The 121896-nt window shown below is 43.3% G+C and overlaps 7 protein-coding genes, 4 non-coding genes and 1 pseudogene across 14 annotated transcripts; 11 read left to right on the top strand and 1 right to left on the bottom strand.

Moving 5' to 3' along the window:
- Positions 1-278: 278 nt before the first annotated feature.
- On the top strand, positions 279-57901 carry LOC147325400 (scavenger receptor cysteine-rich type 1 protein M130-like). 2 transcript variants are annotated; one of them, XM_086299940.1, is made up of 19 exons: positions 279-923; positions 7344-7629; positions 9550-9582; positions 9697-9990; positions 10605-10910; positions 10988-11275; positions 13218-13523; positions 13602-13871; positions 15653-15958; positions 16037-16321; positions 20884-21189; positions 21267-21551; positions 40597-40902; positions 40981-41280; positions 51245-51550; positions 51638-51928; positions 54822-55148; positions 57343-57431; positions 57518-57661. In XM_086299940.1, exons 2-19 carry the CDS (start codon positions 7521-7523, stop codon positions 57659-57661), a joined length of 4551 nt encoding a protein of 1516 aa, XP_086156066.1. In that variant the 5' UTR covers positions 279-923; positions 7344-7520. The 2 variants fall into 2 exon arrangements, with proteins under 2 accessions (XP_086156066.1, XP_086156065.1); XM_086299939.1 differs by lacking the exons at positions 279-923; positions 7344-7629; positions 9550-9582 and adding an exon at positions 57771-57901 and having other exon boundaries at positions 9685-9990; positions 57518-57675.
- LOC147325402 (general transcription factor II-I repeat domain-containing protein 2B-like) lies at positions 21624-27732 on the top strand. Its single transcript, XM_086299958.1, has 2 exons — positions 21624-27442; positions 27684-27732. The coding sequence occupies exon 1, from the start codon at positions 24024-24026 to the stop codon at positions 25503-25505; it is 1482 nt and encodes a 493-aa protein (XP_086156084.1). The 5' UTR covers positions 21624-24023; the 3' UTR covers positions 25506-27442; positions 27684-27732.
- LOC147325401 (uncharacterized) lies at positions 30525-36256 on the top strand. The gene is made up of 3 exons (XM_086302331.1): positions 30525-31657; positions 31880-34339; positions 36207-36256. The coding sequence occupies exons 2-3, from the start codon at positions 33478-33480 to the stop codon at positions 36254-36256; spliced, it is 912 nt and encodes a 303-aa protein (XP_086158457.1). The 5' UTR covers positions 30525-31657; positions 31880-33477.
- Positions 57902-58201: 300 nt separating the features above from the next.
- Positions 58202-62658, top strand: LOC147325399 (E3 ubiquitin-protein ligase TRIM21-like; annotated as a pseudogene). The gene is made up of 2 exons (XR_015130320.1): positions 58202-58332; positions 58883-62658. The product of XR_015130320.1 is annotated as an E3 ubiquitin-protein ligase TRIM21-like (transcript).
- Positions 62659-64889: 2231 nt separating this feature from the next.
- On the top strand, positions 64890-93553 carry mfhas1 (multifunctional ROCO family signaling regulator 1). Of its 2 annotated transcripts, none has more exons than XM_086299925.1 (3): positions 64890-68250; positions 90676-90972; positions 91695-93553. In XM_086299925.1, exons 1-2 carry the CDS (start codon positions 65298-65300, stop codon positions 90804-90806), a joined length of 3084 nt encoding a protein of 1027 aa, XP_086156051.1. In that variant the 5' UTR covers positions 64890-65297; the 3' UTR covers positions 90807-90972; positions 91695-93553. The 2 variants fall into 2 exon arrangements, with proteins under 2 accessions (XP_086156051.1, XP_086156050.1); XM_086299924.1 differs by having other exon boundaries at positions 90676-91005.
- Positions 93554-95598: 2045 nt separating this feature from the next.
- Positions 95599-99805, top strand: rpl17 (ribosomal protein L17). The gene is made up of 7 exons (XM_086299923.1): positions 95599-95648; positions 96027-96076; positions 96255-96295; positions 97557-97691; positions 97874-97972; positions 99178-99369; positions 99724-99805. Exons 2-7 carry the CDS (start codon positions 96037-96039, stop codon positions 99769-99771), a joined length of 555 nt encoding a protein of 184 aa, XP_086156049.1. The 5' UTR covers positions 95599-95648; positions 96027-96036; the 3' UTR covers positions 99772-99805.
- On the top strand, positions 96119-96188 carry LOC147325397 (small nucleolar RNA SNORD58). Its single transcript, XR_015130665.1, has one exon. It is a non-coding gene; the product is annotated as a small nucleolar RNA SNORD58 (small nucleolar RNA).
- Positions 97727-97794, top strand: LOC147325396 (small nucleolar RNA SNORD58). The gene has a single exon (XR_015130662.1). It is a non-coding gene; the product is annotated as a small nucleolar RNA SNORD58 (small nucleolar RNA).
- On the top strand, positions 98836-98902 carry LOC147325395 (small nucleolar RNA SNORD58). The gene has a single exon (XR_015130663.1). It is a non-coding gene; the product is annotated as a small nucleolar RNA SNORD58 (small nucleolar RNA).
- LOC147325392 (uncharacterized) lies at positions 99489-104113 on the bottom strand. The gene is made up of 3 exons (XM_086299922.1): positions 103482-104113; positions 103029-103164; positions 99489-101221 (listed from the first exon to the last, which is right to left on the bottom strand). The coding sequence occupies exons 1-3, from the start codon at positions 104069-104071 to the stop codon at positions 100472-100474; spliced, it is 1476 nt and encodes a 491-aa protein (XP_086156048.1). The 5' UTR covers positions 104072-104113; the 3' UTR covers positions 99489-100471.
- LOC147325394 (small nucleolar RNA SNORD58) lies at positions 99584-99651 on the top strand. Its single transcript, XR_015130664.1, has one exon. It is a non-coding gene; the product is annotated as a small nucleolar RNA SNORD58 (small nucleolar RNA).
- An 8203-nt stretch (positions 104114-112316) lies between the features above and the next one.
- Positions 112317-115787, top strand: nkx6-1 (NK6 homeobox 1). Its single transcript, XM_086302449.1, has 3 exons — positions 112317-113371; positions 113490-113662; positions 114285-115787. The coding sequence occupies exons 1-3, from the start codon at positions 112831-112833 to the stop codon at positions 114531-114533; spliced, it is 963 nt and encodes a 320-aa protein (XP_086158575.1). The 5' UTR covers positions 112317-112830; the 3' UTR covers positions 114534-115787.
- Positions 115788-121896: the final 6109 nt, after the last annotated feature.

The raw sequence follows: 121896 nt of genomic DNA, 5'->3' as shown, positions 1-121896 counted from the left end.
TTTAGTGAGCCGACCCGAAAGAGCCGGTTCTCTAGAAAGAGCCGGAATTCCCATCACTATCTGACACTGGAGCTCTTCTCTCTCTGGCATGTTTGCTAAGTAGAAACAGCTGCTCAGAGAGGTGGTACCAAAGGCTGGACAGAGGGCAGGACCCACCCACACAGCCAAACACCACAGCAGGCTCTGCTAGAGCCATAACAGACAGTAGTGAGAGCTGCTGTGATGTGTGGCTTGGAGACAGTTGCACTGACAAAAAGACGGAAGGGCGAGCTGAAGATTTAGATATGAGTTCATCAGAGGGACAGCTCAGAGTCAGAGAGGCTGAAAGGGTCTGGACATGTGCAGAGCAGGGAGGGAGGAAATACTGGAAAAAGGATGATGAAGATGGACGTGCCAGGCAGCAGGAAGAAAGACAGCTGAGAGTCTGAAACAAGAGAAAGTTGCTACTGGCTGAGGCTGAATGTGTTCTTTCTTCTCAGCTTGGATGCTCTGTTTCATTCCTGCTGATGAAACCTTCATAGGATCAGCCTTTGTTTTCTCTCAGAGCTCCAACCAGCACCATCAGCAGCTGTTTGACATCAGAGGCAAAAATAAAACCATGAAGCTATTCCTTCAGAGAACCTCAATACTTTAAGAAAGGGGTGCAAAATGCACAGCCATCCATTCAAACGTTCTGCTGAGGCTCAGATGACACACTATATACGTCTCACATAGTTTCAGTGGGTGGTGCTTTTATATTTCTGCTGCAGTGTGAACAGACAGGTCCACAGCACAGCGGTCTGAGGAAGGAAGCGAGCAGTGCAGACAGAGACAGAACAGACAAAATACAAGACTGATCTGTGAAGCAGCTCTGTCCTCTACAAAGCTCTGCTCTGAATATCTGAGTCTGTTTGCTGATCTCTTTTCCTTGAATCCTTCCACGGGTGAGTCCTTAAACTGTTTGGTTGTTTTTCAGGTTTAATTGTGTTTCTGTGTTCCCATATGGTTCCCACAGTTAATCCATCACTCCTCTGGGACTGAAGCAACAGATTACAGTTACTGAAACAGTGTTGATGTTTTTGTAGACTATTTTTTACAAACTGGCATTTAATTACTTTACTTTGTAATATTTAAACTGATGCTTATTAAACTTCTGTGCGGCTTAAATTGCAGCAGTCAGAGAAAAAAAAAGGCAAAGGAACACCAAAGCAAACATTAAGTAAGAGGAAATTCATGGCAGTAGGTCAGATTCTTATAAATGTTAAACTATAAAAGGTCTAAATCCATCACTTATAACCATCAATTCTCTAAGTTTGTACTTGATTAAACTTTAGTACATTTTTTACTGTTAACTCCACCAAAATCAAACATGTGGATCTGCTTGTCGACCGTGCAGCTGAAAGAAGCTGAATTCCAAAACAAAATCTTTGCACAGAACAAACCTTCTCAAGAGACCTCAGAGTATTTTCATGTGTAGGTCATTAATTTCCTTTCATGTCAGTAACAGCTGCACAGCTGTGAGGCCAGAACACACAAGCGTGGGCTCAGGGACACTCAGGAAATCTTTAAAACACAATAAATACCTTTATCCTGAAAAATTCCGGTAAGTATTCTCACATTCATTAAAAACAGTCAGTTAATAACAATCTTAATAAGAGTGATGCTACTCAGTAATGAAAAAAATGTTTCTGTTTTTTGCTTTTGGATTCTTGTATTTCTGGTGTTTGGAGTTCTGAGTTTTGTATGACAGCAGTTGTTTCCTGTTGTTTAGTCTCTGTCTCTGCATCATGTTGCTTATCCTGACATTTGCTGTTCTTCCCTGTTTTCTGGACTTTGAATCTTCATTAACCACAATGAAAGTGGATTTTTTTATCAATTCAGTCTGTCACAGACTCTGAATTTGTGACCTCATGAAAGTTTTTGATAAAAAATGTGTGAGTAGAGGCAGAAAGTAAAGTGATGTCATATGTTTTTAAAGTCTATTTTAAATTCCATAATACACTGGAGGGTTTTTTTAGAGCAATTTATCACACCCTGCCATTGTGAAACATTGCAGTAAAACATGGTTGTGAAAGTAAAGTACAATTGTTGTCCTTTAAAGCTTCTCTGGTTTTTAAAACAGTTTGCACATGCATAGCCATATTTTCTTCATCCATTTCATATTTTTGCATTATGCGGCCTTTGTTAAACCCCTCTGTAGCCACTAACTTCCTAAATGTGTTCGGCTGGTGCCAATTGACCATACCTAGTCAGGTTTGGATAAAAGCATACTTGTTTAACACACAGAAGAAACCCCAGTGACAAGCTTGGAGCTTCCTGTTCAGGCTGTAATCACAAGAACATTACGTTACAGCTGTTGACCAATTGCTTTGACAAACCTGTGAGGCAGTAAAAAAATAGGGAAGCAGGCATGAAGCAGGTGTGGAGGAGATCAAAACTCCAGACATCCAGAGGCCCCCAGAACACAAGAGACCAAGGAAGACCAACAGAGGGGCAGCTGCGCCACTGTCCTGGAAAGAGCTGAGGAGAGTCCCAGATGAGGGCTCACTCAGCAGCCGCGGAGCAGAAGCCAGGGGGAGTTGCAGTGACGCGCCCGTGAGCTCCTCCGGCAGCCAGCTGCACCTGAGTGACCGAGCCCCAGGCCGAGAGGCCGGGGCACCCCACCTCCGAAGTGGCCCGAGCGAGCCCCAGGCTCCAGGCCCCGATAAGCGGCCGCCAAGGAGTGAGCCGGTGTGTACCTGGACGCCCATCCCCGGACACAAAGAACCACCAACGCACCGATGTCTGAGGGGGTCCACCACTGGCAGGGGAAGTGGTGGTAGGGGGAGATAGGCCTCCAAACCTTGGAGGGCCTGAGATGTCCCCAGAGAGGTGGCGCCTGACACCCAACCTGACATATAGACACAGACATACAGGCACACACAGATACAAACATCCATTCCCACCCTCATGCTCTCATATGCACTTACTCCACACTCAACCAACGTGGAGACAGACATAAAGAGACGCTGTACACACGATCACACTCCCCAAGCGTACTCTACGAACCGGGTCTAGGTACCCTTGCCCCTGGAGGGGGGAACTGCACCCAGACCCAGGTGGTGTTTCCCTTTTCCCTGCGGTGGGGGGAGGCAGACCGCCCCGACTCCGCAGCAGCAGGAAGGCTCCACACTCCAGACCGCAGTCGGACGGCCAACTCCTCCTCCTGGCCCCCCCGCTCCAGCAGGTCGCAGAGAATGGGGGTGAGAGAAGACTCCAAACCTCCCTCCACCCGCTCATTGTAGTGTTGATGCATGTGTGTTTTAAGGTGCATTTAAAACCCAGGAGGGCATGGAGCTACCTGCCAGAGAGCAGCAGGTAAGCGCATGGTCCCTCCTGCTAGCCCTCAATGTCTATGTGTATTTAAAATTGAGAGGTGGGCAACGACGCCAGGGGTGAGGTGTACACCCTGATGGTACTTTGGACTCCGTGTATCGTGCCCACCCCCAAGATCCTATATGTATGTGTAATGAGAGTGTGAGTAATGTGAATGTCTAAGTTGTGGGATAAAATTGAGGCAGAGGCAGCCAGAAGGGGACAGAGGGGGGGGGGGGGGGGGGGGGGTAGCCTCCTCTGCACCCTGGTGACATACCCCTACTCCAAGGCCCTGCATGTGTGGGTGGTTGTGGTGGAGCGGGAAGAGGGAGGCAGCTGGAGATGGGGAGGGAAGGAAGGGAGGGGCAAGTGACCCCTCCCTGGGGCCAGCTCCCCCGCTGACCCCAGTAGGCACCCCCACACTCTGCGACCCGCCAGGGAAAGGGGGCCCAGGCCCATCCAGACCAGGGCCCAGTGCAGCAGCGCCGCCCGGCCCCACAGAGCCCGGGACAGTCCACCCAACCCCACCACAGAGAAAACTGCACCCACCCCACCATCCACTCATCTTCCAGACTACATAAGACAATAAACACCCAGGCTGAGATCTTCCTCCACCTCTCCTGTATCTCCCCCTCCTGCAGAGGGAGCTCCTGAGGAGAGGAAAGCTCCTGCAAGATGTGATAATCTCCCCCACCAGTTGAAGAGCCCCCCAGGTGGCTCGATGCACCGGCGGCACCCTGCTCCAGGGCTGGGCCCCCATGCACCCACCCGCCCACAACTCCGGCAACACACCAAAAAAAAAAAAAAAAAAAATAGGGAAGGAGAGCTGCCTGACTGTTGAATGTGGTGTAGCTTGTTGCTCACAAGGGGCTAACTGATTACTGGGCTTCTCTCTCTAATGCTATAGGGTCTTTATCTTACGATATAAAACACCTTGAGCTCACTGTTGTTGTGATCTCATGCTGAAGGCACTCCAATCATGTAGTCAGGAAAACAATATCATCAACAAAGGTATAGAGTATAGATCCACAGTTTTGGTAAACCAGACAGACTATCATGAAAACATTTTGTCACTGCTTAGCGACAAAATACTTATAAGCACCTGAAACAACATCCAAGTTGTAGATACAGGAAGAGGGCGATAGATTGAAGCAGTTAGAACAGGACAACACTATTGACTAGAGATGGACCGATCCGATACTGACGTAAATTACTGGATCGGATATCGGAGAGAAATAAAAAATGTAATCCGATCCATTAAATATCAAAAAAGCACCTCACAAAATAAACAGGGAAAAGGGGGCACAAAGACATACTTTTCTTTCTTATTCTCATTTAAAATATCTAGCTTTTAATAAATAATTATCTGAATCTTACACCCAGAGTTTTAATCTGATGTAAAATGTATAGAAGTCCATTACTGTATATAGTAACTATTAAGTCTAATATGCCCCAGTAAGCTATAGTACTTTTTCCTTTGGGAAGATACTATCTGTGCAGTCTGCAATTCTCTTGAAGAAAGATGTTAAATCTATTTAATTATTCTTGAAAAATAATTTATTTCTGGGCATTTTTTTTCACACTGCATCAAATTAAAGTTGATTACGTCGATTAAGCATCATGAGGTGGAGGGTGGTTCCCTATTTTTTATTTTTTTATTTTTTGCTGGGAGTTTGCAACTCTATTAGTTAGGTTGCTTACTCTTTAAAATACCAGAATAGGGAGGATGGAGTGAGCTCTCTCCACTGAGAGATCACATCACAGCTCTCCTTCATCCTGGGGCAGAACTAGTTTCCTATACCTGAGAGACTCTCCTGGTGTGAATGCTTTCCCCACTTCCTGAGTTACAATCTGTTTAACTGCTTGAATAGGGTGGTGTGAAGCAGTCACCCATGTGGGCTTTATATGGTAAAATAATGTGACCAGTATCAGAATAAGAAACAAGTTCACACTGTGCATCCTCACTTGGCTATTCCCTCACCCTCTTTTGTTCGTGTCCAATCATCTTTGCTTACTGAGAAGAATGAGGATCTAATGCACAGTAAAGAAATTGCCTAAATGTTATAAAAAATGTGCACAAGTAATTTGTCAGTCAGTTTTAATCAGGGTCCGGGCTCCTTGTGTCTGTGGTGTTTAAAGAGTCATAATTCCATCGCTGATCTCTCCTCCGTTCCAACACTGCTGTAGGTTGAAAGGGGCAGACCACGTCATACACCCCTGTTGTCTTCATCGCAGAATCTCTTCCACCTTTTTTGGATTTTACTGTTTTTCAAAAATCTCCTCATGAGTGAGATTTACCAAAGATCTACCAAAGAGATTCTCTGTTCTGCATAGGCCTGAACCCCCTCAGTGAGATCATTAACAAGACTGGCTACAGATACCAACTACGGAATGGAGCAGTTCTCAGCCACCTCCTGTACATGTATGACATCAAGCTGTATGCCAAGAGTGAACGAGACATTGATTCACTGATCCACACCATGCACCAGGATATACAGCAATAACATTTGAATGCCGTTCAGACTGCAGAAATTAAGTCGGATGATAACAAAAAGAGGGAAGGTAGTCAGAACTGAGGGGATCGAACTACCAGAAGGCAACAATACAGACATAGAGGACAGCTACAAGTACCTCTGGATCCCACAGGCAAATGGGAACCATGAAGAGGTTGCTAGAAAAGCTGCAACCACCAAGTACCTGCAGAGGGTCAGGCAAGTCCTGAGAAGTTAGCTGAACGGTAACACCTACCCGTGATCAGATACCCTGCCGAGATAATACGCTGGCCAAAGGAGGAGATAGAAGCCACGGACATCAAGACAAGGAAACTCCTGACCATGCTTGGGGGGTTTCACCCCAAGTCCAGCACCCTGAGGCTGTACGCTAAGCAGAAGGAAGAAGGCTGGGGACTGGTGAGTGTCAGCACCACGGTCCAGGAGAGACAACAAACATCCACAAATACATCAGTAAGATGGCCCCAACTGACCCCGTGCTCAGTGAACACCTCAGGCAGCAGAAACCCAAGAAAGAGGAGAAAGATGAGGAACCATTGTGGAAGGACAGGCCCCTACATGGTATGTACCACCGGCAGACAGCAGAAGTGACTGATATCCAAAAGTCCTACCAGTGGCTGGACAAAGCTGGACTGAAAGACAGCACAGAGGCACTAATCATGGCAGCACAGGAACAAGCTTTGTGCACAAGATCCATAGAGGCTGGGGTCTATCACACAGAGTAAGACCCCAGGTGCAGGTTGTGGAAAGGGTGCAGGGCGTAAGATGCTAGCAGGCAGGGCATACATGGAACGCCGTAATCAAGTGGCCAGCATAGTGTACAGAAACATCCGTGCCGAATACGGCCTGGAAGTCCCAAGGTCAAAATGGGAGACGCCCCTTAGGGTGGTGGAGAATGACCGAGCTAAGATCCTGTGGGACTTCCAGATACAGACGGACAAAATGGTGGTGGCTAATCAACCAGACATAGTGGTGGTAGGCGAAAAGAACCAGACGGCCATAGTGATCCATGTAGCGGTCCTGAATGACAGCAACATCAGGAAGAAGGAACACGAGAAGCTTGAGAAATACCAAGGGCTCAGAGAAGATCTCGAGAAAATACTACTAAAACGGTTTGAGTCCGAGGGAGTAGATTGGTTAAATATTCCTCTCTAAATTCTACTTTGTTGTGAGTTTGTGTTTTAAGAAAAATTAATTGGAGTATTGGCTGCAGTGACTCCCAAACTAGGCGGGTGGCTCCAGCAGATCCCAGAAACAACTTTGGAGCTCTCTGTCTTTGGAGCTCTGTTCATGTAAAATCCTAACTCTGTTAGGATTTTACATGAACATTGATCTTCAGATGTGAACTTACAAAGCAACATTTCTCTTTTTTGATGCATAGTACTGTTTTCAATAGTTAGGCAGGCTCATTTAACAATAATCAACACATCATTGTATTCCCTCGTGACCATGTCATGGATCAACAGTAACACCTCTTTTTTCCTGTGGTTTTCCTCACAGATTGATGATGTGTCTCAGAGTTCAGCAGCTCAGCTTTACTGAAATGTTATGAAACTTAAAGAGAAAGTAAATCGAGGCAGAAGCTGATCATCGATCAGAGCTAACTGTCTGTGATTCTGCACTCAGTTCAAGTGGAGACAACAAGCTGAGTAAAAGTGCAACAGGTAAACACTGAGGATGGCACAGGTGACGATCAGAACAAAGAGCAGACAGGGAGACTTCTACCTGGACATGGATCACCTGCTGATGCTGATGCTGCAGCTGCTGCTGCTGCTGCGGAGCTCAGGTAGGACTCTGACACACACATGAAAAGTAAAAAGGTTCAGATCCTTCAGAAAATTTAGGACAGATTTTATTCTTTTCACAGTTATGTATCCTGATATTCCTGCAGTGTCACATGGGTTCAAATTCAGTGATGATAATTCAGACTCACTTTGCTTTTACTCATGACAAATGTAGGAGTGACGCAGGCTGTAATCCATTTTTAAAGGAAACTGTTAAATACCCCCAATTATTTCATCTTTGGGCTGAAGGAAGAACAACACTCTGTGTTTAACGCTCAATCAACAATCACTTTAATCAATAAAATTCTCTTTATTCCATACAACACTTTGAGCATTACAAACGTCCGGACGGGAGATGTGCACAGGAAAATCTCAAAATGTCTGAGTTACCCACACTCTTATAGCTTCTCCCCCCTTCATACTAAGCATTCACATTTTTTCTCTCTCAGTGAGCCTAAGTTATGATCTTGGCTTCCTGTGCAGTATGTTTCAGACAAATAAGACCATGATTCTCTGAAAACAAAATTTCTTATAAATCAGCAGTATAATGCATCATAAAACAGTGTAATATCCCATTCCTGTTTTTTGTCAGAATAAACAATCAATTACAATCAAACAATCAATCAATTTGCTGGTCCCTCTCTAGTCTAAACAACGTTTCAGTAACTTTCCACCAGAAGATGGTCCCCTGTTATCTACTTTCTCCCAGGCAAGCATGAGCAAGAGTCTACAGCTCTCTACCCACCAAGGATACATAGTCTAACGCCTTTATTTTCAGGGCCGTGTCCACTTAATACTACATTACATGGTTATATGGCATTTTAGTTAATATAAAGCATAGAATTGAGGCACTTCAAATAATTCCATTCTGAAAAAACTAATCTCATCTCTCTCTAAAGCCCACACTGAACAACCAGCTGAACACACCTAAAGGCTGTTTCCACCAGCTGGAATGAACTTTAGCCCACTGCAAAAAAAACTTATAGACTGCTCTGTAATGACTGCATCAGCTGCTTGTGAACAGAACAAAATCAAACAGAACAAACATTTGCTGTTATACTATTAGGAACATGTTCCTGAAAATGCTTGTCTTCTGAACTCTTTCATTTCACAGACTTTTAGTTTTTCTGACCAATCAAATTATTTTTAGACAATCTTGTCCTGGTTTGGTATCAAATATGTTCCTTCACACAAATGAAGAGAATAAAAGTTGGTTTTGAAACAGGTTTTAGAAATGTCTAATTTTGGGGAGGTCATGACAGTTTAGGAGCAGCAACAGCAAAGGCCTGATTTCCTTTGTGGATCCTGGGACAGCTAGGAGCATTTGGTCCACAGACCTCGATGATCTTGAAAGAGTGTACAAAATCAACTGGTCAGAAAGGTACAACACACAAACTTCAAAGGAGGAGCAGTTTACAATGTTTTGTCTTGAAGCCACAAAAGAGACTGGTTTAACCCTCCTGCATACTGTGATTGTGACATGGATGGAACATTTCTAGTCTAACTTTATTCCTCACCATCTGCCTTACTCCCAGAAGTGACAGAAACCACTGATCTGTCCATATGTGTGGATGGTTATATAAAATCTCAGGATATGAAAATCAAAGAACAGAAACATCTTTGACCTCATGTACTGAGACTGTCTGCATTACAGTTCATATATTAGTTGTAGCAAATCATCATTAAAACGAACCATGAATTCTAAGTTGTCATTTCAAATTTTGAGTTAGATTTATATATAGACATATATATAGATTTGTATCAGTTAGATATAACTGAATGAATTTTAGTATATCTATTAACTTTTTTCAACATCTGTAGTCCCAGAAATTTACTAAAATGTAACTCTCTACTGTCCTCATCTCACCTCCAATCAAATTCCATCTTCACACTTACAGTTTTTACTCTTTTTTTCTCTTCAGGAGTCCAGGTTGGGGCAAAACACAGTTCTACAGGTAAAAGGAGAAATCAGAGAGAAATTAAGGATCACACAACCAGAATCAGCACTAACATTAAATATTTCCAGAAGTAAATTCATTTTTTACTGACGACTCTCTCCTTTCTGTTAGAGCCTGGTGATGTCAGGCTGGTGGGAGGAGCCAGTCACTGTGCAGGAACACTGGAGGCAAAACATCTGGGAGAGTGGAGACCATTGTGTGCCTCTCATGATTCCTGGACACTGAAAGAAGCAGCTGTTTTCTGTGAATACCTGGACTGTGGCTCTGCTGTTCATGTAGAAGAAAGACATTCCTCATATAAATCTGCGTGGTCTATCAGTTCTGATTGTGTTCTGTCCAGATCTCCTCTGAGGGAATGTACAACATCAGATTACACTGACCAAATCCTGAAACTGACCTGTGCAGGTACAGTGGAGGCAAAGAGCCCCCCACTGTTGGGTGGTTGTGGCCGGCCAGGGCCTCTGGGGTCTTTTCCTGTCAGCCTCTGGCTCTTGGGTTCATTGTTGCAATGTCTCACCCTAATTTTGTAGTATGCTTCATGACAGAAACTCATATACAGCCACATTTCTCTTTCTCACTTTCTCTCTCTGTCACTCACTTGTACAGACAAACAAATAGCAACATTTTATCTTTATTTAGGTACTTTCCTTTGTCTTGTCTTTCAGCTGTTGTATATGGTTTTCCAGTGTTTTGTTACAGATGAAGACCCAACATGTTTTTTTTCCTGACTACTTAATGGAGTCAGCAGCACTCAGTTTACAGATTCCACAAGACAGGGGCAATACTACATATCAACAAAAGAGAATCCCAGTAGGCTACGGCTTTAATAACCGCTGAGGAGATGAAATATAAACATGATGCTAACATATCTCCTGTTATAAAGATGTGTTCTGTTGTTAATGATGAAGTCATGTTGAGTTGTGCTGAGGTTGAGTCAGTGAATAGTTGTTTGCTGCCATCTTTTTCTTGTGTGTCTGCTGTCTCTGATCTCTCTGTTTGATCTTCTCTGATGTCTCCAGACTCTGTCAGGCTGCTGAATGGTTCCAGTCTGTGTTCAGGCAGACTGGAGGTGAAGTCTAACCAGAGCTGGTCCTCAGTGTGTGAAGCTGACTTTGACCAGCAGGATGCAGAGGTGGTCTGTAGGGAGCTCGGCTGTGGGCCTCCTTCAGTCCTCCAGGGGGCGCTGTATGGAGAAGTGGAGGCTCCAGTGTGGAGCAAAGTGCTCCACTGTGGAGGCCATGAGTCTGCTCTCCTGGACTGTAGAAGCTCAGGCTCAGCTAGAAACAGCTGCTCACCTGGCAAAGCTGTTGGACTCACCTGCTCAGGTAGAAGAGGAGCTGCAGCTTTTTGTGGTTCAAACTCACTTTATTCTTTTACTGATGACTCTCTGCTTTCTGTTCAGAGAGTGATTTCAGGTTGGTGGGAGGAGCCAGTCGCTGTACAGGTATACTGGAAGCGCCAAATCTGAGAGAGTGGAGACCTGTGTATAGCTCTGACTGGAGCTTGAAAGAAACAGCTGTTGTGTGCATACATCTGGACTGTGGCTCAGCTTTTTCTGTTAAAAAGAGCCACAATTTCTCATGGAGATCTAGATGGAAGATTAGTTCTGATTGTCTTCAGCCAGGATCTCCTCTGAGGGATTGTGCAACATCGGCATACACTGATCAAATCCTGAATCTCACCTGCTCAGGTAATCATACTGATTAAGTTATCCATGACTTCATATATGACAGAGATGTACCAAACTGTGACAGATGGCAGCAACAATAGCAGCAGACCGTCTCCATCAGTCACAACATGGCTGAGATGCGGAAACCCTCTAAACCAACCTCCAACCAGCCTGAAAGGACTCCTTCAGCCTAACAGCTTTCCAAGTTGCTGCTTTCAGCAGGTGTTTATAGAGAAGTACAAACACAAAGGCTGGAGGAAGTGAAATTAGTTAACAGGGCGCCAGGGGGAGTGTTTGCCCAGGGTGCCAAACAGGCTAGGACCGCCACTGCTTGCATATGCTCATTTGTGTCGTGTCTCGTTTCTGAGGCTATGTCACTAGAGTGGCATGTTTACATTTGCTAGCATATATCCAAATCCCACACTAATTTCATTACCAGATCATCTGTCGGTCTGAATATCTTCATCATCCCACTACATGTCTCTGTCCTCTCTTTTCTATCCTTTACCTTCAGAAAGGTTTACAGCAGTCTTCTGAACAAACCACCAACCTTTCTAAAAGGGCTCGTTATTCAGTATCCTTCTGCTGTGTTCCAAAAGCAGCTTCTTTACTTGGCATCATGATAGAAACTAACAAACTTGTTACACACAAAAAGATTCTAGGTCTGACCAACCATCTCAGCCGTGGGCAAAAAGATGACAGTCAATGAAATTCTAAAATAAATTTTTAACACAATGATCAAAAAGAAGATACAGCCCAGTGTACCATTTGCATATAAAGTAAAAACACAGTCCAAGGCAAGAGCCAGCTATGCCACAAAGCTCTCCACACCTTGTTAACTTCAACAGGGTTAGCATTTGTCTTCTGAGACCCACCACCCTGTAAGTAGATAGCCAGTGATCACTCCGGCCTCTGCAACACAGCTGCCTTAAGGCTGTGGCATATAGTAGGACCTGGCCTGCACAGAGAGAGAAAATAACACGGTTCACTATATAATTCACAGCACACAACCCATCCATCCCAAACATATCGTGTCATCAGAGGTGTTTGTAGTTTGGGCTATAAGTAGACTACCGTATCAGTGCAATCAATTATACCTGCCTCCAATTAGTCCAACCCCATTACAGCCATTGGCTCACCGCAAATGTGACGCACACAACCACTCCCAACCCAGTGCAACTTAACGCAATAATATGGAGATGAATTAAAACAGGAACATTAGTCTACCCAGTTATAAACTACTGTCCACATATTTGAATAGATCACTTAAACCAGGGCTTATCAGTATGATCAAAGTCACAAAGTAAAATCTCAATCTTTGGTTGTTAGATTCCCTGCCCTGTGGCCTTTCTGCAGCTCTCCCAGGAAAGCAAATACACCTAAACTCGGTCCTCTCTTTGGCCACTGAAAAAACACTGAAGACCATTAAAAGGTCCTGTGGATGTGGGATATAACAATAAAACTGTCTAAGAGAACAAGAAAACAGGAGAGACATTTGGAAATAAAAACCATCAAAAGAACACACTGATAGACTACACACTATTTCACACTACATAAACACTATATCATCACCAAGAGCAAATTAAAAAGAATAAAAAGTAATATGTTGACTAATTTTTCTTCCTGGCCATGTCCAGTCCCTGTGCCAGGTACCAAAGCTGACTTTTGAGTTGAATCAGCTGCACTCATTTTACTGGTTTCACTAAAGAAAGGGACAATAATACACACCCACAAAGAAGTTATTGCAGCTAGGGCTGCAATAACAGCTGTCAGATTATGAAATGTAAATGTGATGGTAACAAGTCTCCAGTGTGTACCAATGTAAAGATGTGTTCTGTTGTTAATGATGAAGTCATGTTGAGTTGAGCTGAGTTTGAGTCAGTGAATAGTTGTTTGCTGCCATCTTTTTCTTGTGTGTCTGCTGTCTCTGATCTCTCTGTTTGATCTTCTCTGATGTCTCCAGACTCTGTCAGGCTGCTGAATGGTTCCAGTCTGTGTTCAGGCAGACTGGAGGTGAAGTCTAACCAGAGCTGGTCCTCAGTGTGTGAAGCTGACTTTGACCAGCAGGATGCAGAGGTGGTCTGTAGGGAGCTCGGCTGTGGGCCTCCTTCGGTCCTCCAGGGGGCGCTCTATGGAGAAGTGGAGGCTCCAGTGTGGAGCAAAGAGTTCCAGTGTGGAGGCCATGAGTCTGCTCTCCTGGACTGTAGAAGCTCAGGCTCAGCTAGAAACAGCTGCTCACCTGGCAAAGCTGTTGGACTCACCTGCTCAGGTAGAAGAGGAGCTGCTGCTTTGATCTGGCTCAAACTCACTTTATTTGTTTATTGATGACTCTCTGCTTTCTGTTCAGAGTCTGATGATGTCAGGCTGGTAGGAGGACCCAGTCGCTGTGCAGGAACTCTTGAGGCAAAAAATCTGGGAGAGTGGAGACCAGGCTTTCTCTCGACCCTGAAAGAAGCAGCTCTTGTTTGCCAATATCTGGACTGTGGCTCAGCTGTTTCTATACAAACAGCACACTCCTCATTTAAATTTGTGTGGTCGATTCTTTCTGACTGTTTTCCGCTGAGGGATTGTACAACATCAGATTACATGAATAAAATCCTGAATCTCACCTGCTCAGGTAATCATATTGATGAAGTTATCAATGACTTCATATATGACAGAGATGTACCAAGCTGTGACAGATAGCAGCAAGAATAGCAGCAGACTCTCCATCAGTCACAACATGGGTTTCAGGAATCCTCTAAACCATCCTCCAACCAGCTTGAAAGGACTCCTTCAGCCTAACAGCCTTCCAAGGTGTTTATAAAGAAGTACAAAAATAAAGGCTGGAGGAATAAAAATAATCCTAGGTTTATCTTCAACACTGTAGCCACACTAACAAAAAGTCAGAGCTCTGTTGAACCAACCATTTTTTAAACCTTAACTAGTAATGAATTCGCTCTCGCATTTGTTTGTTATCCTGCACTGTAAATAAACGCTCACTGATATCATCAGCCTTTGCTCGCATGGGGCAATCGTGGCTCAAGAGTTGGCAGTCTCGGTCGTTGTGTCCTTGGGCAAGACACTTCACAAGTTGCCTACTGGTGGTGGTCAGAGGGCCCGGTGGCGCCAGTGTCCGGCAGCCTCGCCTCTGTCAGTGCGCCCCAGGGCAGCTGTGGCTACAATGTAGCTTGCCATCACCTGTGTGTGAATGTGTGTGTGAATGACTGTATGTAGTGTAAAGTGCTTTGGGGTCCATAGGAACTAAGTAAAGCGCTATACAAATACAGGCCATTTACCATTTTGGCTCCTCCTTCACTAACACCTCACGACCTGCTCCGTAAACCATGACAAATCATTTATGTACCACAGGCCTTCAAGCTGGCAGTTGTTAAACCGTTACTTTAAAAGTATGGCATTATTTTTGTGCCACTATTCTGAGCGCACATAAAATACATTTGCAGGTGCACGTGTTACATTTTGAGGAGAAATTTATTTTGAGTGAAGAAAAGCTAAATTTGAGTGAAAAAAAAATCATTGCTACATGCAAAACATGTATTTTAGTGTTTGCTATTATCCATACACACTAGAGTTGGATGTCTTGAGACCAGTCTTGGTCTCGAGAACACTTTTACGTGGTCTTGGTCTCGTCTTGGTCTCGATGGACGTTGGTCTCGGTCTTGTCTTGGTCTCGCTCTCTCGGTCTTGCGTTCTCAAATCGACGTAGTGTTCGGGAGATTTGGAGTCAACAACCATGGTTGTTTCTTATGTTTCTTGCATTTGCACATTTTGCTTGTACCAAGGATAAAATAGAATGAGTCAGCTTTCTGTGGTTGATAAAAGTTGGAAGTTAGATTCCCTGCCCCGAGGCCTTTCTGCAGCTCCCCCGGGAACGCAAATACACCTCCACTCGGTCCTCTCTTTGGCCACTGAAAACACACTGAAGACCATTAAAAGATCCTGTGGATGTGGAATATAACAATAAAAAGGTCAAAGTGAACAAGAAGACAGAAGGGACATTTGAAAATAAAACCATCAAAAGAACACATAAAAGTCAATACACTATGATCACCAAGGACAAATGAAAAAGCTTAAATATAAAAAGCTTAAAATATAAAATATTTTCTCTCTGGCCATGTCCTGGTACCAGAGCTGACTGTTTAGTGAAGTCAGTTGCACTCATTTTACTGGTTCCACAAGAAAAGGGAAAAAATAATCATCAATAATCACCCACAAAGGAAAATCCCAGTAGGCTAGGGCTGCAATAACAGATGTTGGATTACAAAGTGTAAATGTGATGCTAAAAGTCATATTGGAGTTGAGCTGAGGTTGAGTCAGTGAATAGTTGTTTGCTGCCATCTTTTTCTTGTGTGTCTGCTGTCTCTGATCTCTCTGTTTGATCTTCTCTGATGTCTCCAGACTCTGTCAGGCTGCTGAATGGTTCCAGTCTGTGTTCAGGCAGACTGGAGGTGAAGTCTAACCAGAGCTGGTCCTCAGTGTGTGAAGCTGACTTTGACCAGCAGGATGCAGAGGTGGTCTGTAGGGAGCTTCGCTGTGGGCCTCCTTCAGTCCTCCAGGGGGCGCTGTATGGAGAAGTGGAGGCTCCAGTGTGGAGCAAAGAGTTCCACTGTGGAGGCCATGAGTCTGCTCTCCTGGACTGTAGAAGCTCAGGCTCAGCTAGAAACAGCTGCTCACCTGGCAAAGCTGTTGGACTCACCTGCTCAGGTAGAAGAGGAGCTGCAGCTTTGATCTGGTTCAAACTCACTTTATTTTTTTAATGATGACTCTCTGCTTTCTGTTCAGAGCCTGATTTCAGGTTGGTGGGAGGAGCCAGTCGCTGTACAGGTACACTGGAGTTTAAACATCTGGGGGAGTGGAGACCAGTGTATGGCTTTTTCTGGACCCTGAAAGAAGCAGCTGTTTCCTGTGAACAACTGGACTGTGGCTCAGCTGTTTATATAGAAATGGTAGACTCCTCACGCACAACTGGGTGGTTGATCAGTTCTGATTGTGTTCTGTCCAGATCTCCTCTGAGGGACTGTGCAACATCGCATTACACTGACCAAATCCTGAAACTCACCTGCTCAGGTAATCATACTGAGTCATCCGTGACTTCATATTTGACAAAGATGTACCAAGCTGTGACAGATGGCAGCAAGAATAGCAGCCAACCAACCAGCCAGAAAGGACTCCTTCAGCCTAACAGCTTAATAATAATAATAATAATCATAAATTTTATTTATGAGCACCTTTCAAGTCACCCAAGGACACTTTACAATAGGATAAAACACTTAGTAAAACAATGGCAGAATAAGAACAATAAAACAAAAGCAGTGGATTCATAGTGAATATGCAGATTTGAACAGATGAGTTTTGAGTGGGGATTTAAACTTTCCAAGTTGCTGCTTTCAGCAGGTGTTTATGGAGAAGTACAAACAAAAAGGCTGGAGGAAGTGAAACTGGTTATTGTTATTGTAAAACAGAGAGCAAGACGGGAAGTGGGAAATGTTCCAGGAGAGGAGCTGGGCTGAGAGCAGGAACTAGAACAGAAGTCAGCACGGATCTATATGTTAATGAAGCACAATGAGCACACCTGTGCAGGTACATATCAGATATACATGCTCATTTAAGTTGTGTATAGTTTCTTAGGGTATATTCACTATAGTGGCATGTTTACATATGATAGCACCATCACGTTCTCATCCCAAAATGTAACATATGTGACAAATTGCTGGTATGTTACGCTTTTGGCCACCCAACCCATCTGTATGTGAGTTGTGTTTAGTTTCTGAGGTTATATCACTATAGTGGCATGTTTATGATTGCACATAATCAAATCTATACTAGTTTCATTAACAGATCATCTGTCTTTGCATTATAAATAGCATTTTGCTTCAAAAGTGTTGCATATGCGTATGATATGATCACACAAATGTAAACAAAGATTTACAAATGTGTACAATCATTTGTGTTGAACTTTTGAGGACTCACAAGTGCATGCTTTAATCCACACACAAATACAAAGCAAGCAGAGGTAGATTGGTCTTAAATAGAAGCCCCCGGTGCACCGTGTGACTAACTAACTAACTTTTCCCCACTCTGCGACACACCCACTGCGTCAAACCATGGGAACTGGTGATTCTTTCTGAGACATGTGAAGCTAAAGACACCAGAAACCACAGTCAATTGTCTCCCAGGGGCCAGAGCAGGCAACATTGAGCGAAATTAAAACTGCTGGCTATGGGTAAATGTAAATTCAGTAAAGTTCTTATTCACGTCGGCAGTAATGACAGTTACGTCAATCAAACATCACTAAAATTGCCTTAAATTGCTGGCTGGCTGAGTGTCCAAAAACCAATGTGGGCTTTGTAAATAATTGGAAAACTTGCTGGAGAAAACCTGGTCTTCTTAGGAGAGCTGTCATCCATCCCACCTTGGGTGGAGCGGCTCTCATTTCTAGAAATCTGGCCAAATTTATTAAACCCCAAAAAACGTGACTATCCAGAGTTGGGACCAGGAAGCAGAGTTGCAGTCTTATACGCCTCTCTGCAGCTTCTCTCCTCCTGTTATCTCCAATCCCCTTAGAGACTGTGTCAGCTCCTAAACAAACAAAAAAAAAACCAAGCTAAAAATCAGCAAAAAAAAACAAACCCAAAAAAACAACTTAAACAGAAAAAAATCCCAAAGACAGAAAAAAATAAAAGTCTCTGTTAGTACATGAAGTAACAATTGATCAACAAAATAGGTTTACTCTTCCTTACAGAAACCTGGTTGCAGCAGGATGCAAATGTTAGTTTAAATGAATTAACACCCCCGAGTCATACTAACTATCAGAATACTCGAAGCACAGGCCGAGGGGGCGGTGTGGCAGCAATCTTCCACACCAGCTTATTAATCAACCAAAGACCAAGACAGAGGTTTAATTCATTTGAAAGCCTGATGCTTACGTAAACCGGGGACATGTGTCCCTCTATCTTATATAAAGAGATCTATACTGCTGACCCCAAGTATAACATCTACAATATCTGAATCTAGGGCTTGTATCACAAATCTTAGACCTAGGCTCTTCCAGTTTAGAATTATCTCAGGCTTTCTCAGATTCATGCTCACTGATCTGCTAGGTTTGGGAAGGAGACTGGCAGTAGCAGTCTCTGTAAGAGTAAATAAGACCTCCAACCCACACAACACACAAGACCACAGATTTATGAAACAGAAAATTAGCTTTATGTAAATATTTTGTTAAGTTCCATTTGCCTTTTTATTAAAGCATGAATACCTTCAAGTGTAATAAATAACTCAAATATACCACAAAAATCATTTAAACCAGCGGTCCCCAACCTTATTTGCGCCAAAGACCGGTTTAATGTCCGACAATATTTTCACGGAAAGGCCATTAAGGTGTCGCAGATAAATACAACAAAATTAAATAATACGACCAAGACAAAAACTATATTTTGTAAATATAATAATAAGTGTGAATTCACTGCGTAATTGTGTAACTTTATTAGCAGCGTCCTCCTGAAATGCGCCAACATCATTGAGAGTAACATCCACCTCTCTGCCCCTTAATGCTCTCTGGTCGCTATGGCAACGCGTAAATATTTATTTCAAAACAAAACACAACTACAACACGGGAAAAGACAGAATTAACGATAAAACCCCTGAAAACCATAAATTTCACGTCCAATCCTCAGCTCTCGCGGCCCGGTACCAAACGACTCACGGACCACTATCAGTCCGTGGCCCGGAGGTTGGGGGCCGCTGATTTAAACAACCACAATGCATGTAAAATAAGAAAAAAATGAAATATTTCAAAACCCCCAACAAAAACCTTTCTTTGGATACAAATGTCTAAAACTACACATAATGTCTCTTTCACTTACAACATCTTACCTTTGTGTCGACAAAACGTGCAATACACACAGATCAGGTTGTATTCCCAAGTGGGGTTTTGAGACTAATTTAACCATCGCACAGATCCACAAATGTGAGGTGAATTCAAGTTGCAGTATAAACATCTAACCTTCTACATTAAACATGAGAATGTTTATTTTTTCAAGTAAACTGGAAATTAAACTAGGAAACATGATTTACTGTCATGGTCCTATCTTTGTGTGTAGCTTAATTAATATTATTTGATTTATTGTTATATGTGGTTCAGTTTCCTTGTTTTTCCTAGTGTTGTCATTTGTATTTCTAGTTCTCTTAGTTATTTTGTGGTTTATTTATAATTTCTAGTCTTTAGCTTTTGCTACTGTGCCTCCCCTGTGTTCCACCTGTCATGTCTAGTCATCCAGTAAGTTGTGTTCTCATGTCTGTTCTTTCCCAGTCTGTGTCTGTGGCCCTTTCTCGTACTCGCGTTCTTGGTGAGTCCAGACTTGCCGAGAACGCGAGCACGGACTCGCGATTTGTACAGTTGGAACACCAGCGTACCCGAGGATGTCACAGGTCTGGAGTTTTTACTACTGTCCCCTCTTAAATTAACTTTAATTAATATGTTATGAAGCTTAACTTTAATCTCAGCCAAACTGATTTACTTAGGAACAAATAAAGCACTGAAATAAACCAAATTTGGAAATATATGATATCTTGATAAATCGAGCAGATATTTGAAGTTTACACAGCTACATTCTCGCTTGAAAATAACTTAAAAGTTTATTTTGTGACCCAGAAAGAGTAATATTTAAAAGTTTTTAGCTGCGCTCCTCCATCATTGCTGCATTCTGGGATATTTAGCTGTACCAAGTACACACAAGTCACCACCAATGCATGCTCGATAAAACAGGCGGAAGGGGGAACACATCCGGGAATTTTTCACATTCTCGGCTTGATGCGTACTTTGAATTGGAACAGTACTTGGTCTCCAACTGATGACGTATCACGAGTGCATGAGAACACAAGTACGCATATTGAGTACCTGTGTCTTGGCTACAACTATAGCTTGCCTTCACCAGTGTATGAATGTGAGAGTGAATGAATAGTGGTATTGTAAAGCGCTTTGAGGGGTCCCGAAAAGCGCTATATAAATGCAATCCATTAGATCAGTTCCCGACCTCCCAGCCCATTGTTCCTTCAGTGGGCTGGTTTCAGTCATTATGCAAATGTACTGTTTATAAGATTGGGGAAACCTGCTGTCAGCTGAGACTGAAGAAGTCACTTGGATGAGTGAGAAAACGTTTCTCACTGAAAACGCTACGTCCAGATGAATTGAATCAACTTTTGGAGATTCCTAGTCTGTTCCTAGTTCTAGTTTCCAGGTTTCAGTTTCCAGTTTCGGGTTATGTTTTCTTGCATCTAATGTTTTTAATTTTTTTTGGTCACAACAAGTAAAAGCTGCCTCTTTGAGTTAAACTTTTCCTGAACTGAACCACACAGCGATACATGAGAGAACAAAACAACCCTAACTAAGAGAACTAGAAATGCAAATGACTACAGTATGAAAAACAGGGAAACTGAACCATGAATAACACTAAACGAAAGAACATTAATTAACCAGTAGCACAAACACTGGGTCAGATGCTGTAGCTGTACAATGATTCTATTATATTCTAAATAGTAGTCTACATACATGACTTTGTATTAATGTGTTGAATAAACACAGAAGAACACAGGAGTGTGTGGAATGAACTGATCTTCTCTGATGTCTTCAGACTCTGTCAGGCTGCTGAATGGTTCCAGTCTGTGTTCAGGCAGACTGGAGGTGAAGTCTAACCAGAGCTGGTCCTCAGTGTGTGAAGCTGACTTTGACCAGCAGGATGCAGAGGTGGTCTGTAGGGAGCTCGGCTGTGGGCCTCCTTCGGTCCTCCAGGGGGCGCTGTATGGAGAAGTGGAGGCTCCAGTGTGGAGCAAAGAGTTCCAGTGTGGAGGCCATGAGTCTGCTCTCCTGGACTGTAGAAGCTCAGGCTCAGCTAGAAACAGCTGCTCACCTGGCAAAGCTGTTGGACTCACCTGCTCAGGTAGAAGAGGAGCTGCTGCTTTGATGTAGTTCAAACTTACTTTATTCTTTGACTGATGGCTCTTTGCTTTTCATTAGAGCCTGTCAGGTTGGTGGGAGGAGCCAGTCACTGTGCAGGAACACTGGAGCTGAAATATCTGGGAGAGTGGAGACCAGTATATGACCTTCTCTGGTCCCTTAAGAAGGCAGTTTTACTCTGTTACCATCTAGACTGTGGCTCAGCTGTTTCTGTCACACAGAAGAAGGAGTCTACATGGAGATCTAAATGGAGTATCAGTCCTTACTGTGTTCAGCCAGGATGTCTTCTGAGAGAATGTGCAATATCGGATTACAATCACTTCATCCTGAATATCACTTGCTCAGGTAATCGTATTGATGAAATCATCCACAACTTCATATTTGATAGAAATGTACCAAGCTGCAAAAGATAGCAGCAGACTGTTTCCATCAGTCACACTCTGGCAGAGCTTCAGAAATCCTCTGCTTTTTTATGTCTGTCCATCTTCATCAGCCACTACATCTCTCTCACAAATCTTTCAGGATCCTTCTACTACATTTCAACAGCAGCTTCTTTAATTGTCATTATGAGGGGAACTAACAAACTAATGTCTACATATTTGAACAGATCACCTGGGCTTGTTTTTTTTAGTATCATCAAAGTCACACAGCAGAGTCTAAGGCTACGTTCACACTGCAGGTCTTGATGCTCAATTCCGATTTTTTGATCAAATCCGATTTTTGTCTGCTTGTTCACACTACAAATAAAATGCGACAGCAAATGCGCTCTAGTGTGAACGCTCAAAGCGGCCCGCATGCACAAAAGAAGAGGTCACAAACAACGCGTTCTGTTTAGACCCAGACCCAACAGTACTGTTTGACTGATGGCCCTTAATATTGTGGCGTGTTGGGGGAACAGCTAGTTCTCTCCCATCGTGCCTTGGGACATGTGCTGCTGTTTAGATGTTCTTGTTTTATTGTTTATGGTTACACTACTTTTAACTGTTATCTTGAATGTTGTGTTTGTACTGCGGTTCAAAGTCACTTACAGTTATTGTTTTATAGAATGACTGCAACCATAAGTGAGTTCTGTTATGCTGTTAATGACCCACGAAGCACAGTGTAGCATCAGCAAGTGTTGTAATAAAGAGCTCCCCCTACCAGCTTGGGGTTGAATAACAAGCTCAATCTCTCTCTGTGAGCTTCCTTGTAAAGATTCCTCTGCATGCCACAATATAAAGACTTCGGACTTTACGTTTCCCAATTTTTGCTTTAAGTTATTTTGTTATTTACATAATGTACATAACCTAATAATTATCTTTATTGCTGTTTTAGAGGAGCGGTGCTTCAGAGGATAGTTGCAGATTTCTGTCAGAATCTGCAGTTGTCTTCTCAACAGTTTCACTAACATCTACACTTATTGACCAGGAAGTGTTCGCGATGTCTTCTCCGGAGCTGATAATTGGAGTCTGTTTTGTGTCAGTGACGTAAAAGATGATTTAATGCGACATGACTGTTCAAACAGCAGTCGTTTTCTAAAACATCAGATATGTATCGGATTCAGTACCACATTCGAAAGTGACCCAGATCGGATTTGAAAATATCGGATTTGTGCCGTTCACGCTGTCATAACATGATCAGATAGGGTCCAAAAACAAAAAACAAACCTGATTTGATGCACTCTCGCCTGCAGTGTGAATGTAGCCTTAGTGTAAGTTCTGTGGCTTCATAACATTTGGCAGTTGGAATCCCTGTCGCTTTCACTGTGGCTTTTGTGCAGATCTCCCATTTACGTTACTATGCTGCCACTATGTAACGGAGCGAAGGTGATTTTATTTCCACAGTGTTTTTTAAAGGAGGGAAATCTTCCTCCAAACAGACAGAGCAGTGGAGCCGCCAAGGGAAAGCACACAAATAAAAACTGTATAGTTAAAATATAATTTATTATATTTAAATAGTTAAAAATATAAAATGAATTAAAACAACCCTGGCCAGGGGACAACATGGTAAAAATCAATAAAACACAACATTAAAAGTCCAGTGGTGTCCGCCAACTGAGCATTTCAGTTTTGTCTGACACAGGAGTGGAGTCAATAATTAAATAAGGAGGTAGATCGGAGGAATAAGAGCTAGCAGAGAGAGACTGGTTTGCCAAAACCTCCTAGGGCAGGGGTCACCAACACGGTGCCCGCGGGCACCAGGTCGCCCGCAAGGACCACATGAGTCGCCCGCGGGCCTGTTCTAAAAATAGCTCACCATAACAACTTACCAGTAAGCTGCATCTATTTTTATTTTTTCTTGCTATTTTTTTTAATCACAATTGCATTGGCGTTAATTTGTTAGAGATAATATATTAAAAAAATGTTTATTATTAAATATTAGATCATGATCTAATATTTAGTGCTAGCTGGTCTCCACGGAAACAGTTGCCGTGAAGACCAGCAAAGGCAAAGGTGAGGAGATGAGGAAAACATGGCGGAAAAAAGGAAGAAAACATATAATTTTCACAGTGAATGGGAGGAAGAGGTTTTTTTTACCACTGTGAAAGATTCATGCGTGTGTCTCATTTGCGGGGCAACTGTGGCAACGGCAAAGCGGCACAACGTGGAGAGACATTTCCGAACGTGTCACACAAGCTACCATGCTAACTACCCAAAGGGCAGCACACTGCGAGCGGAAAAGGCCCGCGAATTAAAGGCAGGTTTGAGCAAACAGCAGTCTTTTTTCACGAGACCGGTGAAAAACTCTCAAAAAGCAACCGAAGCCTCATTTAGAGCTACACATTTCATGATTTAGAAAAAGAAGGCATTTTTAGACGGGGAGTATTTCAAAGAAGCAATGATGATAATTGCAAAAACTGTGCTTAAAGACGAGAAATATGGAAACGATGTAATCTCCACTCTCTCTGATGTCCAGCTGGGGGCAACTACAATTGTTAGAAGAGTGTCGGCTATGTCCGGGAACTTGGCCGATCAGTTGGATCAGGATCTGGCAAAGTGCAGTTGGTTTAGCATCCAGTGTGACGAGTCCGTCGACAGCAGCAGTACAGCACAGCTGATGGTTTTTATCCGGATGGTATTTGATGGTTTCTCCACAAAAGAAGAACTTCTGACACTACTGCCGCTAAAGACAACAACGAAGGGAGTTGACATCTATAACGCGGTGAAGGAGTTTTTCGCGAAGAAAAAGGTACCGTTGGAAAAGCTGGTATCAGTGACTACCGACAGGGCTCCTGCTATGATCGGCCGACATACGGGATTCATCGCTCACTGTAAAGGTGACACAGAGTTCCCAAACTTCATGCATTACCACTGCATCATTCACCAGCAGGCGTTATGCCCAAACGTGATCGGCTTCGAGCACGTCATGACTCCCGTCGTGAAGATCATAAACAGCATCCGCTCCAGAGCTAAACAGCACAGAACATTCAAGGTGCTATTGGAGGAGCTGTCAGCTGAATATGGTGACCTGCTACTACATACGGAAATCCGATGGCTCAGCAGGGGACGGATTTTGCTTCGTTTTTTGTCACTTTTGGGTGAAATCAAGGAGTTCATGCAATCCAAAGGGGAAGACACATCTCTGCTGGAGGACACTGAGTGGACACTTGACCTTGCGTTTTTAACAGACATTACTGGGAAACTGAACCATTTGAACTGTGAGCTGCAAGGCAAAGGTAAGACTGTTGCTGACATGATAAGTGCTTTAAATGGATTTAAAGCCCAGATGAACATTTTCTCTGTGCATTTACAGAGAAAAAAGGTGCTGCACTTTCCCTCTGTGCAGATGGTGCTGAAAGACAATGCTTCTGCATCTGAGACTTTTGACAAAGTTGCAGAAAAGTACACTCAAGTCATAAACCGACTTGGTCAAGAGTTTGAGAACAGGTTTTGTGACCTTGATCAGCTTGAGCCATGTGTCTCATTTGTTTCCAATCCTTTCATGAATGTGGACACAACATGCATTGCTGAGCAACTAAGTTCAATGTTCAGCTTGGATGCTGGACAGGTGGAAATCGAAATTGTAACATTGCAAAATGACGTCCACCTCAAAGCCTATCTGGGTGCACCAAACTTTTGGTGCCTTGTTGACACAGAAAAGTACAGTGGTGTGTGCACAGCAGCTATGAAGGTTGCCAGCCTGTTTGGTTCAACCTATCTTTGTGAATCAGCCTTTTCTGACATGAACTTCATCAAGAACAAACACAGAACACGCCTCTCCGATGCACATCTGCAAGACTCACTCAGAGTTGCAGTGTCAAGTTATACCCCAGATTACAACACACTGGTGAACAGCATGCAATGCCAGGTTTCCCACTAACAGACAAAGAAAGCCATATTAGATGTTCTCAGTGGCAACATTACAGTGTCATGTCAAAGTTTAATTTAATTATTGAAAAACAAATGTGTTTGTTAAGTGTAACATGTGACAATTTGCTTTAAAATGCTGCCAATTTGGTGAAAAGTTCTGTAAAATTTGAAAGTTGATTTTTTGTATCTTACATACATACAAAAATAATGTATGTAACAGTGCATGATTTGTTAAAATTTGTTAGTGGTAAGTGAAAATGTTGTAGAAGTGATCACTTCAAAATGTAAATACTTGCAGAGATATATAGAAATAAAGCGTTGCATATTGATATTTATGTTTCCTACCTTGTTTCCTAATTGCATTCTTTATAATTATGGTGAAAAATAATTAACATAATTAGTGTCCGTACATAGATGAATATCATTAATTATTAATGATAACACATAATTAAGTTAAACTGAGGAAATTTGTTATTTGAGAAGTGTGTGTCAAACTGGTAGCCCTTCACATTAATCGGTACCCAAGAAGTAGCTCTCACTTTCAAAAAGGTTGGTGACCCCTGTCCTAGGGTCTTTTAGACTGTCAGTGGTCAAAGTCAGAAAGTAGTCACATTTAGCCTTCCTGATGGAGAAAGTAAACAGATTACACAGCTGACAAAAACATAGCCAATCAGCATCAGATCCAGACTTTCTAGCAGCTGCCCAGGCCTGGTTTCCTTTATATAGGAGACCGGCCAATTCAGAATTGAACCAGGGGCTGTCCCAACCTTTCACACTGACCTAACAAAAATTTGTCTGCAAAGGAGATAAAACTCTCCTGAAAATATTTCCAAGCTAAACTGATATTGTCAATATGACATGAAAAACTGAAAAAACCCTGAAATTTCTCACTGAAAAGCTTTAAATTTCTTTTTGTGATAATGTGATGCTTGAGGAGTGAGATTTTAGTGTTTCTCATAGCACCAACTACGCAGTAATCAATCAGGTCATTGACAAAAACTGCTGATATGGAAAAGTAAAAAGAAAAAAAAAACGGTCAATAAGAGAAGATTTATCTGGGGATTTGAGATCAAGGCATGTGGGAATAATTTGCGTTAGATTTAAAAGCAAGCAGTGTGCCTTCATCAGACACAGAAGAAAGCCAGTTCCAATTAAAATCACCTACCAGAATGATTTCTGGTAGGTGACAGACTGAACGGTAAATGTTAAATCCATCAATTGCCATGTCTTAATGCAGTATAGATTTGGATAGCCAGAAACAACAATTATAGCAGGACCAGTTAAACAGGCCCAGATTCTAATCATATCCATCTTAGAAACCACACTACGAGCGTTTATATGAAGGATGTGTAACTCAGGCATCATTATTAGACACTTATGTATAGTTTTCTGGTTAACAAACAACTGTAGAGCTAATATTATAGCTGACACCACACGTAGAATTTAAGTTATCACAGAAAGGATGACATTTTTCTAAAACCAGTAAACAATAAAATCTGAAGAAAAAAAAATCAGATTCAGTCACGCTAATGTTCCAAGGCCTACGAAGAGATCCAATCTCCAGTGCTGATGTCACATAGCCTATAACTACTACCCATGAGTATAAACCAGGGGTCAGCAACCCTGGGCACACGAAGGGTTAACTGATGGCACGACCATAGCTGGACTGGCCATCAGGGATACCAGGCATTTGCTCGGTGGGCCGATGGTGATTTTTCATTTTTATAGGCGGATGGGTTTTTTTTCTTTTTTTTTGTAACTGTATAAACAATGAAAGGTGGTGGATTGGCCAGATGCTGGCAGATGTGTAAAAATAACTCAGTTGTTTGGTGGTGACTATGGTGGAGCTTCCACAGAGGCCAGCAGGTGGATGAGGAAAAGGGGAGGCAGGAAGAGGAGAGACCCGAGGCGGTCGCCGGTCCGAGTGTCAGGTGAACTGAACTTCAGGTAAGAAGTTATGACCTGCAGTCTATCTGGGTCAGATATAAACCAAGTTTAGGTGGAGTTTATTTTCGTTGTGCTAACTTTTTACAATCAATTACAATAACTTGTACTGCGTACAAGCATGATGGAGTTTCTATACAATAATAATAATGGATTGGATTTATATAGCGCTTTTCAAGGCACCCAAAGCGCTTTACAATGCCACTATTCATTCACTCTCACATTCACACACTGGTGGAGGCAGCTACGGTTGTAGCCACAGCTGCCCTGGGGCAGACTGACAGAAGCGAGGCAGCCATATCGCGCCATCGGCCCCTCTGGCCAACACCAGTAGGCGATAGGGTAAAGTGTCTTGCCCAAGGACACAACGACCAGGACAGAGAGCCCGGGGATCAAACCGGCGACCTTCCGGTTACAGATACGCTTCCCAACCCCCTGAGCCACGGTCGCCCAGCTAGGTGAGTGCTATGATGTTACTGATAGCGAACTTTATTTTATTCATAAGATTAGTAGAGTTGCCAACCGTCCTGTAAAAACTGAATCGTCCCGCATTCAGAGAAAATATTACGCGTTTTGTATTGAGCTGAGAAGGAACACAGCATGTCCCGTACTTTAGCTAGAATGGAAAAAGACACAAAGCTGGATTTATTCTGCGTCCTTACGCTGTCAGCTGCCTCTTCTTCTCTCATTCAATCATGAAACTGATCAATAATCAGCTGATTGGCTTTTCTCTCTTGTTTGTTTATTGCCCACTTTGCTCCAGAAAGAGGAAACCAGCAGATGTCGCATTAAACAACAGCAACGTGTTTAAGCTTGATCAGCTGTTGTTAGAATTTATTTAATATTAATTTCTAATATCAGCTGATGTTTGCTGGAGCCACAGCTGTAAAAGCTGCTGGTCATGATATCGGTTTGTATATCTGGTGAGAGGGAAACATGAAGATGGAACCAGGAGATGTCCTTACTGAATCATCAGAGCTGAACAGGTGATGGAGAAACAGGTTTACCTTTTAGGTGACATGAATTAGTTGAAGGGAAGTTATGAACTGTTTCTGAGAGACAAATAACACCAGGATCCTTTTTTATGTAGCTGACAGCTGGTAACTGTGCAGGTGCGGATCTAACAAAGTTTTGCCAGGGGGCCAGGTAGGGCATTTATAAATGGTAAAATGATAAATGGCCTGTATTTGTATAGCGCTTTAACTCAATCCCTAAGGACCCCCAAAGCGCTTTACACTACATTCTATGCGCTTACCTGCTGCTCTCTGGCAGGTAGCTCCATGCCCTCCTGGGTTTTAATTGCACCTTAGAACACACATGCATCAACACTACAATGAGCGGGTGGAGGGTGGTTTGGAGTCTTCTCTCACCCCCATTCTCTGCGGCCTGCTGGAGCGGGGGGGCCGGGAGGAGGAGTTGGCCGTCCGACTGCGGTCTGGAGTGTGGGGCCTCCCTGCTGCTGCGGAGTTGGGGCGGTCTGCCTCCCCCCACCGCAGAGAAAAAGGGTAACACCACCTGGGTCTGGGTGCAGTTCCCCCCTCCAGGGGCAAGGGTACCTAGACCCGGTTCGTAGAGTACGCTTGGGGAGTGTGATTGTGTGTACAGCGTCTCTTTATGTCTGTCTCCACGTTGGTTGAGTGTGGAGTAAGTGCATATGAGAGCATGAGGGTGGGAATGGATGTTTGTATCTGTGTGTGCCTGTATGTCTGTGTCTATATGTCAGGTTGGGTTTCAGACGCCACCTCTCTGGGGACATCTCAGGCCCTCCAAGGTTTGGAGGCCTATCTCCACCCACCACCACTTCCCCTGCCAGTGGCGGACTCCCTCAGGTGCGTTGGTGGTTCTTTGTGTCTGGGGATGGGCGTCCAGGTACACACCGGCTCACTCCTTGGTGGCCGCTTATCGGGGCCTGGAGCCTGGGGCTCGCTCGGGCCACTTCGGAGGTGGGGTGCCCCCGGCCTCTCGGCCTGGGGCTCGGTCACTCAGGCACAGCTGGCTGCCGGCGGAGCTCACGGGCACGTCACTGCAACCCCCCCTGGCTTCTGCACGGTGGCTGCTGAGTGAGCCCTCGTCTGGGACTCTCCTCAGCTCTTACTGGGACAGTGGCGCGGCTGCCCCTCTGTTGGTCTTCCTTGGTCTCTTGTGTTCTGGGGGCCTCTGGATGTCTGGAGTTTTGATCTCCTCCATACCTGCTTCATACCCTGGAGGATGGGGCTGTGGCTCCCCACACTCCCTAGCAGATCGTTACATGGAGAAACCTTTGGAATACAAGCATGCTGATCCACACAGGTATGCACACAGGTGTACACAGACGCGGACTACAGCTCTCTTGGCTGCTGCCTCAAAGCACATTGTGCGCTGTCTATCTTGCGTGCTTTAATTTAAAATATATCACATGTGAAAGTGTCGAGAAATTCCTTTGTTATGTTATTAAAATACCCTCTGTCCAAGGGTCCTGCTCTACCTGCATTGCTCCGCCCACCCCTGAGGTTCATCCCTTCAGTTATGACCAGTATCCAGCATGGGATACTGCCTGACCGACCATTTCGTGGGCTGCATCGCCCACTCTGCCTATGTGGACCTCAAGCGTCATCCTAAGAAAGAAAGAAAGCACTGGTGAACTCAGCAACGCAAAAAACCTGGATGTCCATGGAAGAGAAACCTGGATGTCCGGGGTTTCTCTTCCATGAGGAAGCGAAACCCCGGACATGCAATCTAATTTCTCAATGGTGCGACAAAAAAAATTCCTAGGTTGCACCGGTGCAACCAGCCATTGAAGTAAAAACATAAACAAAAAGACTTTGCAACTCTGACAGTCTCCGTGTGGTCAACAACAGACACACATTACGCCCATTCTATTTGGGTGGTCAAACCCAATTAGAGATAGTGAGGGCGGGACCTGTAGTCCTACTCGTGTGTACGTTTGAAAGTGGAGGCGGATAGAGAGAGGCGAGTAGCTTGAATAAGGTGATATCGATTTATTAAATCCTGAATCAACTATTAAATATAAAGGTATTTTGCCAGAAATGCTATAATCTCAGGTTAAACCTGACAAATCTATTTCAACAACCACCAAACAGCTAAAACAGCAAATGAGAGCAGGTAAACGTCAACATCAGTGAGATGGCAGCTTTCTCACCCGACGGCATGAACACGGACACGCCGTCGGTGCTGAAAGCTGACAGCTCACAGATTCTGATGTGTCGGGTCCATGCTTCGTGTTTACGTCTTTTTTTTGCTCTAGATTCTGAAACTGCAGCTTTTCTCTCTCTCCAACCAAAATTCACTGAACCAGCAGCAAAAGAAGATCAAAACTACGCTTCACATTTGCTAAACATCGTCATAAGTTCCCTCTTACTTTTCCCGTTTTGCTTTCACCACGATAAAATCCCACTTCATGCACAGCTCTCCCTCTCTCTCTCTCTCTCTCTCAGTGTACTTCAAGACCAGTTTCCCATCTCAAATCTCTGTTTTCTGCATTATTCGTTTGTTTATTACACACATTGACTGTAGAAAAGATGGACAGAGCCAGAGTCTGCGCAGTAGTGACTTGAGGTGGAGCGACTGTGTAACGCTTTCGCCCACACACCCGCTGGACGTGACCAGTGTTGCCAACTTAGCGACTTTGTCGCTATATTTAGCGAGTTTTCAGACCCCTTAAATGCTTAAAAAGACGTGAAAGCGCGTATCGCTTTTACTCTCAACAAGCAGCGGGTGCTGTAACGCAGTCAGTTCTTCTTTTACTTTTATGCTGTTTTGTGGATGGTTTAAAACTACTTATAAACACACACACACAAAGTAACTCCACCAGAGTGCCTATTTCGGGTCACTTTTGCCGGTCCAAGCCCGGGTAAAGGAGCAGGGTTGGAATTGTGACATTAAAAAAACAATTGCTAAAAGAAATTTAATTTGTAGTTCTAAATAAACTCTAAATGCATTTAGGACGTTTTTTACTCACTTTATGTCTCTTCCACGATGTTATTTCTCTCTCCAACAACATAGGTTACAATTAGATTAGCATGACCAATTATGCAAATTTGGCGATGATGTCATTTAGCGACTTCTAGCGACTTTTAGGACAGCCAATAGCGATTTTCCTTACTGAGGAGACGGCAACACTGGACGTGACCTCAAACACGCCCCCCTACACTTTTTTTGTAGCCCGGCTGCTCGAGTTTTTTTGCTGGTTTACCGCGACTGACGACTCGTTTAATTAAGGTCAATACAACCATGTCACTGTTATAAAAAAAGACATACAGCTTATCATCTTATAGTTCTAAAATCACTCTGTTGTTAATTTGTTTGCTAGCTTAGCCGCTAGCATACACTAGCTAGCTAGCTGTTGCTAGCTAGTTAGCGATGCTACACACCTAATACTCTAATAGTCTGTGTTATTGAAGGATACAGCACTTCTTATGTTTTTTTTTTATCCATTTTTAGACAGCGGCGAGATCAGCTGTACACTCCACAGCCCAGAGTTACTGTTAATATCAAAAATATAATGCTGTCCTTTGAGATTTTAACATAAGACTGTGAGTGTAATGGATCCAAAACTGTTTAAATCTTCAGAGCCGTCTACAGCCTGGTAACATGGAAACTTTAAAAAAATCAGCAGAACGTTTCAGTAGTGTAGTCTAATTTGTTCTTTTCATTTAATAATAGTCCATATTATATCAACAGCTACATTCACCCTGGAGAGAAACTAGTGAGGGAGACCATTAGGATCAAGCTGGGTTTCCTGGGTCCACAGGTTTGGAGAAACTTCTTCCCTTTCTTTCATCACAGCTGTCCTGTGCCTGTGCTACAGTACTTTAATCCATAGTTCCTGATTAATGAGGAGTTACTGAAGTACAAGCTTTTAAAAAAGATGTTACTGTCTTTACAGATGTGGCAAGAGACTGAAAACATGCTGTTGTTTGCACATATTTAATATTCAGCTCTGCACAGGAGCTGCAGCAGGGTGCCGCCTGTTGTTTTTAAAGTATAATACTTGTAATAAAAGTAAATCAAATCAAATCACTTTTTTTGTCACATCACATGTGCAGGTACACTGGTACAGTACATGCGAGTGAAATTCTTGTGTGCGAGCTTCACAAGCAACAGACGTGTGCAAAAAAATACAATAACATAAAACAAGCAAAATATAAGAATGGCTAAATCTGAGAGTAATAGATATATGTACAATATAAGAGTGTATGCATTACTGGATGTGTCATGGTTCTGCGTCGGTGACCCAGTGTTTTAGATTTTTGTACTCTTATTTTTGATATTATGAATGACAGTTTGTGTTTTGGTTTCCCAGTCTTTATTCTGTGCTCCCTCTGTTTTCCGTCATCCCTGCCTGTGTATCCCCTGTAGTGTAGTCAGGTCTCTGTGTTAAGCACGCGTCTCTGAGTCTGTATTTGTGTTTCCTGTTTTATTTTGAAAGTCCGTGTCTGATCTCAGTGTGTTCACTTTACACTTCCTTGTCTCGTCAGTTCAGAATCAGAATCAGAATCAGAATGGGGTTTATTGCCAAATGTTGAGCAGGTTTACAACATTAGGAAATTGCTGCGGTGCTTCAGTGCAAACATGCTGTCATAAATAGCACTTAAATAGACATGGAAAAAAATAAAAGTAGGGATAAGAATTAAAAGTGCTACGTGGAAAGATATGTGCATGAGATATACATGAGATATACATGAGATATACATGAGATATATACATGAGAATAAGAATTAAGAGTGCTACGTTGAAAGATATATACATGAGTGATTCTGATTTCCCCCAGTTGTGCTCTCCTTCTGTGTCTCATTCCCCTCGTTACTTCCCAGTGTATTTAAACCCTATGTTTCTCTGAGTCAGTGTCGCATCGTCCCTCATGCTGTGTGGAGCTCCCTGTGTCTCACTGTGAGCTTAGTTTGCGTTTGTATAACTTTCCCCTGCTAGCAAATAAAACTGAGTTCTTTGTGTATAAACCTCGTGCCTGAGTGCCTGCATTTTGGGTCCAACTCCTGCCTGCTGCACAGCGATTCATAACAGAATGACGCGACCACAACATGGACCCAGCAGACTTACCTGGGGAGAGCGATCTGATACGAGTCCAACGCCTAGTCGAGTGGATAACCCACACTTCTAATACAAGGGCAAAGATTGTGGGGATAAATGCTATTGAAGCAATCCTCGAAGGAAATTCCTATCTCCGACAGGTCAGAGGATGTTTGGCCAGTTTGAAAGAAGCCCGGGAGGCGGCACGAGCTCTGGAAATATCGGACTTGGCCCAGCAGCAACAAACAACAGCCACCCTGGAGCAGCCGCGCCAGCCTCACCGGCTGGATGTGGTTTTGCCCGGCTCGTCGGAGCCGTCTGCGGGGAAGAAACGACAATCGCGCCGCCGGCGCGCCACCCCACAGCCGGACATTCAGACTTCTAAATCAGCTCCTGCTGGAAGCTTGGATGAGCCCATCCAGCACTCCGCAGTTCCCACGCCGCCACCTGCCTTGTCCCCTGGGGGTTCTGGAGAGCCCGGCCAGCCCTCCCTCGTGTCTGCTGGGGGTTCTGGAGAGCCCGGCCAGCACTTTTTCATCTCCGCTGGGGGGTCCGAGGGGCCCGTTCAGCCACCCGTCTCCGCTGGAGGGTCCAAGGGGCCCGTTCAGCCATCACCGTCATCCACGCCTGCAGCGGCCTCGTCAGCTGGAGGGCCCGAGGGGCCGGTTCAGCCATCACCATCATCAGCTGGGGGTCCAGGAGGACCCAGCCAGCACGTCTTTATGTCTGCTGACAGTTCTGGCGAGACCGTTCAGCCACCAACGGTCTCGCCACCACCACCGCCTGCAGCAGCTTCATCCACGCCGCCTGCAGCAGCTTCATCCACGCCTTCCGCCTCGCCTGGTCCAGCCTCCTCGCCTTCCGCCTCGCCTGGTCCAGCCTCGCCTGGTCCAGCCTCGCCTGGTCCAGCCTCCTCGCCTTCCTCTGGTTCCGCGGCTGCTATGTTGCCCTCTGGTCCAGCCTCGTCTGGTCCTGCAGTTGACTTGCCACTTCCTCGTCCACACTTTGCACGGCCGGCTCGTCCCCAAGATCTCCTTCGCCTGAGTCGCCGCCGTTGCCATGCGCACGGTCGGCCCCCTGAGCTGTTTCCACGTCGCCGCCATTGTTCTGGTTGGGACGACATCTTCCACGCATTTCCTGATGAATCTACAGACTGAGTCTGTGTACTCATCAATGTCATTAGCAGCCACGTGAAACATTCCCCAGTCCGCGTGATCAAAACAGTCCCGCAGCGTAGACTCCGACCAACTGTGCACCGCCCTCAGGGTTGGAGCTTCCTGTTTCAGCTTCTGCCTGTAGGCGGGCAGGAGCAGGATGGAGCGGTGATCTGATTGCCCGAATGGAGCACGGGGAAGGGCTTTGTACGCATCCCGGAAAGAGGTGTAGCAGTGGTCAAGTAGCCTGTCTCCACGAGTGTTGAAATGGATGTGTTGGTGGAGTTTTGGTGAAACTTTCTTCAGGTTTCCCTTATTAACCCTTTACAGCCGATCGGAGCGGGCACGCTCTGTTTTGCGTAACTATTTTTAAATCCCGGTAGCTCTGCAACCAAGTAAGCTAGCGCAATAATTTTTTTTGCATATGAAACTGGAGGAGTTGTACTTACATCTTATGCCATCAGCTTGTCCTAGGTCACAGTTTCCTTCCACATATAGCTTTGCAAAAACTGCATAAAAATCACTTGCAGCAACAAAAACATGATATTCCAGAAACACGCTTCGCCGATCCATCAGCTGTTTGTAACACTTCCTACGTCCATCAGCGCGAACTATCACATGACCGCATGACCTGCCCGAAACCGGAAGTGACGTCATTTTGCGGAAATGTAGTTTTTTACGATCGGGGCCTTATGAGCTTGTGTTTTACTTGTTATGTGTTTTAAAAAGTTATGTTTGACTTTATGACTTTCTGTGTCGTTTCTGGGATGCTTAAGACTCATATTGCACTGCTGGAAATAGTTTATTTTGATGCATATGCTGTTATTTTGCAAATTTGCACTATAATATTTATTTTCGTTTTTCCTGCAGTATATAAAAATTGGTGTATTTCAAAAATAAAACTATGAAGACACTCAAAATAAATTTCCTGTGGTGGGAAACTAGTTTGTGTAACTTTTTTGTATTTACAGTTTTGAGGGATAAGCCTCTTAAATTTCTCTAACTAGAAATATATGTTAAAAAAACAAAAACGATTTTCAATTTTTTTGTAGTTTATTGCACTTTTTTGCAATTTATGTAATTACTATGCACCTAATGCAGACATATTATTAAAGTTTGGGCTATAATGGTTGTATTGATGTATAGCAACTTGAAATGCTCCCAAAAATGGCTCCACAGCATGTAAAAATATAATATAAGCTCTGGCGAACTTGGTTCTATGGTAGGTCTTAAAGGGTTAAAGTCCCCGGTCGTGATAAACGTCGCCTCTGGGTGTGCGGTTTGCTCACTGCTGATCGCGCTGTACAGTTCCCTGAGTGCTCGGTCAGTGTCGGCTTGTGGGGGAATGTAAACAGTCATAATAATCACTGTTGTAAATTTACCTGAGGTGGCGTCTCGGGTGAGATGCAAACGGAGGGTCCGTGTTGCAAAACTTGAACTCCGGAAAGTGATGAGAAAGTCCGTCTTTTATGTCCAGTAAAGTTTGACACCTCAGGCTGTCAGGTTAAAACACTCGGTCGTGTTTTCGTAGCGTAAACGCTGGCCCTCCTCTCAGAGCCTACGCTCTATCTGCTATTCCCGAACAGATATACGCAAGTTTCTCCGTGACTGCAGCTGCCAGTCAAAGCTGTTATGATGACGTTTCACCCCAATTTAACATCACCGCGGTAGGAATTATAATCAAACTTATGGGAATGGAGATGCCTTGGACATGATGACCCTTGGACATCAATCAGCATGAGGAGAACTATTGATAACAAAAGAAAGAATCTTTGGAAAAAAATTATCTAAGGAGAATTTATTAATTTTAGTCTGACCCCAGTTCCATCCACTAACATGGAGGAGGCAGGGTTTATGACCTATACTGCAGCCAGACACCAGGGGTCGATAGAGATGTTTTGGCTTCATTTTTGGGGCGCTGTCGCATCGTCCATGTTTTCTACAGTCAATGATTACGCACAAGTCATGGACAGTGCTGTTGGCCGCTGTTTTTTTTTTTGGTTTTTGGTTTTTTTTTTTGCCAAAATTGCAAAACACTTAGCAAAACCTCTAACTTTCCTCTGCTTCACTTCAGTAGCATTGGGTAATGATCATATGTTGATTCAATGTGTTCTTCAGTTTTTGATTCACTGCAGAATATTTTTAAGGCAGTTATATGCTATAAAAAGCCAAAAAATGATAGACTCCAAGCTAAAGCCCAGGGGGGAATTAATTTAAAAGTGTATACAAATTGAAGAAAGTGGCTTGACCAGTTTCCCTGGCTAAGATACAGTAAATCTGACAATAAGATGCACTGCATTTACTGTTGTGAGTGTGGAAAGATCATGGCCGGCAATACTGCATTTGTGACTGCCGCTAATATGTTTCGAACTGAAACACACAATTAAAACACACATTATATGCCGCGATAAAGGTCCCCTGTGCTGTGGCAAAAAGTTAGTCTAAAGCCCTGCCTTCACGATAGCCAACTATGGGAACAACACTCTCCAGGAGTTAGGCGTATGGATATATAAGTCTTCAATAAAGGGAAGATTGCATGAAATTAAATCCAGAGGGTTAACTGCAATGTGCAAGCCACTAATATGCCTCAAGAATAGAAAAACATGGAAAAACATACTTTTAACAGATAAAACCAAGATCAACCTCTATCAGAATGACAGCGAGAAAAAAGAAGGGAGAAGGCATGGAACATGATCCAAAGCATACTACATCATCTGTAAAACACAGCAAAGGCAGTGTGATGGCTCGGGCATCCATAGCTGCCAGTGGCAGTGGAACACTAGTGTTTATTGATGATGTGGCACAGGACAGAAGCTTCATAATGTGACACACATTTTAAATGGGAGACAGGTCTGGACTGCAGTCAGGCCACTCTAGTACCTGCACTCTTTTGCTACAAAGCCACACTGTTGTAACACATGCAGAACGTGGCTTCACATTGTCCTGCTGAAATAAGAAGGCAGGTCCGTGAAAAATATATTGCTTGGATGGCAGCATATGTTGCTCCCAAACCTGTATGTACCTTACAGCAGCGGTCCCCAACCCCCGGGCCTCAGACCGGTACCGGTCCGTGAGTCGTTTGGTACCGGGCCGCGAGAGTGAGGCTCAGGTGTGAAATGTATAGTTTTCAGGGTTTTTATCGGTTTTGAGCGTTGTTTTGTTATCGTTTTTATCGTTTACTCGGTTTTCCTTGATCTTTTCACGTGTGTTATGAATAAATTTTCTTTTTTTCGGTACCGGTACTAGTTTTATTTTGTTGTATTTATCCGCGACACCTTAAAGGCCGGTCCATGAAAATATTGTCGGGCATAAACCGGTCTGTGGTGCAAAAAAGGTTGGGGACTGCTGCCTTACAGCATTAATGGTGCCTTCACAGATGTGCAAGTTACCCATGCCATGGGCACTAACACACCCCCAATACCATCTCAGATGCTGGATTTTAAACTTGCGTTGATAACAATTCGGGTGACCCATTTACTCTTTGGTTCAGAGGCCACGACATCTATCAGTTCCAAAAACAATTGGAAATGTGGACTTGTCAGACCACAGCACACATTTATATTGCATCAGTCCATCTCGGATGGGTTCAGGCCCAGAGAAGCTGGCAGTGTTTCTGGGTGTTGTTGATATATGGCTTTTGCTTTGCATGGTAGAGTTTTAACTTGCACTTGCACTGTAGATGTAGCGATGAACTAGGTTAACTGACAATGGTTTTCTGAAGTATTCCTTAGCCCATGTGGTAATATCCTTTACAGAGTGATGTCGGTTTTTAATGCACCTAAGGGATCAAAGGTCACGGGCATCCAGTGTTGGTTTTCGGCTTTGCATCTTGCGTGCAGAGATTTCTTCACATTCTCTGGATCTTTTGATTATATTATGGACAGTTGATCATGAAATCCCTAGATTCTTTGCAATTGTTCGTTGAGAAACATTGTTCTTAAACTGCTGAATTTGTCCAATCAGTTGTTCACAAAATGGTGAACCTCACCCCATACTTGCTTGTGAACATCTCAGACTATTGGGGATGCTCCTTTTATACCATGACAGCGGAGAAAAGGGACAGGGATAAAGGGCAAAAAAACAAAAACCAACTAAGTAAGCAGACACAAAAAAATGCATATATCAATCACCTGGATCACCTGTTGAAAAAGAAAAAAGAAAACAAGCAGAAGGAAACGAGAGCAATACAATAAACAACATCACAATGATATATGGGAATATAATAGTAAATACTAAATATTAAACATTACTGTGCAGCACGTAAGATCGACAGCGCACAGTGTGCTTTGAGGTAGGAGCCAAAAAGGGTGTCGTTTGTGGGTGTGATCACCCGTGTGTACACCTGTGAGCATGGACGCGCTTGTTTTTAAAAGGTTCCTTCATGTAATGATCTGCTAGAGGGTGTGGGGGGGCCACAGCCCCGTCCTCCAGGGCATGAAGCAGGTATGGAGGAGATCAAGACTCCAGACATCCAGAGGCCCCCAGAACACAAGAGACCAAGGAAGACCAACAGAGGGGCAGCCGCGCCACTGTCCCAGAAAGAGCTGAGGAGAGTCCCAGATGAGGGCTCACCCAGCAGCCGCGGAGCAGAAGCCAGGGGGAGTTGCAGTGACGTACCCGTGAGCTCCGCCGGCAGCCAGCTGCGCCAGAATGACCGAGCCCCAGGCCGAGAGGCCGGGGGCACCCCACCCCCAAAGTGGCCCGAGGAAGCCCCAGGCTCCAGGCCCCGATAAGCAGCCACCAAGGAGTGAGCCGGTGTGTACCTGGGCGCCCACCCCCGGACACAAAGAACCACCAACGCACCGATGTCTGAGGGAGTCCGCCACTGGCAGGGGAAGTGGTGGGGGGAGATAGGCCTCCATCCCTTAAAGGGCCTGAGATGTCCCCAGAGAGGTGGCGTCTGATACCCAACCTGACATATAGACACAGACATACAGGCACACACAGACACAAACATCCATTCCCACCCTCATGCTCTCATATGCAATTACTCAACACTCACCCAACGTGGAGACAGACATAAAGAGACGCTGTACACACGATCACACTCCCCAAGCGTACTCTACAAACCGGGTCTAGGTACCTTTGCCCCTGGAGGGGGGGACTGCACCCAGACCCAGGTAGTGTTACCCTTTTTCCCTGCGGTGGGAAGAAGCAGACCGCCCCGACTCCGCAGGCCCCACACTCCAGTCGGACGGCCAACTCCTCCTCCCGGCCCCCCCGCTCCAGCAGGTCACAGAGAACGGGGGTGTGAGAAGACTCCAAAACCTCCCTCCGCCCGCTCATATGTAGTGTTGATGCATTTATTTACATTTTACACAATGTCCCAACTTCATTGGGAATTGGGGTTGCACTTGACTTCCAGGTATAAACCCTCAAATGCAGACCTTAAAGCAGATAACTCATAAGCTGGAGAGGAAATTGTGTATTACAAATTTAGAAGACCATCAATTAGCCTGGAGAAATAGTTTGCTGCTTTATTAAAAAAGAAAAAAAGCTCTGTGTATCTTGCTGCTTTCTATCTGACCGTGTCTTTTGGGGTACTAGTTTCACAGAACAAATGTTGAGGGAAGATGAAAACAGGAAGGAGATTTGTGAATAAAACCATCAAATGAGCGCTTAAATAGATGGATAATACACTATCATCATCAAAAGGAAAATAAAGAAACGTAAAATATAATATGTCAACAAATTTGTCTCTCTGGCCATGTCATGTCCCTCCATCAGCTGCACCGATTTTACTGGTTCCACAAGAAAAAGGGACAATACTACACATCCACAAAGGGAACCAGTAGGCTGGGGCTGCAACTACAGCTTTTTTTTTTATTATGAAATCTAACTGTGATGCTAACATGTTTCCAGTGTCATCTTGGAGTTGTGCTGAGGTTGAATCAGTGAATAGTTGTTTGCTGCCATCTTTTTCTTGTGTGTCTGCTGTCTCTGATCTCTCTGTTTGATCTTCTCTGATGTCTCCAGACTCTGTCAGGCTGCTGAATGGTTCCAGTCTGTGTTCAGGCAGACTGGAGGTGAAGTCTAACCAGAGCTGGTCCTCAGTGTGTGAAGCTGACTTTGACCAGAAGGATGCAGAGGTGGTCTGCAGGGAGTTTGGCTGTGGGCCTCCTTCGGTCCTCCAGGGGGAGCTCTATGGAGAAGTGGAGGCTCCAGTGTGGAGCAAAGAGTTCCAGTGTGGAGGCCATGAGTCTGCTCTCCTGGACTGTAGAAGCTCAGGCTCAGCTAGAAACAGCTGCTCACCTGGCAAAGCTGTTGGACTCACCTGCTCAGGTAGAAGAGGAGCTGCAGCTTTGATCTGGCTCAAACTCACTTTATTTGTTTATTGATGACTCTCTGCTTTCTGTTCAGAGTCTGATGATGTCAGGCTGGTAGGAGGACCCAGTCGCTGTGCAGGTACACTGGAGTTAAAACATCTTAGAGAGTGGAGACCAATGGGGTACTCTGATGATTCCTGGACCCTGAAGGCAGCAGCTGTTGTGTGTGAACAACTGGACTGTGGCTCAGCTGTTTCTATGGAAGCGGCACAGTCCTCATACAAATTTGTGTGGTTGATCAGGTCTTCCTGTATTGTGTCCAAAACTCCTCTGTCCAATAGGGATTGTGCAATATCAGATCAGCTTGACTACATCCTGAAACTCACCTGCTCAGGTAATTATGTTGAAGATATTATCCATGACTGTGTGCTCTCTTTGTTGTAGACTTTCACTTTCTGTTCCTTTAAAAATGCACATTGGTGTTCTGGTATATCTTATCTGACTATCCAGAGTTGAGAGTTTTTAGGACATCTTGAAGTAATAAATCATCTGCATAGCAGTGAAAATGTACGCTATGCCTTCTGATGATACTGCCTAAGGGAAGCATGTATAATGTAAACAGAATTGGTCCTAGCACTGAACTCCACTGGAACTCCATAATTAAACTTAGTGTATGAAGAGAACTCTCCATCTAATTCAATTCAATTCAATTCAATTTTATTTATATAGCACCAAATCACAACAAAAGTCCCCTCAAAGCGCTTCATAGGTACAGAGAAAAACCCAACAATCATATGACCCCCTATGAGCAAGCACTTTGGCGACAGTGGGAAGGAAAAACTCCCTTTTAACAGGAAGAAACCTCCGGCAGAACCAGGCTCAGGGAGGGGCGGCCATCTGTCGCCACTAGTTAGGGTGAGAGAAGAAAGACAGGATAAAGACATGCTGTGGAAGAGAGACAGAGGTTAAGAACAGATATGATTCAATGCAGAGAGGTCTATTAACACATACTGAGTGAGAAAGGTGACTGGAAAGGAAAAACTCAATGCATCATGGGAATCCCCGGCAGCCTACGTCTATTGCAGCATAACTAAGGGAGGATTCAGGGTCACCTGGTCCAGCCCTAACTATATGCTTTAGCAAAAAGGAAAGTTTTAAGCCTAATCTTGAAAGTAGAGATAGTGTCTGTCTCCCGAATCCAAACTGGAAGCTGGTTCCACAGAAGAGGGGCCTGAAAACTGAAGGCTCTCCCTCCCATTCTACTTTTAAATACTCTAGGAACAACAAGTAAGCCTGCAGTGTGAGAGCAAAGTGCTCTAATAGGGTGGTATGGTACTACAAGGTCATTAAGATAAGATGGGGCCTGATTATTTAAGACCTTGTATGTGAGGAGCAGGATTTTGAATTCAATTCTGGATTTAACAGGAAGCCAATGAAGGGAAGCCAAAACAGGAGAAATATGCTTATGCTCTCTCTTTCTAGTCTCTGTCAGGACTCTTGCTGCAGCATTTTGGATTAACTGAAGGCTTTTCAGCGAGTTTTTAGGACATCCTGATAATAAAGAATTACAGTAGTCCAGCCTGGAAGTAATAAATGCATGGTCTAGTTTTTCAGCGTCACTAAGAGACAGGATATTTCTAGAGATGTTGCGGAAATGGAAGAAAGCAGTCTTACATATTTGTTTAATATGTGCATTGAAGGACATATCCTGGTCAAAAATGACTCCTAGGTTCCTCACAGCGTTACTGGAGGCCAAGGTAATGCCATCCAGAGGAAGAATCTGGTTAGATACCATATTTCTATGGCCGAGTACAATAACCTCAGTTTTATCTGAATTAAGAAGCAGAAAGTTAGCGGCCATCCAGGTCTTTATGTCTTTAAGACATTCCTGCAGTTTAACTAATTGGTGTGTTATCTGGCTTCATGGACAGATAGAGCTGGGTGTCATCTGCATAGCAGTGAAAAATTATGCTAAGTCTTCTAATGATGCTGCCTAAGGGAAGCATGTATAATGTAAATAGAATTGGTCCTAGCACCGAACCCTGTGGAACACCATAACTGACCTTAGTGTGTGAAGAGGACTCTGCATTTACATGTACAACTTGGAGTCTATTAGATAGATATGATACAAACCACTGCAGTGCAGTACCTGTAATACCTACAGCATGTTCTAATCGCTCTAATAGGATATTATGATCGACAGTATCGAACACTGCACTGAGGTCTAGCAGGACAAGCACAGAGATGAGTCCACTGTCTGAGGCCATAAGAAGATCATTTGTAACCTTCACTAAAGCTGTTTCTGTGCTGTGATGAGCTCTGAAACCTGACTGAAACTCTTCAAATAAACCATTTCTCTGCAGATGATCTGTTAGCTGTTTGACAACTACTCTTTCAAGGATTTTTGATATGAAAGGAAGGTTGGAGATTGGCCTATAATTAGCTAAGACTGCTGGGTCTAGAGATGGCTTTTTGAGTAAAGGTTTGACTACAGCTAGCTTGAAGGCCTGTGGTACATAGCCGATCATTAGAGATAGGTTGATCATATTTAAGATTGAAGCATTAATTAATGGCAGGACTTCTTTGAGCAGTTTTGTAGGAATGGGGTCTAAAAGACACGTTGATGGTTTGGAGGAAGTAATTATTGAAGTTAACTCAGAAAGATCAATTGGAGAAAAAGAGTCTAACTTAACATCAATGGTACTAAGAGTAGCTGTAGATAATATTACATCTGTTGGATGATTATTGGTAATTTTTTTCTCTAATGATAAAATTTTTATTTGTGAAGAAGTTCATGAAGTCATTACTAATTAGTGTTAAAGGGATGGTTGGCTCAACAGTGCTCTGACTTTTGGTCAGCCTGGCTACAGTGCTGAAGACAAACCTGGGGTTGTTCTCATTTTCTTCAATCAGTGACAAATAGTAAGATGTTCTGGCTTTGCGGAGGGCTTTCTTATAAAGCAGCAAACTATTTCTCCAGGCTAAGTGATGATCCTCTAAATTTGTGACACGCCATTTCCTCTCCAGCTTACGAGTCATCTGCTTTAGGCTACGTGTTTGAGAATTATACCACGGAGTCAGGTACTTCTGATTAGAGACCTTAGTAGGGATGGGTACCGATATCCGGTGCCATTATGGCACCGGTTCTGACATAAACGGTAGTAACCAGACCGAAAAGCAGCGCACATTTCGGTGCTTTTTTTTCCTGAGATGTCACACACTTTGAATTCTAGCCAATCATTTTACCTTTGCGAGCGTAGTAAGCGGGTCCAGGTACGTACGTTCTTTTAGAGCAGAGCTACAGATTAAAAATGCCCAAGGCGAAGCGGTCAAAGTCTGGCTGTACTTCACAGCAAAAGATACAAACTCAGCAGCCTGCAACAAGTGCTTTAAGGTGATACTGTGCAAAGGAGGTAACACCTCGAATCTGATGAAACACCTGGCGACGCATAGCGTTTTTTTTAAAAGCCGAGAAATGTGCCGTATTTGATAGCTTGCTGCGAGACCTCACACCGAGCACATCTACTGCGGGTGTGGTGCCTGTTATCGGACCCAGAGTTAGCAACATCCCCCAAGAAACCAAAGAGGAGAGTCCTGGCCCCTAGCCCTGCCAGTGTAGCAGAAATGATGACGGATGATGATGGCAGCAGCAGCCGTTCTTCTCTGCGTGAGTAGCTTAATGTTGTTCGTGTGTAATTTACGTTGAGTAGGCTAACCACGTTATTACATTAATGCACGTAAGGTGAACTAGCAAACATCATCATAGCTACATGCGGCTGTCTTCTTGTTTGATGGCAGATACTCCCTTCACCCTGGCCAAAAAGGCTAAAATGGCCAAAGAAAAAGTGAAAAACAGTTAAACATGAGAGGTTTTTGGACAAAGTTGGTATTTTTCCATTGTTTAAGCACTGCTTCCAGCCAAGAGTGATACCATATATGCCCTATAGCTGCAGAAAAGGCTAACATTGTTATCTTTTTACAAAAAACAGCTAAACATGAGAGGTTTTTGGACAAAGTTTTTGTTCTTGATTCTTTAAGCACCGTTTAAGCACCGGCACCGTTTCAAAAGTACCGGTTTGGTACTGGTATCGGATAAAACCTAAACGATACCCATCCCTAGACCTTAGTTTTCACAGGAGCTACAGTATCCAGAGTCGTACGCAGTGAGGAGGTAAAATTATTAACAAGATAATCGACCTCTGTTGGGGTAGCGTTCAGATAGCTGCTCTGCTCTGTGTTGGTACAGGTCATTGAAGATGATAACAGTGGGTGGATTATATTCTTAAACTTAGTTACAGCGCTTTCAGAAAGACATCTACTGTGATGAAGTCTACTCTCCACTGCTGTGTAATCAATTACTGTAAATGTAAATGTTATCAGGAAATGATCAGACAGGAGAGGGTTTTCAGGAAACACTGTTAAATGTTCAGCTTCTATGCCATATGATAGAACAAGATCTAGAGTGTGATTAAAGTGGTGGGTGGGTTCTTTTACATTTTGAGAGAAGCCAATTGAGTCTAATAACAGATTAAATGCCATGTTGAGGCTGTCATTTTTAGCGTCTACATGGATGTTAAAATCACCCACAATAATTATTTTATCTGAGCTGAGAACTAAATCAGATAAAAAGTCTGAGAAATCAGACAGAAACTTCGTGTAAGGCCAAGGTGGACGATATATGATAACAAGTAAGACTGGTTTCTGAGTTTTACAGCTGGGGTGGACAAGGCTAAGCATCAGGCTTTCGTTAATTAATAGGCTGGTGTGAAAAATTGCTGCCACTGTGCTTTGAGATTTCTGATAGTTAGAATGACTCGGGGGTGTTGATTCGTTTAAACTAACATAATCATCCGGCTGCAACCAGGTTTCTGTAAGGCAGAGTAAATCGATTTGATGATCAATTATTAAGTCATGTACTATCTACATTAACAAACTGGAGTCTATTAGATAGACATGATACAAATCACTGGAGTGCAGTGCCTGTAATACCAACAGCATGCTCTAATCACTCTAATAGAATATTATGGTTGAGTGGCGGCGTTGCACCTCCGGCGGCATGCCCCGGATCCGGCGGCAGTGTCACAGGTCCGGTGGCCTACCACGGTTCCAGGGGTAGCGGCGTAGCAGCACGGGCAGCCTGCCCCTGGTCCGGTGGCAGCCTTGCAGCTCTGGCGGCCGCCCACGATGGCAAAACTTCCTTGCTGACACCAGGAACTTGCGCGCCCTACGCAGGTCCCGCTGGCATGCTCATCTCGTGCTCGAGCAGAGTGGGTCCCTCCGGCGCGCTGACCTACTGCTTGGGCAGAGTGGGTCCCCGGGCATGCTGATCTCCTGCTCGGGCGCTGCAGCTGCAGGTGGTAGAGCCGATGGTGATGGTGGTGTGGCGGCTGCAGGTGCTAGATTGGGTGGATTTGCAGCACCAACAGGTAGGTGAAGTGATGTAGGTGAAGTAGGCTTATGAAGCAGCGGCTGGGGCTGTGCAGAGCAGTCAGTCCATTCCAGCCCTGGTAGCGTTCCGCAATCCTCTGCTGGCAGACTAAACTCCCCCGAGTGTTCAGCAGAGGATAGAGACGGCCGAGTTGCCGGCTGAGCTACAGCGAACTGAGCTACAGGCCGGGGCAGCAGCATTAGCTGTCTCACAGTTCAGTGACAAAACCGATGTCCTTTTTACTCACCACAGCTGGCTGTTGGAAAGACTGGGAATCCGGCTGCGTTGAGGAGCCTGTTCTGAGAAACCATCCTACTCTAAACTTTAAACCATAACCTTAACAAGTATTCCGGATGGGTGAGAGAAAAAGAAGTCAATTTGGCGTTGGTTTTGTGCGAATGCGCCACGTCTGCGCAGAAACATTGGCTAGGATGTTTTTTCAGGTAGGATGGATTCCCAGAACACCGGCAGTGCAAGCGTTGCTCCCCCGACTAGCCTGATGAGCTGTAGGGCTGTATCCCAATTCAGGGTCTGCAGCCTTTAAGTACGCAGCCTTAACAGTCCACAAGGGCCGCGTACTCAAACACCGCTAAGGCCAGAAGTGCGAGGGTTGTAGGATTGTGAAATGGGACGGTCTAGCCTCCGTCGCGCTGCCCAGGTTGCCTAGCAACCATGATACTAACAGCTGGAAATTTTTCATACAGCTTTGTTTGACAGAAATGAAGGAGAAAATCTTTTGTTCATTTGTTTGTTTGTTTTTACATGAGCTCTGATAGATTTTTTTGAGTATCTGAGGCTGAGACCACAGGACTGTAAAAACATAATTGTTGGGCTTCATTTCTGTACTGAACAGTCATTTAAGATTAGCTAGTTAATAACAATTAGCTAATGTTGTTCATGAGACTAAAGTCATCTGTCACGGTCTGGCTGGGGCAGACCGTATGTGTTGCAGAGGAGGACTCAAACGCAGACCAAAACATGGTGTGGATTAACAAAACAAGCCATTTATTGAGGCTAGCAACGAGGGTACAAAATAATAGGGCATCGATGAAAACTAAAACAATAACCTAAACTGGGTGAACTAATAACAAAACATGAAAAACCTTAACCACAGTGAACTGACAGAGATACCTGGAGATGAGACATGGATGAGCAGACGACCTGACAAAGAATGACTGAAAGCACACACACTAAATAGACACAGGAGGATAATGAGGAAAGTGGCAACACATGGAGAAACAGCTGACACATGAACATAACGACGTCACGGTGGGAGAGTAAAACTGAACACGATGAACACAGAAACACCAGACCTCTTCACAATAAAACAGGAAACATAATGAGACGTAGACATGACAACCCGAACTTGACAACGTAAGACACAGACATGAAACACATGAAGAGCAGGGGAGACTTAACATAGTTGGAAACACGAGGGGGAAATAATAAGAACTAGAAACACCTAGGCATGATAACAAATGAACTTAGGAAACCTGAAGGGCTTACATAAACTAATACTCAAAACGCTGGGTCAACAGACCCAGGATCATGACATCATCTCACTTTGGTAATGTAAATATAATATGGCCAATTTTAAAGTTATTATATAAATATATAAATTCCCTCTTTCTTTCCCCCAGTCAAGTCTGTCCCGTATTCAGCAAGTGAAAATAAAATAAACAATAAAAGGTGAATCAAATGGACCATTATGGCAAGGCTGGGATGGTCAATTTGGTAAAGTAAATCCGTTGGGCATCTTTCTCCACCTTTAGACAATAATTCTGATGGCAAAGGAGCCAAACGGGACAGGCAAAAAAAAGGAAAAAAAAAGTTATTATATAAATTATTATTAGTTATTACAACAGTGAGCTTGAACTCTGTGTCAAATACTGAGCTTCAGTAAAGATTCAAGTTGCATTTATTTATATTTCCTATCACCTTAAATCTTCACTCAAAGAGAAGTGTCTGTTACAGTGTATATATAGATGTATTATATATCAGAGACAAATATTTTTCTTTTAATATTCCTTTATTGGGTGAGAAAATCAGACCCTGTCATAACTGCTTTAAGTCATACAGAATAGATATCAGAGCCTTAAACAGGCTGACTTCTGCTAAATGGGTCAAACTGGGCAGAAAGTATACAAACACATAACATCCTTATAGAATATTATGTAACACTATAGATCAACTTACCTCAGAATATATAAAGTATATAAACAATTACAGCAATATGATACAACAAACACAGCAGTGCTACTAATCAAAAATACTCAAAGCTTCATAGAACTGAAACAAACATTTATTTTTAGCTCCATTCTGCTGCTGATACATACTTTAGGTTTCTGAACATTAAACTTGTTGCTGCCTTTCATAGTGTGTAACTTGAAGGCCCTGAGTACTTTCTCCCACACTGAAAACACTAGAATGATACAATTATTTGAATATTACCTAATAAGACTGATTCAGGACAGACAATTAGTTATTTTAAACTTTTCCAGCAGTCCTTCACAAACAGGGAACAGTCTGTCTATTCTCTCCATCTATCAGCTGCTGCTGGCTCTTCCTCCTCCTCTTCCTCACACACTGCTGAGTTTGTCCTGGTGGATCATCAGGGGTGCAAAGCCTCACAGATGTGCAGCAGTGGGTCCCTCAGTCTGTCCTCACTCTGGACACTTGCAGTTGTCACACATGGAAATCAAATGTGTGATAAGCTGCAGGATTCAAACACAAGTGTGACTTATAAACACATGTTCATACTTTTATTACACAATCAGAGAGAAAGAAAAAGAGAGTGAGTGCAGGACAGACAGACAGGTGACAGTCTCAGGTGTACACACTGCTACAAACAGGAGGATTTAGTGTTTGTGTTATTACGAGTGCTAAACAAGAAGAGTTCCCAGATGGTACAGTGGACACATGTGTGACTCCTGTGATTAAAGCATCTTTCTTTCAGCTTAACGAGTGAACCGTCAGCTCGTTTAAACACACGTTAAAGTCCGTTTGGCTCGACACCACCGAACAGAGGCAGCAATATAACATAGCTAACATTAACAGTGCAGTGAATCCTGCTTGTGCCGTGATATTCAGGACTGCAAACCGAGCAGCATCACTGACTTTCAGCCTGTTGTGTTTGTGGATATATGACTGACTTTAATTATCCATGAAATCATCAGATTCTCTGTAAGATTAAGGCCATATTTTAAAGGCTTTAAAACCAAGTTAACACAGAAAGTACAAACATCACTAATGTCACATAACTTTGCCGACATGTGGCCAACAGTAATGTTTTAATGTTCTTCGTTATTTAACATTCGCACATAAATAAGTGACACAATATTCAGTACTTAATTTTGAAAGTTTACTCTTCGGCCGCTCCGTTTCAGCTGTCTGCCGTTTTTTCCGCAAAATTATCCACACCCACTGCCGCGCTATGAAGTCCAGGATATGTTGGGCCATGAAGTGGCCTAAATATATCAACAAATACTTTTGAAAAATATATTAAAAGCTTTCAGGCGACGTTGGATGGCTGGTGTTTATCCTTTGATACACAAGATGCAAGGCGTGCCATCATTAACTATTAAAAAGGTTTGGTGATGAAATATCTGGTTTGAAATACAGAATGGGAGGAAAGGAAAGCATTCGTCTCTATAAGCTTGGTCTAGTAATCGAGAATTAATTTTTCAGAGTTGGGGAAAGGCTTAATTAATTAGCTTGATGATATGAAACATCCAGTGATTCCTCATGTCTCTACTTTCATTCTACGTCACATTCATAAGTAATTAGGATACTGTGGGAGCACAAAGAGTGGATGATAAATGATTACAAACCCTTTTGTGTGAGGTAGAAGGTAGAAAACTGTGTACTGTAGCATTGTTGCAGGAATGACAGTGGTGGTCAAAGAACAAGAAAAGTTTTGATGTTCAAGATATTGTCATCGTGGCAGACTCCACTACTCCTTGTGGATCCTGGTTGGTAGTGTGGGTGGGAGTGGCACTTTTTTTGGCACTTAAAAAAATAGAATTGAATAAAAATGGAAGATAGAAGGAGTTGGAACAGTACGAGTCCCATCACCCCCTGGCTCTATTCTAGCTGTGCACTGCCTACTCAGAAGATGAGAGATTCAGACCGTCTCTTTTTGGGTACTGGGTTCATAGAACAATATTCAAGGCAAGACAAAGATAGGAAGGAGAATTGGGAATAAAACCATCAAATGAGCATTTACACAGACAATACAACATCACCACCAAAAGGAAAATAAAGAAACATAAAATATAATATGTCAACAAATTTGTCTCTCTGGCCATGTTATGTCCCTGCATCAGCTGCACCAATTTTACTGGTTCCACAAGAAAAAGGGACAATACTACACATCCACAAAGGGAACCAGTAGGCTGGGCCTGCAACTACAGCTGTTTTATTATGAAATCTAACTGTTATGCTAACATGTCTCCAGTGTGTGCTGTTATAAAGATGTGTTCTGTTGTTAATGGGGGTGACCGTGGTTCAGGGGGTTGGGAAGCTTCTCTTGTAACCGGAAGGTTGTCGGTTTGATCCCCAGCTCTGTCTGTACTGGTTGTTGTGTCCTTGGGCAAGACACTTCACCCTACTGCCTACTGGTTTTGGCTGATGGCGCGATATGGCAGCCTCGCTTCTGTCAGTCTGCTCCAGGGCACCTGTGACTACAACTGTAGCTTGCCTTCACCAGTGTGTGAATGTGAGAGTGAATGAATAATGGAATTGTAAAGTGCTTTGAGTGTCTAGAAAAGTGCTATATAAATGCAATCCATTATTATTATTATTATCATTAATGATGAAGTCATGTTGAGTTGTGCTGAGGTTGAGTCAGTGAATAGTTGTTTGCTGCCATCTTTTTCTTGTGTGTCTGCTGTCTCTGATCTCTCTGTTTGATCTTCTCTGATGTCTCCAGACTCTGTCAGGCTGCTGAATGGTTCCAGTCTGTGTTCAGGCAGACTGGAGGTGAAGTCTAACCAGAGCTGGTCCTCAGTGTGTGAAGATGACTTTGACCAGCAGGATGCAGAGGTGGTCTGTAGGCAGCTCGGCTGTGGGCCTCCTTCGGTCCTCCAGGGGGCGCTCTATGAAGAAGTGGAGGCTTCAGTGTGGAGCAAAGAGTTCCAGTGTGGAGGCCATGAGTCTGCTCTCCTGGACTGTAGAAGCTCAGGCTCAGCTAGAAACAGCTGCTCACCTGGCAAAGCTGTTGGACTCACCTGCTCAGGTAGAAGAGGAGCTGCAGCTTTGATCTGGTCAAACTCACTTTATTCTTTTACTGATGACTCTCTGCTCCTCTCTGCTTTCTCTTCAGATAATGATGTCAGGCTGGTAGGAGGACCCAGTCGCTGTGCAGGTACACTGGAGTTAAAACATCTGGCAGGATGGAGACCATTGTGTGGCTCTCATGATTCCTGGACCCTGAAAGAAGCAGCTGTTTTCTGTGAACATCTGGACTGTGGCTCAGCTGTTTCTATAGAAAAGCGACGCTCCTCACGCACATCTGCATGGTTGATTACACCTGAGTGTGTTCTATCCACATCTCCTTTGAGGGGTTGTGCAACGACAGATTCTTCTTACCAAATCCTGAAACTAACCTGTTCAGGTAATCATACTGATGATATCATCCATGACTTCATATATGACAGAGATTTATGAAGCTGTGAAAGATAGCAGCAAGATTAGCAACAGACTGTCTCCAGCAGTCACAACATGGCAGAACTTAAGAAATCCTCTAAACCAATGTCCAACCAGCCTGAAGGACTCCTTCAGCCTAACAGCTTTCAAAGTTCATAGACAAGTACAGACACAAAGGCTGTAGGATAATTAAACTAGTTAACAGGTTGTTTGGGAACAGGGAACAGGACAGGAGGGAGGAGAACCTGAACTGACAGCAGGAACTAAAACATACCTTGGTCCTGTTGTAGCTCTATGTGATACTGGACCACACTGATCACACCTGTTCTGGTTCGCACCAATTGCACATGCTCACTTGAGTTGTATCTTTTTTGTGTGGGTGCATCACGAGAGTGCCATGCTTTCATATGTTAGCTCAATCAAATGCTAGTCTAGTATAAAGAAAAGATCTTTCTGTTATTGATGTGCAGAACCGGCACTCCAGTACAGCACATCTGGATCAGCTCTTTCTGTTTAAAAAGTCCTAACCTCTGTTTTTAATAAGTAAGTAGTACAGAGCTTTGATGGAGTTATACCATTGTCAGAATCCTTTAGCACAGGCGGGGGGTGTGGTAGCAACCCTCAACTCCAGCTTAGTATTCAATCAAAGACCCAGACAGAGTTTTAATTCATGTGAATGCCTTATGCGTACCAAGAAATGACTTAATACATTTCTTTTCAAGTAAAAATGTAACCATTAGAGAAAATGACCCAGCTGTCTTAGCTAATTATCAATCAATCAATCAATCCATTTATTTATAAGCAAAGTTAGACCTGGTAGTAGCAACCTTATCAACAAAAAACTGTAAAAAGCTTCCACAGGTGGCTGAAGTAACCTTCACACTGGACACAGGGCCTGTAACAATTATTAGAGATGATGTCTGATACTTAATACTTCGTTTTTGTAGTTTTGATCTTTTTGCCATTTTCCTTCCACTTTTCTGGAGGTCCTTCTGAGAGTGATATTGCTTAACCAGGGATTTGTTTTAGGTCTAATGTACTTAGATTTAAAAGGAGGAACAGCATCAAGAACATGCTGAACAAAGTGAGCAGATGATCAGCGCTGAGCTTAAGGGAGTAATTGTCCAAGGGAAGTGCACCAATATTCTGATAAACAGCAGAAAAACATCCAGCAGTAGCAGGAGGGATGATGCAGAATTTGCACGCAGGTAAAAGAGGTTTAACTCGGGGACATGGTGCAGAAATTTGGATTATAACAGGCATCTGACCAGAAAAGTTGAGCTTGCAAATGTCAATATCGCGGAGCTGCAGACCACAGGATAAAACTAAATCCAAAGTATGTCTATGGTCATGGGTGGGATCCCTGACTGATTGAACAACATTACAAGAGTCAATAAGATAAGGGAAATCTTTCACAAGACATTTTTGGTAGCAGCAAACGTGAATATAAAAAAGCCCAGGAATTAGAATGCTGTCAAATCTTGGTAAGATCCCAGATAAAAAGACAGAAAGGTCTTGAAATGAAATCCTTGTTAAACTTGGAATGGTGATAAACAAGTGCACCCAGCACAGGAGAATAGAGTTCCATCAGAAATAATTGGAGTTCAAAGCTGCCCCAAATGTCAGAGGTGAGAGACCGGCAATCAAAACAGTTTTTAGAAACAGATGCAAGATCTCTGCAGAAATCTCAGTTAGCTATTAAAAGAAATGCATTCCATTCTCTTATCCTTGTCAGGGCTGCAAGGGGGCTTTAGTCTATCTCAGCTGTCTTTTTGCAATAGGCAGGGTACACCCTGGACAGGTCGCCAGTCTATTGCAGGGCTAACACAAAGAGACAAGCAACCATTCACACTCACACCTATGGGCAATTTAGAGTTACCAATCAAGCTAACCCCACTGACTCCATGTCTTTGGACTGTGAGAGGTAGCCAGAGTACCTGAAGGGAACCCACGCACAAATGGGCAGAGCAGACAGACAGACAAAAAGACCGAGGTCCGATGGCAGAATTTAACTCAGGGACTTCTTGCTGTGAGGCAACAGTGCTAACTACTGTGCCACCATGTTGCTGTCATTTTACCATTCCTTTAAATTTAAGTTTTATTTATACAACAACAAATCACAACAGCAGCCACTTCAAGGTGCGTCGTTTTGGAAGGTAGACCCTACAGTAACACATACAGAAAGAAACCCAACAATCATATGACCCCCTATGAGCAAGCGCTTTGATTACAGTGGGAAGGAAAAACTACCCTTTTAACAGGAAGAAACCTCCAGCAGAGCCAGGCTCAGGGAGGGGCGGCCATCTGTCGCCACTGGTTAGGGTGAGAGAAGAAAGACAGGACAAAAGACATGCTGTGAAAGAGAGCAATAGATTAATAATAAGTAGTATTTTATCAGAAATACAAACAAGGAAACCCAGCCTGTAACAGTTCAAAGACAATTCTCTAAACCATTACTGTGAATTCCTTCTGTCTGTACAAGAACATAAAACTTGTTTATATCAGCCTAACAGTGTAAATTAATTACACTGGTGTACAATTCAACCATCAGAAACTACAGTCGTGTTCAAAATCCACTCATCATGGTGTGAGTGTCAGGATCATTTGGAGCTTTCAATCAGTTATTCGAGCTGTTCTGTTTCCAGGGTGGAGTGTTTGCACAGCATATATCTTTAATGACTTTAAAAATAAGAAGTGGACACACAAATTTGGATTTATTTTGGATTGTAGCATTAACAAGCTTGTGGTATTTCACCCTTTTAAATATTGCTAACACCAAAATGCTCCACCATTCCACCTCTCATGAATGAATCAAGCCTCTCTCTTTCACCTCAGATTCAGAAGATTTTCTGTGTTTACAGACTTCCTGGTTCAGCCAGTCATCTCTGTGTCCTCCATGAACGGGGTTTCCAAAGCCCAGCAGCAGGAGCTTCGGGTATCAAGGGGCTCTAACTTCACCATCAGCTGCTCCATCCAGCCACAGTACCCAGGAGGCTTCTTCCAGCTGACCTTCACCTCCTCCAACACAGCATACAACTACACCCAACCAGCTGTCAATCACTCTGCTTATTTCCTGTTTCCTGCTGCAAAGCTCGCCCACCAAGGAAACTACAGCTGTGTTTATCACGTCTATGCTATCGCTCATAACTTCTCCTCTGAGAGCCGCCTGCTGTCTGTCACTGTGTCAGGTAAGCTGAAGCAGAGACTCTCAGATGTTTACAGCTTTGAAAGCTGAATGAGTTGATGACCCAAAGAACCAGGTCACCTGGCTTCCTGAAGGATATGTTACATTCCAGTTGAAGTCGGAAGCTGGAATTTCTGAGTTTGCTGTCAGAGTTTTTGATGATACTGTTTATGACCTGAATCCACATTAGCCAGATAAAATCGATGTTTCAGTGACATCTGTCGGTTTGAATTCTTTTTAAGCCCGTAGAAACTGTGGTTTGTTATATGCTAATTATTTTTCCAACTAAATGTTTTTATTTCAGCAGAATATAATTAAATCCAAGAATGTAATGTGGTAATTTATTACCACATAATAAAGTTATTACCACTCAAGTTATTACCAAGTTATTACTACTCAATTACTAGTGGTAGCTTCTGTTTAATAATGAGGAACCAGAGCTGCAAAATCTAAGGAGCTTGGAAATAAAAGCGTCTGGACTTTTTTAAGTTTCCTGAAGATGTTTTACATCTCGTCTGAGAAGCTTATTGAGTTCTAAGTTTAAATGGTGGAGAGTCACAGATTTAAGCCCTATGGGGCTTAAATCTGTGACACATAATAATCACATATATGTTATTAATAAAAAAAAAACAGGCAGTTCAGCATTTTGCAGCTCTGTAATAAGCTCTGCTTATTACACAGAAATTACCAGCCTCTCCAAAAAGTTGATTCTGTTCATCTGGACGTAGTGTTTTGTGGGAGAAACGTTTCGTCAAGTGACTTCTTCAGTCTCAGCTGACTGCAGGTTTCCCCAATCTTATAAACAGTACATTTGCATAATGACTGAAACCAGCCCACTGAAGGAACAATGAGCTGGGAGGTCAGTTCCTTAATCTTAATTATGCAAATTCTCATGACCATTGATCAACAACCACTGACCAAAGACCACTGATCAATGGCCATGAGTACCATTCACAGAGAGTTGGGGAATGGCTGCAATCACAGCATTGTAAGATGGCGAAAGATGTACCCTTGGGCCCCCTCCTTGATTCAGAGATGGTCTTTCCCATTTCACGTGAATGGCCTCCTCGACTCTGCGCTCAAACCAGCGTTCCTCCCTGTCCAGGATGTGTACATCCTCATAATTGAAAGAGTGTCCACTGGCCTGTAGGTGTGAATAGACTGCAGAGTCCTGGCCTGATGAGGTGGCTCTTCTGTGTTGTGCCATCCGCTTCGCCAGAGGTTGTTTGGTTTCCCCGATGTTCATGGCAATCCTCCTGGAACTTAGCAGCGTGCACTATGTTACTCTGTTTGGGGGACCCGATCCTTGGGGTGGACCAGTTTTTGGTGCAGCGTGTTTTGGGGTTTAAAAGCCACAGAGACCCGGTGTTTAGAAAACATGTGTCTCAACTGTTCCGATACTCCTGACACATATGGGATCACTACAGGTTTTCACTTGGGCAGCAGTTGTCCTTCTCTCCTGGATCGGCTGGAGCTTTCTTTAGGTGCCTTTCCAGCTTTGACAAAAGTCCAGCTAGGATAACCACATTTACTAAGGGGCCTTCTTGATGTGCCGTTCTTCTGCCTCCCTGGTCGCTGTGTCAGTGGGGATGGTGTTCGCTCTGTGTTGTAGCGTCCTGATGACACCCAGTTTGTGCTCCAGTGGATGATGAGAGTCAAACCTTAGATACTGATCCGTATGTGTAGGTTTACGGTACACGTCAGCTTTTAGATGTCCCTCATTACTGATGGAAATCTCACAGTCTAAGAAGGCTAACCTGCCACTTTCATATCCTCTATGGTGAATTTGATTTGTCGGTCCACCGAGTTAATGTGATCAGTGAATTGTGGTATGTCCTGAGATTTGATTTACACCCAGGTGTCGTCCACATATCTGAACCAATGGCTTGGTGGTGTTCCAGGGTAGGATAGCAAAGCCCTCTTTTCCACTTCTTCCATGTACAAACTGAACTGAAGTAACTAAAGAAGTCACTTGGATGAGTGACGAAACGTTTCTCCCATAAAACGCTACGTCCAGATGAACAGAATCAACTTTTTGGAGATTTACTTTCCTGGATGATTGAGAATGCATCAAGAAGAAACTACCAGCATTAATTGAATGGTAATAACTTAGAAATTACCACAGTATTACGTTCTTGTTTCTCCCTTTTTATCCTACTATTTTCACTTTAATACAAAGATGAATGTGTTTTTATCAGCTCCAACAGATTTCACAGTTCTCATCACAATGCTCATCCTACCGCTGACTCTGCTGCTGGTGATCACTGCCCTTTATTTCTACTGTCAGGTACTGAATACGTGTTTGTATCTGAGAATGAAGCCCTCTGCCTGTGATGCTGTCACTCTGATCTCTCTGTTGTCATCTGTCTCCAGGCCAGCAGGGGGCAGAAATCCAGCAGACAGAAGAACACTGAGCTGCTTGACTCTAATCAGGGTGTTTGTGCAGGTGAAGGAGGGACGGCTGCAAATAAAGGAGTTCAGCAGGACCTCCAAAGAGCTCATCCTACAGCCACATGAATTAATCAGCTGATGTGAGCGACCATCAGCTCAGTTTTCTGCTGAAGACTTAAATCTGTAAACACACCTCACTAACAAATATCTTCATTAATTATTCTGAAATGTGTAGAGATAGATCACCCACCAGGGAAGGCGGTGAGGCAACATTTTAAAAATGCAGTGTAACACTGGAATGTGGATCATTTACACTGCAGTCAAACAGGCCTCAACATCAGCTTATGACTTCTTGGTAACCACTGGTCACTATGGAAGAATGTGGATTCCTTCACTGGCAGTCTTCTGGTGAAATTGGTGCTGCACTGAAAAGCTCCCTCGCTTTGGTGTCTGCAGGCTGACGAGCTCGCTGCAGTTTGCATAGAAAACACAGACTTGTCTGCAAAAGTTTGCCAACTGCTCACAGACTACGTTCAATATCCTTTTACTTCCATTTATGTAAGAAAGACATTTTTAGTATTTAGAAGAAATAGTTGCTGTGATGTTTCATGCTGTGTTTTCTTTTTAATTACTCCTTTCTTGACTCTTCTGGCTTTTATTATCCACTCTTCCTGTTTGCATCAGCCAGTAAAGGCTCACATTCACTTCATTCTGTAGTGTCATGTGTTTGCATTTGATCCTTGGCCAACAGGATACTGCTCCCTTCATCCAACACTAACATCACAGAAGAACACAAGGTTATTGTCTGCTTCCTTTATCCTTAATAAAATGTTCTGAGTCATTTTCAAAATAAATATGTGCTTTAATTGGAAAAACATTTATTTTTTGTAAAGTGGTATGTTATAAAAGTATGTCACGCATCAAATAAACTAATGGATGTATACTCTGAATATAACACAGAGAAGGAAAAGTTTATAGTTTGTAACACTCTAAACAAATATTTAATTAAGAAGGATAAGTTAAACTTTTGTAGATTTTGCTATTAAATTGTTGGGACCAGAAAGTACATTACACATTATTCAAGAACCATCAGAGGTTGATAATATGCCAGTCACCTCAGGTGACTACATGGAGTCATTTTGGAGATTTACACACTTTTTATATTCACCTGCAGTTTTGGTCATTGCTCATCACTCTGCTTTTTACAGGAATATAAATCCTATCACAGTAGATAGATAGTAACTCTAACTGCTGACAGACACATGTAAAGAGTACAAACCTGACACTTTTTTCTTTTCTTTTTTTTGTGAATTTAAAAAAAAGTGTTTCTTTTTTTTTCTCCGTCAGAGTGCAGACATGTCTGCTGCCAGCAGTCTGCGATCTGAAGATCAGTTTCTGTGCTCCGTCTGTCTGGATGTGTTCACTGATCCAGTCAGTATACCATGTGGACACAACTTCTGCAAAAACTGCATCACTGAGTACTGGGACATAAATAAGAGGTGTCAGTGTCCCATGTGTAATGAAACTTTCAACACTAGACCTCATCTGAGGGTCAACACCTTCATCTCTGAGGTGGTCGCTCAGTTCAAATGTGAAGTTCAGCAGAAGGCCAGCTACAGCAGCTCAGAGCAACAAGCTGCCAAACCAGGAGAAGTTCCCTGACATCTGCACTGGAACCAGACTGAAGGCCCTGAAGTCCTGCCTGGTGTGTCAGGAGTCCTACTGTCAGACTCACCTGGAGCCTCATCTGACAAAGAAAGGTCTGAAAAGACATCAGCTGATTGATGCTGTGGAGAACCTGGAGGGCAGAATGTGTAAGAAGCACGATAAACCTCTGGAGCTGTTCTGTAAGACTGACCAGACATGTGTCTGTGCACGCTGCTCTATTTCAGACCACAAGAACCACGAGTTTGTTCCTCTGAAGGACGAATATGAAGGAAAGAAGGCAGAGCTGGAGAAGACAGAGGCTGAAATTCAGCAGATGATCCAGAAGAGACGACTGAAGATTCAGCAGATCAAAGAGTCAGTGAAGATGAGTAAAGGTGATGCAGACAGACAGAAAGCAGAAGGTGTTCAGGTCTTCACTGCTCTAAAGAAGTCTGTCGATAGAGGCCTGAAGGAGCTCATAAAGGAGATCGAAGACAAACAGGAAACAAAAGAGAAACACGCTGAAGGTCTGATCAAAGATCTGGAACAGGAAATCTCTGAGCTGAAGAAGAGAAGATCTGAGGTGGAGCAGCTCTCACGCTCTGAAGACCACCTCCACCTACTCCAGCTTCTTGTCCCTGAAAGCTGCTCCACCCACCAAGGACTGGAGAGGAGTGAGCGTCCGTCCACCATCATACGAGGGGACTGTGGTGAGAGCTGTGGCTCAGCTGGAGGAGACGCTCAGGAAACTCATGAAGAAGAAGCTGTTTGAGGCTGAGCTGAAGAGGGTCCAGCAGTATGCAGTGGACGTGACTCTGGATCCGGATACAGCAAATTCTAAACTCATCCTGTCTGATGATGAAAAACAAGTGCACTGTGGTGATGTGAGGAAGAAACTTCCTGACAACCCAGAGAGATTTTCTTACTGTGTTAATGTTTTAGGAAAGCAGAGTTTCTCTTCAGGCAGATTTTACTTTGAGGTTCAGGTTAAAGGAAATACTGCCTGGACTTTAGGAGTGGCCAGAGAGTCGATCAACAGGAAGGGAAAAATCCCACTGTGTCCTCAGGATGGTTTCTGGACTGTGTGGCTGAGAAATGGAAATGAATACAGAGCTCTTGCTGGTCCTCCAGTCCCCCTCTGTCTTCAGTCTGGTCCTGAGATGATAGGGGTGTTTGTGGATTATGAGGAGGGTCTGGTCTCCTTTTATGATGTAGGTGCTGCAGGTCTTATCCACTCCTTTACTGGCTGCTCCTTCATTCACAAACTCCACCCATTCTCTGCACCTCTGATCATCTGTCCTGTCAATCAAACTGAGTCGATCAACGACTGATTTTATTTGATGAACTGATTGATTTTTATTGAAGGGAACAAATGAACATATTCAGAGTAAATACTCTACATTCTCCATGTTTTCTATAGAATCTGATTATCGGGAACTCTCATTCACACTTTGATTTTATTCTCATGGTTTTAAAGGTATAATTGAGACTCGAGCTGCCAGACAGGAGGAAAAGAGGACCCGAAAGGAGGTTCATGGATGTAATGAAGCCGAGCGTTGATGTGTCAGTTAAAAGTCTGTCAATCTGATTCTAACTGGCTTCTGTTGCGCTTCACTTGCTTCTCTCCATGTAACACCACTTAAACGTAGATGACCACAGTCGCAGCGTCCACTCAGTTATACGGAGATGGCGCCCTGTAGTGGTCACGGCAGAGTTCATCGGCACAAAATGAGACGTTTGAGTTTTGCTCAGTGTTCATTTTTATCAGGTTTTGAGTTTTTGGAGACTTGAAAGAAAATACTTTAGGTGAACTTGTGTTTTTTATTTGTGCTCTGATGAATAAAAACATTAACATTAATAGACTTTCTTCTATTTGATCTTTTTTTAATGCTGCCATTTAAATTTTCTACGTGCACACCTTTATAAGAGGGAAAAGTAGCAGGCCGCATGAGAAACCACCTGCATGTTCTCTTAACCTAGCGTAAGTTCAGCAAATTAGCATATTACAATAAAGTGCTGCACTCAACAGAAAAACAGTTTAGACTAAAAACATCCAACAATATTATAAAAATATAACCAACTGGGTTTGAACCTTTTTTTAGCACCTTTACTGCATGCAACTGTTCTGTAAACTGGAGCAGAAACAGAAACTCACCTCTGCCCAGCGAGGCCTCGGCTGACTGAGGAGAGTAGGAAGTGACACACATGGGAAGTCAAAGGTCACACAAACAAAAGTTCACAAAAATACAAATACACAAAATAAACATATAAATATTCATGAAAAATAATGATAAAATCTTTCTAATGCACCTGTTACACGAGCAAAGAAATCAAGGAAATGAGATGAGGAGAGATGATCCAAAAGCAGAAGGGGACTCTCATCTACATGGATGTAAAAATTACCACCAATAATTATTTAATCTTAGCTGAGCACTAACTCAGATAAAAGTCTGAGATATCTGACAGAATACATGTTTGCACTAAATAATCGTGCAAACAAACATCTTCCTTCTATATGTTAAAGTGAAGTGAGAGTTAACATCTGGCGACAGATGGCCGCCCCTCCCTGAGCACTAGTTCTGCTGAAGGTTCTTCCTGTTAAAACTGAGTTTTTCCTTTCCACTGTGACCAAGTGTTTGTTAACAGGCATCATCTGATTCTTTGGGTTTCTTTGTATTACTGTAGAGTCCTCATCTTACAGTATAAATCAGAATCAGAAAGAGTTTTATTGCCAAATGTTGAGCAGATTTACAACATTAGGAAATTGCTGCTGTACTTTGTGCAAGACATACGATAAGACAAACACTTAAAGATAAAAAGAGCTAAGCAGATTGATATATACATGAGTGCAGGTGATGATCAGTGCAAGAATGGAACAGGTGCATAGACCACAATACAGGGTCATGTGTCTGAATCAGAGTAAGTGGTGGGAGTTTATCCACCGCAGATGTGACAGTAGTTAAGAAGCGCTTCTCTGGTGTAAGAATATCCAGAAAAGTGTCCAGAAACACAAATTATGCAAAAAAACAAGACGGAAAATACGCCTGCCAGGGCATCCATTCGCTGCGGCATCTTGGAAAAGGAAGCACATTGAGGAGACTGTTGTGATTTGGCACAATAAAAATTACAGGGCATTGAAACACTTCTTTCACTCCCTGACATGCAAATCAGTTTATACATTTTATGTAATGTGATTTTTCCTTTTTTTTTTTTAAATTTTGGTTGATATTCTGTTGCTTTCCATTAAAATGAAAACTACCATAACAATTAGAGACTGTTTATTTTTTTGTGAAGGAGAACACTAACGATTCAACAGAGAATAAATAATTATTCCCTTAAAAGGGGTAGAGGTTGAACTAATTCCATTCAGAGGGGAAATGTGAAAAAAAACAGGTCAGTTAATTGGCCTTAAGGTCTCTGATGATGACAGATGCACCAGTCACCCGTGAACAACTGCACTGTAAAATCAAATTAGTTCACAGAACTAAAAAAAAAACAAAAAACAATGCAAAAAATCTAAGTAAAGCTTACTTAAAAGAACTACGTTAGGACAGCTTATTCATTGCAAGTATACAATACTAAGAATAACTTGATGTTTCTGACTGTGAAATACAAAATGTTTACCCACAGATAAACATTTCAAGTTCTACTAAATTAAAAAACAATTTGTAGCAACTTGCCCAATTATGTTTACCACTCAGTTGATGTCTTTCTGTCCAACAGCTCCATTTCTAGACTTGTACGAGTTTGATGTAACGTGGGGAGTGCTGGTCCCGAGCCTCAAAGACAGTAAGAAACAAGTACAGGGACCAAAAAATTATTTAGAAGCTGTTTTGATCCCTAATGGTTGTGCAGTCATTATAACTTACAAGACAGAAGGTCAATGTAGACCTCATACAACCAAATTAGACTAAAAACACCGTCTATTACTGTGTCTGAATGTGTGGTACCGCCACTGTCAGTTTAGGCCTAAATAAATACGTGTTTAAAAAAGAACACCTAATTTAAATGTAATCATTACATGCTTGTTAAAAGCTAACATCCAATATATAAAGTTTCTAATAAGCACAATGACCTGATAAAACATGTGGCAGTGCTTACCCAAAATGTTTCATATGATTCAAACATGGGATTTAATTTAATTCTTTAGAAGGACAAGCTGAATTACTTTATTTTCAACTATAAAGCCAACCTAGACTTTAACTATTTAACAAGCCGGTAATCTGGTTATGGCTTTGGACTTTCACAACAAAACCTGTCTAAACACGTTTTGTTACAAAAAACCCACTTGAGATCTGTGACATTAATCGATGTCACAGATGTTGAAAAGCAATCACAAAGCATTGAAATAAATACAGGGGTCAAAATATACAGTTCATATGTTATAAAGGTTTGTATGGATTAAAAACAAGCCCCGCCCCCTAAGGACTGCATCTTCTGAATAAGTTTCATCTGGGCTCTTATAGCTGCTCACTTTTCTATTTCAAACAATCAACAAAAAATGTATACGATTTTTATACAAGGTTTTTAAAGCTGCAGGGTTCATTTTTAAGTAACATGAGCTGAGATGCAGCAGCATGCACACTGAGCACCGGTGATATGAAAAGCTAGGCTAAAACTGGCTAGTTAGCAAGTTCATAAACCTGGTGCTAAACTGAGAGAATGCACAAAAACAGTTTGAATACATTTCCAGTTTACTTAGTTTTTCTAATTTATATCAACTCAAATAAACTGAGTTGATCAGCTTTTTGAAAAGTACCGGTAACTTACTTAAACTGAGCTCTAATAACAAGTTGATAAAAATGGAGTTTGGTCTACTTAATTAAACACAATATTAGATTTTATGCCATCAGTGGAAACATCAAAGCCAATGAGATATCCTATTGTTTTGTCAGCTTGCAGTAGTCTGGAAACAGCTTCAGTCCCAACGTGCTTTTATAGGTAGAAAGATTTCAGGCAGAGGACAAATAAAGATCTGTGTGTGTGGATTTCAGTGTTGTAGACAGATGTGGTCTTACATGTGTTGCAGATGTAAGCATGACAGGAGGAGAGAAGCTCCTGAGTGGTGTGTGTAAGACTGCAGGTTATCAAGGTTACTCAGTTTAACAGTATGATTGCAGTATCAAAAACATCTAAAATGCTGTGAATAATAAAAAAGAGAGAAACTAATGAAATTCCAACCAGAATACTGAAATGAGTGAACACACTCTAACACTAAGCTAGAACAGCTCTGTAGGAGACGCCTGGGAATTAAACGTGCTGTTTGGTGTACTTCCACATCATGACCAGCACGTGGAGGCAGAGTCCTTCTTCTGCCGTCGGAGAACTCACATTTACAGTCTTTTCGGGCTCATGTTCAGACTTTATCACTAATATTATCACCTTTATTCTTTTATTTTTTTACTCGCATTTATCCTCTTTGGACTCTGAACCTCTGCATGTGTAAACATGAATATTCAGACTACATTTATAAATTCTGCGTTCATCAGCTGATCGTCTCTCTCTGTCTCGGCAGAAATGTTTCTGTCGAACTGTTCACTGTTTTTGTGTTTGGTCTGAATTTCTTTGCACAGTTTAGGAAGCTTTCACCCTCCGATTACTTTCCCTTCTCCTCCACCTCCTCCTGCTGCTCCCCACAGTGCAGGGAGGAGGAGAAAGGGAGGAGGAGAGAGGGAGGAGGAGAAAGGGAGGAGGAGGGCTCAGAGATCTGACGCAGTGAGCGGCTGCTCCTTTACTTCCACTCCCCGCTCCCAGGAAGCGACACGGAGGCTCGGAGAGCGCTCACAAACGCGCACATCCACCAGGACGGAAAGAGGCGGAGGACGGCTAATGGAGGCGATGAGGGCGGCGGCGATGACTGGAGGAGAAACGAGGCTCCGGAGCTTCGGTTTAAAGCCGGAGCTGTGAGCGCTGAGGTCTGCCTTTATTGTGTGCTGAGTGGCGCAGGAGAAAAGGATGCCTCCGCGGCCGCGCACACGCCTCCCGCTCCTCTCGACAAACTCGATCATTTCCCGACTCGAAGCGGATCGTCTGCCCTCTCAGGAGGAGGGTTTGTGGGTGAGGAGCGCGCTGATTTCTGAGGGACTCCGTCCACCATGCTGCCCGCTCAGGATCCATGAAAACTCTCAATGAAAACAAGGAGAAGGAGGAGGAGGAGGAGGGGTCCGGCTGCAGCGCCATGGAGGACAAGGAGAACAATCTGAAAACGGCCAGGCTGTGGAGGGATGCCGCCCTCCGCTCCAGGAAGCTGCGGAGCAACCTGAGGCAGCTCACTCTCTGCTCCAAAAACAACCAGATCATCCTGCCAGAGGACATAGCCGACATCGAGGCGCTCAACCTGGGGAACAACTCCCTGCAGGAGCTGCCGGACGGCCTGGGATCCTCCCTGAACAACCTGCGCGTCTTGGTCCTCCGCAGGAACAAGTTCAGCTCTGTCCCTAGGGTAGTGTTTGAGCTGGGGCGGCTGGTGGAGCTCGACATGAGCCACAACTGTTTGAGGAGCCTTCCTGAGGGCGTGGGGCAGCTGAGAGGGCTGAAGAAGTTGTGCATCAGCCACAACAAAATCCAGCACCTGCCAGCTCAGATCGGAGCTCTGCAGTCTTTGGAGGAGCTCGACATGAGCTTTAACGACCTGCACGATTTCCCCAGGTCGTTCTCCGGCCTCGCCCACCTGCGAACTCTGGATGCAGATCACAACAAGCTGAACCAGTTTCCCCCCGAGATCATGGCCCTCAGTGAGCTGGAGGAGCTCGACTGCTCTGGGAATAAGTTTGAGGTGTTACCGGTGGACGTTCGGAAGCTGCAGTCCATCAAAATCCTGTGGCTCAGCAGCCTCCACATGTCCTTCTTACCCCACACTTTCTGTCACCTGCAGCACCTGGAGAGCCTGATGTTGGACGGGAACCACCTCAGAGAGCTGCCCCCCTCCTTCGGCAGCCTGCAAAGACTCAAAATGCTCAATCTGTCCTCAAATGACTTTGAAAACTTTCCCCAGGTTATTTTGAGCATAACGGGATTAGAGGAGCTTTACCTGAGCAGGAATAGACTGATTCATATTCCAGAGGAAATCGGCCAGCTGGGGAAGCTGGTGAACCTGTGGCTGGACAATAACAGCATCACATATCTGCCTGACTCCATCGTGGAGCTGGAGAATCTGGAGGAGCTCGTTTTACAGGGTAACCAAATAGCCATTCTTCCAGATAATTTTGGAAAGCTTTCCAAAGTGAACATTTGGAAAGTGAAGGATAACCCTCTGATCCAGCCACCGTACGAGGTGTGCATGAAGGGAATCCCATACATCGCAGTGTATCAGAAGGAGCTTGCACACTCTCAGTTTGCCGTGAAGCCGCGGCTCAAACTGGTCCTGATGGGGACCCAAAACGCAGGGAAAACCCGGCTGAGGCAGAGCCTGGTGAGCACGCAGCAGGACGCCAGCAGTAACCAGGGAAACAAAGGAATTGAAGTCACCAACTGGGTGGCAGACGCTGATCGCCACCTCACGTTCCTTGTGTATGACCTGTCAGGGAAGCAAAACTACGACCTGATCAAACCCTTCTTTCTCTCCCCCGGTGCTCTCTACATTCTCGTCATCAACCTCAAAACGTACTCGCCCAAGAACTTTTACACCCATGTTGGGTATTTCCTTCACCTGCTCTGCGCCAAAGTGCCCCATGCTGTAGTCTGCTTGGTGGGCACGCACACAGACCTGTGTGCGGAGGTGGAGGTGGAGGAGAAGACTCTGGACATCCACAGGCAGATTGGCCTGCAGGAGAAGAGGGACATCCAGAGTTTAAGGGGGCTGGCACTGCAGGTGGACCAGGCTCTGGAGCAGGGCTACAACGTCCGCACCTCCAGCCCTCACATCCTCTTTTACGGTGTCACTGACAAAAACCTGAGGCGCCGAAAAGCCCAGCTGCAGTACATGCTGAACCACCGGCTGCAGATCCTCTCTCCTGTCCTGAGAGTTTGCTGCACAGGTGCTCAGAGGAACATCCCAAGGCTGAGGGAGAAGCTCATGTCCGTTGCAGAACACAGGGAGATCTTCCCCAACCTCCATCGTGTGCTGCCAAAGTCCTGGCAGATGCTGGAGGAGCTGCACTTTAAGCCCAAAGACCTGTGGCTCTCGTGGTGGGACTCAGCCCGGCTGGGCCTGCAGGCAGGGCTCACTGAGGACCGGCTGCAGAGCGCTTTATCCTACCTGCACGAGAGTGGGAAGCTGCTCTACTTTGAGGACAGCCTCACGCTAAGGGAATACGTTTTTCACAATCTTCCACGATTCATCGCAATTCTCAATGTGTTCTTCCAGAGGGATGAGTCCACCCTGCTGGACCGGCTCCTCTCTGAAGGGGAGAGGGGGGACAAGGGGCGAGTGAGTCTGGTCATAGAGGATGAGAAGGGAGAGAACCTCAGGGTCACCCATCTGCAGCACCACGTTGAGGGCTTCCTCCAGCATGGACTCCTACCCTCTAATGTCATCCGCTTGCTCCTCAGACCGCTCATCCAGACCCAGCAGGACCTCCATCTCATCATGGAGCTACTGGAGAAAATGGGGATCTGCTATTGCATAAACAAACCCCGCAGCAAGCCTCTGAATGGCGCGACTGTGTGGTACAAGTTCCCCAGCTACGTCAGCAGCGAGGAGGTCCAGGTGGATGCTTCAGCCGGCGGGAGCTCTCTGCCTCTGTGTAACTTCTTCTCTGTGGAGCAGCTGCACATCCAGTACAGTTTCCCTTTCCTGTTTCCTCCTGGATTGTTCGCACGCTTCAGCGTGCAGATCAACAGCCACGTGGTGCAGCGTTCAGACAGCAAGCACCAGATCTTCGCTTATCGGGGTAAAGTTCCCGTGGTGATCAGCCACCGGCCTGCCAAAGGAAAGCTGCAGGTGGAGACTCTTTCCATCGCCAGCCACGCCTCACTGCCCAACATCTGGACTGCCTGGCAGGCCATCACTCCACTGGTGGAGGAGCTGAACATGCTGCTGCAGGAGTGGCCCGGTCTGCACTACTCTGTACATGTTCTCTGTTCCAAGTGCCTCAAGAGAGGGTCGTCCAACCCACACGCCTTCCCAGGTAAGACCTCATTAATCTCCGTTTCACTCTCCAACAGTCAGGATGGGGCTTTGTCCCATATACATGCAGATCAATCACAGACTCACTTATAGCTGTTTATATTAACACTGTTATATGAGTAAAAGTAAAAGTACTTCTGAGTCACTGTGTGACCCTTTTAACTGCTAATGGAAACCTGAATGCTGGATGCACAGGGCCGGACAAAAACTCCTGCAGGGCCACTGGGCAGGGATAGGCCCTCCAGACCCCCCCCCCCCCCACACACACACACAAATGTGTGTGTTATTATTATTTCTCAAAAGAAAACAGACAGATGGCAAGGACCGAGGAAAACTTTCTTTATGTCAAAAATTAGGAAATTTCTGTACTGAAACAGCTCAGTAGAGTAGAATAAACTAAAACAGCTCATAGAAGTAAAATAACTTAAGCTTTCATACTTAAGAGCTACTTTAGTTGTATTTTTGTCACATTCTGTTTTATCGAACCATTATTTTGTTTTATCATTAATTATATTCACTATATTTCTGAGTGAGAGTAAATCTCACCGTTGATCTTATACAAAAACACAAAAGCATATGTTGTTTGTAATAAAAAATGAAAACTATTAAAGCTCATTAAAGTCAGTTAAAATGAAGTGAAAACATAATGTATTTTAATATGTATAGTGTGCTTTAATGTATTATCATTATTATTATTATTCCATTTTCTAAATGTAATAGTTTAAAGAAGATCGAGGTGATTTAAATGTTTTTCATTTAAAATTCCTTTATGTAGGAAACTAGTTGAGCTTGTTTCTTCAGAGGTTTTCAGGGTGGCTCTGTGAGTCTGGAGTCTGAGATGATGGATGTCTGATCTCTGATTTCACCTCAGCAGCAGTGCCTGCTTTTTATTCCTTTTTATGACTTATGGGGCGACTTTTATAGGAGTAAAACTGGCTAACAGCAGCAATGGGTTAATGACCCAGTGGAAGGTTGGGTGACTTTGTGCTTCACTGATTGCCTTTTTTAGCACTTTGGACCGTTTATTCCATTATACTGAAGAGGAAGCAGACGTTTCTCCAAACGACGCTGTAGACCGAAGGGTTTTGAGTTTTCTTTGAGTGTAATGGACTTCACGGTGTTTCTGCTTCCTGTTTGACTTCACTGTAACATGAGCGTGACATTTACCTCCACAGATTCGCTTTAGTGCTTCTGCGGCTCCTGTTAATCAGATTCAGTCACGCCCTGAATCTCAACGAGGCTCCATGAAACATGCAGAGGATGCCTCAGAGAGCCGAACAAAAGCCTCTGACATCAGGTTAGACAGAGAGGAGGAGGAGGTGCACAGAGGTGCAGGATGCCCCCCTCCCTCCCCCTCTCCCAGCCTCGGGGACATAGTTAATCCTGCTGCTTGTGTTTGCAGCTGCAGTGTGACCTGCTTTCAATGCTGCACCCGTAAAGTGGTCAGCAGAGTCACGTGATGCGATGTAAGGTGTCGCTTACATCATGCTGCTTTTATTGGATTTATTCACATTAGATCATCAGCAGCCCAGCGCAGGCTCACTCAGCTCAGAGCACTTTTTAAAGGAAGAAAATTGGTTTTCTGACACACACACTCCCACAGGAGGAGATGTGCCACAGTCCTTATCCTGTGGGGAAACACCCAGAAGTTTCTCTTTAGTCCTCATGAAGCTCCAGGAGGTGGAGTTGATATTTACTGTCATTTAAACAAGCCAAATAACCAGCTGACTAATCAATAATCAAAGTAATCGTTTGCGTGAACGTCGATCAATGATAATCAGACTGATGCAGACAAAAGTCTCTGTCTGCTCTGGGAGATCTTCAGGCTCTGATCAGGATCAGCAAGTTGGGGGACAAAATAAAAGGGTGGAAGCACAAAGGGTGTTTCTCAAACACGTGAGGTCAGTACCGATAAAGAAGTCGTCTGATATTCTCAGTTTTAGTGCTGTGAATCTGCTGTGATATTCATTTTTATTATCTAAAGTAGATGTTCTTGATGAAGCTGATCTGCGTTGTTTCATTCATGCTTTAGTTTGTGTCGCTGAGTTTTTGGGGTTTCTTCTCCCGACTGTCACCGGGTTCTGCACAGAGCTGTCTGCATTTTCTCTCTGACCTTTCAGTTTAAAGTTCTTCTGACGTGACACGTCATGATTTAGTTTTTCCACCTTCTGTTGTCCAGTTTTGTTTAGTGTGTGAACTGCAGCCTCACTTTCCTGTTCTTACTGACAGGAATGACACAGTGTGCTCTTCAATTGCTGCAGCTCATTTGCTGCTAGGTTGAAAGATACTGTTCTGCATACTTTGGATGTAACAGGTGCTTATTTGAGTTCCTGTTACCTTCTATCAGCTTGCTTTCCATAGAGCGGCAGTATTATATTTTTTCTGTAAACTCAGAGATGTTTGTGGGAAATGGCAGCACATCAGCAGTTTCTGAAACACTCAGACCGACACCATGCCACACTCGGTGACTTACTGTAGATCAGCTTTCTTCATCAGTCCTATCCCCAGTTTGAACTTCAGCAGGCATCTCGGCCACGTCTACATGACTAAATGCACCGAGCTGCTGCCACGTGATTGACTGATTAGATACTGATGAGCAGTTGAACAGATATCTCTAATAAAGTGTGCGAATGTGTGTGTGAATGGGTGGATGACTGGATATGTAAAGCGCTTTGGGGTCCTTAGGGACTAGTAAAGCGCTATATAAATACAGGCCATTTACCATTTACCATAAAGTGGCTGAGCGTCAACCCCATTTTGGAGTCGGTGCAATCAAATTCAAAACATTCTCATCCTGAGGTGTCACATGGACCCTGCAGATCTTCACCTGCTGCTCAGTTTTAATCAGCATGTTGGTTCATTAACCCTCTGCAATGAGAAATGTCGAGTCAGTTTGAGTAAGTTTTCTTGCAGGGTCAACAAAGAACTGTATTTAAAGTTAAGTAAACACACCCTGCTTGATAACAGAGGATGATGAACCCTGGGAATGAAAACCGCCCATCATATCTGACTGTAAAAACTGAAACACATTTTTTAAAATGAGCAAAAAAAAAGATCAATAATTGTGTAATAAATGTGGATTGCACAACACTGGTCACTATATTCTTCATTTCCAGTTAATACAGCTGCTGTTATTGTGTATATATTTATTTATATTTCTTCATACATTCTTATATAGTTCTATATTGTGTATTTTGTTGTACAGTTATTTTATTTTCAACTTTAATTTATATATTTTATCTTATTCTTTCCCAGTTAAATTTACCCTTCATTCTAAATTGTGTTGTACAGTTATTTCATTTTTAACCTTAATTTATATTTTATTCCTTCCTAGTTAAATTTACACTTTTTAATTTTTCATATTTATTTCCTATCTTATTCATAGCCTTTTCCTTTTTTTTTCTTTAGGTCACGAGCAGTTGTCCAAGCATTTCACTACATATCGTACTGTGTATGACTGTGTACGTGACAAATAAAATTTGAATTTTGAATTTGTAATTTCAAGGTGGACCCTGCCTGGTCTGAAATATTTGATGCAAATATGATTCATGATGTTCAACGAGTCGTTTTATAGCTTATAAGAGAGAGAAAGTCCTCCGTGAGAGCTCCATGAGCTCGAACACGTCAGGCAGTTCTCTTTTTCCTTTCATTCGTGGAAAAAGAAAGCAGATCTTCTTCTTTTTCTTTTTTTTTTTAAAGAGAACAACTTTGTTAGTGGGCAGCCGTGGAGTCACTTCCTCCCAGACATCAAACTCAGAAAAAAGGGTTTGTTTTGCAGGGAAAGTCCAGCAGCGGCTGTCAGAGGAAACAGGCTTCAGGTTCAGTGAGCGGACGCAGGTGCTGCCCCGCTTCACGATTAGATAACAGAATGTGGACAGTTTAGAGTTCTTATGATTATTTTGGTGTAAAGGTTTGATTCATGTCACAGGAAAAAAAAAAAAGAAGACAAAAAGATCTAGAATCCTTTAAAAAAATGAACACAAGTAAACTCTGAACAGAACGTGCAGACGTCACGGTTAGCTGGTCAAAGCTCGGCTGCTGCCAGAAGCAGCCAAACTGCAGTTCCTCTGACGTCCAGCAGAAACTCCAGCAGTGACTCAGTTTTCTTACTGTGGGTAACAAAAACCAGAATAGGAGATTGTGGGGATCCACTCTATTATCAATCTTCTGCTTTTTATTCATATTTAAAGATATACTTGTTTGTTAAAGCACAAAATGTTTCCTCCTTCATGACACCTGTATGGAGGAGAATGTTTTCATAACTCACCTGTTTTAAGGCTTAAACTTTGCATGATTATGGGTGTGGCTGACAGGTAGATGGTTGTAGTTGTTACTTGTCTTCGAGGCTTCACCTGAACTGGATCTGTGGAGCGTGTTTGTGCTGTTGGAGACTTTTGAAGCATTTTTAATGACCTGATCTAATTAATAACGTGGCTGCAGTGAGGTAATTGTACTAACAAAGCATCCATGAAGCTTCAGTTGTGCTGAGTGAAATTTGAGGGTTTTGATTGGATGTTGCTGAGAACAGTTAGCAGGTATCTGAGTCTGTGGATGCAGACTAACCTGGTTGTTTAAAACTGTACTCTGTGGTTTGATTATCATCACTTAATGAAAGAGAAAATCTTCAACATGTGTGAAAACTGATATTCTATTATTTTATTATTTTATCGATAGAGGTCAGGTGGTTTTTTTGGGGGGGGTTTTAAACTGTTAAACAGGATGAGAGGAGCAGCTGTTATTGGATAATCGAGGTCAGCAGGCAGTGAGGGAAAAAAAGGGACTTGTTTTGGTCCTCTAACAGTGTCCACAAACACACACACTCTCATACCTTTGCAAGCAGATCTGCCCGTTAACGCTGGTCAGCAGAATGTTTCTTCGGGCCTTTTATGGTCATGATATTTTTGGCTGCCGAGTGTTGATCAGTTCGGCTCCAGGGAGTCGAACAGACTAAACATAGTTTGTTCTCGCTGTGGAAGGAACTGAAAAATGTTTGCGTTTTCTCACACTGTGTTGTGTTTCCTCCGTTTGTCTCGCTTCACTGTGACCTCAATGCAAACTCTGCAGCAGGTTCGACCCGTCCTTTGGGGCCCCGGGGTGCACACTGTACATGGCACTGTCATTATTCCCTGACTCACCTGTGAGCTACGCGGATGATTTCTTCATCAATTTATCAGTGATATCAGTATGACTGACCACAGTTCTGATATTTGATGATCCGTTTTTTTAAATTCATTTTTATGTGAAAACTTGTTGTTTTCAAGCTCTGAGATCTGAGGCTTGTGGAAATGATGGAGGCGTCCAACTGAAACACCTATTTGCGATTGCTTTGTCAGTTTTCAGTCTATATATCTTTTTGAAGCACAGATCATCTGTTACAGGTTTTTTTTAAAAACATTTAGACTGTAAAATAAAATGGTAATAATTAGTCAGAGGAGCTCTGTGTGCACATATCGAGCAAAAATACTGTTTGTTCTTCACTGTGAAACACACCACGCTGATGGCTCAACTGTTTGCTTTTGACTGAGTGCACACAAGTGTGGTAAACCTGTGACCTTCACCTCACAGAGTTCACATTGACTGTGCAGAAACTTCTAAAACGGTCTTTATCAGCCCGACTCTGGGTCCTTAATAACAGTTTTGTCGTTTAAAGGTTGCTTCTGATAGCATTTCACCTCTGACCAGCTGTTAAAAAAGAGGGAAAAGTTGTAAAACTGTTGAGTTATTTTAAAATCTAAGAATTATTGTAAGATCATGCACTTTCTGATTTGTAGTGATGCATGCGCTCATCATTCTGTTGCTTTCTTCTACAATCTGCATGTGGTGTATGTTGTCCATCGTGTGTGTGTGTGTGTGTGTGTGTGTGTGTGTGTGTGTGTGTGTGTGTGTGTGTGTGTGTGTGTGTGTGTATATATATATATATATATATATATATATATATATATATATATATATATAAATAATTAGGGGGTGCAACGATATTCTTATCGATATTGAACCGTTCGATACAGTGCTTTCGGTTCGGTACGCATATGTATCGAACAATACAACATTTGTAATTTATTTTATCAATTTTCCTTCTGACGATGCTGTCTGTGTGGAGCGCTCAGTGAATCTGCGTTCGACTACTCCGCCTAGGCTGCACTGTCGAGCGCAGATCCACTGAGCGCTCAACACAGACAGCATCGTCAGAAGGAAGAGCGCAGGGCAAGCTAGCGAGACAGAAGTTAAGCTCTCCTTGCAACATGGCAAATTGAACTTCCCCCACTCTCATTCAGATCTGGCGTTTGGAATTATTTTGGTTTTCATGTGACGTATGACCCTGAAGGTAAGCGAGTCATGGACTAAAGTAAAACAGTATGTTGGATGTGCCATGCAATGCTTAATTACATGGGTGGGAGCTAGCGTGTTAGCGCAGTTAGCTCCTTAACGTGTTGGCCGTCTAGCCCCATGCACGGGGCGATCGGCGGTAGCTCGTTAACGGAGATTTGCCGTGTTGTGGCGTTAAGGTCATTTCAACAAGATTAACCTGAAAGCACTAGTGGGAACACAACGAATATGACTGCACATTTACATCATCCTAGTGCAAAGACAAGTGGAAGCAGACAAAAATGACAAGCATGCTACAAACTTTACCCGAGTCATTTAGACAGCCGTTAGCACATGATTCTCCTTATGGGGACCTGATATGTTTAATATGCTGCTGAGAATATAGCCCAGAAGAAGCGGATAGTATAGCTTTTATTTTGGAAAGAGACATTTCTCTGTAATAAACTCTCTTTTCCAAAGATGAGTGATTCCTCAATCAGATACAGGGCTCGCGATATCGCTAGCCCGACGTCCTGGAGCTAGCGATTTTTCCAGTCGGGCTACCAAAATCTATCTCTGCCCTGCCCGGCGGGCTATCATAGGAAGGAAAAATATATGTCAATGCTTTTGCATTCTTTCGGAAATGTAGCTGGGTTATTATGTCATTGGCATCGGTGAGCCACTGTCAATATGTGACATATTGAAATCACGTTTGAATTTGCGCTTGTTTTTTGCTTTCACTTTGCAATCGTGCGAACTGTGTATAGAGAGCGACAGCACTGATCTGTGAGTGATGATAATTTGTGCACCAATTCCTCTGACATCGTCTTATCAATGGTTAGCTTACTATGCAAACATGACAAGTGAAATCTCCCGCAGCTTAAACATGTGAGAGGTTGATCGCGCAGAGAATCGCTGAGCTTATGTGAGTCCGTGTGTAAAAGCAGCAGGATATATATTTTAGTTCTGCTGAGCCAAATAAGAGAGGTCAGGGTGAAGAAGTGACAGCCAAAGAAAAGCTTACCACAAAACGGAAAAGTTATGACAAATCAGACTATAAGGCAAAAAGAAAGTGCAGCTTTATGGTTTCATGGACAAAATAATTTCTGTGGCTGCAATATGACGAGCTAAATAACCAGGGGTGCACATAAGTGGTCCGCAGGTGCGCATTCGCTGTCAAAATAAAAAACACGCACAAGGGTTAGGGTTAAATTTAAAAACTGTACTTTTGAGTTAAAATATATATTTATAATTTTAATAAATGAGAAATTAAAAATGCATGAACATTTTTTTTGTATCGAAAAAATATCGAACCGTGACACCGAAGTATCGAACCGAACCGTGAATTTTGTGTATCGTTGCACCCCTAATATATATATATATATATATATATATATATATATATATATATATATATATATATATATATATATATATATATATATATATATATATATATATGCAGGCTGTGTAAAGATGCCCCAGAGACAATCCAGCACATAACAGCAGGGTGCAAGATGCTAGCAGGCAAGGCATACATGGAATGCCATAACCAAGTGGCCGGCATAGTGTACAGGAACATCTGTGCCGAGTATAACCTGGAAGTCCCGAGGTCAAAATGGGAGATGCCCCCAAGGGTGGTGGAGAATGACCGAGCTAAGATCCTGTTGGACTTCCAGATACAGACGGACAAAATGGTGGTGGCTAACCAACCGGACATAGTGGTGGTAGACAAACAGAAGAAGACGGCCGTAGTGATCGATGTAGCGGTTCCGAATGACAGCAATATCAGGAAGAAGGAACACGAGAAGCTGGAGAAATACCAAGGGCTCAGAGAAGAGCTCGAGAGGATGTGGAGGGTGAAGGTAACGGTGGTCCCCGTGGTAATCGGAGCACTAGGTGCGGTGACTCCCAAGCTAGGCGAGTGGCTCCAGCAGATCCCGGGAATAACATCAGAGATCTCTGTCCAGAAGAGCGCAGTCCTGGGAACAGCTAAGATACTGCGCAGGACCCTCAAGCTCCCAGGCCTCTGGTAGAGGACCCGAGCTTGAAGGATAAACCGCCCGCAGGGGCGTGCTGGGTGTGTGTGTGTATATATATATATATATATATATATATATATATTACACACATGACTGTCAGTATGACAGTCCCGATGCCTTTTGTTGTAGAACTAACATTAAAATGATTTAGGGAAATAATTTAAGATGACTATAGTTTGATCATTTGGCTGATCGGCTCAGCTGTAAAATAACTTGTATATTTCACGTTGTTTTGGCTCCTCGGGGAGTCTGGACCTTCACTGTGACTGGTGGGTATTTCTGTCAGCCTGAAGCAGTCGATGTTAAATACCTCTCTGAGCTTCATTGGAAGTCATGTTGGTGCCAAATTAGACAGCAGTCAAAATAGCTTCTGCTCGAACATCCTGACTTCACAGCTCCGACTCATTGGAGCTTCAGGACCTGACAGGAAAGACTTAGTCTGAGCACATGCCCACAACGTGTCCTCCACAACAATCCTCAGACTGGAAACCCAAAACCCAAACAGACCCAAAGAGACTGTACTCTCACTGACAGTAACTAAGAGTTTATATTCTGTATTTAGAATTTATTTATTTATTTAATCTTTAACAGAAGTGTGCGTGCGTGTGTGAGAAGGACGTGTTGCGGCTGTGGTCTGAGCACTTTCACTCTTGTTGTGCATCTCCAGTTAATCCAGTTAGAGGATGTGCTGGGATTAGCCCGGGTCCGATGCAGAGCCTCTTTAACTGTCATGCTGCAGTCAGTGCAGTCTGTATGCGACCTACCTGTCCGTCAGGTGTTCACGCCCTGCAAATGCCGACCTCCCGCACTTTGTGTTTTCACCGCACAGAGGTGGTTTAGCCTCAGGCTGCCGTGGCGTCGCATGTTTGCCCATTCTGAACCTGAGCCAGGTATCAGTCTGGGCGTGTTCAGACTGGAGGCTCCGACTTTGGATTAACTCACTGAGCTGTTTGTCTGAGCAGTATTTCATTGGACGGGACATAAATCAAATTTAAATCATTTGATATGGAAATATGAAAACAGGGAGCCTCCTGGGAACACATTTTAAAGACATTTCCATATGTTTTTTTAATCACCGTGACGATGTCACAGGTTTTTACTGACTTTAAAAGTTCAGCCTTGAGCAGATGTAGTGTGTAAGCAAGCATCATCTGATTCTCACTCTGAAAGCAGAGTCACAGATTGTCTGGCAGATAATAAATCTTGTGTATGCCAGCTAAAGGCTTTTGTGTGACTGCTGTCAGCAGCCTTTCACCAAGCATCGGCTGAGCACTCACGGAGCAGTAGAGCTGGGCGATATGAGATTTTTTCATATCACGATATGTTTTTTTCATTTCAGGCGATAACGATATCTATCACGATATAAGCCAAATAACTATATTTGTAAGATTTAAATGTGCCGTTGCTCACAAGTAAAATGTGAAATAATCAGCAGCTTGTTTTTATTTAAATATTTATTTCCCATAATAAGTTCAACAGGGTAGATGTACTTAAGGAACATGAGACTTTTTCAGATAAATAAAGGCAAATATTGCAAACTATACAAAAGGCAGCCGCTAAAGCGTTTAAGTTTCAAAATAGATCAAACAAAACAGGCTACTAAATTGTCAATTCCACTTAGAAACCAAATATTAATTATAAAAATAAATCTTAGTTTGTTTTACAGAAGAACAGACAAAAGGTCTATCGCAATAGTTTGATTTTTCTATCGAGAAAAAGTTATTTCGCAATACATATCATTATCGTTCTATCGCCCAGCTCTACGGAGCAGTGATTTTTATAAATCACTTGTTTAAATTCTATCATGAGTCCACATGTGTAATGAGCCTCTAAAGATCTAGTCTGAAAAGTTTTACACTCAAACCAGAGTTTTAATGGAAGCAGTAACCTTCAGAGATCACTGTAACAAAAACCAGAATGGGGCATTGTGGCGTTCCACAGGGCTCGATTATCGGTCCTCTACTTTTTATTCATGTTTAAATTATAACACAAAATTTTTCTTCCTTTATAACAAATGTACAGAGGTAAACTCGGGTAAAGTTCATATCCTATTATCAGACTGTGATGAAAACTTTTCACATTTAATTTTTCAACCAAACTTAAAACATTTCTTTTTAACTCTTTACCCCTTAAACACCTACTAAATGTAACCCTTGTTTTCTCTTTTGCGACTTTTGCAGTTTAAGATTTTTTTTTTAATTAAGACATCAGAGAATGAAGGGTCATTATTTTTCTTTGCCTTGTGATGTTTGCTTGAACAAAGAATCCGTCACTGAGGCGTCCACAGCTGTCACACGGCTCATAAACATCTCAGTGTGTGAAGAATCCGCTGTGAGGCCTTCAGAGCATCTGTGATGGTCTCAGGTGAGCAGTTACCTGTGTGTGAGGATGAGGAGCGACATGTCTGAACTCGTCAATGTTTTCACTGAGTGCCTAAAAGAGGAACTCGTGCTGGATCTGACGTCATAAACCATGAAAGCAGTTTATTTTAGACGCTCCATTTATGGTTGTTTGGGAGCTTTCGGTGAGATCATGTGACCTTCACCGGACAAACACTGATGTTATCACTTTGGGGAACTTTGGTCTGTGCTGGAATAAAGAAGCAGAAAGTTTGTGGTTTGTTCTCAGATGATGAGTGATGGTTGGCTTTCAGGCCACCTGTTCAGACACGTCCGGTTTCTGTGAAGTTTCAGCACCAGACTCGAGCTTCGCCTTGATGGGACAACCTGACAGGCATTTGTGTTCTTTCTGTTCATGTGAGTGACACGTAATGAGATGGTGAGGAAGGCAATCCCGTTACATCACCACACTGTAATCCCGCTCTGTTTGCTCAGACATGTGACTGGCAGCGTGGAGGATTTCCTCATCATCTGACCGCAGATGAGTCGACCTGAAGAGAGTCATCAGGAGAAGGGATGGGAAATAAAAGGAGCTGAAGACCACTCCTGATGTGTAATCTAGCTTAGAGTTAGAGAGTTACTCATGCTCAGAATGGATGAGTCATTTAACTTCTGCTTTTAGACCAGAAACGCTGAGCGCAGACGTGCTGTTTGCAGCATGGCCTTTTGACTCTGAAAAAAACAAGTGTAACTGAACATTCATCAGTTTTCAGAGTTTTGACGGCTAAATCACAGCCTGGCCGCAGCAAGGTGTTTGGCTGCTGAAAGCACTGCTCCCCGCGAGCAGCTGTTTGTCAGCTCAGTAAATTAGGAATCCCGACACCCTTAACATCAGCCCTGCAGCTACTCAGAAAGCAGCCGCCGCTCACAATAAGAACACATCCGTTTGTCTCTACAGTTTCCTTCCAGGTTTATTGCTGGCACTGTTGGCTTTATTTAGACAGCACTGGGCCTGCCGGAGGTGGAAACTCAGCCTCAATCTTTCAGTCAGCAGCTTAGACAATAAATGCACCGCGGGAGGCTCGTTCATTGATCGCAGCTCACAGTTTCAGTGGAATTTAAGAAGGTAATGTGGAAAGTGAAAAGTGGGAGCAGCTCAGTGAGGGCTGCAGGAACGCATTTGTTCCCTGGATGCAAACACAAACCACGTCTGGAACACAATGTGTGTATTTAAGATGATTTTTATGGGGATGTTAAACCGCCAGAAGCCTGATTTATGGTTTCTGTGCACAGACTGATGTGGACTTTGAGCCCAGCAGACAGTTAGAGCTGACACTGGTCTGCAGTGTTGGTGTCCTGTGCAGCACACACTAACACTGCAGTATCAATGGCCTGTCACTGAACCTACCTGTCCCTGGGTTTTTTGCACCTTTTGGCTTGCTTTCCAACAACTACTGAACACAAAAGTTTGCAATTTTTGGAGCAGCATATTCCTGCTCTGATTTCACCACTGGCTGAACCTCTGACGTTTACATTGTTTGTATTGTACATACATCCAACTGTACATCCTGCAGTTACTATGTACAGAAAACAAACTTTGTTCATGCTGCAGCTCTTTAACCTTTAACCTTATATTCCGGCTCTCTCTGTATGTAAAACTGTTCTTTTGCACGTCTGCTTAGAAGCAAACTCCATTTCCTGTTTCAGCACTTTGCACAGCGACAAAGTTAAATCTAATCTCCATTCTGCAGATAAGAAACTCTTCATGTCTCATTAAATTCCATATTTAAAATGTTTTGGCTGACACACTCCCATAAGGCCTCTAACCCAGTGAAGACCAGCTGCTTTTATTTCACGTTTTCAGCTTTGTGATCAAAAAGCAGATTTAAAAAAAGTCACGGCTGAAACGGGCGGAATATTTGCCCTTGCTTCATCTTTACTTTGTAGTTATCCTCCTGTGATGGCACAGAGATCTCGCCTGCTCATAGAGTTCTTCTACAGGAGCGCTGCTTTATTAACTTTTACACATTCAGTGATTACGAGCTCTGGACAGATGGATCCAATCGCCACAGCTGCCGTCGTCATGCTGACCCACTGTTTGCTGAACTGAACAGTCTTCAGCCATAAAAACCACTGAGATACAAACACAGGACTGCAGTGAGGAGAACCGCTGCGCTCACTAAACCAGAGCATTTACAGTCCATTAGTCTGACCTCCAACACGTTACCGCAGCCTTTTTCTTTTCCCGTCATCGGAGAGGGAGCAGGCACAACGTGCTGCTTAAGGTTAAAGTGTCACACTTGAAGCTTTTTGCCTCCTACTTCCTGTTGTTTCCAGTTTGTTAAACTCTGAGTTCAGTCAGATTTGGTGCTTTAAGCTGTAATTCATGTTTTTGAACCACGAGGTCAGGCCTTCAGATTCTTGTCTGGTTAAAATGAGCTTTCGGTTTTTTGACCCCCAGTTCTTGTCGGTTCTCGTCGGAGCAGCTGGAGCGTTTCTCATCGCCTTCTCCTCTGAACACGCCTGCAGTGTTTCTGGAGTGTGAGGATGAGGAGATCTGCTGTCTGTTGGTCTGTCGGCCTGAGACTGAGTAACACAGGAAGTGTGTGTGTGTGTGTGTCTGATATTTAGCGCTCTGCTTATTATCAGGATTATGTAACAGCGCTGTGGGGTCATGTGATCAGACTGCAGGATAATGACCTCGCAGAGCAGAGGACGTCGAAGAAGCTCCGACTGGTTTCACTAAAACACTGAAAACAGTCCAGATACATGATGTGATGAGAAGAGCCTGATCTTGAAGGACAGCGTCGGTTCATTTGAGGCTGGTTGATCCTCGACATCTGTTGACATGTTCAGAGTGAAGGTGCATGGCAGAAACAGAGAAGATAACGCGGCATTCACAGGGAGGTGATGAACATGAAAATAAAAAAGATGTGGGTTTTATATTCAAACAGTTTTTAAAACAAATAGATGTTGAGAGTGATCGTATGCATGAAGATGTTTGAGTTAAGGAGGATAAATGCAGACATATTTCATGTTTCTCTCCCGCCTGTGTATTGTCTTGAGTTCACCTGCACCATTATAACATTTTACTTCCTGTTTCCCTGTTTGTAGCTCGCTGTGTTACTGCCCTTTTCTTCTCCTGAGTGAGTTCACCTGAACCGTTCTGTCCAATCTTTACTTTATTTTCTGCCTTATTATTATTCATTTGACTTCACCTCTGCATTACTGTCCCTCTTTCATTCTTTCACCTTTTCTCCTTTCTTCCTGTTCTCACCCTTGTTGTTGTCTTCACTGTCCCGGGTTCACCTGTGTTGTATTTTCCTCTGCTCGGTGCGCAGCTTTGTTTATCCTGTGTATCCTGGTTCTGTTCCAGAGCCTCACTTGCTTTCTGTCGTGTAGCAGAAACGTTCTTTACTTACCTGCTCACTGTTTTTGTGCAAGCGCATCGCTGTGACGCGAACTCTGTCATATTGAAACCAGAAGTTGGGTCACAGCACGCCAGCCTGAGTACGTCAGGGTGGAAAAATTGTGACCTTTCCAAAAAAGATCCCTTTTGTAAAATGTTTGCTTTCTGTCTGACTGAAAGGAAACACTGAAATACGCTTCCTGGAACTGAGATTTCCATCGGGGGCATTCAGCGGCTTACATAATCAGCTCGTTTATTCAGTTTTATGTTGGAGGAGGTGGGAAATATACCACGCTGAAATAACCCCAAATTATCTGCTCAGCTGTAAACCATTTAATGTCATTACACAACAGCTGGACACACACACACAGAGGGCGAGTGGAGGATTATTAGCAGCAGATTTCTGGGGAATCCCGGAGTTTTGGAGAGAAAGCCGAGGCCGGGATGTGAGAGGAGCTTCAGGCTGTTTTGCACAGGGAAGTGAAAGTTTCTGACGTTTGTTCTATTTAACGATCAGAGGAAATAGAAATGCTTCATCATGAATCCTCCTTACATTCAGAAGAAGTGAGATATGTCCGTGGTAGTAGTGTTGGTGAGTTTCACAGCAGCTGTGCCGATCCTGAGCGGTTTTAATAGTTGCCTGTGAAGCTCAGATTCTCTGGCAGGTAAATCACCAGAACAGAAACACAGACGGTCCATCGTTCACTGTTTGGATCCTCAGCAGCATGATCACATTCCTCTCATACCTCCACAGCAGAGATTGCCGTTAATCCTGCTGCTCGGGTAGCGTGGCTGCGCTCAGACCTGCCGGCTGACCGGCTGCAGTTATTTCTGGTGGTTTTCCTGCGCTCTGGAAGTAGGCCACGCATTCCTGAGGATCGGCCTCACTGCCAGTACAGCTGCTGATCACAGGAGATTAGCGGTGCGGTCACGGTATCTGGGTCTGCCAGAGTCTGAGGCGGCTCTCTGAGACTCATCCCGCCACCTCATTCTGCTCCATTTCACATATCCTGGATTTTATGGAGTGCAGATCCTGCTCGCACACTTCCTTGACTCAGGGCGGCAGAGCTCACTGCTCAGCGGCGTTCAAACTGATGCTACTGTTAGGTTACAGAGCAGAAATGTAGTCAGCAGATTTAGTTTTTCATTCCTATCAGCTGCTGTGGAGAAACTTATTTTCAGCCAGTTAATAATGATGTGGTAATATAATCTACTAGATTCTCCTGAAACGTCCTTTTCGTGAGTGTTTCAGTGTTAGAGATGGAGCAGAGCCTTTTCTTTGTGCCTGAGATCCTGGTGTGGTGTCCGGGGTCTGCACTTCTCTGTGTATTTATAGTTGGCTGTATTTCACAGTGTCAACTGTGGGCCGTGGAGGTTTTCTGGTGCTTTGCTGCTGGTCTTTGGTTGAAATGCACATCGCGAGCTGCTGTTTTTCACCTTTGACCTTTGAGTCCTGAGCTGCTAACAGTGGTGACAGCAGCAGCAGATGTGAAGGCACATTCAGTGACCTTTAAAGCAGAAACCAGAGCTCGGCCGCCTCGCGGATCCTCTTCAAATAGTCCTCGACGAGAAAAGCTGCGCAGCGACGAGAATGAATGAATGAGGAGCAGCTGCTGCCAGGCTGACAGAGGCCATCGGCTCAGTCTGAGGATTAACACTTCAGTGTGTTAAAACAGAGGAACACACACACACACACACACAGTGAGGCCTGGAAAAAGACAAACGGCTCCTGTTAACACATGCGTGGGTCTGCACGTGCTCAGTAACCCCCCAATCATCTAAGCTGTGTGCTCTAATAAACTATGAAGCCTTTATCAATCAGATCCTTTGATACTGATCGTCGCTGATATGGAGACTAAATGTTTCTCAACCACAAAGTTCAAACTTCAGTCCTGATCAGAGAAAAATGATAAAGTGTACCGGGAGAGTGCACTTCGGTGAGTCACCTCTTTAAACTGTATTTGGTTTAAAGTTTGCTTGGCTGTTGGAGCCTTTTGAAGCATTTTTAATGGCATCACCTAATTTGGCTGCTGTGCGGGTAGTTTGTGTCACAGTGGCCATGTTTGTCTGTTATATACAGTATATGGGTGCTGGCTCTGCAGCTGCTTCATGAGATAGTTATGGAAATAAAAAATAACTTATGGGCTGAAGCATCTCCACCCTGTAAACAACGAGTCTCAGTGAGGACAGCAGCAGCTTCACGGCTCTCAGCAGGACAGCGAGGGGTTGGCTGAGGTCGATGATGTCCCCTGAAATCTCTTGGCAGCGATTTAAGCAGATTTCTGCTCCCGTGTGATGTTTTGTTCTGAGCCGGGTCGTCGCCGTGGCCCAGTTATCGCCTCGCTCTGTGTGCAGCGGTGAAAGCAGAGACGGGATCGTCCCTCATCAATATGGAGCGAGGGTGACTCTGCAGACTTCTCTGTGTGGCCTCTCCGGCTTTGTGAACAAATTTCTATTTCAGGTCGAAGGCTGTAAATATTTAAACAGCAAATATTCCAGCAGGATGAGTGACGCCAGGAGGAGCGAGGCGAGACTGTGAACAGTCAGCAGACCTGTTTGTGTTCACAGTGATGAACTGATTCAAACATGAGATGAGCCTTAAATACGGTTCTTTACTGTCACGTCACATTACTGAGGGGCAGCAGGAGCTCGTCTGTGTGAACACAGTTTCCTGTTTAGGATGAGGAAACGTGAAACTGTCAGAGTAACAGACTGCTGTGTTTACAGGCTAATCGGAACCGGGGAGTTTGGTGTTATGAATTTATGTAGAGAGCTAAATCGTGGCCAAAAAAGTCACTGAAATAAAAGAAAATCTCTCTTTAATAAGTGAATAAAACAGGGCAGCAGAGCATGAGCACTGGAAATTCTTCATAATGACTCCAACATTCAGCTTCAGCAGAGAAAAGTTAAAAAATGAGACTGTTTTAAAAAGTGGAACCATCAGATTTTTTGTCAGTGTTGCTTGAAAAACTTCCAGAGGGTCGGACTGGCTGCAGACTAACTTCCTGTTTCAGCTCTGGAATAACCTCCCCGCTGCAGACGTTCTCTCACAAATCCTCAAATCGTCCTCACAACAGAGGAGGAAATGAAATCGGAGGTCTGGGCAGTTTTTGAATGGAGTGAAACTACTTCTCTCATTTTCCAAACATCCCAGTGGGAGTTTCCTGGATACGGGTACACTTTCCCCTCCTCCTCCTCTCTGCGAGTGGCGGCTGTTCCCTTTTATGGCTGACAGCAAAGGAGCAGGAGGGAGGACATGACTCCTCTACCTGCTGATGGTGTTTGAGGGGGGAGGAACATTCCTGTTCCTTGAAATCAGGTCTTTGTGGCTTTCTGCGTTACTCTTCTCAGTCAGAGGGAGGAGGAGGAGGAGGAGTTATTAGGCTGTGGCCTAATTCAGGGCACACAGCCGGATGTGTGAGCCGTCAGCTGCGTCCACTGATGAAATAAACATCTGATCTCCGGCCGTGGCAGCAAAGCTCAGCAGCAGGTTAGAAACAAACTGTAGCTGAAGTGACTTTGAGGAGCAGGAGCTCCTGCAGCCACACAGCCGGTGGCAAAGACCTGCAGAAATACTCAGATGTAAAATATCCCAGTACTTCCGGTTGCTCTGCAGTACTCGGGTTTAATGAAATGGTTATGATAGAGCTGTTTTTCCTTACAAATAATCGTCTCTGACCGTAACTCTGACTGTGTCTGTGACTGCTGGCTTCAGGCCAGCAGAGCCAGCAGCTGCAGACACTTTGAGAGAACGCACACGATCAATAAGCCTAATGGTTTAAGTGCTGCTGAGACGGACGGACAGACGGGCTGTGAGTGATGTTGGAGGCAGCTGATGTAAAAACATCCATCGGAAACAAATCTGCTTCATTTCTTTGAGTCGTAGCCCCCATGACACCACCCGTAGATTTATAATCACCTGTTCTGGAGCCTGTAGGTAAGTTAGCGGCGTGCTTAGTTCGATGATGGCATTAAAAATGCTCCAAAAGGCTCCATGTTGTTATGAAGGAGGAAACTTTTTGTGCTTTGACAAACAAAAGTAAAATTTACACATCAATAAAAAGCAGAGGATCGATAATAGATGCCTGTGGAACTCCTTTGGGTTTTTGTTACCCACTCTGATGGTTTCTGCATCCAGAAAAACTCTGGTTTGGGTGTAAAATACTTCCGGCTGGATTTTTAGAGGATCATTAAAGATGTGAACTCATGTTTCTTAACACAAACTCTCAATCACTCCTCAGGAGTGAAAGAAGCCATCTATGTCCACTGTGAGCGACCATCTTTGAACAGAGGCGGGGGTTTACAACACCAACTCTCTGCCATCTATAATCCAGTTTTGAGTTCCCTCCCCAGAGGCCTTAACGCCCACTCACATCCTGGACCATCTGACCTCAGGAATTCGCATGATAGGGTGGGGCCAGGTTTCACAATGAGCACACCCGAAACCCTGGCTGATTGGGACCCACACCCAGTTTCACACCTTGGCTCAGGCGATTAGAGGATCATCAGGGGGTCCTTTATCCCTCTGTGGGGGGAAACTCCCACTAGGTTTAAATCTGGGACTCCCCACCATTTGGTGAAAGGTCTTCAAGCAACTTAAAGAAGCTCCTTTGACTACGATGACCTGGTCATCGTAGTCAAAGGAGCTTGCAAAGAAAAGCGTCTGGACTTCTTTAAGTTGCTTGAAGACGTTTCACCTCTCATCCGAGAAGCTTCTTCAGTTCTAAGGTCAAATGGTGGAGAGTCCCAGATATAAACCTAGTGGGAGTGTCCCCCCCACAGAGGGACAAAAGGACCCCCTGATGATCCTCTAATCCCCTGAGCCGAGGTGTGAAACTGGGTGTGGGTCCCAATCAGCCAGAGTTTCGGGTGAGTTCATTGTGAAACCTGGCCCCACCTTATCATGCGAATTCCTGAGGTCAGATGGCCCAGGATGTGAGTGGGTGTTAAGGCGTCTGGGAAGGGATCTCAAAACAGAGGCACAGAAAAGAAGATCAGACACCAGCGAGGGAGGATAAGAAAGACAGACGCAACAACATTGTCATCCCCTATGTAGCCGGTGTATCAGAAAAACTCAGGAGAGTTTTCTCCAAGCACGACATCCCGGTGCATTTCAGACCCAGCAACACACTCAGACAAAAACTGGTTCACCCGAAAGACAAAACGCCAAAACACAGACTTAACAATGTGGTGTATGCTGTACAGTGCAGCGAGGAATGCCCAGACCTCTACATCGGAGAGACCAAACAGCCACTTCACAAGCGCATGGCACAACACAGAAGAGCCACCTCCACAGGACAAGACTCAGCAGTCCATCTGCATCTTAAGGATAAAGGACACTCTTTCGAGGATGCCAATGTTCACATTTTGGACAGAGAGGACAGATGGTTTGAAAGAGGAGTGAAAGAAGCCATCTATGTCCACTGTGAGCGACCATCTTTGAACAGAGGCGGGGGTTTACGACACCAACTCTCTGCCATCTATAATCCAGTTTTGAGATCCCTTCCCAGACGCCTTAACGCCCACTCACATCCTGGGCCATCTGACCTCAGGAATTCGCATGATAAGCCGGGGCCAGGTTTCACAATGAACACACCTGAAACCCTGGCTGATTGGGACCCACGCCCAGTTTCACACCTCGGCTCAGGCGATTAGAGGATCATCAGGGGGTCCTTTTGTCCCTCTGTGGGGGGAAACTCCCACTAGGTTTATATCTGGGACTCTCCACCATCTGACCGTAGAACTGAAGAAGCTTCTCGGATGAGAGGTGAAACGTCTTCAAGCAACTTAAAGAAGTCCAGACGCTTTTCTTTGCAAGCTCCTTTGACTTCACAGACACAAACTCTCAATCTTCACAATAACTTGGACGTGTTTATTTCTTCTGTAAAACGCGCTGGATATTAGAGGAACTGCAGGTTTTGGCTCCTCAGCCATCACTTTGCTTTTCAGCTCTGGAGCTAGATGATTGGTTCTCACTGCAGCTGAACGTTTGAGATGCAGTTTTGTGTAATATCAGTGACTCACAATGATGACAGGAAGCTGCTAGAAGGTCACAGCTCGAAACCTTGGCCTTCCTGCTCCGGAGAGCAAAATGATGTGCCATACCTGCTGGTCTGCTGCTCTGAAGGCACACTGGGACGAAAAGCCAGATTAACAGATTGATCTGACCAGGAAGAATTATTCTGAAAATCCTGGAGATTCAACATCAGTCAGCTCAAAATGTGGCAGGTCACCACTGTGCACACTGCCACAAATCATCCAACATCACGAGCACATCTGGCATTTAATTTGTGTAAATGTTCACGGCTTCAGTCCCGAGCTGCAGGAGGCTTGTATTATCTCTCTGCAGGTTAGGATATTAGGTGTGTGTGTGTGTGTGTGTGTGTGTGTGTGTGTGTGTGTGTGTGTGTGTGTGTGTGTGTGTGTGTGTGTGTGTGTGTGTGTGTGTGTGTGTGTGTGTGTGTGTGTGTGTGTGTGTGTGTGTGTGTGTGTGTGTGTCAGATAAAGCCAGATCACAGTATTATTCTGCTGATGCCCTGAAAATGAAGTGAATGTAATCCAGGCACTGGCTATGGAGCGTGCTCAGTGTTGTTCGTGCAGCAGAGTGATGCATTGGGCGTGTCTCTGTTAGCGGCTGAATGATCAGCGCTCTGCAACAACAAACACCCAGGTGGAGCTGAGTGTCGGAGAGTACATTATGAAAAACATAAACAGAATTAGCATTCCTTATGAGAACATAAGGAATGCTAATTCAAAATGTGGAAACTGATGAGATTGTCAAAATAAAACGGGAAATAAAAAGCAACTCAAACGTGTTTTAGAACGGCAAGTTGTAACAGTACTGGAGGGCGTGTCACACGCTTCCTGAGGTCATCCGTCATCCACCCTCATCAGTACATCCATCCAAAGATGGAGAGCGCTAATCATTTCATAAAGTGCAGCTTAGAGTTATAAACAGAACACGTGGCTACAAGCTCAAACTAACCCAGTCCAGTTTTCACACAGTTTTCCATGGATGGAAAAAGATATTAAAATGATTTATAAACATGGTTTGAGTAAGAAACTGAATCCCGGCGGAGCTCGCGTGAACCTCCTCAAGCAGTCGCCGGCTGGGCTCTGAGCTGTTCGATGAGGAGGGAGCCATAATGATGATGAAGGAAAAAGGATGGCTGTGTCGATCTGCAGATGGCAGCTTTTCTTTGTTTGCCAGAGAAACACACGAGGGATCACACAGGAAGTGTGTGCGTGATTTTAATCGTATTTTTATCCACAGCGGAAACACAAACGATGAGGACGCCTTATAAATGGAGACGTGCACAGGAACGGCGTTCAGCCCTGCAGGAAACTGAAGTCAGAGAGCCGCCTGTGTGCAGCTCTGAGCTCAGACCTGTTACTGCTTTACAGAAATCTCGCCTTGTTATGAGTTCTAATAACAGTGGAGAGAGTAGAAGAAAAACGCCCTGCAGAGCACGAGAGCTGAGACACTGAACTAAACATCTCTGCCTCGACCTTTAACCTTTCACCTCCTATAACCATTTCCCCTTTTAAGTATCTTTATCAGCAGGTCATGCTTGAAGAAAATTCAGAGCTCTCGTCGTCATGAAATTCACCCCAGTAACACAAACACATCTATTCCTCCGCACTTTTAAATTACATAAAAATGAGGGGAAAAAATTATCCTGAATCTGAATCCAGGCTGAACTTTGACCTCAGAGACCCTCAGCTGTGTGCACTAGCTAAACCTGCAGCAAAACCCAGGACTGACCTTAAACTGTAGTTTACAGAGGAGGACCAGGCGCCCCCTGCTGGTGGGACTCTGCTCTGCAGCATGAAGTCACAGCTGGACGTTGCTGCCACCTTGTGGCCGAATTCATAAAAGCTTCTGCTGCTGCAGGTTCTTACTAAAGACAAGTAAATGGAGTTTAGTGTGAAGGATTATTGTTGCCTGTAGATGTCTGTGAGTCTTCAGTTATTTAAATTTGTGCCAGCAGTTTATTATTAAAAAAAACAACTACAAATCTAGAGGCGAGAACAGGAGAAACTTCCAGAAGCTGGAGGCGGATTTGCCTTGAGATCTGTCTGACTGGCAGATCAGTGTCCACCCAGCATCCTGGTCCAACATCAGATAATTTATTGTTTTATATCTGAAATGCTGGAGGAGAACTTTTCCTCCCTGATAACAGCAGAGCAGCTGCCTCTTCTGTTCCTAAAACCAGAGCATCCTGCTTTCTGTACGTGTGATGGTTTCTCTGTGATGTTTCGGGAATGTCCTACTTCCTCTGTTTCCTGTTTCCTGTATTAAAGCGTCTTTGATGTTCTCGCTGTTGCAGGTGAGCTGCTGAGCCAGCCGCGGCCCGAAGGCCTCACCGAGATCGTCTGTCCAAAGAATGGCTCGGAGCGGGTCAACGTGGCCCTCGTTTACCCCCCGACCCCCACCGTGCTCAGCCCCTGTCTCAAATGAAGCCCCGCCCACCCATCTACACCGACCTGGCTCGTCTTCACTGCGTCACCAGAGCCTCCACCTCCGACCTCCGGCTTCCATCGTCTGTCACCTTTCTGAGCCACCAACCACCACTTCGCGTCCTCCACAGTCAGAGCGAGCGGCTCGACGGGTCTCTGCTTCACGTGTACGTCAGTAATTACAGAACACAGCAGCGAAGGTCAGAAATCACCAGATGCACTTTTGTTTTGTTATGTTTGTATTTTTGTTTACAAACATTCAGGTGATACAAATAAAAATAATGATTTCGTTTATCAGCTCCATAAAAACAACGGACACTGCGATGGATAGAAAACCTCCACATTTTATAATCTGTAAAACCAAACATTCGGTTTAATCAGGTTATTTATTTTTTATATTTCAAAAAAATAATAATAAAAATAAATTAATAATACTGTATGAACAAGTATTACTTGTATTGTGATATTACACTGAGGAGAGTGTGACCTGAGTTTTTCCTTCCCACTGTCACCAAAGCGCTTGGTCACAGGGGGCCGTCTGATTGTTGGGGCTTCACTGTATTGTTGTAGAGTCTTTATCTTATCTTATCTTAACTGTTGTTGTGATTTGAAGCTTTATGATTCAAATTAAATTGAAATTAATTTTTTTTACTATTATTTTTATATTTCAAAGTATAAAAAAGTATATGTTTTATACAATGACCGTACTCTGTCGTGTTCCTGGAGTTCATTTTTCCTTTTGAAGTTTTATTTGCTTTTCTTATTTTTCTTACTTTGATTTTATGTAAACGTTGCTACAGTTACATTTTTTACGTGACCGTCAGACCGAGTGAATTAAATACTCTTTGATTTCACCTGGCGGCTATTTAACTTCCTGTTTGTGTTGCAGGTCTCTGACGCCTCTTCACGTCGCACTGAGCGGTATCTGAAGAGCTTCAGTGAGCCCGACGCGATCCACACAGTCTGTAGCATCTAATGAGGGTTCCTCCTCCTCGGTCCCGTTACCGAGTCGCGCTGCTTCACACGTTTCTCTCTAAACAGTAACGCCCACTTCCTCCTGTGTGAATCTACGGCTGTAAAGACTGAAGGACATTTGGATTTTCACTTATTTCGTACAGTTTGTCGGGAGGAGTCTGTGAAACTGAGGTTCGGGTCGCCGCTGGAGACACAGAGCGACTCTGATCACGACGCGCTCTGCGGGAGATCTCAGGTGATGATGGGACAGACGCAGTTACAGCATCAACGCTGTATCAAGCATCAGGAAGTGTTCATTTCACACAGACAATGGAAAATATCAGCAACTCACACATGACTGTGAGAAAATAATGGGAAATAATGCTTACCAATGGGAAACAGTGGGATTTAATGGTTAGCAATACAAAAATACAAAAGCAATGGGAAAACAATGCAAAGCAGTGGGAACAACGGCTAACAATGGGGATAAATGGATAATAACGTTTCACAATTAGAAAATTGATGGAAATTAAAGGTAACAATTACAAAACTATTATGGGTTCAAAATGCAGAAATCGTGAAAATTAATGATTCACAATTTAAAAATGAGGTTACTAGCTAACAGTGTAGAAACTGTTAGCTGTGCAGAAATAATGAGAATTACTGTTTCACAATTAGAAAACATTGTAAATGATTGGTGATGGGCTCTGTTAGCTCTGGGAGAATGGGGATGAGCTAACGGGGAAACGCATAAGTCTTAAAACCACAGGTGACAAAAACAGCAGGAAGTTCAACCATTTTTCCTCTGGCGTGTTTTACCCTATTAGTGACCTTAATTAATAAATGAACTTAAGTTCATGAAATAAGTAAAAGAACAAAGTTGTAGAAGCTCTGAGAGCATCAGGGCTTTGAGGGGGACATTTTTTCTTTTACTGTCTCTCCTTCTCTGATGTTCATCAAATTAGGTTCAGTTCATCTCCCATGAAACCCATGAAAAAAGCAGCACTAGTAGGACCATGTAGCCGTTCACTGAACATTTCTTTTTTTGTTATTATCTCGTGAATATATTTCTCCTAAAACATTTCGGGCTGGGACAACAACAGTCACACAATCACATATTATCATGTGTGCAACTATAAACACAATCACAGTGTTTAACCGTGTGACACAAACATTATTCACGACACACTGTAACAGAACTGAACAGGTAACGAGGTTTTAGAGAGAATTTATTTAAAAAAAATTTTAAAAAAAAATTTTTTTTTAACTTGAAGATGATGAAACTGATTTTTTTCAGCCGTGAGAAACAGGAATGCTGAGTGTGGAGATCCTCTGACTGAGCTGCTCAAACATTTCCACAGTGTGGGGTGTGCAATGGTGTGGGGCTGCTGAGGTTTCGGAGCCTGTGGTCTGCACTCGCTCTCAGACACACTGTGATGAACACACTGATGTGAAGGTAGCAGATGAGCCTTCGGGCCGAGGATGTGGCACGTGTACAGATATTTGTGCGTCTTCTAATGAAACCACAGTGATTTCTACATGTTGAACTTCTTTTCACTGTCTGATGAAAACACTGACACGTGCTGATGGGAAAATGTTGCTGTTTGTAAATAATATCTTTATTTTTGTATGTTGGCCTGAGGTGTCGTCACTCGAGCTTTGACTTTCTTTACAGTGCAATGATGTGCATGACTCACTGTGAGGCTGCACACGGGGTTTTCTATGTAGCTCCGTCCAGCGTCTCACAGTTCATCATGAAATACCAAATAAACAATGACTGCTTTAATACCTGCAGGCCATGTCATTCATTCACGCTCTAAACACAGTTTCACCTTTTCACTGGGTAAATGTACAGTTTGTAGGTCACAACTGCACAAACAAGGTCCAGAGGCCCAGTTCAGTTTAGAATTCAATCAGGAGAAGCCTAGCAGTCAACTAGCAGCTACAACCAGCTGTGTCGCCATCCACCTGTCAGTCAAAAGGCCACACCCCCAATAATGCAAACTTTAAGCCTTGATACAGTTTAAACAGGTGAGTTCTAGTTATTTCTGCTGTAAAGTTTCAACATGGGTCTCATTGCTGCCTCTTCTGGATATCAGAGGAACTGCAGTTTTTTGTGCCACCGCTTCATTTATGAACTCTTGGGTGGAGCATTTTTGTGCAGCAGATAACTGGAGGAGTCCTTGGAGTGAATACAAGCACTTATATTTTTAAAATGAAAAATCATCAGACACTTGAAATTCCTCATAAAGCATTTTGTTTCCAGCTTGTGAAAAAAAAAAGACCACCACTGAATCAATTTTAACTATAATTTCTCTTCCCCACTAGAGGGAAATCAAGTAAAGTAAAATCAGGAAAACACATTATGACACATTATTTTAATAAAGTCATGCTAAGATTTACCTTCATACTACGAATATTTTTTGAGTTCAGGCCCTCCGAATACACACGAGTGGTTCCAGAATCAGTTCTTTAGCATTAGCAACATTTTTCATTTCATAAGTCGAGTAGATATCCACACAAAAACCTTTAAAATGTCAAAAACTGTTTCACTCCTCCTGTCACAGCCTCAGTGTGGGGGATTTATCACAGTGGGAGTAACCTACAGCAGTTTCATGTCTGTGACATTGAAGAACAGAAGCTAACGCTGGTAGTTTGATCTGTTTATCATCATTCACAAAGTGCATTCTGGGCACAATTACATTTTAAGGCTGTAAAACCCCTCACTACACATTTTATACACTGTTCTCAGACAGGCATCAACATTTTCACACTTTTCTTATTTTCTTATTTAACCACTCTCAAAGTTCAAACCTACGCAGAAAAATAAGTCCAGTATTACAGAATGAAACCAAAGATCAAACCCTGTTTTCACGTCCAGAATATGGGAACAGAGCAGCTGTGAGAGAATTCAACAGCAACGATATGGTACGGAAGTAGAGGAAGCAAGAAGAATGAGTTAATAATCTGAAAAATACAGTAACTCCTACATTCTGTTAGCATGTCCAGAAGTCCAACTTTTTGTGCAATGCTTAGCATCTTCCTCTGCCTTCGACGGTGCAACACATTTCGTCAACATTGTTGTTTATTGGAGAGAAAACTTACAACATACAGTACAGCACTTTATGTAAATTTGACAAGTTAAACACATTCTGTACTGTACAGGCGACACAGCACGGAGATTGATTGACAATGCTCTACAGCCAATCAGGACGTAGAACACAATGAGCTGTAAAAAACAAAACAAAAAAACAAAAAAAACATGAATGAGAGGCAGAAGACGACTGTAGTTCTTATTAACAGGGTATTGCCGACTTTTGTCTGTATGTCATATTTATGATTAAAAACTAATTTAATCAAATTAGATATTATAATTTTTCATATGGGAATTGATCCTGCAAAAGTTTGATTAAAATATTATACAAAAGTAAGAATGCCTGCTTTTCTAACAGAACAAATACACAATATTAGGCAATTATAAGGCATCTCATAAAAACACTAAATGCAAAAGGGTTTATCAACACACAGAGCATTCATATTTGTCAAATATGAGGCTACAGATGATAATAAATTAAGAGCCATTTGGGAGCCAAAACTGCCAGCTCTTCTTTGAGATTCGAGCCACAAGAGCTGGCTCTCTGAAAAGAGACAAACTTCCCATCACTATTATCGTGTTTACGTCATAATCATGGCGTAACCACGGGATAACAATTTTTCTCGCGTATTTTGTGTGTGTGTGAAATACCACCCCCTGCTGTCCATTCCGCTTCACTGCGCCCCGAGCACCGTCCTCCTCCTCCTCACCGCCAGGGGGCGGTAACCCTCACAGGAAGGCAGAAGTAGAGGAGCGCCGTCCGGGATACTTCCTCTTCCTTCCGCGGCCTCAGAGGTAGGAGTTCTGTCCCGCTCACGAAGCGGAGAATCCATGTTAAATCTGAGTAAAAATACTGCATCCTGCGCTGCAAGCATCTGGATCGTGTCAGCTGTGTGTAAATGTGTGCGCTGATGGTTGAATTGTGTGTCTGGAGCCATTAAATGAAGTTTTATGAAGATATTTGCGGAGACGCCGGGTTGGTGGCTCCGGCGGCTGTCCGCCATGTTGGCTCCGTGTGGCGTGGATAGGAGTTGTAAAGCGGCCCTAGCAGCTCCTTTTCTCCGTGTTTGTGGGGTTTAAATCTGTTTAACGTCACCTGAGACGGTGCTGTCTAAGATGGTCTTACCTGCTGTGTGCTAGCCTGAGGAAACTAACGTGTGCCTCTTCTTACAGATATCTGACAATGGTCCGCTACTCTCTCGACCCCGAGAACCCGACTAAATGTGAGTAAAGGTGAACTTCAGCTATGTGTGGGGGTTAGCTGGTGGCTGTGATGACCTCTTAGGACACCTTTGGATTCCACATGAAAACAAACTAATGACACAACTGAGCTGCCGCACTCACTGGTGGAGTGATCCGGGTCTTTGCTGGGGGTGCTAACGGCTTCTCTCTGTGTTTCAGCATGCAAGTCGAGGGGATCCAACCTCCGGGTGCACTTCAAGGTAAGAGTCCACATGTGGGCACAGACAAAGGGGATCACAGGGTTCATCTGTCATCTCACGCGTGTCCATGTTAAAGTAGATTCTCTCAGGTGTAAAGGTGTGTAGAGGCTCAGAGTAGGTTACATGAGCAGCAGCAGGCTTCTGAATCTGGGCTCTAATAACTCATTAAACACACGTGGATGTGGGTTCAGAGTTAATATGGTGCTCTGACTCAGTAGAGAAAAATGATCCAATTTTACTTCAGAGTCATGAAACTGAATGGCTTGTTGCCGCGGGAGTGATGGGAGATGCACTGAAATGTTTTATACTCTTGCATTATGTCTATCTGTGATCCCAGCCAATAGAAACACTGTACTGTAGTTAGTTTATTTCACGCAGACACGTTTGTCCCCCCCAGTTTTTCCACTTCCTCACACCCAGTTTGAGTGATCCTTACATTGATGCTGTGGTTAATCGTCCTGATAGAAGTGATTATGGTTCTCTCACTGATACATGTAAAAACCACACAGGAGGAGTCAGTGGTGTTTATGAGCTGTCTGTGATGTGTAGTTAAATATCCTTCGAGGTTGTTGTCTCGCTGAAGCATAAACCTCAGTGAGGTCTGTTCATTAGAGCTTCAGGTAACAGCATGAGCCTGGTTTCTGTGAACAGCCCAGTTTGTTTGGAGCTCTGCTTCAGCTGCAGAATGTGTGAGATGTCTGAAAATAACTGGTGACACTTTTAATCTCTCTTTTGAATACAGGTGTAATCCTCCCGTAATTAAATAGAATTTCTGTGTATATAATTTGAAGTTAATATTTAAGCTCAGGTACTTAAAGCTCTGCTCCCGAGGATAAGGAGTGAATAAGTCAGGATTTTCCAGGAAAAATAAATTACTGTGAATGGCTTGAGTAACTTTTGTGTGTTTAGAAATGTTGAATAGACAATCTGCTGTGATTGAATGAGCTGCTGGTCTAATGTTTATGTCAGTGGGAGGAGCTGTAGTTTTAAAGATGGCTGCAGTGCTCCTAGGTTTGTTTGGCTGTGGATTAAAGAGACTTGGTTTTCTGTCGAATCGATCAGATCGCAGAGATTCTCTGATGGTTTGTTTGCCTCCCCTAAAATCTATAAACACATTCAACTTTCATTAAATCTAATGTGACGGCCGAGGCCCTCAGAACTGACCCGACATCTGGACGTCATGCTGATGTCATGAAGGTTACGACATAAAGGTGCCACTTTGTTGATCCGGTCTCTGACCCGTCTGTGTCCTCACTTTCAGAACACCCGTGAGACGGCCCAGGCCATCAAAGGCATGCACATTCGCAAAGCCAACAAGTACCTGAGGGACGTCATCGTCAAGCACCAGTGCGTCCCCTTCCGCCGCTACAACGGCGGCGTTGGCCGCTGTGCTCAGGTGAGGTCCCAGCGAGCGTGGCATCACTCTGACAGCTGCAGTGATGACCTTCTTAGGACACCTTTGGATTAAAGATGAAACTAAATCTAGGAACCTGAGCAGCAGCGAAGGCGGCCAGAGTTACCCCGCCTCTGAGCTCTGAGGCATGGTCTAAAAGCACCTTTGATGTTTTCTGTTTTCAGGCCAAACAGCACGGCTGGACCCAGGGACGCTGGCCCAAGAAGAGTGCCGAGTTCCTCCTGCACATGCTCAAGAATGCCGAGAGCAACGCTGAGCTGAAGGTGAGGTCATGAGGAGGTGAGGGGCCAACGGGTGTAGCAAGCAGACAGAGAGATGGACTCCCTGGAACACACTTTTATATTGAAAGGATCGATACCAATTTAGTCTGAAGGTCACACCCGTCTGTCTGCAGCTTTAAACACCTGAAACTGTGCTAGTGATGTGCAAAGTAGTTTGTGTGATCGAATTGTTGTTAGTTTTCTAAATGTGGCGTCTCTTAAGTAGTGTGCATGTCAGCGTCGCATTAATGAAAAATACTTTTTTATTTTAAGACTAAAGTCCAAATGTTGGACTGTTCTGCAAATGAGTTAGCTGTCTTATGTCTGTGATGAGTCGTAGCTCGTCTGTATGGCATGAGCTGTAACATCCATCCTGCTGTTTCCCAGACGCAGCTTTCTGTACTGCCTCTGTGACGTCCTTGAACTCATCACGCTGTTTTTATGAACTAAAGGAGCCGTGGCAGCTTTGACTTATCGACACTTTAATCTCACATTTTAACTTGGTTCTCAAACTGAACACTAATATTTTTCTCTCAATGACACTCGTCGTGCGTTTCAACTTCTTAAACGTGACAGAGTATGCACATTTGATCTAAATCTATTGAGCATATCTGGATTTTGTTGGTCCAACAGAAAGCAGGTCCCTGAGGACACTGGCTTTGATTTCATGAAGTTATGACATAAGAGCGTTCTTTAAGTTTAAAATGATTATCTGCATCGTGACATCAGCCTACAGGTGGCGATCACAGGCAGGCTTTAGGGAGGCGAGCTTCCACATGAGGGCAGGCGGAGACGTTGAGATGACCCTGAGCTCGGTTTCAGCTCTGTGGAGCTGGTTGTTGTTGAGCTGATCGGTGAGCAGCAGATTGCAGTGATGACCATTTAGGACACCTTTGTATTAACCATGAAAAGAACAATTACAGTCTGAGCAATCTGAGAATCACAGACAGCTGGAACGAGAGGACAACACCACTTTAATGATCACATGCTTCAGGCCTCAGTTTGATTATTGATGTCTGAGCATCTATTGATCTGCAGTTGGTTTCTCGGGTGACGTTTAGTCTTCATCTCCAAATGTTTGGAAGCAATAGGTGAACCAATCAGAGCCTTTGATTAATAAATGATTAATATCTGATGATTTGAGCTCTGAAAGGATCGATGGAGTCCTATTTTCTCGTGGTGGTTCTGACCCGTGTTTGTGCTTTCAGGGTCTGGACGTGGACTCTCTGGTCATTGAGCACATCCAGGTAAACAAGGCGCCAAAGATGAGGAGGCGTACGTACCGCGCCCACGGCCGCATCAACCCCTACATGAGCTCGCCGTGCCACATTGAGATGATCCTGACAGAAAAGGAGCAGATCGTCCCCAAGCCCGAGGAGGAGGTCGCCCAGAAGAAAAAGGTGAGAACGTGGAGAGGGAAGAGCGAGGGGTGGGGCTTCAAACATGCAGCACGGAGCGAGGTTAGGGGAATTAAAGTTGGCTTAGTCTCTTGGGACCTGGAGAGCTGTGATTTCCCTTTTACTGAAGGTCCCATGAATGCCACAGCAAACACAGTGAATCCTGCTCCTCTGGCTGCACATCTGAACCCGTCACCTTCCTCCTCTTCATCATCTGTCGCAGTGATGACTCCTTAGGACACCTTTGGATTCTCCATGAAAACAACCCTGTTAAAACTGAGCGACTGTTGGCCAAGGCAGCGGTGCAAACTCTCTGATCGATGATGTCATAACTCTGCCTCTCTCTTCTCTCTGCAGGTTTCACAGAAGAAGCTGAAGAAGCAGAAGCTGATGGCACGCGAGTAAAATTCTAATAAACCTGAAACTTGTTATGAGAGAAGACTCGGACTCGTTTCTTTCACCAAGCATACCTGAAAGCAATGTTCCTCCTTCAAAATAAACCTCAGCTGCTGCTTTAGCAGCTGATGGGTTATTCCTCTGTGCTTTTCAAAATAAAAGACCTTAAGCCTACTGTGACCTGTTTACAACCCTGAACGATTAAAATCAAGTTATCTTTTGTTTTACTGGACATGTACTTCACAGAGCTGAAAATGATATTCCAGCAGCAGATGCAGAATAAAAGTTTACAATAAACATAAATATTAATGCCACAGTGAGGGTCTGAACTGTGAGTGCAGCTGTTTATAACAATGAGCGTAAAGAGTTGAGGTATTGAAGCAGCATTCGGGTTCATCCACCTGTGGCAGGTGTTGAGCAAATGTGATTCTCTGACGATTTAGTGATTTAACTATAATTTTGATAAACAATTTTGTTGACTCTGAGTAGTAATATAGTAGTATAATTAAACAGTATTATTAACATTCAACATTTGCAATGAGTTAGACTTAACAATAACTGGAACTCAACTATCAGCACTCAAGTACCAGTTCTGTAATCAAGTATTGTCAAGGAAGAAATGCAACTGTAGTGGCCTCAGCTGCAGGTCATTTTCCATAAGTTCCTGGTACTGGCACTGGTGTCTTGGGAAAAATCCATCTTGTCTCACTTAACCCATTTTTTTAACTAATGCTGTGTTCTGGTAATTTGACAGCATACATGCTACTGCAAACAGTTGGTTGATATTGTAAACATGTGACATGGTAATGATGCTATCAAAAAGTTTGTTCTGTTTTATCCTCCTAATGACTCGCTCCACATGTACCCTGAGTCTGGCTATGGCCTGCGTCTCCTTAACCTGGTATGCTGGCATCTGCTTCTGCTTAGATAGAAAAGGTGGGCAGTACACTTTGCATTTACAACAATCTGTGATTAGGAAGCCCTTATCTACCATCACTGCCATGTCTTCAGTCAACTTCTCAGCAATGCCTGATTGTTTGAATAGTTCCTTGTCACTAACCGAACCAGCATACAGATTAGAGATGAATGTCACTGGACCATGTGGAGCTATGCCAACCAGGGCTTTCATCGTACAGTGGGATTTGTACGAAGAGTACATTTCACTTTGGAGAAGTGGTGAGGATGGTGTCTGACACCTCAGCTCTGTACAGTCAAGGATCATCTGGGTGTCTGAGAAATCTTTGAATTCCTCAGAGAGGTAAGCTTGCACGTCTGCACATGTAAGCCAGATGCATTGAGACCCCAGTGCAGTGGCAAGAAAAATTGTCCATGTTGCAATAATGCGGCTCACTGTGGACTGGTGTATGCTAAATCGATGTGCCAGGTCCCTCTCCTTCAAACCAACTGACAGGAAAACCAGGAAAAGAAAGAACTCGTCAATTGGCTGTAGCAGCTGCCTCTGAAAGGTGAAAACAAAAGGGAAAATGTTACTCCTTAAGCTATGAACTACAGGGAGTGCAGAATTATTAGGCAAGTTGTATTTTTGAGGAATAATTTTATTATTGAACAACAACCATGTTCTCAATGAACCCAAAAAACTCATTAATATCAAAGCTGAATGTTTTTGGAAGTAGTTTTTAGTTTGTTTTTAGTTTTAGCTATTTTAGGGGGATATCTGTGTGTGCAGGTGACTATTACTGTGCATAATTATTAGGCAACTTAACAAAAACCAAATATATACCCATTTCAATTATTTATTTTTACCAGTGAAACCAATATAACATCTCCACATTCACAAATATACATTTCTGACATTCAAAAACAAAACAAAAACAAATCAGCGACCAATATAGCCACCTTTCTTTGCAAGGACACTCAGAAGCCTGCCATCCATGGATTCTGTCAGTGTTTTGATCTGTTCACCATCAACATTGTGTGCAGCAGCAACCACAGCCTCCCAGACACTGTTCAGAGAGGTGTACTGTTTTCCCTCCTTGTAAATCTCACTCTCAATGGGGTTCAGATCAGGTGAACAAGGAGGCCATGTCATTAGTTTTTCTTCTTTTATACCCTTTCTTGCCAGCCACGCTGTGGAGTACTTGGACGCATGTGATGGAGCATTGTCCTGCATGAAAATCATGTTTTTCTTGAAGGATGCAGACTTCTTCCTGTACCACTGCTTGAAGAAGGTGTCTTCCAGAAACTGGCAGTAGAACTGGGAGTTGAGCTTGACTCCATCCTCAACCCGAAAAGGCCCCACAGGCTCATCTTTGATGATACCAGCCCAAACCAGTACTCCACCTTGCTGGCGTCTGAGTCGGACTGGAGCTCTCTGCCCTTTACCAATCCAGCCACGGGCCCATCCATCTGGCCCATCAAGACTCACTCTCATTTCATCAGTCCATAAAACCTTAGAAAAATCAGTCTCAAGATATTTCTTGGCCCAGTCTTGACGTTTCAGCTTGTGTGTCTTGTTCAGTGGTGGTCGTCTTTCAGCCTTTCTTACCTTGGCCATGTCTCTGAGTATTGCACACCTTGTGCTTTTGGGCACTCCAGTGATGTTGCAGCTCTGAAATATGGCCAAACTGGTGGCAAGTGGCATCTTGGCAGCTGCACGCTTGACTTTTCTCAGTTCATGGGCAGTTATTTGGCGCCTTGGTTTTTCCACACGCTTCTTGCGACCCTGTTGACTATTTTGAATGAAACGCTTGATTGTTCGATGATCACGCTTCAGAAGCTTTGCAATTTTGAGACTGCTGCATCCCTCTGCAAGATATCTCACTATTTTTGACTTTTCTGAGCCTGTCAAGTCCTTCTTTTGACCCATTTTGCCAAAGGAAAGGACGTTGCCTAATAATTATGCACACCTGATACAGGGTGTTGATGTCATTAGACCACACCCCTTCTCATTACAGAGATGCACATCACCTAATATGCTTAATTGGTAGTAGGCTTTCGAGCCTATACAGCTTGGAGTAAGACAACATGCATGAAGAGGATGATGTGGACAAAATACTCATTTGCCTAATAATTCTGCACTCCCTGTAGTAAAATTACGCTTTTCTTGGCTAAATGTTTTGTAATGGTTATGCATACCATACCGTACTATGGGGTAAACAATGAGGTGCTGTAGTACACAGGTGTATGTATGTAAAGGATGCTGAGTCCTTTAGCATACATGCTATTGTACATAATGTAATGTTATTGTACATAAATACATTAAAATTACACCTCTAGTTCTAACTACCAACAAACCCATAACCTACTGTTGATGTGCGTGCACGTGTCAACACTTCTTCGTTCCTATTGGCAGCTGACTTGGCTCTTGAAACCTGGATCATTTTATAGATGCAAGGCTCAATCAAAAACCAAAATGCCATCAAATGATCATAGCTTGGAAATCTATTCACGAGAGAGACATACATCGTGTCAATCATTAATTAACATTACACACTGACATAAAAATAATATAAACTGTGACAAATATGCTAATGGTATGCTGTATAACATAGTCTGATTAAGAGTCTATTTGGTGTTGTATTTTACCTGTAGCATTAGGATATCGTTTAAATACTAAAGCATCTACATGAAACATACAATCAGCAGAGAAAAAGTAAATTTCTATTGTGTTTCATTAAGACTGGAAACACTTTCGAAATTTAACTGATGGTGACCTTGGTATATTTTAAACAGTTAGCTTGAATAGAACTTAGGTGTACCTGGTATAGAATCGGATGTCAGTGTCGGAGCCAGCAAAACGCTGTAACCCAAATTCTCGCTGGACACGTAACTCCTGTATTTCCTTCCTCAGAGTCTCCACGTCTTCGGACAGGTCTTCTGCAGCTGATGCGGATATGTCCAATGCAGACGGCTCAGGGACTGAGCAGTAGTCATGATCTCTTGTAAGACTGTGCTCTTCTTGATCGTCAGGAGGAACTAGTTCAAGGCGTCGCTCCGTTCTCTCCCAAACACTACGCCGCGGTGGTTCAACTTTATAGCCATTCCACTCAAAAAGTGTTGGTACAGCACCTTTAATAAGCCACCTTCGACCATCAAGGGTTGTTGGCTCTATGAGTTGATCACTGGCGAAATGTCTGCTGCAGACCCTGGTGTGAGAGGTAATTGTGAAATGATGTATGTTTACCAGCCATTGTCTTCTCAAGTCAGAATGGGTCGGAACACCATGAAAACTTAGTATGCCGTTAAATTTGGCTGAAGCCGAACAAAGTGGGACACAGCAATGCTCGGAGTATTTCTTCTGCTGTTTTTGAAAATATTCTGTTTTAAATACTTTCCTTTTTATACTCATTCTGAAGTGACGTTAGCATAGCTACCGATAGATAAACAAACATACCGGAAACGCCCAAGCGGTAGTATTTGGAAACGGAAATACGTCACATGCCGTAGTGCAAGTAGTCCATTACCAAGAATAGAGAGGGGACAGCCTAACATATGAAACAGGAAGAAAAAAAAACCCGCAGTGTAATCTATTTATTTCAACAAAGTAACTGTATTCTGAATACCACCTTTTCCAAATGGTAACGTAACGGAATACAGTTACTCAAATGTTGTATTTTAAATACGTAATGCCGGTACATGTATTTCGTTAATCCCCAACACTGATTTTACACCCCATTCCTACAACAGTGCTAAAAGAAGTCCTGCCATTAATTAATTGAAGCCTCCAGCTTTCTGGCCTCTAGCTCACCTTGGAATGGTTCGCAGCTGACTGTGAAGCGGTGGGAATGAGAATCAGCAAATCTGAGACCAATGTCCTCAGCCAGAAAAGGGTGGAGTGCCCACTCCAGGTCAGGACGAGTTTCTGCCCCAAGTTGAGGAGTTCAAGTATCTCAGGGTCTTGTTCACGAGGGATGGGAGAAGGGAGCGGGAGATCGACAGACGGATTGGTGCTGCAGCTGCAGTGATGCGCATGCTGCACCGGTCTGTTGTGGTGCAGAGAGAGCTGAGCGTAAAAGCAAAGCTCTCAATTTACCGGTCGATCTACGTCCCTACCCTCACTTATGGTCACGAGCTGTGGGTAGTGACCGAAAGAATGAGATTGCGGATACAAGTGTTGGAAATGGGCTTCCTCCAAAGGGTGGCTGGCCTCTCCCTCAGAGATAGGGTGAGAGGTTCAGCTATTCGAGAGGGGCTCAGAGTAGAACCGCTGCTCCTCCACCACATCGAAAGAAGCCAGTTGAGGTGGTTCAGGCATCTGACAACGATGCCTCCTGGGTGGGGTGTTCCGGGCATTTCCCACCGGGAGGACCCGGGGCAGACCCAGGATATGCTGGAAAGATTTTATCTCTCGGCTGGCCTGTGAACGCCTCGGTGTTCCCCCGGACAAGCTGGAGGAAGTGGCTGGGGAGAGGGAGGTCTGGGCTTTTCTGCTTGGGCTGCTGCCCCCGCGACCCGGCCCCGGATAAGTGGAATAAAATGGATAGATGGATGGATCTTTAATATGATCAACACATCTCTTATAATCGGCTGTGTACCACAGGCCTTAAACCGTTACTTAAAAATCCATCTCTTGACCCAGCAACTTAGGTAATTAAAGGCCAATCTCCAACCTTCCTTTCATCTCAAAAATCCTTGAAAGAGTAGTTGTTAAACAGCTAACTGATCAACTGCAGAGGAATGGTTTATTTGAAGAGTTTCAGTCAGGTTTCAGAGCTCATCACAGAAACAGCTTTAGTGAAGGGTTACAAATGATCTTCTTATGGCCTCTGACAGTGGACTCATCTCTGTGCTTGTCCTGCTAGACCTTAGTGCAGCATTCGATACTGTCGACCATAATATCCTATTAGAGCGATTAGAACATGCTGTAGGTATTACAGGTACTGCGCTGCAGTGGTTTGTATCATATCTACAGTGGCTTGCAAAAGTATTCGGCCCCTTGAACTTTTCCACATTTTGTCACATTACAGCCACAAACATGAATCAATTTTATTGGAGATTTATTGGATTCCATTGCAATGTCTCTACCAGCTTTGCACATCTACAGACTGAAATCCTTGCCCATTCTTCTTTGGAAAGCAGCTCAAGCTCAGTCAGATTAGATGGACAGCGTTTGTGAACAGCAGTTTTCAGATCTTGCCACAGGTTCTCGATTGGATTTAGATCTGGACTTTGACTGGGCCAGTCTAACACATGGATGTGTTTTGTTTTAAACCATTCCATTGTTGCACTGGCTTTATGTTTAGGGTCGTTGTCTTGCTGGAAGGTGAACCTCTGCCCCAGTCTCAAGTCTTTTGCAGACAGGTTTTCTTCCAAGATTGCCCTGTATTTGGCTCCATCCATCTTCCCATCAACTCTGACCAGCTTCCCTGTCCCTGCTGAAGAGAAGCACCCCCAGAGCATTTCTGATCAGCGCTCTCCTTCTTCATCCTGTGAGTTTAGGTGGACGTGTCATGAATAGGCTGTGTGCAGGCAGGATGAGGACCCAAACGCAAGCACACGGAGGCAGGAATGAACTCAAAACAGTTTTATTGCTGACGGAAGTTAAGACGATACAAAATAATATGAAACTAAACTGGGAAGTCATAAAGGAACTGACTCATGAGGAAACACACAGAAGGGCACACAGTCATGAGGGAGAACACGACACTGAACTGAGGGAGACGCGGACATAAATACACAGAGGGTTAATGAGGGAAGTGGGAGCACACGGGAAACACAGCTGACACAGATAATCATAATGAGACAGGGCAGGAGTGAACACAACATGACGCATACTGACGAGAGACTGTAAAACAGGAAGTACACAGAGGTTCAGACAGGAGGAGAGAGAGCACAGGGAGAGCACAGACATAACGGGCTGGGGAAAACATGGAATAAAACACAAGGAGGGGAAACGAGGGCTCACAGATACATAGAGGGGCACACAGGGGGTAATCAAATAAGGAACATCTTAACAGAACAACCTAGGGACCAAGGCATAAATAAGGAACAAAATACAAAACACACGAAAACTAAGAATACTGGGCCAACATGGCTCAGGACCATGACAGGACGGCCTTGTCTTGGTAGGTTTACAGTTGTGCCATACTCCTTCCATTTCTGAACGATTGCTTGAACACTGCTCTGTGGGATGTTCAAGCCTTGGGAAATCTTTTTGTAGCCTAAGCCTGCTTTAAATTTCTTTAAAGCAGGCTTTATCCCTGACCTGTCTGGTGTGTTCTTTGGACTTCATGGTGTTGTTGCTCCCAATATTCTCTTAGACAACCTCTGAGGCCGTCACAGAGCAGCTGTATTTGTACTGACATTAGATCACACACAGGTGCACTCTGTTTAGTCATTAGCTCTCATCAGGCAATGTCTATGGGCAACTGACTGCACTCAGACCAAAGGGGGCTGAATAATTACGCACACCCCACTTTTCAGTTATTTATTTGTAAGAAATGTTTGGAATCATGTATGATTTTCATTCCACTTCTCACGTGTACACCACTTTGTATTGGTCTTTCACGTGGAATTCCAATAAAATCGATTCATGTTTGTGGCTGTAATGTGACAAAATGTGGAAAAGTTCAAGGGGGCTGAATACTTTTGCAAGCCACTGTATCTAATAGACTCCAATTTGTTCATGTATATAGAGAATGTTCTTCACACACTGCGGTTAATTATGGAGTTCCACAGGGTTCAGTACTAGAACCAGTTCTGTTTACATTATACATGCTTCCCTTAGGCAATATCGTTGTATACTATCCCGTAGGCATAGCATACATTTTCACTGCTATACAGATTCTTACTCTGGATGACATTGCTTTGGCCTCCAGTAACACTGTGAGGAACCTTGGAGTGATTTTTGACCAGGATATGTCCTTCAATGCACATATTTAACAAATATGTTGGACTTCTTTCTTCCATTTGCGCAACATCTTTAAAATTAGAAATATCCTGTCTCAGAGTGATGCTGAAAAACTAGTTCATGCATTTATTACTTCTAGGCTGAAATCAAATCAAATCAATTTATTTATATAGCACTTTTCACAGGATAAAAACCACAAAGTGCTTCACAGTAATATAAAAAAGAAATACATAAAATACATCAATAATAAAACACACAGCACAAATCTAATTAAAAGCCAATCTAAATAAATGAGTCTTAAGCTGCTTTTTAAAAGAATAAATACAATCAAGGCAACGTAATGATGGAGGGAGAGCATTCCACAACCTGGGGGCCACCGCTATCACCTCTAGTCTTAAAAAGAGTTTGTGGGACTACCAACAGCCTTTGATTAGAAGATCTCAGGCTGCGAGAGGGAGCATGGGGTTCTAACAGATCAGAAATGTAAGCAGGGGCATCACAATTCAAAGCTTTAAAAGTCAGTACCAAGATTTTAAAATGAATTCTAAAATGTACTGGAAGCCAGTGTAATGAACGTAAATCTGGTGTAATGTGCTCTCTTTTTCGTGTCTTAGTTAAAAGCCTTGCAGCAGCATTCTGGACTAACTGGAGACGGTCAAGATTCCTTTTGCTCAAACAAAGAAAAAGGCTGTTACAATAATCTAAGCGAGATGAATTAAAAGTATGAATAACCATTTCTAACTCAGATTTAGACAACAAAGTTCGCAGTTTGGAGATGTTTCTTAGCTGAAAAAGGCAGTTCCTAATTAACTGGCGAGAGTGTTGTTCTAGGGACATGAACTACTGTAATTCATTATTATCAGGATGTCCTAAAAACTCCCTGAAAAACCTTCAGTTAATCCAAAATGCTGCAGCAAGAGTACTGACAGGGACTAGAAAGAGAGAGCATATTTCTCCTGTATTGGCTTCACTTCATTGGCTTCCTGTTAAATCCAGAACTGAATTCAAAATCCTGCTCCTCACATACAAGGTCTTAAATAATCAGGCCCCATCTTATCTTAATGACCTTGTAGTACCATATCACCCTATTAGAGCACTTCGCTCTCACACTGCAGGCTCACTTGTTGTTCCTAGAGTATTTAAAAGTAGACTGGGAGGGAGAGCCTTCAGTTTTCAGGCCCCTCTACTATGGAACCAGCTTCCAGGCTGGATTCAGGAGACAGACACTATCTCTACTTCTAAGATTAGGCTTCAAATGTTCTGTTTGGTAGAGCATATAGTTATAGGCTGGACCACGTGACCCTGAATCCTTCCTTAGTTATGTTGCTGTGTTGTGAGTTATGTTGCTGTGATTTGATGATATATAAATAAAACTGAATTGAAATCTTGTAGGTCCCACAGTCTGAGAAACAGTGACACAGCTGATCACTGTGATTTATTATAAAATAATGCAAACAACTCTTCAAAGGTGTTTATTTAGTTTCACTGTGGGATTAAATCTTTGTGCAAGTGTAAAGCTGAGCTCAGTGAAGTCAAAGAGAAGGCTCCGTCCAGTCTCTATCAGTGTTTCTGTGACACGTTCATAAACTCATAAACACTAAACTGCAGCTGCTGGTCGTGAACTCGGCTGACTTCATGTTTCCAGGATTTACACATATGTCTTCAACACTGTAGGATTTTCATACAGGTAGTCTCATTAAGCTGATTACAAGGCACGTGTATAAAATGAACCCCGTGTGCTGACAGAGTCTGACCAGAGGGGGGCGCCTGCGCACTGCTGATTTTGTGTTTCAGTCTCTTTCAGCAGGTTGAAGCATCTTCCTGATCATCATCATAACACAACACCATAATTTAATCTGTCCAGCTGCTCCAGATTACTTTGTTATTTCTCTCCAACAATTCTCTTATCAAAAATACAAAATCAATAAACTTATAAATAGAATCAATCTGAGGTCTGTCGAGTTAAATTTTTTATTCGCATAAATGCATCGAGCCTGAAATATTATTATTAATTATTAGTAGTTTATTGTAATCAATAACACATTTTCTCAAAGATTCAAAGATTTAAAAACAAAATCGTTTGTTGATTTAAAGGATTTTCAAAACATTATTTAATTACTGTTATTAGCAGCAGTATTATGTCTTTGTACTGTGGTAACACTGGGTGAACTTAAAAGGACTCAAAGTAATCTATTACATCTAAACTAAAGTAACCTGAATCAAGCAGTGCTTCATATTTTCCATGTTTTGTGTTAATGATCAGCTGTGATGTCATCACTCCATCCGGTTCTATACAGGAGCAGAGGTTTGAAGTTTAGGAAAATGGAAGCAATAAAACAGATTTTTTTTTACTTTATTAGTTTTTTATTCTTATTTATCACCGAAGACCTGCTAGATTTAATTAATTTACTAATTAAAAACTAATGAAGCCTAATTTTTCCTTAGTTGCAGGCTGCAGTGTAGCCTGAGAGGTCAAATCTAGGGCTGGGTGTGACATCACTTCCTGTTACTGTTTTCTGTGACTCATTTGTTTCTGGCTCTGTCACATTTACATGTTAGAGGAACAAATAGGAAAATCTGCCCCACATCTGCCATAGGGAGGGGTTTATTTTGTTTCAACGACAACAACAGGTATTCCAAAAAAAAAGAGAGAAAGATAATATATTAATAATATATTATAAATGATCATATTTTCACCTCAGTAATTATATTAGAGGTGAACATCATTATCATTGATTATTAATTGTTTGTGGATGATGAAGCGAATAAATAGAAAATCAGCAGTAAATGAGTGTTAAAAAAACGTCTTTTCATGATCCCCCAGAAGGACCTGCTGCACTTTTTTATGCTGCAGCTTTTCAAATTTCCAATATTTCCTTCAAAATAAAAGCCTGAAATGAGTTCCAAACCCAGGGCTCGAGTCCCCGTAAAGGGTCACAAGGAAATTTTGAGCGGTCATGAGAAAATTTGAAGAGATTAAATTAAAGCGGAGAACTTAAGACAGGAAATGACTCAGATCTTTGTGACTAACCGTCCAGATGTTTACAGAGGCTGAGCTCATGTTTGACCTGCAGGGTTTTTATCTCAGATTTTTTTTAGTTTAGAGCTGAAACACAAACACGTTCCTCTTAGGTCTGATCCACAGCCCGACGGTCGAGGCTGCCACTCTCAGAATTTATTTGTTCGTTCATTTCATGCATGAATTACACTGTAAAAAAAAAAGAAAAAAAGCGGGCGGGGGGGGGGGGGGGGGGGGTGGAGGTTTCTGTAAAATTGAAAAATTTAACGTGTAGTTAAAAAAAAACAGAAAATATGGAAAATAATTTTTAAAATAATAATAACATGAAAAAATGTTCATTTTAAAACTGTTTACACTGTATTTTACAGTTGTTGTTGTTTTTGTTTTTTCTGTGTGTGCGCTGTTAATAATCTTTATTGTTTAAAATGATAATGTTCAAATGTTCCTCTGGAAAAAACTAATTAACTTCATTTTGCAGTTATAAAAATACACTTTAGCTTCCATTTACGTTTATAAGAAGTTTTTAAAAATAGAAATTAAATAAAATCCAGCCTTTCCTTTAAACCTTTAGTTTGATTAATCTTCTGGTCTGTGTGTGTTGTTATGGATAAACTCTCCCAGCTACTAAGATTTGCCCCACAAAATTGGATTTGGTCCTCAGTGACCTGCTGGATGTTAAACTGTTTATAAAACCAGCGGTCATTTATCCGTGCGGTGTACAGGGCACATGAACGCAACGCAATCTGAGCCCTCTGAATTTTAAAAGAAATCTTGACCCTTAAACATTTACTGACTTTATCTTTAATAAAATTTGCTAAACTTTTATTTCTAAATGTAAAGCTGTGTGACCGATCATCTTTAACTCACCATTCTTACGTTAACTGAAAGTAACAGCAACTTATTCAATTACAGACAAACTAAAGCTAATACATAATAAATAAACAAAGGTCAGCTTTACTTCTTGCAAAAAAGCAGTGTCAGCATAACAATGAAGCGTTATATTAAACTGTTTGTTTTAAGAATTCAGGAGAAGTCAGACACATTTAATATTTTATATCAAAGTAAGAGCGCTCTAATTAATTTTAAGTTAAGCAGTTTGTACAGATTTAATTTAGTAAATGTTATTATAAATAAACTCAAAGATTATACAATAATTAACCTAAAAATGTATGAATTAAGTTTAACGCATTAATTTGAATCAACCAAAAAAGCAGTTCTGGAAACACTGTTGTTTGTTTGTTTGTTTGTTTGTTTGTTTGTTTGTTTGTTTGTTTGTTTGTTTGTTTGTTTGTTTGTATGTATGTGCATTTCTTTTCTTCTTCTTTTTTTGTTGCTGTTGTAACCAAATTTCCCCTTGTGGGACAATTAAAGGATTCTTCTGTTCATCTATTCTATTCTACAAAGTGGCATCAAACCATCAAGCAGCACTTTCCTTTCCATGAAATCAGAGTCATGTGGATAATTATTACAAAATGAATTTAATGTTCTTGGTGATTCCTCCGAAATATAAGCGTTGCTATTGCAGCGCCCCCTGCTGGCTAGTGTTTGTCTGTTTAGATTTAAAATGATTAAAAAATATTTTCATTTATTAAGACAAATTTTAGTATATTTTATTAAACAGTAAAGCGTGACTGAAATCATGTTTATTATTTCAATCACAAAAGCAGAGTGTGTTTAAATTTTTTTTCATGCATTTTAATTTCCACTATTTGACTTTATTTTATTTTACTTTATTTCATTTCTTTTTACCTCATTTTATTTTGTTTTAATAACCGACCTGGTTTTGCTCCTCTGATTATTTAAATCATACTTTTGTCTCTGACCTTTAAATTCTCGTTTTTCTCTTTCTTCACATTTTTTTATTTCCCATCACTCATCTCATTTCTGCTCAGCCAATCACGAGGCCCTCCTGAACCGGGAACGTCTACGTCACCCCCAGGTTAACCAATCCGGAGAGACCACCCCTGCCCGTCCTCAGCCCCCCTCCCCGTCCCCCTGTTCTCCCTCCTCTCTAACTTGGGGCTGATAGTCTCGCGCGGATGATCAGCTGTTATTATCTCACGCAACTCGCGGGCGGAAGCAGCGCGTGCGCCTGGTGCCTATCCGGGACTCGGAGCTGGACTCAGGCTGTCTGCATAGAGGACCGTGGTGGGATTAGAGCGCAGAGCGGCCCGGGATGGGCTCAGAGCGGCGTTAGTGCGCGCCCCTGCCCGCAGAGCCCGGCCCGCCCCCCGGGGGGATGTTAGCGGCGGGTCCGATGGACGGGTCCCGTCAGAGCGCCTTCCTCCTCAGCACGCCCCCCCTGGCTGCTCTGCATAGCATGACCGAGATGAAGACCCCGCTGTACCCGGCCTACCCGCTCTCCTCCGGTGGCCCCGCCTCCTCTACCTCACCGGCTACCACCTCCCCGAACCCGGGCGGCATGGCCGCAGCCTCCCCGGGCATCAAGAGCTCCACCGGCCCGTCCTCCGGGCTCGGCTCCCCGCAACAGTGCTCCTCTGCCACCCCGCACGGAATTAACGACATCCTGAACCGGCCCTGCGCCACCTCCGCCGGGGCCTCCGCCTCCTCCTCCGCGGGGATCCTGACGGGTCTGCCCAGGTTCAGCAGCCTCAGCCCGCCGCCTCCCCCCGGGCTCTACTTCAGCCCCTCCGCGGCCGCCGTGGCCGTGGCCCGGTACCCGAAGCCCCTGGCGGACCTGCCAGGCAGGACGCCCATCTTCTGGCCGGGGGTGATGCAGAGCCCCCACTGGAGGGACGCTAGGTTCGCGTGCTCGCCCCGTGAGTGGAAAACAAGTGTTAGATCCCAGAAACATGACGTACAATAAAATAATAGAACAGAATAGAAGCAGGCTATGGGCTGTGTGTACTGAATGTCTGTGTCGGCCTCTCGTTTCAGATCAGAGCTCTGTCTTATTGGACAAAGACGGCAAACGGAAGCACACGCGGCCCACGTTCTCCGGGCAGCAGATCTTCGCCCTGGAAAAAACTTTCGAACAAACGAAATATCTGGCGGGCCCCGAGAGAGCCCGGCTGGCCTACTCGCTGGGCATGACCGAGAGCCAGGTCAAGGTAACCGACACCCCTATTTCAATATGTGCTGCTGCTTACCCGTCTGCTTCCACAAACGGAACTTTCACTGTGTTTGTGGGTAAATCGCAGAGAATTCATCAATCATTATATCAGGGGTTTTTCCTTTCGCACTCTTTGTAAAGCGGGCTTGAATCCACGTTTTTCAGCTAAAATTCAGGTTTTAATTTTCCTGTCTCACAATAAAATTATTTAATTAATTTGAAGCAAAAACATTTTTTAACAATCATGTGTACGTTGTTTTAAGTTATTTATCTTGTAACTTATATCTTATTTTTAGGTTTAGGTAAGTTATTATTTTTGAGCTTTAGCTCACAATTTTAACCTTTTACATGCATCGGGTCAGAATACGTGTTTTTAATTAAATCTGAGTTCAAAAGAGGAAAATTAATTATAGAAAGAATGATGACTTAACCTGTCACAGTTTAAATCTGCCTTTATAAATAAAGTTTCTCATATTTAATAAGCTGCCGTTTAGTCGCCTGTATTGGTTTCTGTAGGAATTTAAATGTGAAAACTGGGACTGTTTCCTGTCTTAGCTTTAAATAATAAAAGCTAAATCATCCGAAATGTGAGTGGGCTTCTGTGTGTGCCGCCGCCGCAGGTGTGGTTCCAGAACCGGAGGACGAAGTGGCGGAAGAAGCACGCGGCAGAGATGGCCTCCGCCAAGAAGAAGCAGGACTCTGAGACGGAGCGGCTCAAGGGCACTTCGGACAACGAAGACGAGGACGACGAGTACAACAAGCCGCTGGACCCGAACTCCGACGACGAGAAAATCACACAGCTGCTCAAGAAACACAAGCCCGCGAGCTCCGCGCTGCTGTTGCACGCGCCCGACACGGACAGCTCCTAACCGGACCGGAAGTCCGAACTCAGCTGAAGTCACGTGAGCTTACCTGAACGACAGACTGGTTTTTACCTGCGGGCCGGAGCGGACTGTAAATATGAGTGAGTGGATAGAAATGTGAATATTTAAATTTAATGTTTTTCTACTTTTCATTTGGGTTTAACCCCCACCCCTTTCCCACCACCAACACCACCCCGCTGCGGCTCCTTGAAGGCCTCTCAGGAGGAGACCATGAACGCAGCACGTGTACAGACACAAACGGCGCAAACATTTACATTTTTTTATTATTGTTTTTTTTCTGCTCGCGCACATTTTATTTATATGTTCTGGGTTGTGAGTTGCGTCTGCGCAGTTGTGTACCCCGCAGGCTCATGTAATGCACTTTTATTGAATAAAAAAAGAACTGCAGGTGTTTGCTTTGTGTCGCTGATGCTCGGCTTCATCTGAGGCGGATTCTGGATTTCCTTTTTAAACCCGGCTGAAATCACGCAGAAAACATGGACGATTTTGTAGTTTTGGGGGGCTTTTTCTCTCCTTCGGCTGTCGGTGTTTGTGAGCAGTCACACCCGGCTGCACGCTGCTCTGTCCCGGCTTCAGTCCCGACCAGTCCGCGCTCCCGGGTAACACCACCCTCAGCGGTAACACCACCCTCGCCACCGCTCAATTAAATCCGACTTCTGTTTCCTGATCAGCGCTCAGCTGATGAATTTTAATTCTGTGATTCTAACGCAGGGTCGAGTTTTTTGTTTTTCTGGAAATATTTTATACATTTAGGATAATAATTAAAGAGCGGATATGAACGTTAATGACTTTGAATCCTGTTTTTCAGTTTTGTTTTGTTTTTTTCGTCTCCGGCATGTTTTAATGCAGCTCTGTGCTCTCTTCTTCTCAGTCTAAATTATATTTTCGCACATTTTTACACGTAAAACGCAGAACATGGGGATACATTTCAGTCAACAGGAACTCCGTTTTAAACTGCCGCTGAAAATATGAAAATAATATTTAAAAGTAGTTAAAAATAAAGTCCGAGCTGAAGCTCGGAGGATTCTTCCTGAGATTTGATCGCTGATTTCTTTTCCCCACATTCAGTTGGTTTTTCATTTTTAATGCTAAACATTAATTTAATCGTTTTAATGACTCTTTATCACGTGACTAAATTTATAAAACTTATTATTTATTTTATAATTTATAATTATTTTTATTTTTCTCTCCTCAAGGTAAAGAAACAAATGTCATTTTTCCTTTTTTGTGCTTCTGAATTTTTATTTTTGAATTAAATGTTAAACGTGAAACACACAGCAGATCTGAGGACAGACTCAGAGATCAGCTGATCCAGACGAATTATGATGAATAATAAATTCCTGTGTCAAACAGAAACAGAGAAAAACTGACGAGACACGAAAAACTGCGGTAAAAATAATAAAGCATAAGAACCGGGTTTTTTTTAAATCCCCGTCAGCTTATCACAGAGCAGCATTCATTTATTGTTAAAATTATAATTTGTGAAAGCCAAAGAGAGCGAGATCTGAACTTCCGTGTTTATAAATTTTAAATGTCTGAATCCATCGTAGCGGTCTTGAAGCTGAAATCTTTAATAATAATAATTTGATGTATTATTATTATTATTATTATTATTATGCTGTCATTGTGTCCACGGCGCTGTTGTTTCGGTGCTCCTGGCCGGCTGAACATACAGATGACTTTTTATGCACTTTTATTCTATTTACATTTTTTTAAATCGTTTTAAAGGATCGTTTTAAAATGTGTGACTTTCAGTAATTAATGAGGTGAATTAATCCATTAATTGACTCGTTGATGGAAATGGTTTAAACATTTTTCTGAGGTAGCCTATAAATTTAGAGTCCAGCTCAAGCCGTGACCTCGTGCAGCTCCAGCTGTTTGTGCTCAGCTGAGTATAAATGAATAAGCCAGACAAACGAAGAAGAAGTCCCGAAGTGATGTTTGTCTCGTTTTTCTTTGTTTTGATGAATCGGTGGCCATAAGCATCTCTCAGAGCTCCACTTCCTCTCTCCCTTTAAAACGAGCTAGAGGCCGGTGAGGACTTCATCCCGGGCTCCTCCCGCGGACTCCTCCTCACAGCTGGGCTCATCCTGGCTGAAGGATCCAGATGTTCTCTGAACATCAGCTCACTTATGTGGAGCTTCTGATTTTATTATTTGATAGTATTATTAAAGTAATGCTTGGTTACATGAACCCTTCACAGCACCAAGCATTACTTTAATAACTGATATGAATAATTACAAAAATGAAACTGATGAATAACAGAAAAAAGGACTACATTTTTAATCTATCATTTTCCAGCAGAGAAAAGTTATTAATTATTATTTTTAATGAACAATTCCAAATGTTCTTTTTTCCGTGTATTTTATGAAACTGACAGAGCATAAAATATTTAGTCTTCATCTGCTTTTTATTTTTAAACCAAAAAACATCTTCATCTTTTATTTATTAAATCTGCTGCGGATTGATTTCCTGTCAGCTGAACGGCTCTCATCCTTCCATTTGTGGGGTTCTGCTCGGGCTACTGCGAGGCTCAGAGGGACCCAGAGTCACATTTCAGGCCCCAGAGGAGCTTCATTCGGCCCTGACTCGGACCTGTGGCACTTCAGGCCTTCACTGAGCATCTGAGGCCCCACAGGGGTCCAGCCCCTCGTGTTTGGCACCTCTGTGGAGCTTCTCAACAGGAAGAAAAATGTTTAATTTTTAATGGACCAAATGAGACGAAACAAAAGAGAAAATAAAAGATTGAAATGTAAAAAAATTATTGAGTATTTGTAATAAAGCTGGAAGAACCAACCAATCGATTGATTTATTGATTAGTTTGCAGCTGTTTAGTGATGAATGATTTTATGTTTCATGCAGTTTTTTTCCCCTGTTAGAAGATCATCTTTTAACTTTTTGTTGTACAAACACGACACATGAGGAGAAATCAGTCAGCAATCTGATGGACGGGGAAGCTGCCGGCCTTCTCACACCTTCACATCGACCCCAGCTGCTGTCAGGGGCTCATCCTCCTCCTTCATCCTCCATCATCACAGCCAGAGACACTTTTAATGGTTTTAATGGTTTTTCTGGTTGGCGTCATAGAGGACGAGGCTTCGAGACATTTCCATGGATGAAGAAGCTGCCGGAGGCTCAAACGTATTTTCCTCAGCAGATGTTTGGATTTCCTGAACACAGTTCCTCATCTTCATCCTTCATCATCGAGCTTTCCTCCTGAAGCTCGCTGCAAGCCAACCTTTCCTCAAAAAATTCCAGAAATTTTATATTAAAACCGATAACAAATAAAATAAAATAATTTTGTTTGTTTTTGCATCTGGACAGAGATGGAAGAGACTCGTCAGGAATCATGAAATAAATATAAACAAAAAACTCCTCTGTGCTGAAACTTGTTCTGTATTCAAAGACAGCTTGTCTGTGTACATAGTCAGATTACTGCTGTAACATGTAACTGAGCCGCTCTGGATTTTTCTCTGATCTGTGATCGTTTCATTCATTAACTCCTTACATGGTTTCCTGCAGGATGTGAAGGATTTCCTCCTTTTTCATTGGCTGTTTCAGATCTCTGCTGGCTGCATCAACATCAGCTTCTGAAACATGACTTTTACAGGCAGATCTAAAATCTACACTCTCACATGTTACTGCACTTTAAACTTAATCTAACAGGAACGAAGAGCAACAAGGCACTCACTTCCAGCAGCTGCTACATCAGCAATTTAAAACAATTAACATAATTTTTTTAAGCAATTAAAATTAAGATGTATTTTAAAGTTAAATTAAAATCAAATGTAATTAAAATTTAAAAATAAACATTTAAAAGTAAATTTTATTTTAAAAGTAATTGCTATGTAATTTAATCAAAATAAAGCCACAGAAAAAATGGAGGCACAGAAATAAACTTTTTGGAGCGTATCACATCCAAGAAATTTAATCTTTGAGTTTATGAAAATAGAGTTTAAGCAAAAACATTTTTAGTTTGAGTTCCAGATTTTTAAATTTTTCACTTTTCTTTGATAATTGTCTGGATTTATGGTCCAGGTTTCACTGTTTTAATTTATGTTTTGGCTGGCTAGAGAAGATTTAACAGATGAATACATCCAGCTGATGATATTTAAAACCTGGAGAATTAAACATATCAGACGTTTCTGCACAGCAGTGTCTGCAGGGCAAGGTCTGAGGGCTGCTGATTGGTTGGTTAATGAAGAAGACCATCATTGGAGGCTCCGACGTGTGTTACAGAGGAGATGATGAGCATTGCTGAGGTTCCCAACACGAGGGGCAGGACCCCGAACAGGCACATGAGAGCTGCAACAATGAGCCGATTAATCAGCAGTCAATGGGCAGACATGTGACCTGTGCATGCGATCAGGTGAAGCATCCGGCTTCAGTGTGCTAATCTAACAGAGATGATAAATGCAGTGATTTATTGATGCATTAAATATGAACAAAATCAAATCTTTGTTCATATTTCTGCTCCATCTTTGTTTTTTCTTAGAGCCTTCCAGAGCAGCTTTGCATGATTCACAGCTCAAAATAATCCTTCTTTACCTCTAACTGAGCCTCTCTACAGGCCCTCAAACAAGCTCTTTCAGCTTTCTTCTGGTTGGTGGCCCCTCATAAACAGCAGGCGGGTCAGGTTTGCTTTTTTTGTGGGTTTTGTTACGTAGGGCACAGCTCTGAAGTTCAGGACCGTGAAGCCGCCTCTAAGCGTGCTTTGCTTTAGCATTGGGGTGTATTTAGTTTTATTGAATAACAATCAAGGCCAGCAGTCGTCTGCTTCAAACAGTAAAGGTTGAGCGTTTCAAACTGACGTGAGACGGCTCTTTGGTTCGTGCATTTCTCATTAAATTATGCACATGAAACTCAGTTGGACAAATCTGCCTCAAAACCGAACAGGAAAATAAATATTTAATCTAATTTCTGTCTGTATTTATGAAAACACAGCCTTCCTTCTGAAATTAATCTTTGAATCTAGTGGAATCCATGCAAGTATGAACCTTTTCCTACTCTGAGACAGTAAAAGATTACCCTGAGGTCCCCTAATAAAAGCTTGGAGGACATTTCTGAGATATTCTCACCTCACTGAGTGTTCTGACTCATTAGCAGCAGTGAGATAACAGTGATGTTTGAAGGTGTCTGTGGACTCCAGCTGTGGAACAATATCCAATTAAAATCCTTGATTTCACTCAGCAACCCTGGAGCTCCATCTTCTTGGACAGTCTGTTAGTACAGTAACCTCACAGCAGCCATATTATTGGCCACATGATGTAATTAAAAATCCTCCAAAAGGCTCCAAATGAAGCTAGTAAACAGTTAGCAGCTAGAGTCCCCTGTCAATCAGAGGCCACACCTCTAATTATGCAAACTTTAAGCCTTAAAACAATTTTAAAAGCTGAGCTTCATGAAGGAGGAAATATTTTGTGCTTTGAAAAACAAGAATATAATTTAAAAGTAAATGAAAAGTAGAGGATCTATGATAGCGCCCTGTGGAACGCCACAATGCCCCATTCTGTTTTTTTACCCACAGTAATCTCTGATAGTTGCATCAGGTTTCACTTAAACACCTTTAACATATCTGTAATACAACATATAACAATAGAAAGAAGCCCCTTATTAGTACAATAATAAATGGAATAATTGGCTCCAGTGCCAATGGGCTGATTTGTTTTATTTATTAATTTCTTATGTGTCCAGTGTTTTTAAAATACCGCAATATTGGAATTTTGAAATTGTAGTGTGACATAAAAGTGTTTGAATGACATCAAAGTGATGCAGGTTAAAGGGCAAATGTCAGAGTGGGGTCAAAATCACTGTGCTGAGAGTTTGTGTTCTCATGAAGGAAACATGCAGCATGTGGTTAGTATAAGGACAGGCAGAAAGTTGAAAATCTGAATATTATGCCGGATTCTGCAACGCCTGGCTGTGATAAACTTTCCAACCAGATGCTGGTTATAGCCTTTAGAGTCACGCCTGTTAGAAGTTCATAAAAAACAGAAACGTTTTCCGTCAGAATTAAATTACCATGTGACTCTTACAGCCAATCACCTGCCATACTGCTGTGTGTGCATCACATGACCTCCAGTTTGTTCTCACGTTGAGTTGAAGGCCAGAGAAACACTTAGAACAGACTGTTCATGTTGTTCCTCGTGTTTCCAGCTTTGGATCTCCAGGACTGTGGAACATTTGCTTCAGGGTTTCTCCTGCACGTCTGGATTTTCATCCCCTCCCTGCTTCAAAGAATCATTTTTGTACCAGTTTTTTCTTCTTCTTTTTTTTTTAAATTCCTTATTTAGCTACTCAAACAAAAACAGATGTTCGGTGACAGAAGGCGACACTGATCATATTTTCTCTGTAAAACAAGAAGCAGCGAGCAGAAACCAACTCAAACCTGTTGCAACTCACCTGTTGACTTCCACCTGATCTTTCCGTGTCTGTATGCGTGACTAATGCGTATGCCGACCTTTATAAAGAGCCCATTGACGGGCTCTCAGTTGACTGTGTACTACAAGAGATTACACACAAGGACATGTGTCCCGGGGGCCGCAGCTCCCACACATGGCAGCCTTATCTCCCTGAATGCTGCCTGGAGCCGTGTGATAAGGAGCGCCCTGGGATCCTCCATTATGAGCTGTGGTGGCGATGGTGGCGCTCTGAGCAGTCCCCCTTTAAGCACATTCATGGTTGAGTGGAAACATTGTGCAGCTGTGATTCCTGCAGCGTTCCTCTGCTCTCTGAGAGCTGTCAGAGAGGAAATACTCTCACTGCTAACTGGTGTGTGTGCTACAGCAGCTTAATGACAGCCTCTGAAATCATTAACCAATCCTGTGTGAAGAGGAGGAGGAGGAGGTGTTAAAGCAGGTGCTGCTCCAGCAGGAGCACCTGTGATGGAGGAGATGATCTGTTATCAGCCCAGGCCGCTGACCTCGCTCACCGATAACCTCTTTATTGGAGCTTCAGCTCCTGTAGAAGCTCCTCTGCATGAACAGGTGTCCTCACCTGCAAACAAACTGGAAACGAGTTCAAAACTAAAGAAGGTTATCATGGAGACAGAATTCAACTGTTATTGTTTTCAATGACATAAAATGTTTTCTAAAATGACAGTTTTTACACTGCTTTTACTGTGAAAGTCAAATTATTTGTTGTAATATGAAAGTTTCTCTCTTAATGCAAAAGAAGCCATCAGATTTTAAAATAAAGATTTAAATAAATATTTAAAAATATTTAAAGATTAAAACATGTGTTTGTCCATCCCATCACGTTAATGTATTTCTGCCAGCCATGTGGTGTTATAATCCAGGGAATTGTATCCATCTTCTTCACCTCATAACTGCTTTTGTGTTACCTGCTG

This window comes from Aulonocara sp. 'chitande type north' Nkhata Bay, linkage group LG7, assembly GCF_057382095.1.
Source record: "Aulonocara sp. 'chitande type north' Nkhata Bay isolate Kocher_YH1m ecotype deep benthic linkage group LG7, A_spYH_male_GT1.1, whole genome shotgun sequence".
Taxonomy (NCBI): domain Eukaryota; kingdom Metazoa; phylum Chordata; class Actinopteri; order Cichliformes; family Cichlidae; genus Aulonocara; species Aulonocara sp. 'chitande type north' Nkhata Bay.
The sequence above is the reverse complement of the archived record's forward strand: the minus strand, read 5'-3'. Positions and strand labels throughout refer to the sequence as shown.

Bases quoted from the DNA above. Each gene is read 5' to 3' on its own strand.
- LOC147325401 (XM_086302331.1), top strand. From the start codon at position 33,478: ATGGACCCAGCAGACTTACCTGGGGAGAGCGATCTGATACGAGTCCAA. The intron at 34,340-36,206 runs GTCCAGCCTCGC...ATTCCCGAACAG, and splicing joins CTCGCCTTCCGCCTCGCCTG to ATATACGCAAGTTTCTCCGT.
- mfhas1 (XM_086299925.1), top strand. From the start codon at position 65,298: ATGAAAACTCTCAATGAAAACAAGGAGAAGGAGGAGGAGGAGGAGGGG. The intron at 68,251-90,675 runs GTAAGACCTCAT...TCGCTGTTGCAG, and splicing joins CAACCCACACGCCTTCCCAG to GTGAGCTGCTGAGCCAGCCG.
- LOC147325402 (XM_086299958.1), top strand. From the start codon at position 24,024: ATGATGATAATTGCAAAAACTGTGCTTAAAGACGAGAAATATGGAAAC.
- LOC147325400 (XM_086299940.1), top strand. From the start codon at position 7,521: ATGGCACAGGTGACGATCAGAACAAAGAGCAGACAGGGAGACTTCTAC. The intron at 7,630-9,549 runs GTAGGACTCTGA...TTTTCTCTTCAG, and splicing joins GCTGCTGCTGCGGAGCTCAG to GAGTCCAGGTTGGGGCAAAA. The intron at 51,551-51,637 runs GTAGAAGAGGAG...CTTTCTCTTCAG, and splicing joins TGTTGGACTCACCTGCTCAG to ATAATGATGTCAGGCTGGTA.
- nkx6-1 (XM_086302449.1), top strand. From the start codon at position 112,831: ATGTTAGCGGCGGGTCCGATGGACGGGTCCCGTCAGAGCGCCTTCCTC. The intron at 113,372-113,489 runs GTGAGTGGAAAA...CTCTCGTTTCAG, and splicing joins TAGGTTCGCGTGCTCGCCCC to ATCAGAGCTCTGTCTTATTG. The intron at 113,663-114,284 runs GTAACCGACACC...CCGCCGCCGCAG, and splicing joins TGACCGAGAGCCAGGTCAAG to GTGTGGTTCCAGAACCGGAG.
- rpl17 (XM_086299923.1), top strand. From the start codon at position 96,037: ATGGTCCGCTACTCTCTCGACCCCGAGAACCCGACTAAAT. The intron at 96,077-96,254 runs GTGAGTAAAGGT...TCTGTGTTTCAG, and splicing joins CCCCGAGAACCCGACTAAAT to CATGCAAGTCGAGGGGATCC. The intron at 96,296-97,556 runs GTAAGAGTCCAC...CCTCACTTTCAG, and splicing joins ACCTCCGGGTGCACTTCAAG to AACACCCGTGAGACGGCCCA.
- LOC147325392 (XM_086299922.1), bottom strand. From the start codon at position 104,071: ATGAGTATAAAAAGGAAAGTATTTAAAACAGAATATTTTCAAAAACAG. The intron at 103,165-103,481 runs GTACACCTAAGT...TCTCGTGAATAG, and splicing joins GACATCCGATTCTATACCAG to ATTTCCAAGCTATGATCATT. The intron at 101,222-103,028 runs GTAGGTTATGGG...TTCACCTTTCAG, and splicing joins CACGTGCACGCACATCAACA to AGGCAGCTGCTACAGCCAAT.